The sequence below is a fragment of the Pan paniscus genome, chromosome 16 (genome assembly GCF_029289425.2).
Source record: "Pan paniscus chromosome 16, NHGRI_mPanPan1-v2.0_pri, whole genome shotgun sequence".
NCBI lineage: Eukaryota > Metazoa > Chordata > Mammalia > Primates > Hominidae > Pan > Pan paniscus.
Window position 1 is genome coordinate 69,271,628 of NC_073265.2, and position 128,699 is coordinate 69,400,326.

General features: G+C 40.4%; 1 protein-coding gene across 15 annotated transcripts; it reads left to right on the top strand.

The window, feature by feature from the left end:
* Positions 1–35,167: 35,167 nt before the first annotated feature.
* ZFAND6 (zinc finger AN1-type containing 6) lies at positions 35,168–120,980 on the top strand. 15 transcript variants are annotated; one of them, XM_063596873.1, is made up of 9 exons: positions 50,440–50,461; positions 51,079–51,143; positions 80,923–81,085; positions 89,173–89,252; positions 102,916–103,086; positions 104,307–104,415; positions 105,290–105,390; positions 113,779–113,892; positions 120,068–120,980. In XM_063596873.1, the coding sequence occupies exons 5-9, from the start codon at positions 102,933–102,935 to the stop codon at positions 120,214–120,216; spliced, it is 627 nt and encodes a 208-aa protein (XP_063452943.1). In that variant the 5' UTR covers positions 50,440–50,461; positions 51,079–51,143; positions 80,923–81,085; positions 89,173–89,252; positions 102,916–102,932; the 3' UTR covers positions 120,217–120,980. The 15 variants fall into 15 exon arrangements, with proteins under 15 accessions (XP_034795155.1, XP_034795154.1, XP_034795156.1 ...); XM_034939265.3 differs by lacking the exons at positions 50,440–50,461; positions 51,079–51,143 and adding an exon at positions 37,372–37,551; XM_063596874.1 differs by lacking the exons at positions 50,440–50,461; positions 51,079–51,143 and adding an exon at positions 37,669–37,705.
* Positions 120,981–128,699: the final 7,719 nt, after the last annotated feature.

The following is a 128,699-nucleotide window of genomic DNA, read 5'->3' on the forward strand; positions in this document are numbered from 1 at the left end:
ATTTTTTGTAGAGATGGAGTCTCGCTATGTTTCCCAGGTCAGTCTCAGCCTCCTGGGCTCAAACAATCTGCCCACGTTGGCCTCCCAGAGTGCTGGGATTACAGGTGTGAGCCACTGTGCCCAGCCCTAGATGGTGTATTTTAACAGGGCAATTTGAGAAGAGTTTAAAAAAGCAACTATATATACAAAAGGTATGAGCATGGTTTAAGAAAACATACAAGGCACAAGTAGTGCTGTATGCCAGGGCCAGTAACAGCCTGGAGCTATTACCCCCACAAAGGCTGAAGAGGCAAGGGTGAAGGACTAGTTATCAGAACACAGGAAGGGTATCAAGAGGAACAACTGTTAGAAGCTATGACCCCTAAAAGGATGCAGCCAACTCACAACAATATGGTAGGAAGGAAACCTCCCACCTTCCCATCTCCTGCCAATATTGTCCACTGACCAAGCCCAACCAGGAGATGAAGGGCAAAGGTGCCACTGATGCCACCCATCCAGGTTGGCCTCCTGGGACACAGAGCACAGCAAAGTGGAGAGTGGATCTTCATACTGTGATATCCTTGTCTCCCAGAGAGGTATGCTTAAACCAGGATATTCTTTGCAATAAATAGCATTCAAAGTCCTTATTTTGGTCACCTCTGTTACTTTTAGAGAATGCCTAATTTGTACTCCCTGGAGGAAGGATATCTTATTTAGTCCTGGAAAAGTTGTTCTACCCCCACCCGCCAAAAAGGGCAAATGATTTCTTCTAAGGAACATAAAGATAGGAAGGAAAAAGGAGGAAAATTATGGCCAAACATTTATATGCTATTACCCCACAGCTCTTTTTCCCCTCTGAAGCCCTCCATTCTGCTGAGGTGGCAGCAGAGGTAAGCTCGGGGTACAGGTCCCTGGTCCAAGTCTTTTTGTGTCAGGGGTCTAGCGGCAGGCAGGGAGGCCAATCAACAGGTGCTTTCCCACTTCTGCCAGCATCACTGAGACCCTTAGGAAGACAGTCTGGGCTCAGGAGCTGGGCCTGGAGCTCCTCCAGGACCTGCTTCTCTGGTAAGTGTACAGCTGGTGACACGAGAAACTTGGGCCATATGGACCAAGAATCCTACTCCCCATATGCCTTGCAGAGGCTGCTGCAAGCCCAGGTTTAAACAGTGATGCAATGTAGCCTCCACTCCTCCCTCCCCAGCACTCCCACATTCAACCATCACCAAGTCTCGTCAATTCCAATTTCAAATAAATTTCAAATTCATCCACTTTCCTTGATCCCTCGTGCCCCAATCCCAGTCCACAGCTCTTTTGCACTTTTGCACTTGTCTTCCTGTTGTTCTTCCTGCTCCCATTTTGTCCCGTCTAGGCTTTCTCATTACTTTAAGGAAGAATTTCAAAATCCTTAAGATGACCTTCAAAGCTTTACGTGATCTAGTCCTGCCAGTCTCTCTGGAGCCATCTGATGTTCACTTTTTACTCTTGATCTTTCAGCCATCCTAACCCTCTCTTCTCTCCTCTAACACAACCTCCTTCCTGCCTCAGGGCCTTTGCACATGTTATTCTCACTTAGCTCATGCTTCAGGCTTTAGTTTAGTAGCCACATCCTGTTTTCTTCTTTTTTTTTTGAGACAGAGTCTTGCTCTGTTGCCCAGGCTGGAGTACAGTGGCGCGATCTCGGCTCACTGCAACCTCTACCTCCCTGGTTCAAGCAATTCCCTTGCATCAGCCTCCCGAGTAGCTGGGATTACAGGCACACACCACCACGCCTGGCTAATTTTTTTGTATTTTTAGTAGAGACGGAGTTTCACCATGTTGGCCAGACTGGTCTTGAACTCCTGACTTCAGGCAATCTGCCCGCCTCAGCATCCCAAAGTGCTGGGATTACAGATATGAGCCACTGCGCCCGACCCACATCCTGCTTTCTTATATTGACATAGTAACCTGTAATGTTTTTCTTCATATAATTTGTCATATTTTAAATTATATGTTTATTTTTTTGATTATTTGTCTCATGTCTGTCTGCCCTACTTATACTTGTTTTTTGAGATGGAGTCTCGCTCTGTCACCCAGGCTGGAGTGTGATGGTGCGATCTCAGCTCACTGCAGCCTCCGCCTCCCAGCTTCAAGCCATTCTCCTGCCTCCGCTTCCCAAGTAGCTGGGACTACAGTCACGCGCTGCCACGCCTGGCTAATTTTTGTACTTTTAGTAGAGGCAGAATTTCACCATGTTAGCCAGGCTGGTCTCGAACTCCTGACCTCAAGTGATCCACCTACTTCGACCTCCCAAAGTGCTGGGATTATCAGCGTGAGGCACCGCACCCGGGCTGCCCTACTTATTCTTTGTGTGTGTGTGTGTGTGTGTGTGTGTGTGATGGAGTCTTGCTCTGTTGCCCAGGCTGGAGTGCAGTGGCGCAATCTTGGCTCACCGCAACCTCTGCTTCCCGGGTTCAAGCGATTCTCCTGCCTCAGCCTCCCGAGTAGCTGGGATTACAGGCTCCCACCACCACATCCTGCTAATTTATGTATTTTTAGTAGAGACGAGGTTTCACCATGTTGACCAGGCTGGTCTCGAACTCCTGAGCTCAAGTGATCCACCCACCTCAGCCTCCCAAACTGCTAGGATTACAGGCATGAGCCACGACACTCAGCCTGCCCTACTTACACTTCTTAAAGGCAGCTCCAGTGTCTGATTTGCTCATCACAGCATTCTATATTCCTAGAATTGTGCCTGGCGTTTAAGAGGCCTAAACAGACATTCTTTAAATCAGGGGTTCCCAGCCTCCAGGTCATGGACTGGTACTGGTCCACCATCTGTTAGGAACCAGGCCACACAGCAGGAGGTGACTGGCAGGCAAGCGAACAAGGCATCATCTGTATTTACAGCTGCTCTCCATCACTCGTATTCCCACCTGAGCTCTGCCTCCTGTCAGATCAGCAGCGGCATTAGATTCTCACGGGAGCACAAACCCTATTGTGAACTGCACATGCGACAAATCTAGATTTTGCTTTGAGAATCTAATGCCTGATGATCTGTCACTGTCTCCTGTCACCCCCAGATGGGACCGTCTAGTTGCAGGAAAACAAGCTCAGGGGTCCCACTGAATCTACGTTATGGTGAGTTGTATAATTATTTCATTATATATTACAATGTAATAATAACAGAAACAAAGTGCACAATAAACGTAATGCACTTGAATCATCCTCAAACCATCCCCTGCACACACACACGCCATCCCTAGAAAAACTGTCTTCCACAAAACCAGTCCCTGGTGCCAAAATTGTTGGAGACCGCTGCTTTAAATGGATGGAATGAATGAATAAAGGTGCACTTTACAATGTAGGTTTTATTATTGTTTAGGTATGGCAAACCCAACAGACAACTGCCATTGGAAAGATATTTTGTTATACTCCCAGATCCCATAAGAAGGGGGCATGCCAGCTGGGCGCAGTGGCTCACACCTGTAATCCCAGCACTTTGGGAGGCCGAGGCAGGCAGATCATGAGGTCAGGAGATCGAGACCATCCTGGCTAACATGGTGAAACCCCGTCTCTACTAAAAACACAAAAAATTAGCCAGGCATGATGGCAGACGCCTGTAGTCCCAGCTACTCGGGAGGCTGAGGCAGGAGAATTGCTTGAACCCGGGAGGTGGAGGTTGCAGTGAGCGGAGATTGTGCCACTGCACTCCAGCCTGGGTGACAGAGCGAGATTCCATCTCAAAAAAAGAAAAGGAAAAAAAAGAGGGGCATGCCACACCATGGGGAACACACAGGAAAGCACCAGGGCTAGGCTGAAGGCAGAGGGAGAGAGAGAAAAATGTGGACAAGAGCCTTTGTTGTGGTTTCTATAGGAAGGAATCAGGGAGACAGTGTTGGAATTGGCTGCTTTGAATAATTACAAGGGGTTCTGGGGTATAGGGGCTATCTTTAGCTATTTGGTACCTGGCCCTGGAGTTATTAGGACAGGGAGTGTGAGAGTCCAGTAAAGGAGATGGTTGGGAGGGGGGACTCTGGATTGGTTGGTTTGTATTTGAATAACCCTAGGAGGGCAGTCCCTCTAGAGTCAAAGAGGACCCAAGATGTCAAAGCATCAGAATACAGAAATAAAAGACATGGTTACTATAAGGGGCAAGACCCAGTACTTCATTCATACAAATGCCCCCAGGGATTGGTCTTTCATACACACACATGTGCACACACAGACACATCCCTCCTAATCATGGGACTGCTGACTCAGAGAAAGAAGCCCCTGGGCAAGGGTTATCGAAAGAGGTATTCAAGTATGGTTCTCTACTTTCTTTCTAGGAACAGCATGAACACTTCATCCCTCTTGTTTCCTTTCTAACAGGGATATTAGGAAGAGTAACTACCTCCCCAGCTGGAAGCTGGTATATCTCCCAGCAGGGCTGGGCTTCTATTTCAGAAAGAACACGGCCACTTTGCTGGAACCAGAGCAGTGGCACAATCCGAATCCTGGCGGAGGGCAACAAGTCAGCTTCATGCTCAGAATGTGCTTCTCTGAAGGCCTCTGAATTACCAGGAAGAATCTAAGTACAAGCAGACATATTTCTCCTGGGCGTGGGGTGTGGGTCAGCGTTCTCAGTTGCAGACCACAGAATCTGCCCCAGCTAGTTTAAACAGAAAGGTATTTATTACGTGTTAAAGACAGATCACAGAATCACTGGAGGCCCTAAAGAAATAGACACTAGAATGAACCTTCCGGAAGGACTCCCAAAACCACAACACAGAACTGTGTAGCCAAGGGACCTTCTGCTTCTGCATGATCAAGAAGCTTCAGAAGCAGGAAGCTGCCACCCCAGCCACCTCCAGGAAACTACCTCCCAAACCAGGAAATCACTGGCAGCCTCCAGTTCCATACAGCCTCTACCACCATTGCTGCCACATTGCTCTCCCTACAAAATTCAACACCACATGCAGGTACATTTGGTTGGTTGAAAGTAATTGCCATTTTGTACGGTAGCTACAAGGGGGTATGGAAATGCCATTTGTAGTCCTAGCCTCTCAATTAGAATGGATGTCAGTATACTAATCCATGTGTATACCACACATGGTTTGGTCCTTTCCCTGGGCCTGGTGTGTCCTTAGAGGATCAGAACATGTTTACTTTTTTAAAAAAAATTGTGAATTATTCAACAAAATTCTGTCCCTAAATCTCAGTGGCTATGGCTTGGCTGCCCATGGTCCAACTTTCTAGATATTCAAGGCCAACCTGCCTAGATGTCTAAAGGTTACTGTGCTCCTAGCTCCTGCTGGCATACACCATGGCTTCTTAGAACATACAGCCAAACATTTATCCAAACTTTGGCCTGGCACAGTGGCTCACACCTGTAATCCCAGCACTTTGGGAGGCTGAGGTGGGCGGATCTCTTGATGTCAGGAGTTCAAGACCAGCCTGGCCAACATGGTGGAACCCCATCTCTATTGAAAATACAAAAATTAGCCAGGTGTCGTGGCAGGTGCCTGTAATCCCAACTACTTGGGAGGCTGAGGCAGGGGAATCACTTGAACCTGGGAGGCAGAGGTTGCAGCGAGATGAGATCGTGCCACTGCACTCCAGCCTGGGTGACAGAGCGAGACTCTGTCCCCTCTCCCCACAAAAAAGGCCATGCATGGTGGCTCTTGCCTGTAATCCCAGCACTTTGGGAGGTTGAGGTGGGCAGATCACCTGAGGTAAGGAGTTCAAGACCAGACTGACCAACATGGTGAAACCCTGTCTTTACTAAAAATACAAAAATTAGCCAAGTGTGGTGGGGTAGTCGCTTGAACCTGGGAGGCAGAGGTTGCAGTGAGCCGAGATCACACCACTGCACTCCAGCCTGGGTGGCAGAGTGAGACTCCGTCTCAAAAAAATAAAAAATAATAATACATTTTTTAAAATTGTCCAGCCGGGCGTGGCGGTGGCTCACGCCTGTAATCCCAGCACTTTGGGAGGCCGAGGCGGGCGGATCACGAGGTCAGGAGATCGAGACCGTCCTGGCTAACACGGTGAAACCCCGTCTCTACTAAAAATACAAAAAATTAGCCGGGCGTGGTTGCAGGTGCCTGTAGCCCAATTACTCAGGAGGTTGAGGCAGGAGAATGGCCTGAACCTGGGAAGCAGAGCTTGCAGTGAGCTGAGATCGCGCCACTGCACTCCAGCCTGGGCGACAGAGTGAGACTCCGTCTCAAAAAAAAAAAAAAAAGAAAAAAAATTGTCCAAACTTCAATGAGAGATTGGGATTTCGCAGTATTTTTATCTAGAACATAACATTTCCCAGTTAGAGTAACCAGTACTGTTTGCTACGCCAGTGCAGGAGGCTTAGCAACTGTTCTTGATTTTCTCTGTTCCCTGAGGCTTATTAAATAGTTCTCATAACTGGGAAGAAACACAGGTGGGAAATACCTTGTTGGTTTAGATAAAGGCTTAGAATTTATAAGCAAGAGCCCTAAGTTCAGATTCTGACTCTCCCATAATTTATATGTGTAATTTTGGTCAAGTCATTTATCTTCATGAAATATACATTTTCTCATCCCTAAAACGGGCCTTTATGAAGTAGCAACTACTTCATAAAGCTGTTGAGAAAAGCAAAAGAGATAATGTATCTAAAAATGTTATGTAAACTGAAAAAATATTGTCCTGAGCTAGTAATCAGGCTCTATCTCATGAACTAACTCTCATGAATTTTTTAGAGCTGTCTGGAGAACTGTGTTGAGAAGGATTCTGAGGGGTACATCCAGGTTTATTGGGAAAAAGTACTACTGTTAGGTAAAAATGCCTGCTGTGATTACCAGGGTTTGTTGGCATTGGAAGGGCACTGGTAAAGACGGTGTCACATATTTGACATTACCACTCTAGATAAGCAGGTGTTGTAATTAGCATCATAATGACAGAAGTCATCTGGAGCAGCCCTAAGAAGACAAAGAAGCAGCAGCAGCATTCAAGAAGCGGAATATCAGCTAAAAGAGAATGTAGCCTAAAGAAACAAATGACCTATTTTGCTAGATGAGAAGTTGGTTTCCCAAACAGCAAACTCCAAGCTGAGCCTTGGTGGGTTAGGAATAGAGCTGAACATTTAGCTCCTTCTCTACCTCCTTTGTGAGTTCCCATTCATCTGCCATTTCTCAAGTGTCCAGGCCAGGTCCTCTTCCATTGTCATGATGCCAACTTGCAGAGTAATCTTTTTTTTTTTTTTGAGACAAAGTCTCACTCTGTCGCCCAGCCTGGAGTGCAGTGGTGCAGTCTCCACTCACTGCAACCTCCGCCTCCTGGGTTCAAGCGATTCTTGTGCCTCAGCCTCCTGAGTAGCTGGAATTACAGGCACCTACCACCATGTCCCACTAATTTTTGTATTTTTAGTAGAGATGGGGTTTCACCATGTTGGCCAGACTGGTCTCAAACTCCTGAACTCAGGATATCCACCTGCCTCGGCCTTGGGATTACAGGCGTAAGCTACCGTGCCCAGCAGCAGAGCGGTCGTATCCACTCCCATGGCTTTAACCACCTCCATGAATATCTCTGCCCCAGATTTCCTAAGCTCTACAACTGCATATCCAAATGCTATCTGTACATTTATACTTCGCCTATATGAGACCAAGTGTCTAGTTGCAAGCAACAGAAAGCAACCTTCGTGAATTTACACAGAAAAAAATGTTAAAAATATTAAATAGTTCACAGAATCTCTGAAAGGACACCAGGCAACACAGCAAAAAACGTCAAAGATCATGCCACAGAAGTGTCATCAGTGGACAAAGTCATAGAATCCTGGGCCACTAATATCACTGACATTGAATACTAGATGCTGCAGCTGGAATAGGTGCCATGCCAGCCTCAGAACACTGGCAGGATAAATTCTCCTGCTGCCCCCCTCACCTGAATGGATTCTGTATGCCATTAGCTTCCAAATCAAAGTCTGAGGGAGAAGTGTCTGAATGACAGTGACTAGGCCATGTGCCCGTGCCTTGGAAGCAAGGAAATCTGAGAAAGTACGAGTAGGGCATTTTTCGCTTTATGGTGGGAGGTAGGCTCTGCCTTATAAAGTTTGGAAGAGGGTTTAAATGCTAGATGGCCCTTTTGGGCTAAGATGATATGGTGGAGCCACAAGAGGGAAGGAGTCTGGTCCCCTAAACCACCATGTCACCTTGTTGCCATGCTGATCTGAAATACCTGCATCGGACTGTCATGTGGAGCAAAACAAAAATAAAATAAAATAAATCCAAAACATCTATAGTGTTAAGCCACTGAAATTGTAGAATTTATTTCTTACGGCAGATAGCAGTAGTATCTTAACTACCATAGTGGCCCCAAATCATTTTAAATTTCCACTTGATTGCCTCAGCAGATTCTTAAATTCAGGAGTCATCCTCTTTATCCTACACCTCCAGATTTGCTCTCCTTTGTTTCCAGCCTCCCTAGCCCTCAGTCAGAAGCTTGGCTGTCACCTTGCACTCCTCCCTCTGCTTCACCCCTGACATTCAATCAGAGACCAAATTCTGCAGATTCCTGCTGTCAATTCCCTCCTCAGCTTTTCCACTTTTACTGTCTTGGCCCATTCACCAATTCTCATCTCTTTTCTGCTCTGACTACTGGATCAGTCTCTGAATGTGTCCTTGCCTTTACTCTGCCTCAGCTCCAGTTCATTCATCCATTCATCCATCCATCCATCCATCCATCCATCCATCCATCCATCCAACCATCCATCCAACCAACCATCCATCCACTCAACCATCCAAGCATTCATCCATCTAAACATCCAATCATCCATCCCATCCATCCAACCTTCCAATCATCTATCCATCAACCTATGCAATCATCTATCCATCAACCTATGCAATCATCTATCCATCAACCTATGCAATCATCTATCCATCCATTTATCCATCCATCCCATCCATCCATCATCTATCCATCCACTTAATTTATATGTATTAAATACATTACCAGGGGTTAGACAGTATAAATGTTATAATAAATGAGTCCTTGACAGAGGACCAAGTGTTGGGGAGATCAACGCTAATGAAATAGTCTCACTAATAAATATGTAATTACAGGTGCTATGAAAGAAAATTACAGGTTGCTGTGAGAACATCATAATGGGGCTCTGAACTGGTTAAGAGGTCAGGGACATCCTCCTTGAGGAGGTGACTTTTGAGCTGAGGTCTAAAGGCTAGAGGAGGTAAATTGGTCAAGGAAATGGGGACTATGATCTTTCAAGCAGAGGGAACAGTGAGTGTGAAGACTCTGAGGCAGGGAGGAGCTGGACACATTTGGGAAGCCAAAAGTCCAATGTGGTAGAGGAACCAGTCCTTTTTATCATGGTATTCCCAGGACCTAGCAGGGTGTCTGACACATAATAGGTGTTTCAAGAGCTTGTTGAAGGAGCCCATGAATGAATGGATGGGTGGTGGAGACAGATGGATAAAGAAATGGAACTGTAATCATGGCACAATGTACCACTGAAAAACAGAGCTGCAGCCTCCTTGCTGGTCTCCTTACTTCAGGTTTGGCCACCTCCAATCCCTACTCCACCCTATGGCCCCAGGAGCTTAGGCCATTATAGCACTTATCACACTGGATATAATTGACTGGTTATTGTCTCCCTCCTCCTCCATAATGAGCTCCACAGAAACTTGTTTACCAATAGAGTCCCAGCACCCAACCCACTGCCTGCAAAGAGGAAGCATTGCATATAAAAATTTAATGCGTTGGTAGGCATAGGAGGCAAACACCCAGCATCAAAGTCAATTGGGCAGGAGAGGGTGGAGTTGAGAATGAGTAAAACACAGTCAGCTGCCAGTGTCAGCCAGCACAGGAGGGGCTGAGAGCCAAGTGGAGCACTTACATGCCAGTGGCATTTGACAGTCATATATAGAGACAAGCCTAGAGCCTGCAGAGATGAGCAAGAAAGCAGGTGCAGGAGATGCAAGGAGGAGCTGCAGGGCAGGCCCACGTCAAACAGGGGATGGCATCCTTCTGGCCTTTAAAGAGCTTGGCTTACACCTGTCAGGTCACACAACGCCCTTCAAAAGAAGGCACCCATACCTCCTGACACTTAACTTCTTTTTTTTTTTTTTTCTTTGAGACGGAGTCTCGCTCTGTCACCCAGGCTGGAGTGCAGTGGCACGATCCCGGCTCACTGCAAGCTCTGCCTCCTAGGTTCACGCCATTCTCCTGCCTCAGCCTCCCAAGTAACTAGGACTACAGGCGCCCGCCACCACGCCCGGCTAATTTTTTGTATTTTTTAGTAGAGATGGGGTTTCACCGTGTTAGCCAGGATGGTCTGGCTCTCCTGACCTCGTGATCTGCCCTCCTTGGCCTCCCAAAGTGCTGGGATTACAGGCGTGAGCCACCATGCCCGGCCTTAACTGCTTTTTCTACTGCATCTTGGCTGTGTGTGTGTGTGTGTGTGTATAATGCATCCCCTAGGGGGACATCCTGTTTCTAGCCTCTGCACCTTCCCAGTGCCCAGCCCAGTGCCTGACTCAGTGCCTGAGTAAATGTGCGTTGGAGGAATGAACAGCCAGCAAAAGAGAGAAGACATTGGGCCTGGCAGCAAAGCAGCTGGAAGGGAGGCCCCTAAACAAACAGAGCCTCTGCCAGGAAATCTAACAAACAAGGCCCCATGGACGATTGTGAGTTGTTGTTTGAATGCTTCCTGTTTGCTGGCTTGAAACCAGACTTCCTACAGTGTCTATTCTGGTCCTCTCACTTTGACTTACCGCTTTTCAAAATGATCAGTTTCACCATTCATTCTGCCCTTTTGGCTCCTAGTTTCTGCAACAGACAGATTGAATCTTCATGCATTTATTCATGAAACACTTCTGGAGTCCCTATTATGTGCGATACACTAAGTCACCAGACTCAGGATTCTATGAGAGAACCTGGTGGGAAAGACAGCTACAAATAAAAATTCACAATCTAGAGTGATAAGAGAACGAAACACCAGGGTGACACTGGGGAGCAGACACTCACACCAAAATAATATATGATTGTGTTTTTCCTGAATTCATTTCCTCATATATGAGTGACTAATGAACAAGATTGGAGGTATTTGGGTCAGGAATGCCACTAATTGTTTCCCAAACACCCAGCTGTGTGGTCATTCAGGTCAGCTGGGAACAAACACCAGCCCAACAGTGTTCAAACTTCCAAGGACCAAGCCTGGGGGCTTTGCCACAGCACCAGCAATTACTCATTTGGCATGCGGCCACTCCTCACTCAGCCCCAAGGACCTCAGTCCTGCACTAGAGGGGTTTCCTGGGACAATGCTAAAACCAAACCAGTTCTGGGCAAACTGGGACAGTTGGTCACACTAAAGTCTGTGTGCTTTGCTGAACTTGCAGGTCTGCACACACGCCAGGACAGCTGGTCTGGATCGGGGATAATAGAGGGAGAGGCATTAACTGCTGTGTGGAATCTTAGCCTCAGCACCTGCCTCTCTAATCTGGCACCCTGCCAGCCCCAGCTCCTAAGATGCAGGCCACTCACACTTCCTGCCTGCTGACTCAGCCACACCTCGGCTGCTTAGTTAGTCCTGATGGAGGCAGGACAAGTGGCCTTGAGTCAGTGAGGAGGGTGGAGACCCTGCTGCTCTTCTTCATCACTCTATCCTTAGCAGCTAGCATGGTACTCCATGGAGCAAGGGTTCACTAATGAATGAGTTAAGAGTGGTCTTATGGCCGGGCGCGGTGGCTCACGCCTGTAATCCTAGCACTTTGGGAGGCCGAGGTGGGTAGATCAGGAGGTCAGGAGTTCGAGACCAGTCTGGCCAAGATGGTGAAACCTTGTCTCTACTAAAAATACAAAAATTAGCCAGGCATGGTGGCGCATGCCTGTAGTCCCAGCTACTTGGGAGGCTGAGGCAGGAGAATCGCTTTAACCCAGGAGGTGGAGGTTGCAGTGAGCCGAGATCGTGTCATTGCACTCCAGCTTGGGCGACAAGAGTGAAACTCTGTCTTAAACAAAAAAAACAAACAAAAAAAAGAGTGGTCTTAGTCTCTCTCTGTTCAGTGGGGCTTAAAGCCTCTGACTCCTGCCATGCACTCCCCTCTACCCGCCTCCTAAATTCTCTTCTGTTGCAACTGAAATACGGGACACCAAGACCCCAGGGACCAACCCAGAAAATGCATGCTGCCTGAAACCCAGCCGTTTCTCACTTTCCCACTCCATGGGGACTCTTTTAAGGCTGCCCAGGCCCCTTTGGCCAATATCTGACTGCCACCTGCCCCCTTCCACCCTGAAGTGGCCTTGCCTTTTGCCTGCCAGACTTCCCATGTGCTGGAGTTTCCTGGGCAGATCTCCGGCATGTTGGCTGCTCCACCGCCCACAGCCTCGGGTCTGGCAGCTGCCTAGATGGGGATCCTATGTTTTACATACGCCTCCTGGGAAATCTGCATGCTGACTTTTCTGAACTTCTGAGCTGACAATGCTTTTGGGTTCTATCCCCACCCCACCCATCTGCACCCTCAGGGTCAGTCACCATCAGTCGGGTGATGAGGGGAAAACAAGGTATTAAGGGAAGTTCCAATCTTTTATTTTTCCCCCATCAACACATTTACCATCAGCTAGCACCTGAGTCCCTGGAGAGCTGTGAGGAGGGTGTAGGAGGATCACGGGGCTATTTGTAGACACAGCCTCAGAGCTGGAGGGAACTGTCTGGGTCATTGAGCCCAGCCTCCCACCTGAGCAGGAAAGCAAACTTGCTGTACTCTGTTGATAAATGGGCCTTAAGCTTTTGCTTGAATCTGCCTTCATGGGTCGCTCACTCCCTTTCTGGGGTGTGGTTCATGGTTAGATTGTGCCTACTGTTAGGATGTTTTCCCTATATCTCTTGCAGTAAAATGAGCCCCTTGTTGTACATGTCAAATTCCAATGTTGCACTCCTGGATTCTGGTAAGCTTACCCTGTCGGTACCACTGTGGGTTGAGATGAGATCTCCCCCTAAGGATGGGACGTTTCCCATCATTGATCCATTGTATCAATCAGGATCCCGACAGGTGCACTCAAGTTAGGATAACATGAGGAAGATTTATTTTCAAAAGGACTACTTACCAAGTTATGGGTGGGACAGACAGGAACCCCAGAGACAGTGCAGTGATCTGCCTTCACTAGCAGTGGAGATCTTACTTGTTAGGCCTGATGGATCAGGGGACAGACTGGTAGTTTCTGGAACCCACAAAGTGGAGTCATGTATAGGAGCTGTCTATCAGAACCACCTAGGGGCTTTCCAAATGCACTCTCCACTCCCAGACTCCCCAGGAGAGTTTCCTAGAGCAACTACAGGGAATGCAGGCTGGTTATCAGGGCCTGTGAAGCAAAGAAGCTGCATTTATCACCAGATGTGAAGGCTGAGTTTGGGGCTAAGAAAGAGCAAAGTTGGAGGGGTTAGGACTCAGGCAGGCACTGGCCTGGGGCAGGGAGCCTGGGCAAAGCACAAATGTGGCCTGTGAGAGGCCCTGCAAATGAGATGAGCACCTGGGGCCTATTGTTGCGGTTGACCTCTGGTCTGGCCAGGGCCTGTGTTGCTCCCCAAGATTTCTTTGCCACCCCAGACTCGGGATCCATTTCCTTGAGTAACAGACGGCTCCTATTCTCCTCACTTGAGAGTTCTTTTGTCTGACTGGACTCTTCCCTGTTTTTGTCAGTTCAGATGAGTGACCTTGTTCAGCTGAAGTCTTTTCTTTGGGCCTGGGGCCAACTTTTCTTGGGGCCCACCTGCTGCCCAGTTCCTCTATGATCCAGCTCTAATGCTTCCCAAATTATAAGGTGAATAAAAATCCTTAAGGACCTTGTCAAAATGACCACACTGATTTAGTAGGTCCTGGTGGGCTCAGAGATGCTACATTTGTAGCAAGCACTCAGATAATACTGATGCTGCCCGTCCACACACCACACTTTGAGTAGCAAGCCTTGAACCCAATGGTTCTCAATTCTTGGCTGGAATGAGCTGGAGCTCATCTGGAGCACATGGTGAAAACACAAAGGCCCAGGCCCTTGTGTACTCCAATGAGCTTGGACCTCAGCCAGCTGCATTAGCTCTCAAGGTGATTCTCATATACATTAGGGTTTCAGAACCATTGCTGGGACTCTAGTGTGTTGCAGGTGGCTGGCCTGATTGGGTAGCATTGGTTGCCAACTGCATTTAAGGCCCTGGCACAACTCCCTGCCAAGATTTCCTGGAAGGCTCTTTCCCTAAGGGTGGCTTTATGTTGTCACTCCTTGACATTATGGGTCTCCTGTAGTCCCCCTCATCACTCTCCAACAATAAGTCCCTTTCCTTAAAGCTCCAGGCCAGTGCTGACACTGGTTGTCCCCATTGCCTATAGCAGTGTTAGCAAACTATGGCCCACAGGCCAAACCAGCTGGCCACCTGTTTTGTAAATAATGTTTCATTAGAACAGTCATGCTCATAAATACAAATACAAAAATGCTCCCATCCCCTTTGCAAATAGCATGATCAGGAAAATTGTCTCCCTTTGAAATATAACTTCCTATGAAGCTCCTATTAACCAGAGCTTTGAGAGCATGGCATGTGCCCAGTGTTGAGGATACAAGGCTAGGCCACAGATAATGAACTCTTCCCCAGCAACCCCTGCAATGACCCTCCTCCCTGGGGGTCTGTGGATACTTCCCCTGCCTCCTTCTCCCCTATTTACATGCCAGGGCTAAGAGGGTGATAGACAAGCGTGAAACAAAATTACTTTCCATGTGAAACAGGCTAACCTACTTTGGCTGCCAAATGAAAATGCGAAAAGGTTCAAAAATACAGTTTCTTGATGGATTGAAGATTGTGGAAACGGTGAGAAGGAAATGAGGCGGTCACTAGGGAAGCCCAGAGGAGATGTGGCGAGGCACCTAACATCTCCCTCTTCTACAAACCTTCAACCCCAGCTGGGATGCACAGTAAGAAAATTCAAGCTTCTTGGCCGGGCACGGTGGCTCACGCCTGTAATCCGAACACTTTGGGAGGCTGAGGCAGGCGGAGTACCTGAGCTCAGGAGTTTGAGACCAGCCCGGGCAACACGGTGAAACCCCGTCTCTACTAAAATACAAAAAAAAAAATTAGCTGGATGTGGCAGCTGCACCTGTAGTCCCAGCTACTCGGGTGGCTGAGGCAGTAGAACTGCTTGAACCCAGGAGGCAGAGGTTGCAGTGAGCCGAGATCGCGCCACTGCACTCCAACCTGGGCAACAGAGCGAGACTCCGTCTCCAAAAAAAAAAAAAAAGAAAATTAAAGCTTCTTTTAGGCCTCCCGTCATTGCAGCAACTGCACTGTCAAAGCTACAGCATCATCATCTGACCCAACAACCTCCAGCTAAGATATAGCAAGGATCCTCAGCCTGGGACTTGGCTCCATCCAACGCTTTGGAAGGGGAATCTGGCTTGACATTACAGGTCTCCTGCAGGCTCCCTCATCACTCTCCGATGATGGGTCTCCTTCCTCAAAGCTCCAGGTCATTGCTGACATTGGTTGACCCTGCTGCCTAGAGCAAACTATGACCCATGGGCCAAACCAACCATTTTGTAAATAATGTTTTACAATAATGTATCTACAAAATAGCACCTATTTTGTAAATCATGTTTCAATAGAATACAGTCATGCTCATTTATTTACATCAGACCACCCTCCCCCCAGTTACATTTTGGGTTGTGACAACTGAGGAGTGCTACTGGTATCAACTGGGTAGAGACTAGGATGCTGCTAAATATCCTACAGTTCACAGGACAGCCTTCATAACAAACAATGATCCAGCCTCAAATGTCAGCAGGCCAAGGTGGACAATACCTTGTGTATTGTTTATGGCTGCTTCTGAGCTAAAATGGGAGAGTCGAGTAGATGTGACAGAGATCATATGACCTGCAGAGCCTAAAACATGTTCTATTTGGATTTTGTACTAGTCAGGGTTTTCCATAGAAACAGAACCAATAGGATAGAGAGAAAGGAAGACAAAAAGAGAGAGAGATTTAAGGAACTGGCTCATGTGATTGTGGAGGCTGGCAAGTCCAAAGTCTGCAGGGTGGACTGGCAGGCTGAAGACCTGGGAAGAGCCAAGGTTGCAGTTTGAGTCTGAAGGCTGTCTGCTGCAGGATTGCTTCTTCCTCAGGGGAGGTCAGTCTTTGTACCATTCAGTCCTTTGACTGATTGGATGAGGCCCACCAACATCGTGGAGGGCAACCAACTTTACTCAAAATCCACTGATTTCAATGTTAATCTCATCCAAATGTACTCTCACAGAAACATCCAGAATAATGTCTGACCAAATATCTGGGTACTGTGGTCCAGCCAAATTGACACATAAAATTAACCATCAAAGCCAGGCGCCGTGGCTCACACCTGTAATCCCAGCACTTTGGGAGGCCAAGGTGGATGGACTGCGAGGTCAGGAGTTCAAGACCAGCCTGGCCAATATGGTGAAACCCTGTCTCTACTAAAAATACAAAAATTAGCTGGGCGTGATGGTGCGCGCCTGTAATCCCAGCTACTTGGGAGGCTGAGGCAATGAATCACTTGAATCCGGAAGGTGGAGGTTGCGGTGAGCTGAGATTGCATCACTGCGCTCCAGCCGCGACAGAGCAAGACTCTGTCTCAAAAAAAAAAAAAAAAAAAAAATTAACCATCAAAGGCTTTTACAGAAAAAGTTTGTAGAACCCCCGGAGTCACACCTCACCAGAGCTGAAGACTTGTTGGATTGACCTCATGAGAGGATTTTAGGTGGGCGTGACTTTGGATGTCAAGGAGAATGGAGAGTAAGCTGTGATCAGAACGCTGTGGTCATGCCTCCATGGCTCTAGCTGACTCCCCCAAGGGCAAAGTCCACCCTGACCCTCCCCTATGGACACAGTCCTTAGTTTACAATGTAATTTCACAATTTTTTAAATTTGAAACGGCCCTTTAAGGTAGAGTCTGGGGAGATGATACTGTTTTACTGATAAGCAAACTGAGGCCCAGAGAGGTGAGGTAATACCACACAGGGAGTTCGGGTGAGAATGGTGATCTCCTGGTTCCCAGTTTGGTGTTCTTGGGAATCACAATTCACTCTAGGGTGACCAACTGTTCTGTGTTGCTGTTGTTGTTGTTTGAGATGGAGTCTCGCTTTGTCACCCAGGCTGTAGTGCAGTGGCGCGATCTTGGCTCACTGAAACCTCCGCCTCCTGGGCTCAAGAGATTCTCCTGCCTCAGCTTCCCGAGTAGCTGGGACGACAGGCATTTACTACCACGCCCGGCTAATTTTTGTATTTTTAATAGAGACGGGGTTTCACCATGTTGGCCAGGCCAGTCTTGAACTCCCCACCTTCCGACCTCAGGTGATCCGCCCACCTTGACCTCCCAAAGTACTGGGATTGCAGGGGTGAGCCACCGTGCCCGGTCCTGTTCTGGTTTTTATAGGCCCAAGAGATTTCCTGGAATGCAGGATTTTAGGTGCTAAAACTGGGGAAATCTGAGGCAAACTGGGACAAACTGATCACCCTACTTTGCCACCTCAGGGATGTCTGACCTCAGTTACCCTAGCACTAAGTAGAATTAGCCAGCCAGGAGCTCAAGGCCCTGGGGAGACCCCTCAGTTAGGTGTGATGTGAGCAGACTGCCAGCACGGGCACCGACCGGTGTGTGTCCCTTTTCTCCAAACTTGAGAACAGAAACATAATGGCGGCTTGAAGGGGGCTGGAAGGAGCTCTAGAACCCAGAGGTGAGACCTGCCCCAGCCTGCACCCCCTTTAGCAGCCAATGCCCCTGCTTGCCCCCAAGTTTCTCCATCTCTAAAATGATGATCTTTGGGTGCACCTAGTAAATACTTACATTTTAAAATTATACTTTCTTCTAGAACCAGAACTAATATTCATTCATTATCATAGACTTGGGGGGAAAAAAAAGAGGAAAAAAAAGTTTTAACATCTAAATTTTCACTAATTCTAGTTTTTTGTAGATTTTTTTTCCATGTACAAAATTTATGCTTACTTTCACTCACTAGTGATTATACTATACAATTTTATTAGGTTTTTCCTTTTTTTTATAACCTTTTCATTTTTAAAAAAATTCTTGCTAGATTATAAAATTGGTGAAAATATGAAAAACACATGAATAAAAAAGCCAATAGTAATCACCTATAATGCCACATATGTAAATATATATACACATATATAAATATATACACATGTGTATATATAAATATAAACACGTGTATATATAAATATAAACATCTATTTTCCTAGGCATATATGTGTTTACATTTACACATGTGTATGTGTGTATATATTTAAATATGTATATATATTTACATATATTTACAAATAGGAGATATTTATAGATATTTTTAAATACACATATATATACACAATACATGTGTTTATATAAACATACTTTATGTATCTGTTTATAATTTATTTTTATTATAAAATTAATATATCTTCATTAGAAAAAATTCAAACACTCATAAATAAGCTTTCTCTTAGCCTCAAACCCATCCCTCAGAGATAATAACCCCTATTTTCAATTTGGTATCTATCTTTACAGGCATTTATTTCATTTGTAGGTATACATGTGTCTACATTTTTAACACAGATAGGATCTTAACATAGTACTGTTCTGTGACTTGCCTTTTCACTTAAAATATTATTGGCATATTCACAGAATGTTCTCTCCTGCTTTATTCACTTAACTTTCAAAGATAACTTCTAGACTTTTTATAAACTGAAGTATTTTACTGAATGGCTATAGTTGTTAAACCTCACTTTGGCACTTCTTTGTTATTTCTGATTTTAACTTATTTTTTAAATTACACAAGTAGTATGTAGATACATTCACATTAAAAGAAATTCAAACTATAAGGAAGAGGCCAGGCGCAGTGGCTCACACCTGTAATCCCAGCACTTTGGGAGACTTAGGTGCCTGGATCACCTGAGCCCAGGAGTTTGAGACCAGTCTGGGCAACATGGCGAAACTCCATCTCTACTAAAAATACAAAAAAACTAGCAGGGTATTGTAGTACGCACCTGTACTCCCAGCTATTCTGAAGGCTGAAGTGGGAGAACTGCCTGAGCCCGGGAGGCAGAGATGGCAGTGAGTTGAGATCCCACCACTGTACTACAGCCCAGGGGATAGAGCCAGACCCTCTCTCAAACAAACAAACAAATTCAAACTATAAGGAAGAAAAGAGAGCAGTTTGCCTTCCTCTTTTCCCCACCTATATTCCTGTCCAGCAACAGCCACTGTAACAGTCTCTCTTCTATGCATTTACATATATGAACATATTTATCTACTGGAATCACACTGTACCTATTGTTCTGCAACCTGCCTTTTACATACATGTAGAAATCTACAGAGCCTTCACCGGCCTATTCAATGCCTTTACTGGATTTAGAAAAAGGCACTCCTTTATCAAATAAATATTTTTTAAGTTAGCACAATCTGATTAGCTCTGCCAAGGGTGCTTTCCAGAGTGTGGCCTGGCTCTGGCATGGCCTGGCTGTGCACACACTCTCACCCACTTATACTCTGAACTCCCTGAATGCCAGTGTGCTTGAGCCTCCAAAGAGGGCACAGTCCACCTCCACATGAGGAATCCATGTCAGATTTGGAGTTAGGCAGGAGGCAGGGATTGGAGCAGCAGGTGAATAAGAGGAGACTTCAGTGGGCTCCTAGAATACATGTGGGACTGGTTTTAACTACATATGCATGTGTGTGCTGGTGAGTGTGAGTGCATGCTCTGCTGAGTGTGTGCATGGCTACGTGTGCCGGTACTAAACTACATGAGCACAAGCAAGCTCTCACGTCTTGGTATATGTCTAAGATGTCAATGAAGTTCCCTTGTGCAGTGAACAACCTAGACAGCAGTAGGCAGCATCCCTGGAGATGGACTTGTTTTTAACAGCTACATAGCAATGCATTAAATGGCTGTATCATAATTTAGCTAGGTGTTCCCTTTTTGATGGATATTTAGCTTCCCTCCCTCCCTCCCTCCCTTCCCTCTTTTCCTCCCTCCTTTCTTCTCTCCCTCCCTCCCTCTCTCCCTCCTTTCCTACTTCCCTCCCTCCCTCCTTCCTTCCCTCCTTCCCTCCCTCCCTCTCTCCTTCCTTCCTTCCCTCCCTCCCTCCTTCCTTCCCTCCTTCCCTCCCTCCCTCTCTCCTTCCTTCCTTCCCTCCCTCCCTCCTTCCTTCCTGTCTACCTACCTGTCTATTGTTATTACAAACAATGGTGTTAGGAATTTCTCTGCACTCACTTCTTTGAGTATTTCTGTAGCCTAGACTACTAAAAGCACAATTACTAGGTCAGAGGTAGGTGCACTTAAATTTTAAAAACTATTGCCTTCTAGTATTTTTGTGCCCCAAACTGAACGACTGACAGTCCTTGTTTCATCATGACCTTTCTGGCTTTAAGTATAGTTAAAACAATTTTCTAGCTTTGAAGGCAAGATATGGTATCTCATTGTTTGTTTCCTTTGCATTTCTTTGCTTACTAGCTAGATTGAACATGTTTACCACTTTGTTTGCCAATTACTTTTGGTTGCTTGCTAATTATCTATTTGTGTCCTTACTCATTTATCTATTGCAAAAGACCATCTAATTTTAGCCATGACTGGATTAGATAACTAATTAGATAACTTATTGTTTACTAAGCATTTTTTTGGTGCCAGACACTATGCTAAGCACTTTGCACAGACTATTTTTCATTTAATTAACTTAGCGAAGAAGATATTGTTATCTCCACCTAAAGATAAGAGACTAAGGCTTAGAGAACTAGAACAACATAGATCACTCACCTGGGTAAGTTGAAGGTGCCACAGTTTGAGCCCAGCACTGACTACTCAGTCCTCTAACCACTCAGTTGTATTGTCACAAGGGTGTCTTGAAACTTCTTTAACATGTGATTCATTGACTGATTCATTCATTTAATGAACACTGATTTCCCACACTGGGGCAAGCACATATCTGCCTGGCACCCAGGCCACAGTGGGTTTGCAAGGTGCTACCTATAAGCTCTACACATATAGTGTGGCATGAATGCTAAGCTTTGGACTGATAGGGACAAGCAGAGGGAGCTGTTACTAGAACCTGGAAAGAGTGGCTGGGTGGAAAAGGCCATTGACAGGAGAATGGCTTTGGTAGAAGAGTGTCACCAATCTTTTATGACCAGCAGCACTAGAACCAGAATGAACACCTATCCTGACACTCCTCCCTCCCTCCCATCTCCTGCCAGTGCTTCCCATGCACCAGACACCACTGGAAGCTAAAGGACAAGCATACTCACTGAGGAAGTCCATTTGGGTCAGCCTCTCAGGGTACAGAGTTGGGGAGGGCATGATAAAATATATCTAGGCTGGTTGTGGTGGCTCACGCCTGTAATCCCAGCACTTTGGGAGGCTGAGGAGGGCGGATCACTTGAGGTCAGGAGTTTGAGACCAGTCAGGACAACATGAGGAAAACCTGTCTCCGCTAAAAATACAAAAATTAGCCAGGCATGGTGGGAGGTGCCTGTAATCCCGGCTACTCAGGAGGCTGAGGCACGAGAATTGCTTGAACCTGGGAGGCAGAGGTCACAGTGAGCCAAGAACTCCAGCCTGGGAGACAATGAGGCTCTATCTCAAAAAAAAAAAAAAAAAAAAAAAAAAAAAAGAAAGAAAGAAAAAGTATATCTAGAGGGACAAACAGAAGACATCCATCACCTCGTCTTCTGCACGTGTGGTGGATTCCCAGCAATAGCTGGGGATCCAACCATTTTGCTCACTGGACCAGGTACACCTTAATAGTGGCCACTTGTGGGGTCTACCGGGCCAAGGCCTAGACAGGGCAGGTCACTGATGCAAGTTCATTGGAGAGAAAATGGGTTTGCAGGGGTGTTTATGGGGTTACTGAGAATTTTACTCTTTTAATTTATTTTAACTTTTAGGTTCAGGGGTACATGTGCAGGATTGTTATATAGGTAAACTCACGTCGCGGGGGTTTGTTGTACACATTACTTCATCACCCAGGTACTAAGCCTAGTACCCAATAGTTATATTTATTTATTTTCGAGACAGGGTCTTGCTATGTTGCCCAAGCTGGAGTGCAGTGGCACAAACATGGCTCACTGCAGCCTTGACCTCCCGGGCTCCCAAGTAGCTAGGACCTCAGCTCCCAAGTAGCTAGGACCACAGGTGTGTGCCACCATATTTGACTAATTTTTTAATTTTTTAATTTAGCAATATGCATTTAAATTCATCCATCTTTTCACATTTTGATAGCTCACGTCTTTTTATTGTTGGATACTATTCCATTGTACAGATATATCACACTGTATGCATCCATTCACCTATTGAAGAGCACCTTGGTTGCTTCCAGTTTTTGGCAATTTTGAATAAAGTTGCCATGAACATTTGTTTGCAGTTTTTTGCAATGGATAGACATTTTCAAATCAGTTGGGTAAATACCAACAAGCGTGATTGCTGGATCATACGGTAACTCTATGTTGATCTTTGTAAAAAAATTGCCAAACTCCCATTCTAGGTGGCTGTATAATTTTGCATTTCCCATCAGCCATGAATGAGAATTCCTGTTGCTCCACATTTTTGCCAGAAACTTGTGTTTTAGGTTTTTGGATTTTAGCCATTCTAATAGGTGCATAATGATACCTCTTGTTTTAATTTGCATTTCCCTAATGACAAATGATGTTGGACATTTTTTTCCATATGCTTATTTGCCATGTGTATATATTATTCTTTGGTAAAGTATCTATTCAGATATTTCACTCTTTTTTTTTTTTGGAGACGGAGTCTGGCTCGGTCGCCCAGGCTGGAGTGCAGTAGCGCGATCTCGGCTCACTGCAAGCTCCGCCTCCCGTGTTCACGCCGTTCTCCTGCCTCAGCCTCCGAGTAGCTGGGACTACAGGCGACAGCCACCGTGCCCAGCTAATTTTTTGTATTTTTAGTAGAGACGGGGTTTCATTGTGTTAGCCAGGATGGTCTCGATCTCCTGACCTCGTGATCCGCCCACCTCGGCCTCCCAAAGTGCTGGGATTACAGGCGTGAGCCACTGCGCCCCGCCTAAAGTAGTATTTAAATCAATTAGAAGCCATAAGAAAGAGTAGAATTGATAAGTAAATACAAGATGGTGGCTGGGTGTGGTGGTTCATACCTGTAATCCCAGCATTTTGGTAGGCTGAGATGGGAGGATTACTTGAGCCCAGGAGTTTACGACCGGCCTGGGCAACATAGGGAGACCTCGTCTCTACAAATAAAAATAAAAATAGGCCGGATGCTGTGGCTCACGCCTGTAATCCAAGCACTTTGGGAGGCCGAGGCAGGCATATCAGCAGGTCAGGAGTTCAAGACCAGCCTGGCTAGCATGGTGAAAACCCGTCTCTACTAAAAATCCAAAAAATTAGCTGGGCATGGTGGTGCATGCCTGTAGTCCCAGGTACTCGGGAGGCTGAGGCAGGAGAATGGCTTGAACCCAGCAGGCGGAGGTTGCAGTGAGCCGAAATCACACCACTGCACTCCAGCCTGGGCAACAGAGTGAGACTTCGTCTCAAAAAAAAAAAATATATATATATATATAAATAAATAAAAATAAGTTACCTAGGCAAGGTAGTGTGAGCCCGTGGTCCCAGCTACTCAGGAAGCTGAGGTGGGAAGATCACTTGAGCCTGGGAGGTCGAGGCTGCAATAAGTCGTGATTGCATTACTGCACTCCAGCCTGGGTGACAGAGTGAGATCCTGTTTTAAAAACAAACAAAAAAAAAGATGAAACTTTTTTTTTTTTTTTTTTGAGACGGAGTCTGGCTCTGTCACCCAGGCTGGAGTGCAGGGGCGCCATCTCGGCTCACTGCAAGCTCCGCCTCTCAGGTTCACGCCATTTTCCTGCCTCAGCCGCCCGAGTAGCTGGGACTACAGGCGCCCACCACCACGCCCGGCTAATTTTTTGTGTTTTTAGTAGAGACGGGTTTTCACCATGCTAGCCAGGATGGTCTCGATTTCCTGACCTCGTGATCCACCCGCCTTGGCCTCCCAAAGTGCTGGGATTACAGGCGTGAGCCACCACGCACAGCCTGAAACATTTTAAAAAAGATAACATAAACAGATAATCCTTTGAATCCTAGTCAAGGAGCAGGAATAATTACAATTAGAATGAAGAAAGGGCTATACGATTAGGTATAGGATAGTTCTATGTGTTGAGAATAGCTAGCCTGGCCATCACAATAATGCTGTTAGATGTCCTGCCTGAATGAACCCAGTGGGATGTTCCCTGAGAGGCATTATGGGGCAGCATTCCCTATCCTCATTTGGTTACTGTATCAAGTGCTCGGTTTTGCATCTCAGAATGCTGATTTTGTCATCAGATCCATTTCTCACAGGCAGACTCACAATAGCCAAGTTCATAAGACTGATGTATAAATCCAAGTACCAATTTATAAATTAAAAATGAGAAATATAACTGAGGCTGGAAAACAGCCCAATCATATTAATCACAACAAAGGAAGTCTGTTAGATAAATTGAGCATTTCTAATAATAAGACATCCTTGTGAAGAATGTAAACTAGATAAAAATGTTCATTTTACAATAAGGATCACCTTGTCAGGTGGACCAGCATATGTGAAATTCAGCCACTGAAACTGCCTATCCCCTGGACCGTGCTGAGATGAACACTGCTGATTATTGCATCTCTGACTCTCCTTTGTCTCTGTTTCTATGAGGACCAACCTTACCCTCTTTATGATTGACACTGGCTTGTTTCAGATAGGTCAGTGCATTCTAAAGGCAAATGAACAATGGCAGTCCTAGGAGCCACTCCATCATTTTAGTTACAGAGCTCATGGACATAGATCCATGGTCTGCAGTCAGGTTCTGGGAGATACGGGAACTTTCTAAACTAGATGGAAAGCTTTACATATAGTTTTTGCAATTTTCTAAGGAGAGAATCTACAGGCTTCATGAGACCCTCAAAGAGGCCCACAAACTAAAAACAACAATTACAATCTTCAAACATCTCTACTATGATCTTTTTGAGTTGGGTTTGCAGTTTAATTCTCAGTAATTTTATTCTCATGCTCAGAAGAAACTCACATTTGCCCCGGAGTGCTGACAGCACAAGTATATATTAACAAATAAATTTGAGGCCAGGTGCGGTGGCTCATGCCTGTAATCCCAACACTTTGGGAGGCCGAGGTGGGCAGATCACAACAAGGTCAGGAGTTCAAGACCAGCCTGACCAACATGGTGAAATCCTGTCTCTACTAAAAATACAAAAATTAGCCGGTATAGTGGTGCACGCCTGTAATCCCAGCTATTCAGGAGGCTGAGGTAGGAGAATCGCTTCAACCCGGGAGGCGGAGGTTGCAGTGAGCTGAGATCGCACCACTGCACTCCAGCCTGGGTGACACAGCGAGACTCCATCTCAGAAAAAAAACAAAAACAAAAACAAAACAAATAATTTCAATGAAATAGGCAAATTTCTATAAAAATACATATTATCACAATTGATAAAACATGGAGTGAAAAACCTGACTGGACCAGTAAGTCAGGCAGAGACTGAGAAAGTTTTCAAGCATAATATTGGAAAGCAATCTCACACATGGAAATATGTAGTATGGAGAATGCAAGCATCATGGGGAAGACTGGAAATCATAAACATACTCATTTCTGGAACTGTCCATGGGCCCATGGGGCAAAGCAATGGGTATGCCTGCATCCAATCATCTTAAAGTATAGGGGGAACTTGGGACCTGGAGAACAGGGGAGAAGGACTTAGTCCAAGTGAGCCTTTGAGTCCATCTTGCCTCGCTTGCTGCTGGTGGAGGGAGAGTATTTGAATACTAACCCTTTCAGGAGCAGATCTTTTCAGCCCCTTCCTGTCTTGCCCAGAGGAACTACTGCTAAACAAGAGAACACAGATGAGTAAGACTGCCGGGGACACCAGCGGATGAAGCAACAGAACTAACAACGAAACAAACAGCATAGACTCCCATGCTGACTTAGTTGGCATTCTGGTTTTCTCTCTCTGAGCGTAAGTATCCTTTGGCCTGAGTAAATTTCCTGGAATTATCATAAAAGGGAGGATAAAAGAGGGTAAGGGAAGGTAAAATGGGAGTTTAGAATCACTTAACGTAAGCTCATTTGATACTACTGATGAATTGGGCTATATCAGGTAGATATAGATGAAAAATCTAAACTAAAACATTAGCAGATGTAATTAAACAACATAATGAAAGAAAAACTCACTATAGTTGTGCTAAGCATATCAATAATACAAGAAAAATTCAATAAGTAAGCCTATTAATATACTACTTTAAAACTATAGATCAAATATAAAAATGATCATCTTTGGCCAGGCATGGTGGCTCACACCTGTAATCCCAGCACTTTCGGATACTGAGGCAGGTGGATCACAGGGTCAGGAGTTCGAGACCAGTCTGGCCAACATAGTGAAACCCTGTCTCTACTAAAAACACAAAAATTAGCCGGGGATGGTGGCACATGTCTGTAGTCCCAGCTACTCGGGTGGCTGAAGCAGGAGAGTTGCTTGAACCCGGGAAGCGGAGGTTGCGGTGAGCCGAGATCGTGCCACTGCACTCCAGCCTGGGCGACAAAACAAGACTCCATCTCAAAAAAAAAAAAAAAAAAAAAAAATCATCTTTATGGAAGGGGAAAAATCAGTCAATACAACTCAATAGCCATTTCTAACAAAAATTAATTATAAAAATAGATGGTACCTCTTTAGCATCACTTTTTTTAAAAATTGCAATAAAATATACAGAGCCCAAAATTTACCATCTTAACCATTTTTAAGTGTACAGTCGGTGGCATTAAGGACATTCACTTTCTAGTGCAGCCATCACCGCCATCTATCTCCACAATTCTTTTCATCTTGCAAAACTGAAACTCTGTACATATGAAACAATGACTGTCCATTCCTCCCTCCCCTCAGCCCTTGGCAACCATCATTCTACTTTCTGTCTCTATGAATTTGATAACTCTAGGTACCCCATCTAAATAGTCATACAGTATATGTCTTTTTGAGACTGGTTTATTTCACTTAGCATAATGTCCTCCAGGTTCATCAGTGTTGTTGTATGTGTCAGAATTTCCTTCCTTTTTAAGGTGCAATAATATTCCATCTCATATATATACACCACATTTTGTGTATCCATTCATCTGTCAATGGACACAGGATGCTTCCACCTTTTGGCATTGTGAATAATGCTGCTTGAATATCCGTGTATAAATATCTCTTTGAGACCCTGCTTTCAGTTCTTTTGGTTATATGCCCAGAAGTGTAATTGCTGAATCATACAGTAATTCTAATTTTTTGTGGCTGTACTATTTTACACTCCTACTATCAGTGCATAAGAGTTCCAATTTCTCCACATCTTTGCCAACACTTATTGTTCTGTTTATATAGTAGACATCCTTGGAACACATTATTATTATTATTATTATTATTATTATTATTTTGAGACGGAGTCTTGCTCTGTCATCCAGGCTAAGTGCACTGGCGCAGTCTCGGCTCACTGCAACCTCCGCCTCCCGGGGTCAAGCAATTCTCCTGCTTCAGCCTCCCAAGTAGCTGGGACTATAGGCGCACGCCGCCACACCCAGCTAATTATTTTTGTATTTTAGTAGAGACGGGGTTTCACCATGTTGCCCAGGCTGGTCGCGAACTACTGAGCTCAGGCATTCCGCCTGCCTTGGCCTCCCAAAGTGCTGGGATTACAGGCGTGAGCCACCGCGCCTGGCCAGAACACATTTTTTTTTTCTTTTTGAGATGGAGTCTCGCTCTGTTGCCGAGGCTGGAGTGCAGTGCCTGCGATTTCGCTCACTGCAACCTCCGCCTCCCAGATTCAAGCAATTCTCCTGCCTCAGCCTCCTGAGTAGCTGGGACTATAGGCGCGAGCCACCATGCCCAGCTAATTTTTGTATTTTTAGTGGAGAGGAGGTTTCACCATGTTGGCCGGGATGGTCTAAATCTCTTGACCTCGTGATCCACCCACCTCGGCCTCCCAAGGTGCTGGGATTACAGGTGTAAGCCACCATGCCCAGCCCAGAACACAATTTTTTAAAAAGACATTTATTCCAAATAAATCAGCATTTGCCAGAAACTAGTCTATAATGGAATGTCATATCAATATTATCATATCAACAACATGATATAATATATCGATCAATATTGTCATATCAATAATATCATTTAATTTTGCTTTAAAACTCTGGCTACATCAGTAAGACATGAAACATAAATAAAAAAATAAATATTTTAAAGAAAAAGAGAAAGTACTATTTTAGTTATATTAACAAAAAACAAAGCAGGCTGGGTGCCTGTAATCCTAGCACTTTGAGAGGCCGAGACAGGCGGATGGCCTGAGGTCAGGAGTTTGAGAACAGTCTGGTCACCATGGTGAAACCCCGTCTCTACTAAAAATACAAAAAAAAAAGCCGGGCATGGTGGGGTGAGCCTGTAATCCCAGCTACTCGGGAGGTTGAGGCAGGGGAATTGCTTGAACCAGAGAGGTGGAGGTTGCAGTGAGCTGAGATCGTGCCACTGCACTCCAGCCTGGGCGACAGAGCAAGACTCTGTCTCAAAAAACAAACAAACAAACATACAAACACACAAAAACAAAGCAATCAACTGAAAAATTATTTAAAATATTTTTTAAGGATGGGGTGTGGTGATATACATCTGTAATTCCAGCACTTTGGGAGTTTGAAGCAAGAGGATGTGCTTGAGCCCAGGAGTTTGAGACCAGCCTGGGCAAAACAGTGGTAGCCCGTCTCTACAAAAAATTTTACAATTAGCTAGGCATGGTGTTGTGCACCTGTAGTCCCAGCTTCCTGGGAGGCTGAGGTTGGAGGGTTGCTTGAGCCCAGGAGGTTGAGGCTGCAGTGAGCTATGATTGTGCCACTGCACTCCAGCCTGGGAGACAAAGCAAGGCTGTCTCAAAAAAAAAAAAAAAAAAAAAATATATATATATATATATATATATATACATACACATACACTATATATATATATATATATTTTTTTTTTCTAACCAGTTTAGTGGTTAGGTATACAATAGATATACAGAATTAAATAGCGTTGTAATATATTATCAATGACTAGCTTGAAAATATAAAAAAATTTCATCCACAGTTTCAACAAATCATAAGTGAATTATTAACAAAAAAATAATGCTCATAAGCATTTCTCTTTAATATTTCACTGTTATATTAAGTTAAGGAAACAAAAATATGAGAAATGTTTTTTTTTTAAAGCTGAATAATTGAGGAAAAAAGACAGCAGATTTCTTTTTTTCTTTTTTTTGAGACAGAGTCTGGCTCTGTCACCCAAGCTGGAGTGCAGTGGCGCGATCTCGGCTCACTGCAACCTCCGCCTCCCAGGTTCATGGCATTCTCCTGCCTCAGCCTCCAGAGTAGCTGGAACTACAGGCACCTGCCACCATGCCTGGCTAGTTTTTTTGTATTTTTAGTAGAGACGGGGTTTCACTGTGTTAGCAGGGTTGGTCTCGATCTCCTGACCTCGTGATCCGCCTACCTCGGCCTCCCAAAGTGCTGGGATTACAGGCGTGAGCCACCGTGCCTGGCCCGACAGCAGATTTCTTAATGGGCCATCCAGATACTGTGAAGATGAAAATATTTCTCCCTGCTCCCCCAAATTGTTTTTGGCAAATGCAATTCCAATTAAAATCTTGGCAGGATATTTCTTAAACAACTGATTAAAGTATTCTAGAGTTAACCTAGAGGCATAAACAGATCAGATTTTCAAATAAAATTCAGAAAAAGAGCAATGGATAGTAAAAAGACAAGCTCTAGTAGACACTAAAGCATATTATATAGCAATGAGATTAAAATGTCATGGGTCTTGAATAAAAACACGCTGTTGAAGCAAAAATAGCAAGAATTGTGGAAAAACTCAGATCTAGAATTTATTATGTATAAAAAGTTGACATATGCTAAAGAAGGCCTCACACAAAACCATGGGGAAAAGGAGAGTTGATATATTTGTTAGAACAATTGATTAGAGATGGCCAGGTGCAGCGGCCTGTAATCCCAGCACTTTGGGAGGCCGAGATGGGTGGATCATGAGGTAAAGAGATCAAGACCAGCCTGGCCAACATGGCGAAACCCTGTCTCTACAAAAAATATAAAAATTAGCTGGGTGTGGTAGCACGTGCCTGTAGTCCCAGCTACTTGGGAGACTGAGGCACGAGAATTGCTTGAACACAGGAGGCCGAGGTTGTGGTGAGCCGAAACTGCACCACTGCACTCAAGCCTGGGTCACAGAGAGAGGCTCTGTCTCAAAATAAAACAAAACAAAAGAACAATTGGTTAGAGACTTGGAAATGGAGCAATTTACATGCTTATCATATACCAATTTTTTTTTTAATCAAACTTCAGAAAAACAAGTTTCTAGTCTAACTAGGGAAGAGGCAAACAAATTTCATTCTTTCTTTTCCTTTTCTTTCTTTTTTTTTGAGACAGAGTCTTGCTCTATTACCCAGGCTGGAGTATAGAGGCACAATCACAGCTCGCTGTAACCTAAACTCCTGAGGTCAAGTGATCTTTCTAACTCAGCTTCCTGAGTAAGGCATGTGCTGCCACGCCTGGCTAATTTTTTTTTTAACTTTTAGTAGAGAGGATATGTTGCTATGTTGCCTAGGCTGGACTGACAAATTTCAATTTAACAAGGGAAGTACTATTGCAGAAGGAAGAATAAAGTGTGTGAAACACAGAAGAGGGGCGTCCTAATTATGGCTAGAGGAATCAAGACAGCCTTGACCAATGAGCAGGCATTTATACTGGGTTTTGAGGGATGAATGGGAGTTTGATAGGGATAAGAGAGAATACCCGTACAAGGGTGAGGTCATAAAAAGGCCCAGCATCCTGAATGTAACGAATAGAAGGAGGTGGGCAGAAGCATGTCCATGAGTTGAGGGAGCTGCTTGCCTGAACGCCTACTACAAGTGTAGTACTCTTTCAACAATTTTAAGACACCGTGTCAACATGATGGTAGTTTAGACCAGCAGTCCTCAAAGTGTGATCCATGAACCTCTGGAGGCCCTTGAGATCCTTTTAGAGGGTCTGCAAGGTCAAAATTATTTTCATTGTAATGTTAGGTCATTATTTCTCTTTGTCATGAGCGTACAGTGGAGTTTTCTAGAGGCTACATGATGTGTGATATTGTAACCGATAAAATGTAGAGGCCCGGTGCGGTGGCTTATGCCTGTCATCTCAGCACTTTGGGAGGCTGAGGTGGGCGGATCACGAGGTCTGGAGATTGATACCATCCTGGCTAACACGGTGAAACCCTGTCTCTACTAAAAATACAAAAAATTAGCCGGGCGTGGTGGTGCATGCCTGTAGTCCCAGCTACTTGGGAGGCTGAGGCAGGAGAATCGCTTGAACCCTGGAGGCGGAGGTTGCAGTGAGCCGAGATCTCGCCACTGCACTCCAGCCTGGGCAACAGAGCAAGACTTCGTGTAAAAAAAAAAAAATGTAGAGGAAAATAGGAGACTCAATCAAGCTGTCTTGTGCTGAGCCAAACATTAAGGAGGGCCTGTGAAACCAAAAGTTTGAGAACTTTGATTTAGACTCTGATGAAAAGCTATTAGAGGAAACACTATTAACAGAAGTCAAGTCCGTGAGAAGTTTTTCTAAAAGTAGCTCCTTCCCCATTAACCAGAGCTTCAAATTCTGTTTTGGTCCTATCCTTCCCTAGAGTTATGTTAGAAGTGGGTGTGCCCTTGGAGATAGTTTTGAAAAGGTAAATTGGAAAAGTGGATTAAAACCATCAATTCTTTGCAAGCTCCCTGTTTCAAAAGATAGAATTTATCTCCCTACCCCTTGAATCTAGGTCAGTCTTATATCATTCTTTCATACAATATAGCAGAAGTGTCATCATACGACTTCCAAGGAAGACCAGGCTCATGCTCCTGTATTCCTGAAAGTGCTGTGCTCTGAAAGACTATGAGGGAAGAGAGGCCCCAGCTAAACAGCCATCACAGCTCATCTGTCACCTACAGCTTCTCCATGAGAGAGTCCAGGCAACACTAGCAGCAGGATTGCCCAGTCCACCCACAGAATCAAGAGAGATAATAAACTGTTGTTTTAAGCCACTAGGTTTGGGGTGTTTCTTACGGAGCAACAGATACTTGATAGAGTTGGGGACTAACTGCCTGGCCTCAAATGCAGAAGTATGTATTTTATCTCCTGGACCAGGGTTTCTCAACATGACATGATTGACATTTGAGGCTGATAATTCTTTTTTTGTTTGTTTTGAGACGGAGTCTCACTCTCTCGTCCAGGCTGGAGTGCAGTGGCGCGATCTCGGCTCACTGCAAGCTCCGCCTCCCGGGTTCACGCCATTCTCCTGCCTCAGCCTCCCGAGTGGCTGGGACTACAGGCACCCGCCACCACGCCCGGCTAATTTTTTTTTTTTTTTGGTATTTTTAGTAGAGATGGGTTTCACCGTGTTAGCCAGGATGGTCTCAATCTCCTGACCTCATGATCTGCCCGCCCGCCTCGGCCTCCCAAAGTGCTGGGATTACAGGCATAAGCCACCGCGCCTGGCCGAGGCTGGTAATTCTTTGTTGAGGGGGGCTGCCCTGTGCATTACAGGATGCTTAGCAGCATTCCTGCTGCCACTAGATGACAGTGACAGCTCCACCCAGTTGTGACAACCAAAAATGTCTCCAGACATTGCCAAATGTCCTCTGGGGGACAAAATCCCACCCCCCGCCTTTAGAACCATTGTCCTAGGCCAAACCATTCTGAGAATAAGAATCACCTGGGGGGTTATTAAAACTAGATTTCCAGACTCCTCCCCTAGAGATTCTTATTTATTGTGTCCAGATTATGACCTGCAATGTGAATTTTTTAAATGCTCAAGGTATTCTTATCAGAGGAATGTGAGAACTGCTACAGCAGAGACGAGGAACCAAAAGAGGTCTGACCTGCTCATTTTGTGTTTCAGGAAGATCCTTCTGGAAGCGGTTGGAAGGTAAATCGGGTAGGATGTGGGGGGATGTAGAAAAGAGAATAGAATTGGAGGCTATTACTTAAATTCAGGTGAGAAATAACAAGGGAGTTGTATAGGGCAGTGGTGGGGGGGGTGCATTCCAAAGATATTTCTAAGGCAGAATCAGTGAAATTCATGACGAATTGGATATTGGGGAGAGGAGGGCTTAAGAAAAAAAAATGAGGCCAGGCGCAGTGGCTCATGCCTGTAATCCCAGCACTTTGGGCGGCCGAGACAAGCGGATCATGAGGTCAAGAGATTGAGACCAGCCTGGCCAACATGGTGAAGCCCCGTCTCTACTAAAAATACAAAAATTAGCTGAGTGTGGTGGCAGGCGCCTGTAGTCCCAGCTACTCAGGAGGCTGAGGCAGGAGAATCACTTGAACCCAGGAGGCGGAGGTTGCAGTGAGCCAAGATTGCACCACTGCACTCCAGCTTGGTGACAGAGAGAGACTCCATCACAAAAAAAAAAAAAAAAGAAAAAAAAGAGCAAAAATTAAAGAACTTTTATACTTCAAATGATATCATCAAGCAAGTGAAAAGACAATATGCAAAATGGGAGAAAATATTTGCAAGTTACATATCTGAAAAGGGACTTGTATCTAGAACATGTAAGAACTCTTATGACCAACAATAAAAAGACAAACAACCCAATTAAAAAATGGGCAAAGATCTGAATAGACATTTCTTCAAAGAAGATACCCAAATGGCCAATAAACACATGAAAAGATGCTCAACATCATTAGCCATTAGGGAAATGCAAAGCAAAACCACAGTGATACACCACTTCATACTCACTAGGGTAGGTATAATCAAGAAGATTGATTATGACAAATGTTGGCAAAGATGTGGAGAAACTGAAACTCTCACTCATTGCTGGTGGTTATGTAAAATGGTGTAGTCTCTATGGAAAACAGTCTGGCAGTTCCTCAAATGGCTAAACAGAGTTACCATATGATGCAGTGTCTACCTACTCCTAGGTAGATACCCAAGACAAATAAAAACAGGCTGGGCGTGGTACACCTGTAATCTCAGCACTTTGAGAGGCCAAGCTGGGAGGGCTGCTTAAGCCCAGGAGTTTGAGACCAGCCTGGGCAACATAGTGAAACCCCATCTCTACAAAAAATAAAAAAAATTAGCTGGGCATGGTGGTGCATACCCGTAGTCCCAGCTACTTGGGAGGCTGAGGTGGGAGGATTGTTTGAGTCCAGTAGTTGAGGTGTCAGTGAGCTATGTTCATGCTACCACACCCTCACCAGGGTGACAGGGTGAGACCTCATCTGTTAAAAAAAAAAAGTCCCTATAAGAACTTGGATAAAAATGTGAACAGGAGCACTATTCACATAATGGGCAAAAAGTGGACAACAACCCAAATGTCCATAAATTAATGAATAAATGTGTTATATTAAATATCAATACAGTGAAATAAAAGGAAATACAGCAATAAAAGGAAATACAGCAATAAAAGGAAATAAAGTGCTGATACATACTACAACACGATGAACTTTGAAAACCTTATGCTAAGTGAAAGTAGCCAGTCTCAAAAGACCACATATTATATGACTACATATTTATGAAATGTCCAAAACAGGCAAAACTAGCCAGGCATGGTAGTTTGCACCCATAGACCCAGCTACTCAGGAGGCTGAGGCCAAAGGATCACTTGCAAAACTTAAGGGACACACAGTAGCTTAATGGTTGCCTAGGGGTGGAGGTGGGGCATGGATTGGGGGAAAGGGGAATGTGACTGCTAATAGGTACAAGGTTGTTTTTTTGTTTTTTGTTTTTTTTTTAGATGGAGTCTTGCTCTGTCACCCAGGCTGGAGTGCAGTGGCGTGATCTCGGCTCATTGCCACCTCCGCCTGCCGGGTTCAAGTGATTCTCCTGCCTCAGCCTCCCAAGCAGCCGGGACTACAGGTGTGCACCACCAAGGCTGGCTAACTTTTGTATTTTTAGTAGAGACAGGGTTTCACTGTGTTGACCAGTCTGTTCTCTTAACACCTGACCTCAAGTGATCCACCTGCCTCGGCCTCCCAAAACCCTGGTATTACAGGCATGAGCCACTGCACCCTGCCAAGGTTTCTTTATAGGGTGACAAAATGTTCTGAAACTGATTTGTGGTGATAACTGCACCACTGTGAATATACTAAAAACCACTGAATTGTATAATTTCTTCCATTTTTCTTTTTGTTTTTTCTTTAATAGGAGACAGAGTCTTGCTGTGTTGCCCAGGCTGGAGTGCAATGGCCATGATCCCATTACTAATCAGCACAGGAGTTTTGACCTGCTCTGTTTTGGACCTGGGCAGAGTCCTCTTTCTTAGGCAACTTGATGGTGCCCCCCACCCTCTGTGGACACCAGTGGGTAAAGTGCACTACTGCCCAGAACTTCTGGACTCGAGCAATTCTCCCAGCTCACCCTCCTGAGTAGCTGGGACCACCGGCATGTGTCACCGCGCCCAGCAAATTGTATTCTTTAAAAATGGGTAAGTTGTAATGATATGTGTGTTAAATCTCAATAAAGCTTGAGTTTCTAGCTTTAATAACTGGAAACATGGTGTCACCATTAGCCAAAATTGGGACTACAGGAGGAAGAATATGTTTGGGGGAAAATAAGCCTTGGACATATTGAATGGCTGTGATAAGCACACAGTGAATGTCCTGCTCTGGAACACAGGAAAGAAGATGGGGCTGGAAATAATAATGCAAATACACAATCATTTATTGAGCACCTGTTACATACCAGGTGCTGTGAATATGTTGTTTACATATACTGACCGCTAGGTTGCATATGTATACTGTTTATTGTTTCTGCTCCCTCTCTTCCCCTGTGTAAGTCAATGAGAGGAGGGCCTTCATCTTTCTTAATGCTGTCTCCAGCACCTACAGCACAGGCTGGCAGAGAGTCGGCATATAGCATTTACTGGGTGAATAGAAATGCAGTATCTTTTAACCCTCTTAACAATCCTTTGTGGTAGGTTTTTGTTCCCATTTCACACAATTTTCTTAAGAGCGCAAAGCTAGTAAGTGACAGTGGTCTGTCTGCATTCCACGTCACAATGCAATACTATAATCTCTCAATCTCCCAGAACGAATCTGGAACAAAGGAAAGCAGTAAAGGTCATGTAAACCCAATTTCTGCAAATTCATAATAACTGTATATGAAAATCCAACTGGGTTAGGTGCTGGAGTTAATACAACGATAAACTGGACAAGAATCGGAAGAAAAATACATTTAAGACAAAATCCGTAAGACTTGGCGCATAACCTTGCTAGTTCAAGAAGCTCTTTCACGTATATTATCTTATTTAACCCCCACAAATAGCCTAACAAGTAGGTTTTATTACCATTCCAATCAGGCTTTTGTCCTCCACTTAAACTGTACTCCCCAAGGTGACTTCTGTGTTGCTAAACGCTCAACAGGTACTCACTTCAGGCACAACATTTAAGGGAGCACCAAAAAACTAAGTGATCAAGATGAATAACATTTTTATTTTTTAAAATTAAAATTAATGCAAAAAAATCCATGAATAACAAAATACCAACATTTAAAATAAAGAGGATTCTCAGGACTGGGCTCGCCTACCTGGATGCCCCAACGAAACCCCTCATTCACAGTAGGATTGAATGACCTCGAACTAAAGTGTCACGTACTTCCTGCTCGTGATGCTCGTGAGCCCGAACGAAGGCTGAAAAACTTCAAGGGGAGCCATTCTGCCTATCACCCCTAGTTCCAGCGCAGCAGCCCAGCGTGCACCACGCAGGTGGGAACTGACCCCGTGCTTTTGGAACAGGCTGGAACTGGGGGTGCTTGTGCCTGTGCATGTATGTATTGCACACGTGTGCATGCACGCTTCTCGTCTTGCTTCTATTTCCAAGTCCCAGTTCAGGACAGGGCAGAGAACTGCTTTCCAGTATGCGCCCTGAGCTCGGACTTTGCGCTTGCAGACTGAGGCGCCGGCCTGCATGGGAAGACAGAAGCTCAGAATTCCTTCCTGCACAAGTGGCAGGTGGAGTGCAACTCTTTTTGGTGCCTCAGTCCGAGACAGGGACACGCCATTCCCTGCGAGGTAGCAAAGGTACCTGAACCTACATAACCAAGCCCTTAAAGTCTCCGCGGCACCTCTTAATCGCCTTCCCGTAGCTATTGGAGGTAGAGAAACCGCGGCGGGAAGCGCCCCCAGAGAGGGCAGTGGAGCAAGGGACACTGGAGGTGCAGAGGGCGGAGGAGCATCTCCTTTCTCTCCGCCCCGCCTCTTTTCCTGCCTCCGGCCAATTGCCGTGCGCTCCGAGCCTTGACCCCGCCTCTCCCCGCCTCCTCCGGCCTGCGGCCCCGCCCGCGCCGGTAATAATTAGCGTGCGGGCGGGGTCCGCCGCGTCAGCCCCGGGAGCCGGCCAATCCAGTGGCTCTCCTCCGCGGTCGCGTCATAGGCCGAACAACCAAACAGAAAAGTTTAATAAACAGCGGACGGAGGGGCCGGCGGTGGCGGAGCCGGAGCAAGCAGGGGTTCGGCGGCCTTACCTGTACCCATTCACCGGCGGCTACCGGCGACGGCGGGCAGCGCGTCAGGCGGAGAGAGCCGCCGCCAGGTGAGGACCGCGGCCCGCGGGGCCCGGCTTGCCCGGCGCTGCCCCTCCCCCGCCTGCTCCCTTCCCCCATCCGGCTGCAGCTAGGCGAGGCCCGCCCCCGGCCCCTCCCGGCGCCGGAGAGCCGGAAGCGGAGGGCGGCCGGCCGGCGCAGCAGGTGGTGGGCCCGCGGGGGCCGCGGGCGAGAGGGCGAGGACCGCGGGCGAGAGGGCGAGGACCGCGGGCGAGAGGGCGAGGACTCCCGGCTCCGGGGGTGGGGGCCGGAGATCGGCGGATTCACCTCAGACGGCGCGCGGGCGCCCGCGGCCGGGGGCCGCTTCCTGTCAGGGTGGTCGCGCTGGGGTCGGGAAACTCAGTTCTTCAGGGCCGCGGAGGCCGCGACGCGCGCCGCCCCGAGCGGGTTGCGAGCGGGTGGCTGGCGGGGGTCGGAAGGGCCCCGGGCATACTGGGGCGCGTCAGCTCCCCGCCTCCTCCGAGTCTCAGGTCCTCTTCGGGATGTTTTTCCACCTGCGGTGTTTTTCAGAAACCAGCCGGAGGCAGCCCGGTGTCTCCAACTCCTGACTGGCACCGGGAAGGGAATTGGTCTCTTTTTTTCCTGCTTGGGTTTAGCTTGCTTAGGATTCTAAATTTTTTGTCTGCTCTTTTGAAATAGTTATATTTAAGTTTTAGCTACCTAAAAAAGTATGAAAGAATATTGTGTTTGAAATCTTTTTAACTTGGTTTTTAAGTCATGTGCTAACTAACCCACACAGTTGGGACGCTATGATTTACCTTCACATCTCGGAAGTTGTAACCAGTTGTGAGGAAGTTAGGACCTTGGGGTTACCTAAAGATAATTTATATTAAGTTGTTGGGCCATAAAAACTGGGCAGAATTGGCCACGCGCGGTGACTCAACGCCTGTAATCCCAGCACTTTGGGAGGCCGACGCGGACTAATCACGAGGTCAGGAGATCGAGACCATCCTGGCCAGCATGGTGAAACCCTGTCTTTACTAAAAATACAAAAATTAGCTGGGTGTGGTGGCGGGCGCCTGTAGTCCCAGCTACTGGGAGGCTGAGGCAGGAGCATCGCTTGAACCCGGGAGGCGGAGGTTGCAGTGAACCAAGATCGCGCTACTGCACTCCAGCCTGGCGACAGAGGGAGACTCCGTCTCAAAAAAAAGCCGGGCAGAATTAATGATTTTGAAGCTCCGAGAAACAGGATTAAATTCCTCTTTCAAACCGATATCGGAATTTGATTTTTTAAAAGTGTAAAATACCACAAACTTTTAAGGTTAGTTGTTCAGTAACCATGTCACCAATTTTAAGGCACTTTCTGAGTTTTGTATAGTTTCTCCAGAGCCCTAGGGGAAATGTTTTGCAAAATATGCACGTTTAGCTTTCCAAAACAAGTTGTCTTTTTTATTTTTACTTTTTTACGTTTTAAAATGTGTTTAAAGGGAGACATCACCAATGTGCAGGAGAAAATACAGGGGTCGGTGGATTTATTATCTTGTAGTGATAACTTTTTGGGTGTATGCGTATGTCAGAACTTACACGTTTTACACTTCAAATATGTGCAGTTTATTGTCAACTATATGTCAGTAAAGTTTTTAAGAAGTAACCAAAATATATTTAATACTACAAAAAAAAAACACAGTAAAGTATAAACAGATAAAAACATCATAAATCCTTGACGACTCCCCCCAAACCCAAAACTGGAACATTACTAAAACTTGCATTTGTCTATGAGTTTCTTATCTGTGCAGTGGATTTTGTGTATGTCACTTCCTTGACTTTTTGAAAAATAGTTTTATCATATGTTTGTATGCCGAAACTGTGTGGCATTTAATTTGTTTTTCTTTTGAGCTTTATAAAAATAGTATGTGGCTGTAGTTTATTTCATTGCTTTATGATATGTTAATCTGCCATAACTTACGGGCACTTCGACCGTATTTTTATTGTTTTTTATTTTGTTTTGCTATAAGCAGTCTTGCTCTGTGAACATTTCTTGTTTCCGGCTCTTGGTACACAAGTACAAGAATTTCTCTAGAGTAAATACTTAATGTGGATTGCATTCGACGGTATTAGGTAATCAGGACTAGAATAGATTGAATTACCTAGAAATAAAATGAATGAAAAACATTAGGATTCTCTATTATGTTTAAATAGAAGATTCATAGCCGTAGTGATTGAACTAGTTCAACCTAGTTGAACATTTGCATGAAAACCCAAAATTCCTGTTAACCTATGTATAATGACTCTCTTACTTTGAAGTCACATTGTAAAAAGTCTGGCACTGTTTGGTATCTCCTTTTCAATGCAAAAATAGTATAGTAGAAAAAACGCTGGATTGTATGTAAAGTAAATTATCCTTTCTGCTGTTCCTCTCCTCCCCTCTAATCTCTAGCAAATTACTTAAAAATTTCTCTTGTGCCTTAGCATACTCATGTAAAGGAAACTTGTCCTAAGCTTATCCTTCCACTTTTGCACAGACTTTAATTAAGGAAAACACCTGTCAAATGTCACACCCTTTAAGGGAAAGCATTAGGACCAAGGTGTTATTCTGTGGAATTAAATTTTGTATCCTTTGGAAGATTTTTGGAAAAGTTGTGTGGTGGTTCAGGATTTGTTAACTCCATATTTAAATATGTTTCAGATTAGAGAATGCCCACAAGGTGTGTTTCCCGAGGATCTGTTTCATTATGCTAACAGGAACACAGCGACAAATTAGGGAATAGTATCTCCTTACTATCCTGAAGATAGGTGTGTTTTTATGTGTTTCATGTTTCATTCATGTATGTGAGTGAATTTACATGTAATTTTGAATAACCTTTTTGTTTGAAGGCATGGGAGTAGAGATGGTTTCATTTTTTTCTGTATGTAGCTTGCAGACAAATATCAGGATGCTTTGTTTTGGTAGGGCTGTATTCTGCTTTTAAAAACCTTATTTTTTATTTAATTATAAGGACAATGTATATGGGGTTTTCCCTCTCAAACTTGAGAAAGAATAGAAAGTTACTAAGAAAAGCCACCTATAACACCATGATAGATAACTATTGTTAACATTTTGTCAGGTATACCCCTGGTCTTTATGTGTGTATTCTTAATATCCTAAACTATTAAGAGTCCATTCTAAACACTCTCAGCCTGGCTCTTTCTTAAGAACTTACCGAAATGTAATCTGCCTCACCATCTTATTTCATATAAGATGATAATAGAAGTCATCTGTTACCATTGCTTCAACTTTTCTACTCTTCTGCTTCATTTAAATGTGTAAATTTGTAAATTACAGTATCTTACTCTCTGACTCAAAACCTCCCAGTAGTTTTTCAATATACCAGATAAAATTGAAACCTCTTACTGTGGCTTATATACCTCAGACTAGCAAAGTCCACTAGAAATACAACGTTAGTCACAAATGGGAGCTACATTAAGTAATTTAAAATTTTCTGGTAGCCACATTATGAAAAAAAGAGAAACAGGTGAAAATACGTTTTATTTAACCCAAAAACTATTATTTCAACATGTAATCAGTATAAGAAATTGTTGATGGGATAGTTGTCTTTTTTTAGACTGTCTTTATAATTTGGTGTGTATTTTCCACTTAAAGTACATCTCAATTCAGACTAGCTACATTTCTTTTTTTGTATTTTTTTTGAGACAGAGTCTTGCTCTGTCTCCCAGGCTGGAGTGCAACGGTGCGATCTCAGCTCACCGCAACCTCTGCCTCCCAGGTTGAAGTGATTCTTGTTCCTCAGCCTCCCGAGTAGCTGGGACTACAGGCGTGCACCACCAGGCCCAGCTAATTTTTTTTTTTTTTGAGACGGAATCTTATTCTGTTATACAGGCTAGAGTGCAGTGGCACAGTCTCGGCTCACAGCAACCTGGGTTCAAGCGATTCTCCTGCCTCAGCCTCTCCCCAGTAGCTGGGACTACAGGTGCGTGCCACTACACCCAGCTAATTTTTGTATTTTTAGTAGAGAGAGGGTTTCAGCATGTTGGCCAGCCTGGTCTCAAACTCCTGACCTCAGGTGATCCACCTGCCTAGGCCTCCCAAAATGCTAGGATTACAGGCGTGAGCCACTGCACCCGGCCTAAATTTTTATGTTTTTAGTAGAGACCGCATTTCGCCATGTTGGCCAGGCTGGTCTTGAACTCCTGGCCTCAAATGATCTGCCTGCCTTGGCCTCCCAAAGTGCTGGGATTACAGGCGTGAGCCACCATGTCTGACCCAGACTGGCCACATTTCAAGTGCTCAGTAGCCACATATGACTAGTGGTTACCCACATGGACAGTTCCATCTTATAAAAGTACTATAACCTAGTTATCTGTTGGGTGTAACTTAAGTTAGTTTATTATTTTTTCTTATTATTATAAGTAGTGTGATAAATATCATACGAGCTACTACTGTGTATTTGTCATTGTTTCTTTCGGATCTAGTCTGTCTTACAATCACTGAATCAAAGCATATGAACATTTCTTAAAGTCTTTTCATAAATATTGCCAAATTTTGTCCTTAAAAGTTTGACTAACATCAAACTTTAATATCAAATTTGACTAAAAATGTGACAGAATACACATTTCTTGTATATCTTTACCAGCATTATCTGTCTATCCATCTACCCTCCATCTTTCCTTCCCTTTCTATAGGAATCATCATATATTTCTTTAATTAATTATGATGGTAAATAAACCTGGATATTGGACATCTTCTAGTTTATCTTTTGCCCATTTTGGCTGGTGTTTTATATTTGTGATACCCTTTTAAACCTTTTATATTTTTAGGGTTTAGGATAGCAACTCTGCTATATACTGCAAATATACATATACACACAAATATATATACACATGTATACATACACACACACACACACACACACACACACACACACACGTATGTTTGGTTTTTTTTAAATGTTTTTTGAGACACGGTCTTGCTCTATAACCCAGGCTAGAGGGCAGTGGTGCAGTCATGGTTCACTGAGGCCTCTACTTCCTGGGCTGAAGTGATTATCCCACCTCAGCCTCCTGTGTAACTGGGATTACAGGCGTTCCCCACCATGCCTGGCAATTTTTTGTGGAGATGGGGTTTTACCATGTTGCCCAGAATGGTTTCAAACTCCTGGGCTCAAGCAATTCACCTGCCTTGGCCTCCCTAAGTGCTGGGATTACAGGTATGAGCCACTGGGCCTGGCATGCAAATATTTTTCCTGGCTCTTCATTTACCTAACAGTGTTTTCTTTTCTCTTGCTCTCTCTCTCTCTTCTTTTTTTTTTTAAACAAAACAAAACAAAAACAGGCAAGGGTTTTTACTTTTTAAGAAAATTAGGTTAATACTTTCTTTTATGGCTTCTACTTTGCTTTTATATTTAAAGGCTTCTCCTACCCAGTTAAGTTTTCTTCTAGTTCTTTTACGGTTTCATATTTCACATCTGTCTTTTTCTGTTCATCTGGGATTTATTTTGACATATGTGAAGTGAAATAACCTCCCTTATTTTTCCTTAAAAATTTTGGCCCCACTAAAAAAAAAACAACTTGTTGCCTTTAAATAAAGCTGCCTTTATCATATGTTAAATGCACATCTTCTTGGTTCTTTTTAGGTTTTATTGAAATATCAATGATTTGGTACCAGCGCACACTTGTATACATGGGGCATGGTATTTTCATTTTGTAAACAAGTGTGTTTCTGTTATTAAGTCTCCCCCCCATCCCCCTTTTTTGGTTGTTGCTTTGTTAGTCCTCAGATTTTTTTAGTTTATTCTTTTGGGGCTTCAAATTAGTTTTGGTTTTGATTTTTTTTTTTTTTTTTTTTTTTTTTTTTTTTTTTGGAGACAGAGTCTTACTCTGTTGCCCAGGCTGGAGTGTGATGGCATGATCTTGGCTCACTGCAACTGCAACCTTTGTCTCCAGGTTCAAGTGATTCTCATGCCTCAACCTTCTGAGTAGTTGGGATTACAGGGGTGTGCCACCACACCTGGCTAATTTTTTTGTTTTTAGTAGAGATAGGGTTTCATCGTGTTGGCCAAGCTGGTCTCGAACCCCTGACCTCAAGTGATCTACCCACCTCGGCCTCCCAAAGTGCTGGGATTACAGGCGTGACCCACTGTGCCTGGCCAGTTCTGAGTTTTTTAACTTAAAAAAATTGCAACTTTTACAATATTTTATGTTTTATAATGAAAAAATGTAATCCTATTGAATGTTCCTCTGAGCATAGCTTTAGCTATATTACTTAAATTTTGATGAGTAATATTTTTATGTTTATATATTTAAAAACCCCTGCAGTTGCAGTTTTTATTTTTTCAACAAGTATTTAAGCACCTGCTCCATCTAGACATTCTGCCAAGTGCTGAGGACACAACTATGTACAAGACAAGGTCTCTTGCCTTCATCCAGTTACAGTCTGTCAATATAGACAAACCAACGAATAAAGAATTTTCAGATTTCGACAAGTGTCTAGGAAGTAAATAAATAATAGAAGGTGCTAATTGGATGATCTGAGACTGTCTCTCTGAGGATGTCATGTTTAAGTTGATTGGTGGTACCAAGGTGTGTATGGGAGTTTCTTTAGCTTTCCCAATCTATCAAAACATAAAAAAAAAAAAAAACGGAGTCTCACTCTGTTGCCCAGGCTGGAGTGCAGTGGTGTGGTCTTGGCTCGCTGCAACCTCTGCCTCCTGGGTTCAAGCAATTCTCCTGCCTCAGCCTCCTGAGTAGCTGAGATTACAGGCATGCGCCACCATGCCCAGCTAATTTTTGTATTTTTAGTAGAGATGGGGTTTCACCACAGTGGCCAGGCTGGTCACAAATTCCTGACCTCAGGTGATCCACCCACCTCAGCCTCCCAAAGTGCTGGGATTACAGGCGTGAGCCACCACGCCCAGCCGAAATGACTAAGTTTTTTTGGCAAAATATTTTGTGAAAATTGCTTTGCAGGCCTGGCTGAGATCACTTGATGTCAAGAGTTCAAGACCAGCCTGGCCAACGTGGCGAAACCTCATCTCTGTTGAAAATACCAAAATTAGCTGGGCGTGGTGGCCGGTAGCTGTAATCCCAGCTACTCGGGAGGCTGAGGCAGGAGAATCACTTGAAACTTAGAGGCGGAGGTTGCGGTGAGCCGAGACTGCACCACTACACTCTAGCCTGGGCGTCACAGTGAGACTCCGTCTCCAAAAAAAAAAAAAAAAATTGCAAACAGTTTGAAGCCTCTTCCCCATCTTCCAGCTGGATCGCTGCTCCAAAGCTTGTCCTGTGTAGAAAATTTGGAACTTTGATTCTGAGTTCTAAAATCAAGAAGTTGAAGGTAGTTTCCCATGTGAAGAGAACTGCTGGCACAAATGGTACATATGCAAAGTGCTTGACTTGACTTTGAATTTGACAGAAGATTAGAATGACTGGTGTTTACTGAGGGAGGACAGTGGGACAAGCTTTGTTTCAGGACTTGTTTGGGAGACTTTTATTTTTTATTTCCAAATGGTAGGGCTGCTTCCACCCCTCCTGCCTTCCTATGGAGTTTTGATTTTGTAATCCAAATCAGTCTCCTACAAATAGCATATATTATTTTACCCCTTGTTACTTTTCTTCATTATTTCTACTGTGTTTTCAGTTTTCTCTACTCAAGACCTTTGCATATGCTTTTGTTTTGCTTAGTTGTGATTTCCTTGAGGAATCCTTCCTTGATGCCACAAAATAGGTTAGGTCTTTCTCTTGGCTTCATGTGCTCATTTTATATTGGGCTTTTCTTTCATAAACATTTGTAACAACTCCAGTTCATTAAGTTTGTGTGAATTGTTTTAGCGTCTGTTTCTTCTTCCAGATCCATACAGTCTGGTAGCTACCATCCACTTGTGGCTATTTAAATAAATTTAAATTTAATTTAATATTAAAAATTCAGTTCCTCATTTGTATTAGTCACATTCTAGGTGCTCACTCAGTGGCCTTATGTGGCTAGTGGCGATTGTGTTGGACAGCAGAGATACAGTCTTCTGCAATAATAGATATTTATCTTAATTTATAGTCCTGTGGCTAATGGCTACCATATTTTATTTAAATAGTCACATCTGACTATTGAGATATGGCAAGTCTGAACTGATGTATTAAGTTTGAAATAGGAACTTGATTTCTAGTACAAAACAATATCTCAATTTTTAAAATATTACATATTGAAGTAGTGATATTTTACATGTATTGTGTTAAAATATACTATTACTGTTAATTTTATTTCTTAATTAAAAAAATTTTTTTTTCTTGAGACGGAATCTTACTCTGTTGCCCAGGCTGGAGTGCAGTGGCACAATCTCGGCTCACTGCAACCTCTGCCTCCTGGGTTCAAGTGATTCTCCTGCCTCTGCTTCCCAAGTAGCTGGGACTACAGGCGCGCACCACCGCGCCTGGCCTGTTTTTGTTTGTTTGTTTGTTTGTTTGTTTGTTTGTTTTTGAGACATGGTGTTGCCTTTGTCGCCCAGGATGGAGTGCAGTGATGTGATGTTGGCTCACTGTAGTCTCAACCTCCCTGGCTCAAGGGATCCTCCCACCTCAGCCTCCTAAGTAGCTGGGACTACAGGCGCGCCACATGCCCGTATAATTTTTTAAAATTTTTAAAATTTTTTGTAGAGATGGGATTTCACTGTGTTGCCCAGGCTGGTCTTGAACTTTTTTTTTGAGATGGAGTCTCGCTCTGTTGCCCAGGCTGGAGTGGAGTGGCACGATCTCGGCTAACTGCAGCCTCCACCCCCCAGGTTCAAGTGATTCTCCTGCCTCAGCCTCCAGAGTAGCTGGGATTACAGGCGAGTGCCACCACGCCTGGCTAATTTTTGTGTTTTAAGTAGAGACTGGGTTTCGCCATATTGGCCAGGCTGGTCTCGAACACCTGACCTCAGGTGATCCGCCCACTGTGGCCTCCCAAAGTGCTGGGATTATAGGCGTGAGCTACCGCGCCCAACCGGTCTTGAACTTTAGAGCTCAAGTAATCTGTCTGCCTTGGCCTCTGAAAGTCTTGGGATTACAGGCGTGAGCCACTGTGCCCAGCCAATTTTTAAATTTCAATGTGACTACTAGGAAATAGAAAACCACATGTGGCTCTCATTATGTTTCTGTGAGACAGCACTGGTCTGACTCGACCATAAGTTTCTACAGTGGTAGGGACTATATCCATTTTATTTACTGTGGTATCTTCAGCGCATAATAGACGTTCAAAAGATTTGGTGAATGAATAAACTAACTCTGTTAACTTTTGAATGTTATTGCATAGTTTACAGAGAATGTTACCTATTCAGCTTTTGCTTTTCAGAATTGTTTTCTTTGTGACTGATTAAAATGGTTGAGAAAAGCTCTTTCAGTAGCTATATAAAGAATGAGTCTTCGTCTTTTATGTAATATTTTATTTATTTTTTTCTGGTTTAGGCCTCCAAGGAGAGAGAGAATTTAAAGTTGGCCAGTCTATTTTCTCTTAGTTTTTCTATGTCTAGCACTTTTTCTTAGATGATCTATGATATGTTGTTTGGCACATGAAAATTTATGACTTAAAATCTTAATAGTTGAGTATTATAAATGCCTTCTCTTTTACTTTCGTCTCACTATTGTGATCCCTGTTTCTTTTTATTTTGCGTTAATCAGTGACCTTGTTTATCCCTTGAGACCTAAAACAAAGCAATGTACTGTTTTTTTGTAGAAAGATACCTTATCCTATCAGCTTGGTTTATGCTTGCTTATCTGTATGTTTCCTTAATGTTTCCTTTGTGTTCAGTGTTTGACCGCATAGGCCATTCATTCAGACTCCCCAACTCCTCATACACACCTTGTAATCTTTTCCCTAAGGAGTCAGGAGAGATACACCAGGAATTGCAAGCTCAAATATATCTTACTTTTGTAGGCAATGTGTATTGGCCAGGGAAATTTTTTTTATTTTTTGTTATTTATTTATTTATTTATTTAGAGACAGAGTCTTACTCTATAGCCCAGGCTGGAGTGCAATGTCTGCTGCCCGGGTTCAAGCAATCCTCCTGCCTCAGTCTCCCAAGTAGCTGGGATTACAGGCGCCTGCCACTGCACAAGGCTAATTTTTGTAGTTCTAGTAGAGACGGGGTTTCACCATCTTGGCCAGGCTGGTCTTGAACTCCTGACCTTGTGATCCACCTGCCTCTGCCTCCCAAAGTGCTGGGATTTACAGGCGTGAGCCACCACACCTGGCCATATTTTTTTATTTTTTATTCCCCATTGAGGTGTTTTTCATAGTTTATCCTTAGTGATCCCAGTTATGTTTTGCTAATGTCAGGGTGGTCTTTTTATCAACTACTACAATAAACCACCAGTCGTGCCAGAGAAAATGCCCAGGATTAATTTCTTTTGTAGGAAGAGCAGTTTGAACTATTATGGAATCCTTCAAAATTCTAAGAAAGTGTTTGCCCTGTTCTGTATATATTCTGCCAAAAGTTGTTCCTAATAGTCTAGATATTGATTCTTTATGTAAGCAGGGTCTTTTTAATCAAAAGTGAAGTGGGACCAAATTGTTCAGTGGCTTGTTCTCTTCTAAATTGTTTTTAGCTGATAAGATTTGGGAAACTTTCTGGGCTTCCACAAATAATATACAATACATCCTTTGAATACTTGATGCTTAAAAAGTGTTGTTACTGCATGCAGTCAGGGAGCTCCAGAGCTTTTTGCAGGCTCCTTGTTCCTGAGAAGCAATATTGTTTTCATATTATCTCGGTTATAAATTTTATGATTGTGACATTGCTTTCTTTTTGTTTTTGCTGTTGTTTTCTGCTGCTGCTGATTTAGAAATGAAATAAGCTAACTCTTAATTTTAACCTGTTTGCTACCTAAAATGATAATCATCTTGATGTTCTTTCAAGCAGGTCCCAAAGATCTTAAAACGATCCGGAATCACTGAGTCCACAGTTCTTTTTTCTCTTGGTTATGTATAGATGGAGAGTGGTCTTGGTGTTATATTAGTGTATGATTCGTATTTGTTTCATAATTAACTTTGAAGTGAAAAATTGATGCGAGAGCAAAGGTTTATTTGGTTTCCCTATCTACTAATTTTATGCTTGCCAGATTTTAAGATTAAACTGTTTGCCATCTCTCTTTTTTTTTTCTTCCCATAAAACCTTTGGCCATCTACAGTCACTTTTCTTCAAATCTTATGCTGTAATTCAAGCTGTATATTCTTTTTGCTGATTGCTTCTGTACCTCCTCTGCTTCCAGTGTTCTTTTGCAAGAGTGTCCACACAGTGGGAAGAAAACCTGAACTTGACTCATGAAGTGCGGGCATTCAAAACAGTGAATCCTTGCAAAGGATCTTGGGAGTAGACCCCTGTGAATTGGTTCTTTCAATTTGTCCACTTAAAGGGCATAATAGATTATGCAGCTGTTTGGGCTTCAGCAGGGTATTGCTCCATATTCATGTCTAGTTGCAATTATGTGAATTTTCAGTTTGTTACAAAGACTTCCCTTTGTATTCAAAACAATTTTGTTGGCTTTGTGTTCTAATATTTGAATTTTCTCTGAGGAAAAATAGTTGCAAGATTTTGAACTTTGAAAACTTCAAATTAAAATGTTTAAAGGTTTTGTCACTTTTTATTTTCTGATGCAAACCATACATTGAAAGCATATTTTAAGAAGAAGTCACTCTAATAAGCTTTAATTTCGAGTTTATGAATCACAGGATTTTTGGTAGAGGTAAAAACTATACTTACACCGTAAATTAGACATTGAATGCCATTTAATCAGTCAGATAATGATTAATGTTAGAGTAATGTTTGATGGGCCAAGCTGCTAAAACGTAAGCAGTTCTAATTAAAATATATAAACTTATCACGTAAAAATAGCAAACTTAGTAATGTATAAAGTGACAGTAGGTCTTTTTTGCTTAAAAATCAGAGTTCCTGTGTAGTGTCTCTTCAGGATCTCTGTAGTAAGAATATTATTTAACGTAGCTTAGTGAGAAGTTTAAGAGGAGTATACCTTTTACTTTAGGGTGCCCATGCCACTTTGAAGTTATGGAGTGCAAAGTAGTTTCCACACATTAAAAAAAAAAAAAAAAGATGAAAAAAACTTAAACTTTTCTAAATTTTATACCTGAACATGTCATTAGAACATGTGCCTTTTGCTTTTAGATCTCTGTTTGCCAATGGTTAAGCATTAACCTTGGCAAAATACTCACGTCAGATCTGTTAAATGTAATAATATTTCTGCCCAGTATTTTCTTCAGTTTTAAGTAGAAATATCAACCTTTGATGTCACTGAAATTTCTACTCTGTTGTGATACTGAGAACATAAATGTCAGTGAGTTTGATAGACAGCTTAGAAATGAATCTTTTGCATTCAGTGTTTTAGTGCTGTATATTTTCACTTAAGTTATAGTTTTCTCTTTAAGTCTTAGAAAAAAACATTGGTTTGTTCCTCTTAGCAACATATTGTAATGGATTTTCTGTTGCCGTTTTACAATTTTCAGGTAAAATGTGAACTCTATTAAAAATAATCTGTCTTTAAAGCATAACTTCACCTTCATTGCTCCATAAAAATAAATGATTTAGATTAAAAGCATTGTATTTTAAACAATTGGTCACAGCTGCTTCTGTGAGATTTTCATTTATGTTACTTAGTTTATTTTTCACCTAGACAAGGGTGAGCAAACAGTATATGATGGGAAAACTGAAACCTTATGTACTGTTTCTTTAAGAAACCAGCTTATCCAGGGGGTTTTAGTGTGTCTAACCTAACCTGCTAGCAAGGAAAAGTTCTTTAAAATAATGGATATTAGCCGTATCCAATCACAATTATCAGTTTCACTAACAGGGAGGAGATTTTACTCTTCAGCCACTAGAATTGGAGAAGGTGGAGCTTGGTATTCAGGTTTGGTTGCTTTGGAGTACAGCTTCAAGTGAAGTTAATCTGAGGTGAAGCAAACAGAAAATTGTGGAGGTTTTGTTGGTAGGATTTTTGTTCTAATCTTTTTATGATCCTTTATTTTATAATTTTGCTCCTTTATGATTCTGTGTGTGCTAGGTTTTGTCATTGTTTTTATTTTCTGATGCAAACTGAACACTAAAATTAAGCAGGGAAGCAGAACAAAAGGGCTCTTTGGACAGGAAATAGGTGTTCAGAGAATCAAACTTGACTTTCTCCTATCATTATTTTTAGTTCAGAATATGAGTGTCATTAAAACATCTTAGACTTAAAATCATCTCCAATAACAGGCTTTTTTTTTGAATTGGTTGTTTGAACAGTCAGTTGTCAGTTTTTATAAATGACATCTTGAGGAGATTCATTTGATATGTCATTTTCCTTAAACTTAAAATGTTAAGTTGCTGAAAGATAAATGTGATAGGCTTAAATAAGTCTTTTTTAGTAAATTGAAATGCCAACTGTTTAATTTTTTAACCCCAGCACAGCACCCCTTTTAATTTCAGTATATTTTAATATAACAATATGTTGACATTTTTAATATGCTTATAATTTTTAATATGCTCATAATTAAAAAGGCCATTGATGAACAAAGTGAAACTGCTTTCTTCTTACTTCATTCAAACTCTTCATTTCTTTCAAAGGTGGAGATAAGTAATTAACATTTCGAAACAGGAAATGAAAGGATTTATATTTTTAAAAGCTATAGGTAGGCTACTACAACTTTTTTTTAAAGTATCTGATTCTATTTACATTTCTTATTTATGACGTAATTGTAGTGTATTTCAGTACAAGAATATTTTTTAGAGACTGTTTTCTTTATATTGTTGCTCTTTGTTCTCATAGAAATTAAGGTATAAATTGCAATAATCATTGCAATAATCAGACCAAATGCCAGCTAAGCATTTTCAGCCATTGTATTTGCTATGCTACTTGTTCCGGATCATGCAAAGGTTTTTAAATTAATGCTTTTCTGCTATATCTGTTGTTTAAAGAATAGTGTAATAATAATGAAATCAAGAAAAGTTACCTATCTACCCACCAGCAGATGATTGTTTGGTCATCTCATTTTTTTCCTGTTCCCTTCTCTATCTTATATTCTTGCAGTTTTCCAATAATTATGAATCTGTGCAGTTTTATGTTTTCACTTAACTATCTGTTGAAATTGTTTTCATTTCAGTAACTATGTAATTCTCTTAAATTGATGTGACCTGAATTAACCTAGTTTTTTGAATTGTCTACTTTTAGGTTCTAATTTTTCGTCATTTTTAATAGTATTGCGTTGAACACACCTGTGTGTAGCTGTAAAATATTTTCCTTTTTAAAAAAGATTTCTTTTGGAAAAATCCTGGAGTGGCTTTACCTAGATCAAAGGATAATGAACCCTTCACTGGCCAAATTGTTTTTCTAAAAAGTTATACCAGTTTATATCGACACCAGCAGAATATGCTTCAAAGTTTTTCTGATGTGTAGCCTCTTAAATGTTCTGTTAAAGTGTGCCTATGGAGCTCTCTGACTTGTTGATTAGTTTTTGCTTAAAAGCCTATTTTCAACACCATTTTCCAAGATGTAGATGGATATAAAGCAATTTTTCTGGATATTAAAATCAGCTGAGGGAAATTGGAAACACTTTTACCCACTTAAGTGAGCAATTGTGTCTCTGTTAGATATTTTATATACTTAGTGTATGTGTTGCTATTAGTAAGTATGGGGCTTAATGTTTTACACTGGCTTTGTTATTCAGGCTGGCTTTTCTTTTTCTTCTGGTACGCACATACCAGAAGAAATATTTTCTTTCAAGAAAATATATCAGAAACATTTTTAGGAGGAGACTGGAGTAGTGCCAGTTAACATTAGGAGACTGGAGTAGTGCCAGTTAACTTTACCTGTCTCAAAAACATGTATGAATAACCTTTGTCATTATTTGTGCGTTTCTTAATTTTGAGTTTTTAAAAATACACTTTGGAAACATAACTTTTATGAATAATTACAGGCTTTGAAATGGTATATCAGCATCTTTCCAGTATTTTATAGGTTTCAGTTAAAGGTAAGAACTTAACTTTACACACATATAGTGGTGCTAGACATATGTTGTTTCTATTTGTCTTTAAGAGCATGCTTTGTTGGCATTGACCACAAATTATGTATACTTTTACTAGCTCGTCTGTTAAATGAAATAGGCATAACTGGCTTATAAACTAGTTGAGTAACGTTCCAGAATAAACTTAAGTTGTGTTAAAATCAAAGACAATTCTAAGACAATCCTATTTTTTCTTACAAATGGGGAGTAATGATAAGCCATAGGCTGGGCTATAACTCACTGATGCAACCAGTAGTTGAGCATGTATGGTATGGAGTTAGTCTAGCTCATTTTGCAATTTAAATAATTTAACTTACTTTGTGTCAACTTTTATTTCAATTAAATGATAATTTAGTATCTCTGACTTTCAGAGCTGATGCTGGTATGTTTGTCATTGTGTTTGTTTCAGAGGGAAGTTTTTTTTGTTAATGTCTACTTTTATTGTTTGATTTTTTTTTCAGATAGTTTGGTGTTGAACATTTGGGATAGAAGAGAAATTTAAAATTAAAAATTTTCCATATTTCTATCACAAATATTGGTAATTTGACAACATGTAATTTGATTGTCGTCTTAATAAAATTTAATGTTATTGCTACCAAATAGAGATAAAGGTAATTGTAAATACTGTAGTGAAAGTTTAGCTGTTGATTACATTTTGCTAGGTACCCCAAGGTAAAGAAGTGATTTTTTTTAGTGGTTTCTGTAACTGTAATTCTGCAGTACTACTGATCTTACATTGACAGATTTAGGGAATATCTTTTTGGTTTCCTAGGGAGTGTGGAAACTAGTTTTCTACAAGGAGAAGAAAACTTTTAAATTGACCTAGGTATTTGGGTCAAGATATGAAAAGTGATGGTTGCGTTTTATTTCAAAAATAATGTATTCAAAGTCTCTGTTGTTAGACGCCATTCAAGAGGAACATAGTGATTTTTTTCCCTCCAAATAATATGAGGAAAAAATTTAATGGGCAGTAAGTTGATAAAACTTGAAAGAACCTAGAGCCATTTTTGTTTAAACCTATTAATGCTAATTTTTGAACTGATGTGTCTATGAACTTGTTTGACTAAATTTGGTTTTCTGTGTTTGTATGCCATTGGAGAAAATGAACTCGAAACAGTTTTGTGGTTAGTAGTGCTTTGGTAGAAGAGAGCAGATCCATCTATCCCTGTTTATACCTTTTTTCCCCTCCGCAATATAAATACCCTGTGTCATCTGCTACCAATAGATTTTTGTAAGTACTAGATTTCTCGGCAACATTTAGTGCCATTGACTACTTTTCCTGCTTGAAACTCTTCTCATTATTTTCATGATACTGTCTGTGCTTTCCTCATTAGTGATCTCTGTGTCCTTTGCAAATGTTTCTCCTTTACAACCATTAAGTAATAGAAGTTCATAGGATTTTGTTCTTAACTCTTCTCTAGACTTCCCTTTTGATAATCTCCAGTCCCATATCTTTAATTAGCATACTATACATATTAATGGTTCCAACGTCTGAATCTAAAATCCAAAACTTTTTTTGTACCTGAGACCCATATTTATCCAGCTCACCAAAAGTCATAGCAAATGGGTGATACTGCCACCCAAGCCAGAATCTGATTGTCATTCTGATTCTTCTTCATCACCAGTTAGCCACAATTAGCCTATAAATTTTAAATTCAGTGTCTCTAGAATCAATCTTTTTTTTTTTCCTTCACGTGTTAGCGTAAGGCCACACGGTATGATTTCTTAGATGACTAAACACCCCCCTAATTGATCTTCATTTCCATTTTCGGCTCTGTATAATCCATTCTTTACTGTGCAGTCATATCTGTTTTTCTCTGCTTCATATTTGTTAGTGAATACTAGCTAGAGTGAAGAATAACACCAGCTGATTCTGTGCTAAACATTCTCTCAGATGGTCCCCACGCTAAGTACTGTTAGTCTTTTCGAACCAGTAAGTCAATTTAGAAAGGCTAGCTAATTTGTCTAAGGTCTCCTTAGCTGGTAAGTGACTAGCATACTTTAAAACTGAGGTTTGTCAGACTGGAAGTCCTTTCCTTTACACACTGAGCTGTGTGCTTTCCTGAGCTTACTTCTCTATTCCTTTTTTCCCTCACATCATTCCACTTCACTCTTTAACCACCAGCTATTTGTAATTCCTTCTTCTAAGGCATAGTGAAAACTTGCTGCCTGTCTAAAAATGCTTTAAGGGAAACAAACATTAAAAAAAAAAAGTATTTCTGACAGATTTTTGGAACACTTTGATAAAGGATATTAAACATTTTAGCATCCCCAGGATACAAGAAGATAAAAGAATGAGGCACAGGCAAAGTAAAGGTAGTTTTCCTTATGCACATAGTTTTGAGTTTCATAGCTGTTGAATTCCTCACGTTTAATAAAAGCTTGAGACCAAGCTGTGTAGTGGGAAGATTAGGCAAAGTGCAAAAGCACTTTAAGCTATTTGAAATGCTAACAACTCCTTAAATAACTATTGGCTTGGACCTTGTGCTCATTCTGCATCCGGGTGTATAAAGCACCTGCCTGTGAACAAAAGTCAAATAACTTACTGAGTAACTTATACATAGGGTAGAGAGGCTACATAGATTATTTTGCATCAAATATTCTATCATCAAAAAAGTTAAATACTGCAGCCAACATTACTTACAAATAAAATTGACGTGAACAGAAAAATAGTTGATTTGGAATCATTTTCATTTAAAATATTTTCTCTTTGTCCTCTGTGCCATTCCCCCTCTAACATATTTTAAAGCAAAAGGACCTCTATTGGACCAAAAAAAGAAAAAGTAGCCTTTTTATTCATAGCTTTGAAAGCAACTTGGTGGTAAAGGAAAAAGGTCAAATTGATGAAACTTTTGAAATACAGGTAAATATTACCAATGTTTGTTTCTTTGAAGGGATCAAATTATTAACTATAGTTGGGAATTAAAGGTAATTATAAGCATAGTAAAAATCCATGAATTACCCATTATAAGAATAGGAGTGGTCTCTCTTTCTTTCTTTCTTTCTTTCTTTCTTTCTTTCTTTCTTTCTTTCTTTCTCTTTTTTTTTTTTTTTTTTTGGATACAGAGTCTTGCTCTGTCACCCAGGCTGGAGCACAGTGGCGTGATCTCGGTTCACTGCAACCTCCACCTCCCTGGTTCAAGCGATTCTCCTGTCTCAGCCTCCCAAGGAGCTGGGACTACAGGTGTCTGCCACCACGCCTGGCTAATTTTTGTATTTTTAGTAGAGGTGGGGTTTCACCATATTGGCCAGGCTGGTCTTGAACTCCTGACCCTTGTGATCCACCCGCCTCGGCCTCCCAAAGTGCTGGGATTACAGGTGTGAGCCACTGCGCCTGGCTTTCAAAACTTTTAATGTGGCATTATTTACTATCCATAATAGTCTTTTGCTATATTTTATTTTTTCAACTTTTATTTTAGGTTCAGGGGTACATGTGTAGGTTTGTTACATGGGTAAATTGCATGTCACTGTGGTTTGATGTACAAACAATTCCATCACTCAGTGAACATAGTACCTGATAGGTGTTAATAGTTTTTCAACACTCGCCTCTCCCCAGCCCTTTCCTCTAATTGTCTCCAGTGTTTATTGTTCTCATCTTTATGTCCTTGTGTACTCAGTGCTTAGCTCCCAGTATAAGTGACAATGTGGTATTTGGTTTTCTGTCCTGCATTAATTCACTTAGGATAATGGCCTCCAGCCCCATCCATGTTGCTACAAAGAACATGATTTTGTTCTTTTTTATGGCTGCACAGTATCCCATAATGTATATGTACCACATTTTCTTTATGTAGTCCACTGTTGATGGGCCCCTAGGTTAATTCTATGTCTTTGCTCTTGTGAATAGTGCTGTGATGAACATAAACGAGTGCACGTGTCTTTTTGGTAAAATGATTTATTTTCTTTTGAGTATATACCCAGTAATGGGATTGCTGGGTCTAATGGTAGTTGTGTTTTAAGTTCTTTGGGAAATCTCCAAATTGTTTTCCACAGTGGCTGGACTAATTGACATTAACACCAACAGTGTATAAGCATTCTATTTTCTGGGAAACCTCACCAACATCTGTCATTTTTTTGACTTTTTAATAATAGCCATTCTGACTGGCTTGAGATGATATTTTGATTTTGATTTACATTTCTCTAATGATTAGTGATGGCAATGTTGAGCATTTTTTCATGTATTTGTTGGCTGTATTTATGTCTTCTTTTTTTTTCATTTGCTCAATTTTTTTATTTTATTTTATTATTATTATACTTTAAGTTTTAGGGTACATGTGCACAGTGTGCGGGTTAGTTACATATGTATACATGTGCCATGCTGGTGTGCTGCACCCATTAATTTCGTCATTTAGCATTAGGTATATCTCCTAATGCTATCCCTCCCCCCTCCCGCCACCCCACAACAGTCCCCAGAGTGTGTCTTCTTTTGAGAAGTATGTGTTCATGTCTTTTGCTCGTTTTTTAATGGGATTATTTTTTGTTTGTCAGAGGTGCATAGTTTGTGAGTATTTTCTCCTATTCTGTAGATTATCTGTTTACTCTGTTCTTTCTTTCCTTTTTTTTTTTTGGAGACGGAGTCTCGCTCTGTCGCCCAGGCTGGAGTGCAGTGGCGCGATCTCGGCTCACTGCAAGCTCCGCCTCCTGGGTTCACGCCATTCTCCTGCCTCAGCCTCCCAAGTAGCTGGGACCACAGGCGCCCGCCACCATGCTTGGCTAATTTTTTGTATTTTTAGTAGAGACGGGGTTTCACCGTGTTAGCCAGGATGGTCTCGATCTCCTGACCTCATGATCCGCCCACCTCGGCCTCCCAAAGTGCTGGGATTACAGGCATGAGCCTCCGCACCCGACCTACTCTGTTATTTCTTTTGCTGTTCTTTTGGTATACATTAAATAATAAAAATGTAAAATAATGACAATAGCTTTTGAATGTTATAATAGATTTATGTGATATATAATTTGAAAAGAATGTTTTCCTTAGCTTTTTTTTTTTTTTTTTTTTTTTTGAAATGGAGTCTCGCTGTGTCGCCCAGGCTGGAGTGCAGTGGCGCAAACTTGGCTCACTGGAAGCTCTGCCTCCCAGGTTCATGCCATCCTCCTGCCTCAGCCTCCCCGAGTAGCTGGGACTACAGGCGCCCACCACGCCCAGCTAGCTAATTTTTTGTATTTTTAGTAGAGTCGGGGTTTCGCCGTAGCCAGGATGGTCTCGATCTCCTGACCTCATGATCCACCTGCCTCGGCCTCCCAAAATGCTGGGATTACAGGCATGAGCCACCACGCCTGGCCCTTAGCTTTGAGAAACAGAATACACAACCGTTTTTCTGTTTTTTTTCCCTTTCTTTCTTTTTCTTTTTTTTTTTTTTCTTTGAGATAGAGTCTTGCTCAGCCACCCAGGCTGGAGTGCAGTGGTGCAATCTCCAGTCACTGCAACCACCATCTCCAGGGTTCAAGCAGTTCTCCCATCTCAGCCTCCGAGTAGCTGGGATTACAGGCACCCACCATCATGACCAGCTAATTTTTGTATTTTAGTAGCGACAGGGGTTTCACCATGTTGGCCGGGCTGGTCTTGAATTCCTGACCTCAGGTGATCCACCCACTTCGGCCTCCCGAAGGGCTAGGGTTACAGGCATGAGCCACTGCACCTGGCCTACACAACCAGTTTTCTTAAATTTTGTATATAATTGTTTAAAATATATACAGTAGTTGCCCCTTATCCATGGGGGATATGTTTGAAGACCCACTGTGGATAGTACCAAACCTGTATTTGCTGTGTTTTGTCCTATACATAAATACCTATGACATAGTTTCATAAATTAGACATAGTAAGACATTAACAATAATAGAATAATTATACTGTAATAAAAGTTATGTGATATCATCTCCCTCCCTCTTTCTCTCAAAATATCTTAGTATCTTCAGATTGTGGTTGATCTCAGGTAACTGAAACAGCCGACAATGAAATATTGGATGTATTAGGTCATTCTTGCATTACTATAAAGAAATACGTGAGACTGAGTATAAAGAGAAGAAGTTTAATTGGCTCATGGTTCTTCAGGCTGTGCAGGAGACATGGCACCAGAGATCTGCTCAGCTTGTGATCATGCCTCAGGAAGCTTACAATCACTGCGGAAGCAAAGAGGGAGCTGGTGCATCACATGACAAAAGCCAGGAGCTAAAGAGAGAGTGGGGTGCGGAGAGGTACCACACACTTTTAAGCAGCCAGATCTTGTGAAAACTATCTCAAGGACAGCACCAAGGGGATGGTGTTAAGCTATTCATGAGAACTCCTCCATCCCCATCATCCAGTCACCTCCCATCAGGCCCCACCTCCGATACTGGGGATTACAGTTCACCATGAGATTTGAGTGGGGACAAATACACAAACTTTATCAGTCGATAAGGGTGGACTACTGTAAGGTTATCTTTTCTCTGAATGAATACTAAGTCTCAGTAGCTGTAGGAATTTAAAAAATACATTTACTTTTTGTAGAAAAATTTATTCTTTGCAGACTTTCAAATGAAAACCTACACTGAAAAGGTGACATTGATTGCCTAAAATAATTGTTTCAGTAACAAATTTTTATTGAGTTGTGTGCATACAGCCTAGTCAGATAGTCAAACTAGTTACCAGTCAGATGAGCTTGTAAAGTACTGTAAAATGGTCCTTTTCTGGAGGAAACTCATATACTGTTTGATAAAAGTAGGGGATATGAGTATTTCCTATCTGATAAGTCAGTGTTAAAGACTTTAGACAAATTTAATGGAATTTAATTGAGCAAAAAGCGATTCAAGAACCAAGCAGCTCCCAGAACCAGAACAGTTCAGGAGGACTGCAGAGTACCGTATTGTCAGATAACATATTGTCAGATAACATTTATGGTCAAAAAAAGGGAAGTGACATACATACAGCAAAGGGAAGTGAGGTACAGTAACAGCTAGATTAGTTACAGCTCAGCCTTTGCCTCATCTGAACACAATTTGAACAGTTGGCCACCTATGATTGGCTGAAACTCAGCTACTGTGATTGGCTGAGACTTGGCTACTTATTACAAGAGTAGGTTACAGTCTGCTTACATATCAAGTTAACTTTATAGTTCACTATGTAGAGAGAAACTTTGGGCCAAACCTAAAATATGGATGGAGGCAGCCTCGGGCCAGACTTAATTTAGTTTAATGTCAGGATCATATATTACTGAGTGCAAAATTGTGTTTGTTATAGATGATTGCTGTAGAAGTTCAAGTGGGAAGAAAGATAGGTCAAGATAATAAGAAAATTAGAAAAAGTAAAATCTGAGACATTCCTTGAAGATTTGTCAGATAGGTTTGAGACTGGATGTACACTAAAAGCTTTATTTACCCGGAAAGAGGCAATCCTGGAATGGCAAAATGGAGGGAGTAATAGATTCTGGATATGCCAACCAAAATTTTGCTGGTTTAGCAGGTGCCATTTAATTTCTCATTTTTCCAGTAAGCTCAGGTGGGGAAGAGGCATGGAGTATACATAGGATATGGGAATGGTGTGACTGTGAGCAGTGGTGAATTATGAAGGCTTCTATGCAAATAAGTGGTAAAAACAGGGTTTGGAATATTAATTTAATTGCAACTCATATTGGACACTATCAGACACATTAACTTTTTAAGTTCTCACAATATCATGAGATGGGTATTATTGTTGTGCCTATTTCACAGATGATAATGCTAAGTTATAGAGAGATAGGAAAAATTGACAAAGGTTAAACAGGTTTATAGACAGGACAAATTGACAAAGGTTATGTGGCAGAGCCTAGATTGAAATTGGGAAGGCTGACACCAGAGCATGATCTTGCTATTCAGGTTTACTTAGAGAGGGAAGGTTTACTTAGGGAGAGGAATTCAAGGCAGGGAGACTACCAGTTGTTGTTTTTGAAGCTCCGTGGTAATGTGAGTAATTTTACTAATGTTCCTAAACCTTTGGGTTTGGTATCTCAATATCACTGTCAAGTGACTTTCTGGGAAAGGTAGGAAAGATTGACAGATGGATATAGCAGGGATTATTCATTCTTATTTTAGTGAGTGTCAAAGGATGGAAATTGGTAAGAGTTCCAGATATTTAAGGAGTTTATTATGAGGATTGGACCATGCTTCCCCCCTTGTTTTGCTGAGTTTATATCTTCTGGTTCTTTGATTTCCTATGAACTAAAAATCAGAATTCCATCTTAGAAATTTATTATTCAATTGAACTGCCCTCACCTCCCTTAATTTTCTTTTATAAAGTTTTCTCTGAGGTGGATATGGGATAGAAAAAATGATGGTGGACTGAGCACCTACTATGTATCCTATACATATATACATATGTTATTTTATTTATTTATTTATTTTGAGATGGAGTCTCACTCTGTCGCCCAGGCTGGAGTGCAATGGCGCGATCTCGGCTCACTGCAAGCTCCGCCTCCTGGGTTCACGCCATTCTCCTGCCTCAGCCTCCTGAGTAGCTGGGACTACAGGCACCTGCCACCACGCCTGGCTAATTTTTTGTATTTTTTAGTAGAGACGGGGTTTCACTGTGTTAGCCGGGATGGTCTCAATCTCCTGACCTCGTGATCCGCCCGCTTCGGCCTCCCAAAGTGCTGGGATTACAAGCATGAGCCACCGCACCCGACCTATACATATGTTGTTTTAAACCTCCCAGCCCTGTGAATTGGTGGTGGTATTATCCATAATAATAAATTCTGCACAGGTTTCTTAAGCAACTACTGGGTGCTATGCTAAGAACTTATGATATGTTGGGGAAACATGCAGAGAATTTATGTTAAATGATAATGAGGGAGAAAAGAGACCAGATTATCATTGGAGCAGAGTCAGAGAAGACTGTAAAGTGGCTGTGCTAAGACTTAGAAAATAAATAAAACTTAACCAGAGTGAGTGAAAGGGATGTTAGGTAAGCCTTGTAACTTCAGAGAAAAGCGTGTTCATGGAGATGATTAAGCATGGAAGTTAGGCAGGGCACAGTGGCTCATGCCTGTAATCCCAGCACTTCAGGAAGCCAATGTCAGGAGTTTGAGACTAGCCTGGCCAACGTGGTGAAACCGTGTATCTACTAAAAATACAAAAATCAGCTGGGCTTGGTGGTGAGCATCTGTAATCCCAGCTACTCAGGAGGCTGAGGAGGTTGCGGTGAGCTCAGATCATGCCATTGCACTCCAGCTTGGGCAACAGAGCGAAATTCCTTCTCAAAAGCATGGAAGTTGAGAGCTTTAGGGCCCAGGAGGAAAAATGGCAGGTGAATGAGGCTTCATAGACAAGATGAGCTAAACCTATTCTCTTAGTGATGGAAAACCTTTGAATTACTGATTTGGGGCGTGGTCTGATCATCCTGAGAGGATTTAAATATCCTCTTAGGCAGTAAAGTGGCATGGGTTCAAGATTGTGCAGCTAAGAAGAAACAGCTCAGATCTGAATCCAGGCCTTGTCTCAGTATTATAGCACTCTGCTTCTTATGAAGTCTGTTTAAGCCTAGATCAGGGTTAGGCATGATTACAGCACACACATAGTTGCTGCAAATCAGTTCAGAGAGGCAAGAGATTAAGTGAGATTTACGAAGTGTAGGTCGATCATCCCAGATTCGAAATTTGAAATACTCCAAAAATTGGAAATTTTCTGAGTGCAGACACGATGCTGAAAGAAAATGTTCATTGGAGCATTTCAGATTTTGGATTTTCAGATTAGGGATGCTCAACTGTTAAGTATATAATGCAAATATTCCAAAATACGAAAAAATTTGAAATCTGAAACTCTTCTGGTCCCAAACATTCTGGAAAAAGGATATACTTCCTAATAACTGAGGCCTAACTGGCCAAGAAGTGGGAGGGAGGAGGGCCTAAACCAGATGTAATGGCATAAAAGGGTTAGATGAGGATTATTGATTTAATTACTAATTTACGTGGGGGCAGTGTGTCAGAAATGACCAAGGCGTTAAGCCGGGTTGGCAGAGAGAATGATAGTTTCCTTGAAAACAATACTAAGTTAGGCAAAGCTATTTCTTGGAGCAAGTTCCTGAGCTATGTTGAATTTTGAGATTTAGAATTTTCTCTTCAAGTCATTGAAGGTTTTTGCTTTTACTAACCTGCAGATTTGACTCTGTATTAGACTCTGAGGATACAGTGATAAATAATACATGCTGTCCCAGCATCTGAGGATGAGGTGAGTGTCATCCTGCATCGTCAAGCCTCAGAATGTCTCCTAAGCTGCAGTCTGAACCTAATTAAGAATTTTTAAGTCGGTTAATCCTGCCATGCCCCCTTGGTTCCTATACCAAATACAGTTCACTACTCATCCCTTTTGCTCTAGAGCTCTATTCTGTAGTGAACAAGATACTTAACTCCTCACAGAATCTTTGTTTCCTGCCCTAACTGAAGCTTTCATCTTTCAAAGAACGCCACTTTCCTCCTGGTCCTCAAGTGTTGGCTGCTGATTCTTCCATACTTCATACCAGGAGGTTAAAAGGGGAGTGAGTTCTGTGTTTTCAGACCATTACTCTTCTGTCAAGTATCAAGGCTACTCCTGTTCATTATCTCTTTTTCTTCTCTCCATCGTTCTTTCACATTCATTTAGAATTTTTGTACGTGGTTTAAGTTCTTCACTCTGTTCAGGTGACTTTCCACTACTGTGAATGCTGGGATTTGGGTCTGTTTTATTCGTTACTGTATCCTCAGATCCTAGAACCGTAGCTGGCACATAGGAAATGCTTAATTTTTATTGAATACATAAATTCACTTAAATTTCAAAGTAAATTAATTTTTTTAACTCCTATGACCTTTGTCTCCAGAGCTTTCGTAATCAACTCCCAAAATCACGACCTTAATCATTGCTTAAAACAATTCCACTTCTGAACTTTTCTGGTCATACAATTGAAATACATATTAATTATGGAAAATTTGGCAAATGGATAGGCAAAAACAAAAAACACTCATCATCTAACTAGTTAGCAATAAAAATGGATAAAAATATCTGTATATTTTTCTAGCCTTTTTTCTGTAAACATGCATACCTAGGTTTAATTTTTTTTAATGGGGATCATATTGTACATACTGTTTTTAAAATCCTGGTGTGTTCTGTGTGTGTGTGTTTAACTTAAGGATATTTTGTGAAATCTTTACATGTATAGTCATGTGCCACATAATGACATGTTGGTCAGTGATGGACTGCATATAGACTGTGGTCATGTGTGATTATAATACTGTATTTTTACTGTACCTTTTTTATGTTTAGATACACAGATACTTACCATTGTGTATTACTCTCTTCATCTCCAGACCTATAAAAAAAGGTAGTTTATCTGCACCCATACCAGTAGACATATTAATTTTTTTTAGTTATTGGCAATTCATTGGTGAAAAAAATTTTATTTTATTTATTTATTTGTTTTTGAGATGGAGTTTCCCTCTTGTTGCCCAGGCTGGAGTGCAATGGCGCGATCTCAGCCCACTGCAACCTCCGTCTGCCGGGTTCGAGTGATTCTCCTGCCTCAGCCTCCCAAGTAGCTGGGATTACAGGCATGCACCACCACACCCAGCTAATTTTGTATTTTTAGTAGAGATGGGATTTCTCCATGTTGGTCAGGCTGCTCTCAAACTCCCAACCTCAGGTGATGTGCCCGCCTCAGCCTCCCAAAGTACTGGGATTACAGGCGTGAGCCACTGCACCCGGCCTAAAACTTTTTATATTGAGGTATAATTTACATACCACAAAATTCACCTGTTTCATAAGTGTTCAGTATTTTTTAGTAAATTTATAAAGTTATGTTGTTACTACCACAGTCCACTTTTAGAACATTTCTGTCACCCAAAATATTCCTTGAACCAATTTGTAAACAATCCCCTTTCCTACCACCCATTATGGGTAACCAGTAATCTATAGATTTGCCCTTTCTTGACATTTCATATAAATGGAATAATAACATACATGACCTTAAAATGTTATTGAGGTACATTCATGTTGCACTATCTGTCATTAGCTTAATCTTTTATTGTGATAAAATATACATAAAATTTACCATTTAAACTGTTTTTAAATAGACCATTCAGTACCATTAAATACATTCACATTGTTGTATAACTATTACCACTTTCCATCTCTAGAACTATAAAAATTGTCCCAAACTGAAACTGTACCCATTAAACTGTAACTCCCAATCACGTCTCCCCCAGTCAGTGGTAACCAACATTGTTTCTGTCACTGTGAGTTTGACCATTCCAAGTATTTCACGTTAAGTGGAATCATACAATATCTGTCCTTTTGTAGTGTGGCTTATTTAATTTAGCATAATGTCTTCAGGGTTCATCCAGATTGTAGTATGTATCAGAATTTCATTCCTTTTAAAGGTGGAATAATACTCTCTATATATACATACCACATTTTGTTTATCCATTCATCCATGTATGGACACTTGGCTGCTTTTATGCTTTGGCTGTTGTGAATAATGCCACTGTGAACATTTGCGTACAAGTGTGTGGCATATGTTTTTGTTCTTTGTGGGTAGAAACCTAGGAGTGGAATTTCTAGGTCTTAGGATAATTGCATGTTTAACTTCATAAGAAATGGTCAAACTGTTTTCCCAAGTGGCTGTAGTTTTTTACATGCCCACTAGTCGTGCTTGGGAATTCTGTTTCTCTTCACCCTCACCAAAAATCGGTGTGGTCAGTCTTCTAAATTTTAACCATTTTAGTGGATGTGGAGTGGTATTCTATTGTGGGATTAATTTGCATTTCCTAAATGACTAATAACAACTCTGATTTGGAATGCTTAATATCCTACTTTTCTGACTGTAGCCTCCTGTCATTCCAATGCTCATTCTCCTTTTCCCAGCACATTTATTCTTAAGCTTTAAGCTTTATCAAGATCTCTGGTCCCAGCACCTCTTGTTTCATTCTCTCCTCTAGCTTCAGTTCCCTCTTCAATCACTTTTCTTCCAGTATTCTTAGCTTTGAATCTTTGACCAGTTTTGCCATCTACTCTGCTTCTAAGTGCTATCAGAGAAAATCATATAGTTTTGTTTTGACACTACTATGAATTTTTTTGTAACTTTTAATTTATATTTATTTTCAAACTTTTACATAGTTATCGCATGTACAGTACAAGGAGCTTTCATACATCGTTTTTCTAGATTCCCAATTGTTATACTGTGTCCTGTTTGCTTTATCATATTCTTACTTTCCTTGGGGGTGTATTATGCATGCATATATAAAAATTAAATTAGTATGCACATACTATATATGCATTGTATATATAATACATATGCATGCTGTTTTTCTGAATCATTTGAGCGTAAGCTGGAGACTTTTACCCCTACATACTTCAGTATATATTTCCATAGAGCAAGAGTATTCTCTTACACAGTGTGATTAAGTTATCAAAATCAGGAATTTTAACTTTTATGCAATAATATTATTTAATATACTGTCCTTATTTAGTTTTGTCAGTTGTCTCAACAATACCCTTTATAGCTTTTTGTTTTGGTTTGCTTTGTTTTTTTAAGCTTTACTACAAACTTTATACTTTACAACTCCAGCTTGGACTTGTCCATCCTTTTTGATCCTAACCCTCTACCATTTTTCTGTGTGCTTATCTTAAACCTTCTCTATTCTTTAAGACTTTGGCCGAGCACAGTGTGGTTCATGCCTGTAATCCCAGCACTTTTAGGGCCAAGGTGGGTGGATTACCTGAGGTCACGAGTTCAAGACCAGCCTGACCAACAGGGTGAAACCCTGTCTCTACTAAAAATACAAAATTAGGGGGTGTGGTGGTACACGCCTGTAATCCCAGCTACTCAGGAGGCCGAAGCAGGAGAATTGCTTGAACCCGGGAGACGGAGGTTGCAGTGAGCCGAGATTGTGCCACTGCACTCCAGCCTGGGCGATAAGAGCGAAACTCTGTCTCAAAAAAAAAAAAAAAAGACTTTGTCCTCACTCTTTCCTTATGCTTTATTGTTACCATTGACATAATTTTGTGAGTTTTCTCAATTTCCTGTCCCTTCTTTTCCTTAATTTACAAATACCTGTATCTTCATTTACCCTCTTTTCTTTATGGAAGATAAATTCTTTCTGGATAAGAAAATTCTGTAACGTGTGCTGTAGATCATTGCTGTCTAATATGGTAGTTAGTAGTGGCTATTTAAATTTATTAAAACTTAGCTCCTTAGTTGCACTAGCTCCATTCCAAGTGCTCAGTAGTTCCACAGGGCTGGTGGCTACTTAATATATTGGGTAGCACCTTTCTAGATTCCCTTCTTTCCCAACATTTGAGGGATTTTTCTTTATCACATCTTTATCCGTAATAGACCCACCATGATCTTGCCCTTGCTTATCTCTGTATCCTCATCTCAACGTGTACTGTACTTCAGTCACAGTAAACTACCAGCATTTTCTCCAAATACATTGTTTCGGGCCCTTTTCACTTTTACAGTTGTTATCTTCCCACATCTTCCTGAAAGACCTGCTCATAATTGACAACTCCTTCTGTTCTTCACTGATCACACCAGATTGCAATAATTCAACATATTTGCCTTTGGTACCAAAGCTGTGAGATCCTTTGTGAGTAGGGGCCATATTCTGTCTTTGTGTGTGAGTGTGTGTGGTTTTTTTTTTTTTTTTTTTTTGAGACAGAGTCTCTGTCACCCAGGCTGGAGCAGTGGCACGATCTCCTCACTGTAGCCTCCATCTCCTTGGTTCAAGCAATTCTCCTGTCTCAGCCTCCCGAGTAGCTGGGATTACAGGCTGTGCCACCACCTGGCTAATTTTTGTATTCTTAGTAGAGATGGGGTTTTGCCATGTTTGCCAGGCTGATGTTGAACTCCTGGGCTCAAGTGATCTGCCTGACTCAGCCTCCCAAAGTGGTGGGATTACAGGTGTGAGCCACCGCTCCCAGCCTAGCCTTTGTGTTCTCTTGACCTAGCATTCAACTGTATGTTGAATTGAAATGAATATGTAATCTCTGCCTTCTAGCTGCTTACCATAGGCTGATTGATGATCACTTGTATAGACTTCCATGCCTATGGAAATGGAATAGCTTTCCTTGTAATACTGCCTGAGCTCTGCTTTCCACCCAGTCCGTTTTAGCCTACTTGAGCCCTGGACCTTGACTGCTGTCTGGATGCTTGAACTATGTTTTCCTTTTTATTTTTCTAATCATCTAGAATCCAGCCTAATTCTCCACCCTTGTAGGTATTTATATTTTAAGAGTATCAGTCTACTTGTGACTCTGTTGAGTGCACTATGTAGAATCATGGTATCATGTTTTATTTAGTCTGGAATATCCTTCATCCTCATTCAAAATATTAAGGTGAGTCTCCCACCATAAACCAAAACAGTCCTTTCCCTATAACGAAGCTAATCACTGTATAACTTCTCTTCCTTGTTTCTGTTTGTGTTGTTTCATATTATATTGTGACTTGTTAATTTGTCTGTTTTCCTGAGTAGCAGCCATTCCTTATTCAAATCATACTGCTCAGAAACTTTTTCATTTCAGCTTACGTAGCTATTAAGTAGTAAAGCAAGAATTTGAAGCCAGATGTACATTTTTTTTTTTGTATCCTCAGTAACTGATAGCACCTAAGTACTCAAGAAATGCCTCTTGAATTGACCAGTGACCACAACTCTGTCAGAATCTGCATCTCATTCTTTTTGATGTCTTAGCATGTTCAGGTGCTTGGGCTTTGGAGTCAGACTCTCTGGGTTCAAATCCTTGCTTTACTGCTTACCAGCTGTTTGACCTGAGCAAGTTCCATAATCTCTGTAGGCCTCAGTTTCCTCATTCTAAATAGTTACTACTACCTTTAAGGGATATTGTGAAGATGAAAGGAGACAATGCAGATAAAACATTTATCATGGGACCCCTCAATTCTGTTCTTACTATTTGTCCTGCAATTCTGACTTACCTACTAGCTCTTAGTTAATCCTGCTCCGTGCTCATCCCATGTTTTTGTTTGTTTTTTTAACTGGCAGAGCCAGTGAGACATCTAAGTGAATTTCTAGTAGGCAATAGCAAAAGCAACCCTGGAGAACGGTCTGAGAAAGAGTCATATTTGGGAGAGATTTGCTCAGAACTCCTATTTAGAACTTTGAAACCTGAGCTAATGTATATAAAAAGACAAATAGCAGGTGATGGGATTTTGAGATACCATTCTAGGAGCCATGTATCTTCAGGCAACCCAGTTTTCAAATATTTTTTATTGGCCTTCTAAATTTTTGGAATATTTTAGAAATAATAACTTTTTGACATCCTTAAAATACAGAGTCACACATTTGGAAGTAGCACAAAAATTTGAACTGCCTCTTTGCCGCAACCCACTAGAGGTTTATGTTTTTCTACTAAAATATTCTATCTTGTTGAATCACACATCCTAGGTTTTGATTTAGAAGATATGGTCACCATAGGTGTTACTTGACTTGGCCACTAGGAGGAAGAGAAGTTGCCAAAGGAAATACTTGCAAAGAAAGATTTCATTAGTATTATATTTTCTATTTAGTTGTTAAGGGGTGTGTGTGTGTGTGTGTGTGTGTCGGGCACACGTGCGCATGTGTAGTTTCTCACCCTGTTAGGTGATCAGAATGGGGTGAGAAGGAAGGAGGAGGATGTACGTGAAAATCTAGAGGTGTTATTGAGAAGACTGAGTACCACAAAAAGCTCTGAATCTGGATGCCTAATGGATGATTTGTATGTGATTAAACTCCAAGCCATATTTCATTCTTCTAATCATTTTGGTAGTTTTCTCAGAATAATCAAATGTTCTTTTGAAAGAAAAGGTTACCAGGACCTTTTGTTCATGTGCTTTCGCAGAGTTCCATTTAGATAAAATGGTTAATTTTTATAATGTTATGAAAACTAAAAAGTGAACTATTTTAGAGAAAAGTAACACTGAAGATTGCCAGTTTGCCATCGGTATCCTTGATTTGCTCTTCTTCATCTCTAATAACAGATACAAATTTTTAATATATTTACTATTTTAAAAAAACCTTTTTTTTAAGAGACAGGATCTTGCTCTTGTCACCCCAGCTGGAGTGCAGAGGCACAATCATAGCTCACTGTAACCTCAAACTCCAGGACTGAAGCAGTCCTCTTGCCTCAGCCTCTTGAGTAGCTAGCACTACAGGCACGTGACGCCATGCCTGGCTAATTTTAAAATTTTTTGTAGAGGCAGAATCTTGCCGTATTGCCCAGGCTGGTCTTGAACTCCTGACCTCAAGCGATCCTCTCACCTCAGCCTCCCAAAGTGCTGAGATTATAAACATGAGCCTCCACACCTGGCCAATACATACATTTAATATCTCACTTCGACTGTTAATGTTAATAGCTGATAACATTCTTGAATGTAAACATTTGCTCCCTGATAATGAAGAAATGCTTTGTTTCTGAGTAGAGGTGATGTTTTTGTATTTAGTTTTCTCCACATATGTCTGTCCCACTTGCAATGGATAGTATTTATCTGCAAAATAACTGTTAACTGGAATGAATTATCAAAGAAGATTTATAGAAAAAATTTGGTTTGTTGGTGGTTGGGAAAAAAAAAATCAACTGGCCAGCATGGTGGCTTACACCTGTAATCCCAGCACTTCAGGGATCAAGGTGGGTGGATCACTTGATCCCAGGAGTTCGAGACAAGCCTGGGCAACATGGCAAAAACCCATCTCTACAGAAAAAAAAAAAAAAAAGGATTGCTTGAGGCCGGGAGGCGGAGGTTGCAGTGAGCCAAGATCGTGCCACTGCACTCTAGTCCGGGCGACAGAGTGAGACTCTGTCTCAAAAAACAAAACAACTGCGTATTCTCATTAAACAGTATAATAAACTGAATGTGCTTTAAAACAAATCAGTTATTCATTGTTAACATGTTTTATTAGAGGGGTAGTAACGTTTTAATTCATTCAAAGTTCTAAATGGTAAGAGAGGGGGGAAAAATTATTGTCTCATCATTCAGGCTGAATTAGTGTCTTACATTTTGTATCCCTCAAGGCTGTGCACGTAATCAGTGGTGGGTGAATGGGTTCATTGACGGTGTTACCCTGGAATATTTTACCTTGGCAACATTGACACACTACAATACCAATAGAATTTTTAAAAATTGTTTAAATTTGAAGGCTACTCTTAAAAAATAGCTATTATTTTGAGCATTTTAATTTTGTGGTAAAGAAGCAAAAATGTTTTAAATGAATTATATTAAAATACTTTTATATTAAGCTCTCTGAAGAAGTCTTTTGGTCTCAAAATACCCAATTTACTGTGAGTTAATATTTAGGCTTTATGTTTAAATATTGGCTACTACAATTTTTTTTTTTTTTTTTTTGAGACAGAGTCTCGCTCTCTCACCCAGGCTGGAATGCAGTGGCATGATCTCAGCTCACTGCAACCTCTGCCTCCTTGGTTCAAGCAGTTCTCCTGCCTCAGCCTCCCGAGTAGCTGGGATTACAGGTGTGCGCTACCATGCCCAGCTAATTTTTTTTTTTTTTTTTTTTTTTTTGTATTTTTAGTAGAGTCGGGGTTTCACCATGCTGATCAGGCTGGTTTCGAACTCCTGACCTCGTGATCCGCCTGCCTCGGCCTCCCAAAGTACTGGGATTACTAGCGTGAGCCACCATGCCCAGGCAGGACTTTCTTTTTTTAAAATATACAAGTTTTTGTCTAGAAAAGGAACTCTTTAGGAACTTGAATTATTTTGTAATATAAATGTAATAGATGAGCAAGAAGGTTGTATCTGAGGTGTGGGGAGGGAGGTTGCTTTCTCTATATTCTTTCAGATAATCGGAAAACATGAAGAAGTGATTCCTGGCTGGGCGCGGTGGCTCACGCCTGTAATCCCAGCACTTTGGGAGGCCGAGACGGGCGGATCACCTGAGGTCAGGAGTTCAAGACCAGCCTCAACTTGGAGAAACCCCGTCTCTACTAAAAATACAAAATTAGCCAGGCGTGGTGATGCAGGCCTGAAATCCCAGCTACTTGGGAGGCTGAGGCAGGAGAATTGCTTGAACCTGGGAGACGGAGGTTGCGGTGAGCTGAGATCGCGCCATTGCACTCCATCCTGGGCAACAAGAGCGAAACTCTGTCTCAAAAAAAAAAAAAAAAAAAAGTGATTCCTGCTTGAAGAAATAAGCTGTGCTGCCTTTATTTGAGAAGTATATTTTGTTGAAATGCAATAAATTACTTAATGGCAGTTACACTTTAAAATCTAGGATTAGCAAAAAATGTTTAGTAGAATTATAAGCTTTATTTATTGTAAAATAATAACGTATTAAAAAGGCAGTCCAAGTTGGTCTTATTTAAGGTACCAAATCATTTTCAAGGTATTGAAATGATGTAAAAGTGGATATAGAGGTAAAAGATGGAAAAATGAGATAATTTGCTTACAGCTAAATGAGGAGAATTAGGCCGGGCATGGTGGCTCACACCTGTAATCCCAGCACTTTGGGAGGCCTTGGCGGGCAAATCACTTCAGGTTGGGAGTTTGAGACCAGCCTGGCCAACATGGAGAAAACCCATCTCTACAAAAAAATACAAAAATTAACCAGGCGTGGTGGCGGGTACCTGTAATCCCAGCCACTCAGTAGGCTGAGGTATGAGAATCGCATGAACCTGGGGGGTGGAGGTTGCAGTGAGCCGAGATTGTGTAACTGTACTCCAGCCTGGACGACAGAGCAAGACTCCCTCTCAAAAAAAATTATAAATAAATAAGGAGAATTAGAAAGATTATTATTTTTTTTTTTTTTGAGACCAAGTCTCGCTCTGTTGCCCAGGCTGCAGTGCAGTGGCGCGGTCTTGGCTCATGGCAACCTCCGCCTCCTGGGTTCAAGCGATTCTCCTGCCTCAACCTCTCGAGTAGCTGGGATTACAGGCATGTGCCACAACACTCAGCTAATTTTGTATTTTTAGTAGAGAAGGGTTTCACCACGTTGGTCAGGCTGGTCTCGAACTCCTGACCTCGTGATCCACCTGCCTCAGCCTCCCAAAGTGCTGGGATTATAGGCATGAGCCACCGCACCCGGCCTAGAAAGTTATTTTAAGACATCTTTAAAAAAATACTTAGTGGAAAACTGATTCTTGGTGAAACTGAACTCATTAGTTTTGTGGCTTCTCTTGGTGTAACTGAAATTTCTAATACTTTTACTAATTTAACTGTATAGTACTTTAAGTCAAAATGACTGTTTCCACTCCTTTGTCCTATTTTGTCTTTTAAAATCAGCTTTATTAAGGTACGTTTACACAATGAAATATACTAATTTTTGGTGTTCAGTTTTAGTTATGATTTATGTAGTTGTTTAACCACCAACACCGCCACAGTCATGACGGTAGAATATTTCCATCACCCTGGAAAGTTTCCTTGTGTACTTTTGAAGTCAATCCCATCTCCCTACCCTGTGGTCCCTGGATCTGCTTTCTGCTATAGTTGCGTTTTAATTACTTTTTAAGAGATGGGGGCCTCACTATGTTGCTCAGGCTGTACTCAACTCTTGAGCTCAGGTGATCTTTCCTCTGTGCCATCATACCTACTCGGTTTATAGTTGCATTTTTGTAACTTTTCCTGTGAATAGAATCGTCATTATGTAGTCTTTTTTCTTTCACTTAGCATAATAATTTGGAGATTCACCCACATTGTGTTATCAGTAGTTCATTACTTTTAATTGCAGAATAGTATTTCATTTTATGGATATATCATACTTTGTTTATCCATTTACCATTAGATGGGTAATTTGGATTATTTCCATTTCTTGGCTGTTAAAATAAGGTTACTATGAACATTTCAGTACAAGTCTTTGTGTAGACATGTGTAAAAATACATAGGGGTGGAAACTTTGCTGGTTTTTTTTTTTTTTTTTGAGACGGAGTCTCGCTCTGTTGCCCAAGCTGGAGTGTAATGGCGCTATCTTGGCTCACTGCAAGCTCCGCCTCCCAGGTTCACACTGTTCTCCTGCCTCAGCCTCCCGAGTAGCTGGAACTACAGGCACCTGCCACCACGCCCAGCCAATTTTTTGTATTTTTTTTATTAGACACGGGGTTTCACCGTGTTAGCCAGGATGGTCTCGATCTCCTGACCTCGTGATCCTCCCGCCTCAGCCTCCCAAAGTGCTGGGATTACAGTCGTGAGCCACTGTGCCCGGCGAAAATCTTTTAAATTAGTGGAGTGTGGTGGTATGCACCTGTAGCGTACCCAGCTACTCAATAGGCTGAGGTTGGAGGCTTCAGTGAGCTGTGGTCATTCCCCTTCGCTGCAGTCTGAGCAAGAGTGTGGCCCTGTCTCAAAAAATGACAACAAATACACTGCTTAGTTGGTAGAAAAGATAGAAAAATTTATATTAAACCAGAAGGCTTTTATTTCAGGGAAAGAATTGAATTGCCAGCTATTATTCTCTTTTATTATTATTTCCTACTCACCTCTGCCAAAAAGCTACTACCTTTCCTTTAAACCTCCCCTAAGAAGGTATTCCTTATTTAAAACTCTTATTTACAAGAATATGCTAGATTTTGAATGGGTTAGTTGAATCTTGTCCATGTCGCAACACTTCTGTCCCCCATTCCCTAGTATTTTTCTAACTTATACTTGGATTTATTGTTTGGAGCCTTTTTTCATTTCTTTGCATACCGCCTAATTTCTTTTCAAGGTTTGGGACTTAATGCAATTTAAGTTAAGGGGAATCTGTGGAGGAAGCTACAAATCAAGGTTTATGATTTGTAATGTCATATTAGGGATTTGCTAGAAATTCAGCTGCATGACCATGCTGATTTGACTAATGACTTAATGAAAGCCTTTGAATTGAGCTGTAATTGCAGACTCATATGCATATGTTATAATCTTCTTAGAAGTGTAGGTGTAAGAGTTAATTTGGAAGATGATGGATACTTGAAAACTTGCTTCCTACGCTCCCAAATATATTATGTTTGTATACACACACGTGTCCATCGATACATCTTTTATTTCCTAAGTTAGTGATTTTAGGTTTAAATTGGCTTACATTTTAGGTTTGAATTGGTTAAGTTTCATTCACAGTGTGTGTTATTCTGATCCTTTTATTACAACATTATTTACCTGCAGCATTTGGAGAATTGGAGTTTAAATTGAGATATGTGGGGAAAAAAAATTGGAGGGCTAATAGAGAGATCTGGCAGAGGTAGAGGAGTTGATAGCCTGGTACCTGAGAAAATGGGAGAGAAGGCAGGGATTGGGATTGAGATAAAATGGTTTTGCTTGTTTTGTAGTTTGGCATTCAACAAGAACCTATTAAAATGCTTACTTTAAACAAGGCAGTGTTGGTGCTCTGGAGTTAGAAAGATTAACCTGATAAAGAGACTGTCTGAAAGAAGGCCACAGCTTAGAGACTGTCTGAAAGAAGACCACAGCTTAGCAACAGGGCCCAAGGCCTGGAATTAGCTAAACTACCAGTAAATACTGTGCCGGCTGGGCAGGCTGAGCGCGGTGGCTCACGCCTGTAATCCCAGCACTTTAGGAGGCCGAGGTGGGTGGATCATGAGGTCAGGAGTTCAAGACCAGCCTAACCAACATGGTGAAACCCCCGTTTCTACTGAAAATACAAATATTAGCCAGGCGTGGTGGTGCACGTCTGTAATCCCATCTACTCAGGAGGCTGAGGCAGGAGAATCGTTTGAACCCAGGAGGTGGAGGTTGCAGTGAGCCAAGATCGCGCAATTGCACTCCAGTCTGGGCTACAGAGCGAGACTCTGTCTCAAAGAAAAAAAACAATTGTGCCATAGGTTGCTGATACCTGATGTAGGAATATCTAGATTAGTATAGGAAGCTAAAATAATTCATTTCATTCTTCCCAGAGTTGGAAGGGTTGGAAGACTGTTGGAATTAGGTGATGTGAATTAGGTGATGTGTTCTGACACTCCACTCCTTTCCAATGTGAATTGTTTGTGCGAATTTCCTGGTAGAGAGACTGCTGTTTTGGGCCGCTCAACAAGTTAAAAAAAAAAAAAAAAGTATCGTCACAAGATGCAGTCAAAGCTGTGCTCTTAACAGTTCTTAACATTTCTTGCAGTCTTATATTTTATAGTGGGTGAGGTGGACGACAGTGGAAGATAAAATGTGTGGAAGAAAAATCTTGTCTAATCATTGGAGAAGAACTCAAAATAATGTGATCTGTAGCCATCATTATTTCTTCTTGCATGTTTTCTTTAATCATTCATATTCTACTTCTGTTTTCTTTTTCCCTCCCTCTTTCTGTTCTTCATTTTTTTTTTTTTTTTTTTGCAACTGAAATGTTTGTGTATTAACCATATGTATGTTAGTCTCAGTAATTAACATTGTGGACTCTTATTTTTGCCAGGTGCTCTGTAGTGAATATGTAGTGTACTTTGCCAGCTTTTAATTGGCATTAGAGTTTTGTTTAGAGTGAGAGGTTTTTAAAAATACTTTCCGTATTTGTTATTGATCACTCTTGATTTGGTTCTGTTTTGCTACCTGGCATAATCAGAACATAACTTAATTTGGGCTGGCCACGGTGGCTTACGCCTGTAATCCCACCACTTTGAGAGGCCGAGGCGGGCAGATCACCTGAGGTCAGGAGTTCGAGACCAGCCTGACCAACATGGTGAAACTCCGTCTCTACTAAAATACAAAATTAGTCGGGCATGGTGGCGCATGCCTATAATCCCAGCTACTCAGGAGACTGAGGCAGGAGAATTGCTTAAACCCAGAAGGCGGAGGTTGCGGTGAGCCGAGATCGCGCCATTGCACTCCAGCCTAGGCAACAAGAGAAAAACTTTGTTTCAAAATAAATAAATAAATAGATAGATAACTTAATTTGGAGTTTTTAGCAAGGAGACACACTTGCTACTGCCTTCTCAATGGAAGAATAGCAGAGCTTTACTGGAGAAGTCTTGTCTCTGTTCTTTAATTCCAGTGTAGTTTTGGGAAGGGTGCAGTAGAATAACAAGATTGGGAGGAGGTAGACATTCACCTGACTTAGATCTGTGAGTCATACCTTATCATCAGTGGAAAGGTTTATGTCATTTGGCATTTACATTTGGTATTTTAAACAGGAGCACTATTTCTTATTACTCAGTCATCATAAATCAGTTTAAACTGCTGTTGGATTGGATGGAGTTTGTGTGTGGAAACAAGATAGGGAATCTGGTTCTTTTAGCTATTTAGAATCCTTGGAACATCAGGTTCAAATGTTTACCAGGTTTTATTTTGCAATAATTCAAATTTATGGAAGGTTAAAATAGACATGTATTTCCTATCCCAGTCCCTGGGCTGGCAACTGAACTAGGCCTGGTACTAGTCTGTGGCCTGTTAGAAACCTGGCCGCACAGCAGGTGAGCGCGTGGGAGCTGGCATTACCACTTGAGCTCCGCCTCCTGTCAGATCAGCAACACTGGATTCTCATAGGAGCACGAACCCTCTTGAGAACTGCTCATGAGAGGGATCTAGGTTACATACTGCTTATGAGAACCTAAGGCCTGATGATCTGAGGTGGAACAGTTTCACCCTGAAATCATCCCGCCCACCCCTACCCCCTACCCCAAAAACACACACGGAAAATTTGTCTTCCACGAAACTGGTCCCTGGACCTCTTAGTAAGATTAACCCATTGTTAACATTTTGTGCTATTTAGTTATTCATTCTCTGTCATATTATTTTTTTCTGAATCTTTTGGGATTAAGTTGCTTACATCATGTTCCTTCACAGTGTGATATTTCAATGTATAGTTTTAACAACAAGGACCTTCTCTTGTATAACTGCATTACAGTTATTAAATTAAGGAAATATGCAGTTATCTAATACACAGTCCACATTCACATTTTACTAGTTTTCCCATTAATTTTTTTTTTCTTTTGTGTGTGAGATGGGGTTTTGCTCTTGTATCCCAGGCTGGAGTGCAATGGCTCACTGCAACCTCTGCCTCCCAGGTTCAAATGATTCTCCTGCCTCAGTCTCCCAAGTAGCAAGGATTACAAGAGTGCCATCACGCCCGGCTCGTTTTTGTATTTTTAGTAGAGATGGGGTTTCACCATGTTGGCCAGGCTGGTCTCGAGCTCCTGACCTCAGGTAATCCACCTGCCTCGGCCTCCCAGAGTGCTGGGATTACAGGCGTGAGCCCAATAATCATTCTTTAGGGATTTTTTTTTTTCCTGTCCAGAATCCAACCCATAATCATTCATTGCATTTAGTTGCCACATCTCTTTATTCTCCTTTAATCAGGAACATTTCTTTAGCCTTTCTTTGTCTTTAATGACACTGACATTTTTGAAGAGAGTGACAGACCATTTATTTGTAGAATCTCCCTAAATTTGAGTGTATCCAATGTGTTCTCATGATAAAATTTAAGAATGTGGTTTCGGCAGGAATGTTATACTTGTGTGCTTTTCAGTGCATCACATTAGGAGGCACATGTCCACTTGTTTCCTTATCAGTGATACTTACTTAGATCTTTAGGTTAATGTGATACCTGCCAGGTTCCTCTACTTAAGTTAATATTTTTCCTTCTGTAATACATAATTTGTGGGAAGACACTATTAGACTCAATATATACCAGTCCTCATCAAACTTTCATTCACAAAGAGTTTTAACATTCTTTGGTAACTTTGTCTAAATCAAATTATTACTATGATGGTAATAATTCAGATATTTAATGGGTTTAGATATTTAACCGGGTTTAGGTATTTAATTGTAGGAGCTCAGTACTATAGTAGGAACCGCTTTGAGCTGTTGGATTCTTTAGCATTATAAAGTGCTTTGTGTTGAGCAAGAATGTCTCCTGAGACTTCTATACACTGTTTCAAGTTCTGTACTCTGTACCACGTGAGATGAGCCTGCTTTTTTTGTGTCTCTCTAACTGCCCTTCAAAATGTGTTCTTTTTTGTCTTTTCGATAGGTTACTTGCTTTAATTTCATATAGTCACTTCTTGTAAGAGATGACTTTCCTGAATTTATAACCATCCTGTTGGTTTTCTGATAACATTCATTCATCAGTATCACACTTAACATATGGTATCCAAATCTGGATACTAATTCCAGATACAGTTTGATCTATCAGTACAATGGATCACTGTTTGCCTGTAATCTAGCTTTATGCTCAAGAGCACCAGGTTTTGGAGACAAATAGATTTGGCTTCAGGTCCTAGCTCTGCCACTTAACGAGCTCTGTGATCTTGAACCAGTTCCTAACATCTCCAAACCTGTTTTGTCATCTGTAAAGAGTTGGTAATAGTAGCACCTGACTTTTAAGGATGGAATGAAGATTAAGCGTGCATGTAAAACTCTCAGTGGTGTCTGTTATATCGTAAACACCTATAAAATGTAAATTATTTTTATGCAGAAAGCATGCTTCTGTTTTATTGCCCAAGATTGGTATAGTTTATGTTTTAGCCCTTGTACTGCAGACTCATTTAAGCCTGCGGTGAAATCAGAGTTTTAATCAGTTCTACTGAAGCAAAGTTAGACTCTTGGACAAATATTTTAACTTATTATGATAGAATACCTTTCATATAACTCTTATGAGATTTTGAATTATTTTTAAAATATTCATATGTACAATATAAGTCGATTATAGAGAAACATTTGAGTTACTTTGAATAAACCCTAAAACATCAAGTCATCTCTTACAGCATAGCAAATGTTAAATATTTCAGCATTAATTAATAGTTTTAAAATTAGGCTATGAAATTGGAGTGTTTGGGTATTTCTCATGGTGTTTTTGAATTATGTTGCTAATATAAACAGTACATTTACTATGTTCATGACATCTTTAAGTTTTTCCTAAAATTTACTATAGAAATTTAGACCAATATACATATTAGCCCAGTGTACATATAGGGGAAAAGTAGTTATCTGAGTATTCTAGGATGTTTTAATTGAAGTGTACATATTTTGCTTGAAGTTTACTTACAGTTGTATTAAAAAATGCAGGTGAATAGGAAATGCATTGAAACATCAAAGCCTAGAATCTATCTCTGTATTGTGGCTTTCTGATACTGTTATACATTAAAGTTTAGATATAATGTGTTAGATTTTTTTTTTTTTTGAGACGGTGTTTCCCTCTGTTGCCCAGGCTGGAGTGCAGTGGCATGATCTCAGCACACTGCAACCTCCACCTCCCAGGTTCAAGTGATCCTCCTGCCTCAGCCCCTCTAGTAGCTGGGATTACAGGCATGTGCCACCATGCCCTGCTAATTTTTGTGTTATTCGTAGAAACGGGGTTTCACCATGTTGGCCAGGCTGGTCATGAACTCCTGACCTCTGGTGATCTGCCTGCCTCAGCCTCCCAAAGTGCTGGGATTATAGGTGTGAGCCACTGCGTCCGGCATGTGTCAGATTTTTAAATGGCACTTTTTATGTAGCAATATAAATTTTTTTAAAAATTAAATCTTTTGGCCTGGTGCAGTGGCTCATGCCTGTAATCCCAGCACTTTGGGAAGCCAAGGCAGGTGGATCACCTGAGGTCAGGAATTTGAGACCAGCCCTGCCGATGTGGTGAAACTCTGTCTCTACAAAAAATACAAAAATTAGCCAGGCGTGATGGTTGGGTGCCTGTAGTCCCAGCTACTCAGATGGCTGAGGCAGGAGAATCTCTTGAACCCGGGAGGCAGACGTTGCAGTGAGCCAAGATCGCACCATTGCATGCACTCCAGCCTGGGCAACAAGAACGAAACTCTGTCTCAAATAAATAAATAAATAAATAAATTAATTAATTAATTTATTTCTGCAGTGCAAACTGTCATTATGACTGCCTATGTAATATATATTTGCTAATGGGATGGAGAAACAAAGATTTTTATCTTGTAATTATAGTTAGTTCTTAATTTATAGACTTTCTGTATTTTTGGTATTTTGAAAGTTCAGTTTAGTAGGATAGTTTTTTTTTTTTTATGGGAACAAGATTTTATTTTCTAGGCAAGGCTTCTAACACTTGATTAACCTGTAGTAATAATGGTACTGTAGAAATTTTAATCTGTCAAGAAATGTGCTATAGACCATAGAAAATGTCAGCAACATGGCTCCTCCTGCTGTCACAAAACAATCTCATTCTCCCTAGTCCGGTGCTATGACATGTATACTTGAGACTCTAAAGGCATTCCACTGACTGTTGGTAAAAGTGTTCTTTAGTTGGTAGCTGTTTATTCTAAATAAATTAGCTAGACTTAAGGAAAACAGAAAAATACCTACTTTTGCTTACTTTGGATAAAATGATTATATAAAGTAATCCTTACTCACCTAGTCTGTGGCCAGGTATAGAAAATCTATGGATTAGTTATATGCATATTGTTAATAATGTCAAATACCAATTGGAATGTATTTATTTTTCACTTTTTCTTTAGCCACCCTTTTAACCTAGCTATAATAGCGAAAGCACTCCTTAAAATTTTAGGTGTTTAAAATGTGGTACATAAATTTTATATGTCTCAACTCTGTTTCATGTTAAATGTGTTACAGGAATGAATCTGAAGTCTGCTGCAGTAAAACACAGAAGGCTTTAAAATGTTTTCTTGCATAAAATTCAAAACTTTTAAGTAGCTGCTTATGAGAATAGGGAAGGCAGAAAGCTAATGTCTGTCTCAAGATACAGGACAGCTGTTTGCTCATCAACCTCAACTGTGTGAGTAGAGACTTAAGCCTGTAACCCTATGTAATTGGGCATAGTAACTTAATTTTTTTTTTTTTAATTTAAAATGCTTGAAGATAGACCTAAGTCATCATGATGAGACATTTTTAGGGTGTATTTTTTCTGGTGGGTAGGATACTGAGGGTGGAGTGGGTGGTAGATTTTTATTTATATAATAATTTGTGCAATAACATTTATAGCTAATGTTATTAGTGACTACACATCTTTTTTCAGAATTATTATAAGCATTGGAATCTGCATTACTAATTTATTATTGTGAAGCAAAAGATTGTAATTCTTTAGATTGCTGTTTATTTTGCAGTTGATTTCAGCCATTTAAAGTTAATATTTTGATCAAACAACCATAAAAAAATTACTTGGGATTATGATGTTTGATATTAATATAGAAAATTGCTTCTGGAAATAATAATTTAAGTTATAATAATTTTAAAAGCTAATATTTTAAAAAATAACTTCATTTAGTCAGAGAGTATATCAAAATACAAGCACCCTTGTTCCCTAAATGCAGTTGAAAGTTTTTTAAATTTGCCAATTTTATTTTTTAAAGTACTTTGAATAATAGAAATGCCTGTGGAAGAAAAAAATTCTCCTTTTCCTTCCTTTAAGGTGTTAAAGTTAACACCTTAAGAATCTATGGTAGGGTGGTGTCTGTTTTTTTCCTACCCTCCTCCCCCCCACTTTTTCTTTATGGATTTAGGAGTGAGACTCTTAATTGGATGTTTTTTCTCTCTCTTTAGAAGAATGCATTGTTTGTACAGATGGAGTGATTAAAATATACAGCATTGTATTGAGCAAAATGATGAGCATGTAGACAGAGACTTATAAAATCTTGTTAACTGTTCACTGAGGCATGGAGTAGAAGGAATGTTATGCAGTGTATGCACTAAAATGAAATTACTTTCTCTTTCATAACACAAATGTGTTGACTGAAGGAAAATCAAAATGGACTATCTTTAGAATCAGTGAATAAGAAAACATTTAGAAAACGTGAAGAATACACACTGAATATGGATATCCTTTTTTTTTTTTTTTTTTTTTTTTTTTGAGACGGAGTCTCACTCTGTCGCCCAGGCTGGAGGCAGTGGCACAATTTCTGCTCACTGCATCCTCTGCCTACCAAGTTCAAGTAATTCTCCTGTCTCAGCCTCCTGAGCAGCTGGGACTACAGGCATGCGCCACCATGCCCGACTAATTTTTGTACTTTACAAAGAGGTGGGGTTTCACCATGTTGGCCAGTCTGGTCTCAAACTCCTGACCTCCAGTGATCTGCCTGCCTTGGCCTCCCAAAGTGCTGAGATGACCAGTGTGAGCCACCTTGCGCGGCCGAATATGGATATTCATAATGAAAGTGGTCAAAGGATATGTGGCAGAAATGGAGGGACACATGTTGCTGCATTCAAAACTAGTGAAAAACCCAAAGGTTTCACTTTGCCCCATTATTTTCTTTTCTATATTGGTCAGTAGATACATAACACTGTGTAAATCTCCAGAGGTTATCTAGTTCCTAATCTTTCAGTATTTCTGGAGAAGAAATATTTATAATCTTGTTTAATGATTACAAGGCTCACTTTAATGCAGTTTTAGGGTCTGTAATACAAAATTTAATTCTTAATTTACTGCCATTTGGCATTTCCCTTGAAAAGCCAAGTTTAATTTGGTGCTGCTATTCTGTGAACAGTACTTCAACACCCTTCCCTCCTCTTTTTTAATTAGTGTTAAAAATAAGGAAAATTCAAGGTGAGACAGAAGCCTTTGGAACATACTAATGAAACTTTGATTTTTAAAATGAGATTAGGAGAGAACACACAATAGGGAAGAGAGTTGCTTTTATCACTGTAGAGGGTTTAGGGGGAAATTGTATGATAGTAAATTGGTCCCAAATTTCTTTTTATCTCTCTGAGATGATTCTCTGTGTTCTGTTCTATATTACTCTTCTCTCAAGGGGATAAAGTTAGAAGCTAATTAACTTTACTAGGATAGAAAGTACATGTAGGAATATGTGAGCACCATATATAAAACTCATCTACTTTATTCCCTCTTCCTTGCTCTACCCTTTACCTTACCACAATAGTGTAGGCTTCTCATTGATCCTGTACCCAATTCTGTCATTTGGTTTTGCTTAGATTTGTAAATGTATTTGAGCTTGTTTTACTGTTGTATAATGCAGTATATTAAAATGAAGTTTTTGGGCTATATAAGGCCATGTAACATGGTCATGTACACAGGCTATAGAGTCTGGCTGCCTGAGTTCAGATCCTAGCTGTCCCTTCTAACATCTCTGTGATACTGAGCAAATTTCTTAAACCTTCCTGGGCCTCAGTTGTGTAATCTGTAAAATAGATACAGTAATAATTTGCTACCTGGTGGGATATTGTGAGTTTGAGTGAATCATCAGTGCTTGCAAATTATTATCATTATTAAACCTGTTTGTTCTTTGAGAGGAGGAATACTAGGTAGCATATTATAAATGCTCAAAATAATAGATTCTAAGGCTTTAGGATTAAGAATTTGAACATTACAAAGTAGGATATTTTCAATTAAGGTATCATAAGAAACATCTCCAGAAGAGTAGAATAGAAATCTTTACTCCCGGCTAGGCGTGGTGGCTCACGCCTGTAATCCCAGCACTTTGGGAGGCCAAGGCGGATGGATCACAAGGTCAGGAGTTCAAGACCAGCCCGGCCAACATAATGAAACCTCCGTCTCTACTAAAGATACAAAAAATTAGCCGGGCATGGTGGCTGGCACCTGTCATCAAAGCTACTCGGGAGGCTGAGGCAGGAGAATCGCTTGAACCCGGGAGGCAGAGGTTGCACTGAGTGGAAATTGCACCATTGCACTCCAGCCTGGGCGACAAGGCAAGACTCCATCTCAAAGAAAAAAAAAGAAAAAATCTTTACTCCCCTGCCTTCCTGTCTCAATCTGCTGTATGCATTAGCCCCATTTCACATCCTCAGTAGCTACATGTGACTGATGACTACTGTGTTGGACAACACTGTTCTAGATAGTTGGTTTCACTAGGTAATGTATTTGCATTAAACATGACATTTATTGATGACACAGTTCTCTTTGTCTGGAACATGAAAGATTGGTTCTTGCATCAGATATAACTCCACCAAGAAAGAGAAGAGGAAGCAAAAAATATTTCTTCAAGAATCTTGGTGAAGGTTAGGTGTATTTTCTCTGGGTTTTATGTAAAGTGATTTTTTTTTTTTTTTTTTGAGACGGAGTCTTGCTCTGTGGCCCAGGCCACAGTGGTGCGGTGCACAGGAGTGCAGTGGTGCGATCTCGGCTCACTGCAAGCTCTGCCTCCTGGGTTCATGCCCTTCTCCTGCCTTAGCTTCCCGAGTAGCTGGGACTACAGGCTCCTGCCACCACGCCCGGCTAATTTTTTGTATTTTTTAGTAGAGAACGGGGTTTTTTTAGCATGTTAGCCAGGATGGTCTTGATCTCCTGACCTCGTGATCCGCCTGTTTCGGCCTCCCAAAGTGCTGGGATTATAAGCATGAGCCACCACGCCCGGCCATAAAGTGATTTTTAAACAATTTATAAAATTTATTATAGTGTAGTTATTTTTATTTTTCATTTTTATTTTTGAGATAAGAGTTTCACTCTTGTTGCCGAGGCTGGAGTGCAGTGGCATGATTCTCCTGCCTCACCCTCCCATGTAGCTGGGATTATAGACGTGTGCCACCACACCCAACTAATTTTGCACTTTTAGTAGAGACAAAGTTTTACCATGTTGGTCAGGCTGGTCTCGAACTCCTGACCTCAGGTGATCCACCTGCCTCCCACTCGGCCTCCCAAAGTGCTAGGATTACAGGTGTGAGCCCCCGCGCCCAGCCTTGCAGTTACTTTTGAATAAAGGTATTGACAGTTGAGTCAAGCAGTGTTGCAAGTATTGAAGTCTGTCAGTGACTGCTTCTCAGATTAAAGTGAGCCATCTGTTTATATGTGATATGGAGATGAAAACTGATTTTTACATTTAAATGCTAGTAGATTTCTTATCTAGAAGCACCTTTGAAGACTAACAATGTTATGGGTGGCACATTAATTTAGAGTCTTTCAGGAAGGACTAGGTTTCAGTTAGTGGTTTTATTGTGAGATAAATTTATCTGTTTGAGATGATTCCACTAAAGGTTAAAAGTAGTCTAGATTTCAGCACTGATAATCACTTTTACTTTGTGCTTAGAAATAGTGTAGGTGTTAGGGGAGATACCAAAGGATAGGAACAAGGTATTAATGTTATGTTCTAAAAGAAATCACTGTTTACTGGATTCTAGTCAGGGACCAGAACACATGGAAATAGAAATCCATTCTACCTAAGGAAAGAAAAAAGGATTATTTTAAAAATCTTTGGAAAATCATATGTAATTGAATTGCAAGTATATAGCCTTGGTACTTTTTATGTGTGTGCTATTCTGTCTCCTCCCCACCTCCATCCATGACTTTAGATAGGTTCATTGGGTCAGTGTTCATCCAGGTCTAATCAGCTTGTCTGGAGGGTTTATCCCATGGTACTAAAAGGTCAGCAAGAGCTGATTTATAGGTATACAGATTGTCTTAGAAGGGAATGTTAGTAGGGAGGCAGTGAATGGCATGTGTAACTTCAGTTTCTTCAACTGATTACAAAGGAACGTGTGTGAGAATGTTACCTTCCTTATACAGATTTGGTGAGGCCTAAGTCAGATAATCTATATAAAGTGCTTAGCCCAGGGCCTAGTACATAATAGTGAGTAGACATTTTCAGTGAGCACTTACTCTAATACATACCTAATTGTGTAGTTTCCTGACCTGGTTTTTTTAATTTAGGGAAAAAATTTGGAGAATTTGGTGGGATTAATTGGTAACTTGTGGATATTCACTCAGAACATCTCAATTCAAAGTGCCTGACTGAAATTTAACTCTTGTAACTAGCGGCCTAGATATGCTCTGAAGTGTTCATGGTATAGTATATCAGCCCGACCTCAGATTGGCTTACTGTTGAGCATTGTTGAGTTTGCTCTTAATCAAGAACTTAAAGTGTCCAAATTTTTTAGCCATCTGAGCCCCTTTATTTAATTGAAATCTTTTGCAGAAACCAGGTATGTGAAAACACCAAAAACGAACTGTTCTATTTGAAGCAGAAATTTGTAACCCATTCTGCCTTCTCAGTCTGCTTTCTCCCTACCCTTTTCCTCTGCCTCAGCAATCTTTGATAGAACAAAAGCACACACTTAGGAGAAATAAACTTTATGAAGGATTGCCTAAATGATAAGCCTGAATGATAAGTTCATTATTATTATTGTTTTTTTTTAAGAAACAAGAGTCTTGCTCTGTCACCTATGCAGGATTGTAGTGGTGTGATCTCAGCTCACTGCAGCCTCAATTTCCTAGGCTCAGACGGTAGTCCCACCGTAGGCTCCTGAGTAGCTGGGACCACAGCTGTGCACCACCACACCCAGATAATTTTCTTATTCTTTGTAGAGACGGGGATCTCACTGTGTTGTCCAGGCTGGTCTTGAACTCAAGCAGTCCTCTCGCCTTGTCTCCCAGTATGTTGAGATTACACACGTGAGCCACCACCCCTGGCCGGATTTTATTTTTAACTCTGGCTCCATGAAGACTGGCTGTTAACTGAAGGTGGCCGTGAGACTATTGATTTATATTAGAACTAAATACCCAGAGGCTGGGTGGGTGGTTCACGCCTTATAATCCCAGCACTTTGGGAGGCTGAGGCGAGTGGATCATTTGAGGTCAGGAGTTCAAGACCAGCCTTGGCCAGTATGGTGAAACCCCGTCTCTTCTAAAAATACAAAAATTAGGTATGGTGGTGTGCGCCTGTAATCCCAGCTACTTGGGAAGCTGAGGCAGGAGAATCGCTTGATCCTGGGAGGTAGAGGTTACAGTGAGCCGAGATCGCGCCACTGCACTCCAGCCTGGGCGACAGAGTGAGACCCTGTCTCAAATCAGTCAGTCAGTCAATCCATCCATCCATCCATCCATCCATCCATCCATCCATCCATCCATCCCAGAAACTTACATTTTACTTTTCAGGTATTATTGACCATATCATTTTGTGTTTTACTTGTTGTAAACTATAGATGAAATCCTCTTATGTTATCTGGGGTAATATTTCATTGTACTTTTCTTGAGTCGCTGATTTTGTTTTTCTTAAGTAGTCATATTCTTCTTTGCATTAGCTCCTTGAAATAATAGAGTTGAATGGCTTCCAATTAGCAAATAGGCCTTTATGGGCATACATTTTATTTATTGACAGTATTTCTAACTTATTTTTTTTAACCATTTTTACTTGGATTGACTATTTTTGCCTATTTTTGATATCATACAGCATGCATTTTTAAAGTCACCTAGAATTCTTTTCAGAGCAATTTAAAGTATATAAAAAACAGTAATATTTAGTGAACAGCACTTGTTCTAAAAAGCTCCCCTTTTCATTCTAAGGTGGTGGGATTCCCTGTTGCTTGTGTGTTTAAGTTCAGACTCCTTAGCATGGAAACACAGATTTTGTGATGTGGCCTTATTCTAAGATCATTTCCCACTATCCTATAGTCTAGGCACACAGAAGTCTCCCCTGGTAGACCACATACTTGCTTTTATCCCTCCTTTACATTTATAAATATTGAGCGTAAGCACGTAGTAAATTTTTGTTGCCAGTTATCCAAAGTAATTGATACATCATTTTATAAACTTTTGAGAGGAGGATGTTAGAAACCATTCCATCACACTTTTAATAAAAAACGGTATCATCTCAGGTAGAAGTGAGGCCTATTCACAGATCTCCTAACAGGTGATTACTGTCTCTGTGGCAAGGAGAACTTTTATGAACCTGCCCTTTGTGAGCTATGGGTAAATAAGGAGTCTTGGATTTATGACTGCAGCTACTATTAAATAGCGGACAGTTTGAACCTCTCTCTCTCATGATGAACTGCAGATATGTGACTTAAATAAGCCACCCAATTCTGAACTGAGCTTTATATTGCAACTTACGGGTTAAAGTATTTTCACAATCACCGTCCCAGTTGACCCCCTCAAAATTCTATGAGTTAGAAAGGACAGGCATCATAACTATCTTAAATGAAGTACTTCAGGCTAACCACTTATCTAAGTAGGAAGTTTATATTCACAACCACCTTGAAGATGAGTCAGTTCTTTTTTCTTTTTACTACACATCAAGTTGTCCCTGTATATATAACAGTTGTTTTGTAGTGATTTGTAGTTAAACTTCCTTTCATGATGCATTTGTTAGTCATCCCTACAAGGTGTGTTACATTTTAACGGAAAGAAAATCAGTTTCTGAAATATCTTGCAATCATTTCTGGCATCCATTTTTATATACCTCTATGAAGTGAGAGTGGTGTGTTCTAAAACTTTGTGGTTTTGATACTTAACATTTTGTGGTTTTGTGGCTAATAAAGTTGTAATTTTGGAGTTAGATGTGATGTTTGTGCAGATACGTGAAAATCAGACATTAGTATTTCTGTTCTTGTACCTACATTGATGAGAGCAGAACTGTGTGTCCTAAATATCTTTTATAGTGTTTAATAGCTAGCGGAGTGATAGGTACGATAAGTTTATCAGGATATCCTTGAACAAAGAGCTATGACAAAAGAAAGTACTTGCTTATAGTCATGGAATTTTGCTATGTCTTTCCTGATAATATCTCTAACCAAAATAGTTGTGAAATCATTTATTCATCCAGCATGTATTTGAGTACCTCCTATGTGCCTGGCATTAATCTAGAGCAGGAATTGGCCAACTATGACCCACTCACCAAATCCATTCTAGTAACCCCTTATTGTAAATAAAAGTTTTATTGAAACACAGCCATTCCTATTCATTTACTTATTGTCTGTGGCTTCTTTTTTACTATAAAGGCGAAATTGAGCAGTTGTGACAGACTCTATGGCCCACAAATCCTAGAATAATTGCTCTCTGGTGCTTTAGAGAAAAAATTTGCCAGCCGTAATCTAGAGTGCTGGGAATATAACTCTGAAAAAACCAAATAATTTTTTCTGTATGTTAAATTTGTTTTTTTTTTTTTTGCTTTCATATTATAGGCTCTTCGTGCCTAGAAACTTATTATTTGCTCATTATGCATATTTTAATTCATGTTGAAGGACAGTGCTGATTATTACAAGTAAGTTGTTTTCCTCTGAATTTGTGTAGGTATCTTTTTCCTCAGTAACCCTTTTCCCTGAAATGGGAGACTAATTAAGAACTGTGTGCCCAAAACCTCTGCAAGGATAGAGACTTCAGTTTCCAGTATATGTATAAGAAACTAGAATGAGGAAGGCTTTACTCTGGGGTGACGTATCTCAAAATAGGTGAAAGAGGAAAAATACAATGAAGTGTAATCAGAATCAAGATTTAATAAAAGGGCCGGGCGCAGTGGCTCACGCCTGTAATCTCAGCACTTTGGGAGGCTGAGGTGGGTGGATCACCTGAGGTCAGGAGTTCAAGACCAGCCCGACGAACATGGTGAAACCCCGTCTCTACTAAAAATACAAAAAAATCAGCCAGGCATGGTGGCGGACGCCAGTAATCTCAGCTAGTCGGGAGGCTGAGGTAGGAGAATCAGTGGAACCCAGGAGGCAAAGGTTGCAGGGAGCCGAGATTGCATCACCGCACTCCAGCCTGTGCAACAAGAGCAAAATTCTGTGTCAAAAAAAAAAAAATAGATTTAGTAAAAATAATTTGTTTCATCAGGAATACTCAGCAAGTGAAACTGGTTTTTTGTTTTTTAACTGTGAGAGTATGGTGATGAATATAATGACTACTATTAGGTAGTCATTACCTAATGACATCACCATATTATGTGACATATCCTTGTCATATAACGACAACTATACTATTATAGTATGGTTTGGTGCCACTGCATTAATGGCATGTTAAAGCTCTAGCTGTTTTACCCTTCATTGCTTTTACACTGCCAATGCAAATGTCAACACAGTGAATAAGACGAATAACAAGTTCTTGTTACTGTGAAAATAGGGGCTGGGCGCAGTGTTTCATACCTGTAATCCCAGCTCTTTGGGAGGCTGAAGCGGGTGGGTCACCTGAGGTCAGGAGTTCAAGACCAGTCTGGCCAACATGGTGAAACCCTGTCTCTCCTAAAAACACAAAAAATCATGATGATAGGCACCTGTAAATCCCAGCTACTCAGGAGGCTGAAGCAGGGGAATCACTTGAACCTGGGAGGCGGAGGTTGCAGTGAGCCAAGATCGTGCCACTGCACTCCAGCCTGGGCAACAAGAGCAAAACTCTGTCGAAAAGAGGAGAGGAGAGGAGAGGAGAGAGGGGAAGGGGGGGGAGAAGATGCGGTTGGGAGGGCAGGGGGGAGGGGGAGGGACCTCTGAAAGGATCTCAGGAATCCCCAGGAGTCCACAGATATGCTTTGGGAACTACTGATTTAGAGTGTGGACTCCAGCCAACTGCTTGGGTTGAATCCCAGCTCCTCACTTACTAGCTGTGTGTCCTTGAACAGTTTACTTCTCTGTAAAATGAGAGTGGTGATAGTACCTACTTCATAGGACTATTATGAGGATTAAAGGGATTGGTATTTATAAGTGCTTGGCACATAAAGTTCTATATAAGTATTGCTCAATAAATGGTAAAGCAAGTTTTCTTCTGTAAAAAATGTGCAGTTTCATGAGCAGAAAAGATATAAATTTAGAGAATGACCATATATTAAACTTTAAAATTAGGGAAGGACATTCATTTACAATTGAAGATTTGCCTTAGGGGGAGAAGAGATTTTTTAAAAGGTTTTGGTCGGAGGGGGTGGGGGGAAGTACAAAGTCTACATAGTTGAATTAAAAGCTTTAAGGGCAAAGAGGGAATAAAAAGGCATAGATAGATCGATCGATCTGTGATAATCTTGAGAAGAAAGAGAATGAATGTCCCTGAATGTGGAAGCCCGTGGGAAAATTTGAACGGGTTTCCTCTTTTTGCAAATAAGAATATTGGGTGGCCTTGTGCTGGTAAAAACTATGCCTTGTTCTTTAAGGTATGCGATATGAAACCTAGGTCAGTTTGAGAACATGAAATTCACTGCAACTTAATTTTACTATAAAATTACTGTTTGGTATGCTAAATTAGTCACATTGCTAAATGAACCTCTTTCTGAGCAGGCTGAATGGAAAAGATGTCCAAAAGCTTGGAGCATGAGGCCAGGCATCCTTGTTTTTTTGTTGTTTTCTTTTTTTTTGGAGTCTCACTCTGTTGCCCAGGCTGGAGTGCAGTGGTGCGATCATGGCTCACTGCAGCCTCCGCCTCCTGGGTTCAAGCACTTCTGCCTTAGCCTCCAGAGTAGCTGGGATTACAGACGCCTGCCACCACGCCTGGCTAATTTTTGTATTTTTAGTAGAGACAGGATTTCACCATGTTGACCAGGCTGGTCTTGAACTCCTGACCTCAAGTGATTTGCTTGTCGGCCTCCCAAAGTGCTGGGATTACAGGCATGAGCCACCGCACCTGCAGGCATCTTTGTTCAGTGCACGAACTGTATAGTCATAGGTGGCATACCTTGCTGACAGATCTAGATCTCTTCTTAAACAGCAAATTCAATTTCTTTAAAAGGAGCCTTTCTCGTTTTTTGCCTTGGGATAAATCCTTGGCTACTAGTGGTGGTGTGCAGGTAAGGTGGCAGGGCAGTTTCATTCATACATTCAATCAATATTGAATGCCTACCATTTACCAAGCATTATTCAAAGCATCAGTGAACAAAATGGACAAAATCCCTGCCATTAGGGAGGTAACATTTTAGCAAAGGGGAGACACAATATAATAGTAAATTAAGATTAGGATAAGGACGTTGAAGAAAAATAAAACCGGAATTGATGCTGGGGACAATTTTAAATAGGTGGTGAGGGAAGTCCTCCTTGAAAAAGGTAACATTTGAGCAGAGACCTGAAGGAGGTGAAGAACCTAGTCATAAGGATTTCTGGAAAGTAGAAGGAATAGCAAGTACAAAGGCCTCAGACAGGAAAATACCTGTCATACCCAGCAGCGTGTATGGTAGGAAGGGGAGTAAAAGAGGAAGTCATGTAATGGGGGACCAGATCATGAAGAGCCTTTAAGTCATGGTAAAGAATTTGGCTTTTAACGCTTTGTAAGTTGGGAAGCCACTGGAAGATTTTGAGTAAGCAAGCAGTGTGATTGATTTAGATTTTAATAGGATCACTGGCTGCTGTGTTGAAAATAAAGTATAGGGGGGCAAGAAGCAGGGAGATATATATACCAGAAGCTATGTTACCAATTGCTGCATAAGAAACTAACCCAAAATTCACTGGCTTAAACAACAAATATTTATTATCTCACACAGTTTCTGTTGGGAATATAGAAGGGCCTCAGCTGTATGGTTTTGGCCCAGGGTGTTTCACGAGGTTGCAGTTCACATGTCAACCAAGGCTGCAGTCATTCAAAGATTTGATCAGGGCTAGAGAAGATCGGCTTCCTGGTTCACTCATATAGCTGTTGGCCAGAGACCTCAGCTACTCGTCACATGAGCCTTTCTCTATGAAATGGCTCTCAGCTTCTCCAGAGTGAGTTACCAAGAGAGAAAGAAAGCAAAGCAGAAACCACAGTGTCTCTTATGCCCTAGACTTGGAAGACATGCCATTACTTCCATGGTATTCTGTTGATCTCCCAGACCAACACTGATAAAATGTGGGAAGGAACTGCATGAGGCCTGACTACCAGGAGGCTCAGGGAATTGGGGCAGACCACCTTGGAGGCTGGCAACAAACAGACAGAAAATGACATTTAAAAATAAGATATACCATTTATAGTAGATTTTAAACAAATACCTAGGAATATCTAAAAGATATGCAAGACCTCATCACAGAACACTATAAAACATTATGAATCTAAAGGAGAGCTAAATAAACTGAGAGATATACAGTAGTATTTGCACATCTGTAGATTCAACACAATTCCAATAAAAATCCTATTGGTTTTTACTTTTTAAGTGGAAATTGACAAACTGAATCTAAAATTTATGTGGAAATGCAAAGAGCCAAGAATAGCCAACACAATCATGAGGAAGATTGATACTAGATACCAAAAAAACTGTATAATTTAGAACAGGATAGAGAAATAAACGAGTAGAATAGAATAGAGAGCCTAGGAAAAGACCCATACATGTATGAGGCCTAATGTGTGGGCAAAGATGAGACTGTAGGGAAAAGATGATCATTTTAGTAAATGATTTGGGGTTAATTAAATATCCATATGGAGAAAAGCATTAATCTTAACTCTTAACCTCATTCCATACCAAGAAAATCAACTCTAGATGGATTGCAGATCTGAAAGTGAAAGGCTCAGCTTCTCATATGCCCAGCCTTGGCTCAGGTATTCACCCCTGAGACAGGCCTGGCCCTGGGATGGGAGGGGTCAGGCCTACCCAAGCAAATGAAATGGTCTTCCTGCAAGAAATAGATGTTCTATTACCTAAAAGAGCAAGGAAAGAAAACATAGTAGGCAGATTGAAGCTGTCAGCTTCAGTAATACAGATACCCTTCAGATTCAATTGTTGAGTAATTTCATAATTAAGACACCACAGATATATTTAGCTTGGTGTTCTAAGTGGAGATGGGATTGTACCAAAAGTGTTACTATCATTTATCACATCATGGTTATAACTCCATATAAATCATGTCTGGAGATACACATTTGGATGAGACATATATTGCCTTTCTAATCCTTTCCCTTCATTGGGTGATGAACATATATCAGTCATCCCTCAGTATCTGCAGGTATTGGTTCCAGGACCCCCCTCATCCCACCCCTGCAGACACCAGAATTTGTGGGTTCTTAACTCTTGCAGTCAACCCTGCGATACATTTGGGTATGAAAAGTCAGTCTTCCTTATTGACAGGTTTCACATCCTGGGAATACTGTATTTTCAATCTGAGGTTGGTGGAGTTGCCGGTAGCCACCTAAGATAGGAATGTCAATCAGAAGTTTTCTAGAATCTATCTTCAGATGCAAACAATACAGTGGCCTCTTGGTGAGATTTATTTTACTGGTATAACTATAGCAATATAGGATAAGTATATAGTGATATATCATATTGCTATAAGGAAATTTTTCTCATAAGTTTTTAATAAAGTTTTCTTATAAGTGGGAGGGGCTCATCTTACCACTTTGTGCTGTGGTACTAGTTCAAAGTTTAATGTGCATTCTTATTTAACTAGACGTGTATTTTTTCTTCTCTTGAAACTAATAGTGAATATTCCCAAATTGAAAAGGCCAAAGATTGCTTATAAGATCAGTCATGTAGCTAAAATTGAAGGTGGTCTTGAATCGGAGAGTACAGGCTCTGCCTAATAGGGCCTTAGCTGATGGGTTTTAATTTGGGGAACATGAGTCCAGTATTGTCAGATCTTCCTATTTTTCAACAGAAGAAATCTGGAAAAAACTGCTGTATAGGCCAGGCATGGTGACTCACACCTGTAATCTCAGCACTTAGGGAGGCCGAGGGAGGTGAATCACCTGAGGTCAGCAGTTCGAGACCAGCCTGGCCAACATGGTGAAACCCCATCTCTACTAAAAATAAAGAATTAGCTGGGCATGGTGGCACATGCCTGTATTCCCAGCTACATGGGAGGCTGAGGTAGGAGAATTGCTTGAACCTGGGAGGCAGAGGTTGCAGTGAGCCAAGACTGCACCACTGCGCTCCAGCCTGGGCAACAAGAGCGAAACTCCATCTCAAAAAACTGCTATGCAGAGAAACTACAAAGCACAGTCAGTACAGTAGTCCAAAATCCCTATACTTTTATCAGACTGACTAGCATTCATCCCAAGTGTTTTGTATCAAGTCATACTTTCTGATCTGTTGGCTTTATGAGCATTCCTGGATTTTTTTGAGACAGAGTCTCGCTCTGTTGCCCAGGCTGGATTGCAGTGGCGTGATCTTGGCTCACTGCAACCTCCGCCTCTTGGGTTCAAGCAATTCTCCTGCCTCAGTCTCCTGAGTAGCTGGGATTACAGGCACGTGCCACCACGCCCAGCTGATTTTTGTATTTTTAGTAGAGACAAGGTTTCACCGTGTTGGTCAGGCTGGTCTCAAACTCCTGACCTTGGGAGCTACCTGCCTCAGCCACCCAAAGTGCTGGGATTACAGGCGTGAGCCACTGCACCTGGCCAGATTTTTTTTTATCATCTCTGCAAAAAGGTTACTGCTGCCCCTTACCATCCCTCATGTCTGTTTATTACCCATGTGATAGTTGGAGACCTGAAGGCTCAGAACTCGGAATTACTGTATGCAACAGGAAACACTAATCTCAAGCACCTATGCCAAGTTAGGTAATTCCTCTTTTGATCAGTTAATAAGAAAAAATTAGAGTGTACCATAAATCCTATTTTGCACTCTTCTGGGATCCATTTGATACAATTGCAAAGAGAATTCACCCATTCTGAGTGGTTAGTTTTCCAGTGATTTGAAAAAAGGCGGAGTGTGACAGGAGCTTGTCTTACCTTTGTGTAACACTTTGTGTTGCGGTGTCGTACTAGTTGAAAGCTTAATGTGCATTCTTATTTAACCAGACATATTATGTGTATTTTTTTCTTTTCTTGAAATTATTAGTGAAGGTCCCAAAATGAAAAGGCCAAAGATAACTTATAAGATCAGTCAGATAACTAAAATTGAAGGTGGTCTTGAATTGAAGAGTACAGGCTCTGCCCAGTAGGGCCCTAGCTGATGGGTTTTAATTTGAGGAACATGAGTCCAATATTGTCAGATCTTCCTATTTTTCAACAGAAGAAATCTGGAATTATGTGACATTCCCCAATTTTTGAATGCTAGCAACTAATTTTTTTAAAAAATAATAGGTACTGGCCAATCAAATATGGCTATGGGTCAGATTTAACTCACGTTTGCTAGTTCACAACTTCTTTGGACTAATTCATCATTATAAATTATATTTTCTCCCTATTTTTTTCGGGAGGAGGGAGAAAAAGAATGAAGTGAAAAAAAGTATGCATTTTATAACTGCCTTGGGCTGTTGGTCATTCTTGCTGAATAACTGTTTCATTATATAAATTATGAATATTGCAGTGTGAAACATTCTACATCAGTTTTCTCCCCTTTTCAACAGAATATAGCCGTTTTTTGCCTGACACGAATACTTGTGACAATAATGAAGTGTGTTTACGCAACAAAATATTTTGTGGGGTTCATGTTAGGCATAAAGAGGGTTTGAAGAAGAAACTTAGAGTTTAGCTGGGAACAGAGTTGTATACCAGTGAAGTATTTGAGTAATGGTACAATTAAGTGCCCCAAAAGAGTGGTACAAGCAGCTTCCTTAAGAATATAGAGTAGAGGAGGCTTGAGGTGGTCAGAAAGGGGCCCAGAAGAAATAGAATTTAAGCTGATTTCCTGAAATAGATAGGATTATTACAAGCAGAGTACAAAGGTAGATGGGATATACTAAAAAAGGTGCAATATGAGCTAGAAGCTTGTTTCCAAGAGTGAGCATGATTTGTTTCAATCAGATGGAAGCAAAAGACCCTCTGCTTTTAGGAAGAATAGAGTAAGAACAGTTATTGAAACTTTGCTATGTGCCACACACTATTTGGATGCTTTTCATATGCATTATTTAATCTGGTTAGATAAGTGATGTAAGTGCCCTCTTAGAGAGTTGAAACCAGGGAAATTTAGTAACAAGTCCAAGCTTTTACAGGTAATAAAATGGCAAAGCTGGGATTCCAGCTGCTGCCAACCTGACTCCAAGCCCATTCTGTTTACATACAGCATAGTTTCTAGGGAAATTAGGCTGCTCGGGTTAAATTATGTGAAGCACGAATGCTAGGTTGAGTACTCCTCTCTGGGACAATTATTATACAAACTAAAACCAAAGTAATATGATGAGAACTGGGTGTTTTAGGAGAATTTCAATAAATGTATTAGGAGGAGGGGCAGTAAACTGTTAAAAATAACCCAGGTATGAAAAGCAATGAGAACCACAGTTGGGATGGAAAATAAAAGAGGGTGAAACATTTCAAAATAAAAATTATTGGAACATGGTGACTTACCTTTAGGGAAGGAAGCACAGGAAAGTAGGTTTAATTGACATGTGTGTGCTGTTATAATTGAGTTTATGTTGCCATCATTACTATTCTTTTGTCAGAATTTTAATAATTGGTAATGAATTTTCTTTACAGTCTTAAAGCATTTAATCTTGAATTTTTAATCCTGCTAAGAACTTCCTAGGTAAAAAGACATAAAGGAAAAACAAATTTTTTCAAGAGCATGGTTTTAGCTAATTAAAGCTGCATAATATGTTAACATTGAATAAATAAATGGAATTTAAAAGGTATACTTAAATGAAAGTAATAAGAATTAATGAATGCTCAGAAAATTATAGGTTTTCAGGGATATGATGGACTTTGACAGTTCTCTCTTTTGTTGTTGGTTTGTTTTTTTGTTTTGTTTTGTTTTGTTTTTTAGATCAAAAGACACTGACTTAGCTGCTTACCAGATAGGGGAACTTGGGCAAGTTACTAAGTCTTTTTGATTATCATTTTTTTTTTGTTTGTTTTTAAAATAGGGATATCAACAGCACCAACATCATAGGGTTCTTGAGAGGATTACATGAGATATAAATAAACAATAAAAAGAGTTCCTGGCACATAGTAAACTCTGAATAACTGTTAAGTATTGTCTGGGATGTTAGAGGGAGTAATAGGTTGGGGATTTGACTACGAATGTTATGAACAGTCAAAAGTCACATTTTATGAATTCTCTTCAATTCATAGGCTTTTGTTTATTATACCATGCTAATCATTTTTAAAGTGTCTGGTAGAGTGATCTTACTCTCTGTCTCTGGATTTGTGGTTTTATAATTCAACAATGAAGCAGTTAAGGAATTGTTCTGCCTTTTCTCCCCTTATCCCTTTTCCTCCCTGATCATTTGAATGCCAGACTGATTGCCCCAAAAAGGTATAGTAGCAAAGGGAGGGAGGCAGGACTTCCAGTTTCTTCGTAGCTACTCCATCTATGCCATTACACATTCAGATAAACTAAATTACTCTTTATGGTTTTTCGTCTTTTTCAGTCTTTCTGACTCTTCATGTAAAGGTACATTTTATGGTCTAACGATTAATAAATAAGACTGATTCTTTTTTTTTTTAAGAATCCTGTGAGAAACCCTTTGTGCCTCTTGAGTTATGAAAATCATTGTTAATTTGATGCCGTGCAGGCAGTTTGACTTGGGAAAATTGGTAGTGTTACAAGTTTTCAAACTTTAATCTTAATGTTTTGAAGTAATTGTAATGAAAAGCTTAGTGGTCATATTGTACTTTCATCTATGACTTTTTACTTGAGTTTTTATGGAAATATATTTATCTTTTTACTGTTTGGTTGCTAGCCATATATTTACCAGTATCATTGGGAGAGTTCCTTTAATTCCTCTCTTATACTTTAATGTTGTTAATAAGCAGTATAGCATAGTTGGTGGTTTAGACTCGAGTTCCCCAGTCTTTTTTCTCTATTTTTTCCCTAAGGAGCCTTTTTAGGTTTTTTTTTTTTTTTTCTTAAGTGGCCCCCACCTCCAGAAGATTTTAACTCCAGAGAGATATTGCAGGTCTGTTTATGTATTTTATGTATATCTGTGTTTTATACAAGAGTAAGGGTTTTTGTGACCCTTTCCTCCAAAAATCAGTGTTTTCTCCCTTGAGGGGCAAACTATCTATACTGAGAGTGCACGTTTTATAAGCAGTGGATTCTCAAAATTTTGGTGTAAATATCCCGAAGGGCTTTTGTGTGTGAGAGTTATATCTAGTGAAATCATATTAAAAATTAAAGCTGAGAAAATGTTTTAAGTACTAGTTTGTTTTAAAATATTTTATGAAAAATAACCACTTTCCTCTCCCCCACACTTGTTAATGAGAAGAGTGGCATTGTTAACACATTTTTGCAGATTTTTAAAAAAGTCTGCCTTAATAACAACATTCTAGTAGTTGCTTTGGCATTCAATCTGTTATAGTGTTATAAAGAAAATCTGGGCTCATATGTATTTGGAAAGAATATTTTAATAACATTATCAGATAATTAGAGGTTCTTTGATATTACACTAAAACTTGACGATAGTTTCTTAAAGGATGGTTGCAGTGTGAAATTGAAACCATACAAGACAAGCTTGTTCAATCTGTGGCCCAACACAAATTCATAAACTTTCTTAAAGCATTATTTATATATTTATTTATTTTAGTTCATCCACTGTCGTTAGTATTAGTGTATTTTATGTGTGGCCTAAGACAATTATTCTTCCACTGTGGCCCAGGGAAGCCAAAAGATTGGATACCCCCATATAAAACTTTTTGTCCTGTTAAATTAAAATTCATTGGCTTTTCACTTTGAATGGATCTTCTGTTCATGAGTAATTTCTTACTATTTCTTGCTAAGCAACCAACATTGGTTGCTTAGAAAATACTGATTCAGTGTCTTATGATGATATTTCAAATATTGATATAGTAGCAACTAATCACATTTAATTAATATCACCATGAATCTTATCAGAAACTCTCAGAATATTGGAGATGCTTGTCAAGGTTTTTTTCACTTGACTGTTGTCTTTGATAACAAATACTATTAGATGTTTGAAGTGATGAGTGCACTTTGTTCATTTACAAAAATGTCTACTGAATACTCTTTTTTTTTTTTTTGAGACGGAGTCTCGCTCTGTTGCCCAGGCTGGAGTGCAGTGGCGCCATCTTGGCTCACTGCAAGCTCCGCCCCCTGGCTTCATGCCATTCTCCTGCCTCAGCCTCCCAAGGAGCTGGGATTACAGGCTCCTGCTGCTATGCCTGGCTGATTTTTTGTATTTTTAGTAGAGACGGGGTTTCAATGTCTTAGCCAGGATGGCCTCTATCTCCAGACCTCGTGATCCTCCCGCCTTGGCCTCCCAAAGTGCTGGGATTACAGGCGTGAGCCACCGTGCCCAGCCTGAATACTCAGGTCTTAATAACCAGTTTATTAGTCATTCTTTCAAATAAGAAACGTGTTCCATGAAAAAGGCAATTCAGTCAGCTCACAACTCAAACAGTTGCACGGTGCTTTTTCTTCAGTCTTCATACTTCTTTACACAACAGGAGTGCTTCATGCATGCTTCCCGGTTTGTCATGTAAAATGTTAAGATGTGTATTCAGGGTCAAGATTTAGTAAAATTAACAATTTTTACTGTGAGAGCATGATGATGAAGAGTTGACTACTAGTACAGTTGGGTGCCACTGCTTTGATTTGGCTCCTTGATAAGGCTTCATCTATTTTTTTTCCCCCACAATTGCTATAGCAGCATTTGTCCATATGGTGAAAAAGGCAAATAACTCACTAGTATTATTATGAAAACAATTTTGACCTCTATAGGGGTATGTGAACCATACTTTGAGAATCATTGACGACTTAATAAGTGATGGAGCTGGGATTCAATCCAGGTATTGAATTGAGTGTGTGTGGGTGTGTGTGTGTGTGTATGTATATATATGTGCGTGTGTGTATATATGTATGTATATACGTATATGCATACATACTATATATACGTGTATGTATATATACACACATATATATACATAGAATCCCAGCTCCATCACTTATTTTATTTATTTATTTATTTTTGAGACGGAGTCTCACTGTGTTGCCCAGGCTGGAGTGCAGTGGTGTGATCCCGGCTCACTGCAACCTCCGCCTTCCCAGGTTCGAGCGATTCTCCTGCCTCAGCCTCCCAAGTAGCTGGGACTACAGGCACACGCCGCCACACCCGGCTAATTTTTTTGTATTTTTAGTAGAGATGGGGTTTCACCATGTTAGCCAGGATGGTCTCTATCTCCTGACCTTGTGAGCCACCGTGCCCGGCCTCCATCACTTATTAATTAGCTACAGGACCTTGAGCAATTACCCTGATACCAAAATCAGATAAACATAAAGAAAGCTGCAGACCAGTATTCTTCATAAAATAGGCAAAAAAGGGGAAAAACCCAAAAATATTTGACATTAGCATTTCTATACTGATTATTTTTTAATGTGATATGTGTGTGTGTATGTATGTATATATACATATGTATATATTTTACAGGGCTGTAGAAGAAAGAGGGTTCTAAAGTAGCATTTATAAAAAGAAAGATGGCAAAGGTGGGATTCTGAAATGACTTGTCATCATGGAATAAGAAAGATGCTTGCCAAAATCCCAAATTGTGTTCATAGGCTAAAGGTTTAACTATTCTCAACAGTTTTAGGACTTTTTTTTTAAAAGGCAGATGCTAAGCCTGCATCATAATTCAGTCAAGTGCATTATTGCTCTTGGTTCTGAAATACGTATAAATCCTCACTACCCATCAACAGTCTTCAGATAATGTAGGGGAAGAGAAATCAAGTTGCTAACAGTAAACTGTGAATGCTTTCCTTGGGTGTTTACCAGTTCAAGGAAATTTCAGTGGCAAAACATTTCCCTTCTTTGGTTAGTCTCATTCTTCATGATCTTTGAAATAGACTCATCTGTAATACATATACACCCATTTCGGAGTAACCTTCACTTAGGAGATTGTTGTTTTTTAATAAGAAAGAGAGCCCGTTAGTACCTTCTGTCATGTTATTCATGCCAAAGAACCAGTTGCTTTATGGGAGAAATGGCACATGGGGTTCTTCCATCTGCTGTAATTGATTATTGCTTTCATGTGGTTCCCAAACAATTCCCTCAGTCCCAGCATCACTTGCCTGTCTGACTAATGCCTCTGTCCTGTTAGTTTTTAGTATTTTTTAGTTATAAATACTTAAAAAAATAAAAATTTCCACCAATTATGCAAGTAATATTTTCATTTTAGAAAATTTAAAAAGTAAAGGTACAAATCAGGGAAAAACACTAGCTTCACCATCCTGGGATATGCTCATTACTGTCCTTTTTGATGATTAATGGGTGCTCCTTTTTTCCTAATTGGCAAAATATAGTATACGCATTTCATATTATGCCTTTTCATTTATCATCGGTATTTCCCTCAATCAAAAAGTATTCTAAAATATTTTTAATGACTGCATAACTTTTGTCATTTATATATCATGCTTTTTTTAAAAAAACTACATACATTCTAATGTTATTGTCAGTTTATAAAAATTATAAATAACACTGTGAAGCACATCCCTTATATTTTATTATTCTTTTTCTGATTATACTCTAGTCATTTTGTTGAAGACCCTTAAAGGGGAATGACTGGTTCAGATAGCAATATTTGTCTTTTACAGGGTTCTTGAAGTGAATTGCTAACTTGCTTTCCAAAAAGATTGAACCAATTTATTATCATTTTACAAGCATTCAGCCGAGTTCTCCATATCTTCACCAGAAATGATACTATGTGAAATGCTTTTGAAACAGAATAAATAACGCACATTAGCACATGAACTTCCAGCAAAAGTTTAAATGCTTAGAAATTAGATAGTATAACATACATCAAAACTTATAATGTATATCTCTTAATACTAGGAGGGTCCAAACTGAGCTAGACTTAATAAGTTATCCTTAACCTTCTGGGGGTAGAGTCTTCAAAACAGATTTCTTTCTCTAGGAGTTCTTTATACTTTCTGAGCCTGTACAGACTTGGCTTATGTAGAGTGGGTAGGAGATAAAAAGTTCAGTGTGTGTCCTTTTGGTTTTTATATTTTTCTCTCCTTTTTAGCCCTATGTCTTGGGACAGTTATGTAGAATAGTTTGATATATGTGGGTTTTTTTCTTTATCATATAAAAGCAGTTTTGGATAATGTGTGATTGGAAGTTATGTGTCTGAGTTCTTTGCTAATTTTATGTAATTTTCAGGTGTTCAACTGAGGAACATGGCTCAAGAAACTAATCACAGCCAAGTGCCTATGCTTTGTTCCACTGGCTGTGGATTTTATGGAAACCCTCGTACAAATGGCATGTGTTCAGTATGCTATAAAGAACATCTTCAAAGACAGAATAGTAGTAATGGTAGAATAAGCCCACCTGGTAAGTAATTCTAGTAAAACCCATCTATATGCATAATTGAAATACAAGTGGCTATTTCGGTATATCCAATACCTTTTTCTGCTCTCACATTGTATTTATATTACCATATTCATATCAGTAAAATTTCTCATTACACATTGTGATTATAATCAGTAGTGAAGAGTTAGGAATGAGTATCATCACTCATTGAAAATACTGTAAATTCATACCATAATCTTATTTCTGTGGCTGTGGAATTCTATTACTTTATTAAAATAGAGAGGACACCTCAAGTATCTTGGAAAGTAAGGGAAGAGAGTGATAAAAGAACCTTTGTTCTTTTATCTGGTGTGACTTACAGCTCAAGTAGTTGTTGAAGGAAGGAGTGGATTATTGATAACCACAGCTCAGTGGACTTGAGAGGAAGCTTTACTCCATTAGGAAGGAGGAGTATCGTGGATTAACTCATAGTAAGGGATGTTCAACCCCAGTTCACTAGGGTTTTTTATGCCTTTTTGTGTCAAAGGATATTCTTGGAATTGAGGTGGTCTTTTGTTTCAGTACTTGTGTAAGAAGGATCATGCAGATTCCAAGTATAAGCTTTGCAAAAAGGAAAGTGTTCAGTGTATTCATTTAGGATAGATCTCATGTAGGTTAATGCCTGCATGTATAGATTTTTGTGGTTAATGAAAGTGTAGGCTATTACTTAGTTCATTTAATATTGTGTGTGAGATCTTGTCTGTTTCTGTTCAAGCCAAAACCTACAACCATTTTACCAAAACTCCAAATTTGCTTAAGGCTAAGATCAAATGAGTATAAATTGTTTTAAAATTAAGTCATCATCTACATTTATAACCTAATGTACTGAGCATAGATTTTAATTCTGAACCTATATTCTTCACTGCTATGTCATCTTATTTAAATATCTCATTTGTACTCTAGTACTTGGAAGATGTTTTTGAATTAAAGCATTTGGGCTTGGGTGCTATTCAGTCCTAAGAAATAGGAGTTTATTAATGTATACAATTTATAGATGGTTTCCTTCTTGGTTTAAAATTAACATATTTTTCACTGGCAAACCGTTGAAAAATTTTTAACTAAAAATAATGAACCAACATACTACATATTAAAAGAAAATCTCTATACTGTGTTCTGTGGAAAATGGATTTTGATTTTTTTAGATAAGGTCTTAGACTGCTGAGCATATAGAATCACTAATACGAAATGTGGTACTGTTACAGCAACCTCTGTCAGTAGTCTGTCTGAATCTTTACCAGTTCAGTGCACAGATGGCAGTGTCCCAGAAGCCCAGTCAACATTAGACTCTACATCTTCATCTATGCAGCCCAGGTAAGATGTAGTCTCTGAATTCTAATGAGAATGCTAATAAAAACTAAAGAGTATATTCTGTGTTTGATTAATAAGGAAAACTATGTAAAGCTACTTTTAGATTAACTGGCCTAAAATTTTATCTGTCTGATTATAACTAATTAGAAAAAGCAATTTCTTGCTTTTACCTTGAGGGATCGGGGGTTATCGTTTAAGTCTTAGATTTCTTTTTCAGGCATCTTTTTCTTTCTCATAATATATCCTGACCTACTCCTGAAGTCCTTTGGAAGCATGTTAAGTGAAATGTTAGTCTTATTCTGCAAGTATTACTACCGTGTATTAAAAAAATACACTCTTGTCACAGATTATCTTTGTTTAATATCATGATGTAGTACTCATTTGTTTATATTGTAATGTGTATATATATATTTTTTAACTCTGAAGTCACATCATTTAGAAGCCTGCATACAGCAATACTGGTTTCATTTTTATTCTGCTTTTAGGAATCAATATATTAAGTTCCTACACTGGGGTTCCTTTTTTCCAGTTCATGATAGGAGATGTTCAGTTTTGCTATGCCAGAATATCATTTACAGCTTTGTCTTAGGGTTCTTTAAGCATGTCTTTATCATGCTAGTTTTCATTTAGTGAATTCATGTGGTACTTGAAATACACAAAGGACGTATACACTGTTGCTTTGTTTCCAAGGCAGTAAAATTCTGGTCCAAATTGGTCTCTAGTTTTAAAGCTCTATGATTATGTTTAAGTTATTTTAAAAAAGTATGTCTGTGTTCTCATCTTAATCATCTACTTAGATATGTTGAACTCTTACTGTGTCACATTAATGTTCATGTGTAGAGATCACCTTTTAAAATGAAATATTTTGCTTTTCTAGCCCTGTATCAAATCAGTCACTTTTATCAGAATCTGTAGCATCTTCTCAATTGGACAGTACATCTGTGGACAAAGCAGTACCTGAAACAGAAGATGTGCAGGGTTTGTATATGAACTAGTGTGTATTTTGTTATTTGAGTATTATAGGCCAGACGCTATCCTAGGTGCATGTATAAAAAAATTGCCAGCTTAAAATACATATTTTTCTGTTTTCCCTAAGAACACAATACTTTATATCTTTAAGTATTTAATTAACATGTTGGGGAGCCATTTCACACTTACATGTAATTTTATCATCAGCATAAACGTTGCAAATTCAAAATTTGTTTAGTTTGGAAAATACAATTAAATGAATGTGTGGCAGTGTTATACTGTTCTCTTTTACTATTTTGGCTGGTTCAGTCTATATACTACTCTCTAAGAAAACTGGGGCTGCTGGTTTGAGGGGCATCTCTTTCTTTTGTGTTTTGACTCATTATCTGAGAGACTGTGTCCATCTTGCCTGGCAGTTCTCCTTTCTTCTTCCCCATGTATGCAATAGTCACATTCAGTTGCTCGTATTCACAGCATGGTATCTATCATGTCTTGCCCATGCTCTTCATATCCCCATTATGAAGCTCAAAGTGATCTAGGAAGACTTTAAAATTTGTATGAAGGCTTTCATAGTAGGGAGAGAGAATGCGGAGTAGGCCATTTTGGAGGCTATTAAATAATCTCTGCTTAATTAGTTGTATTCTAGCAGTGTGTGGAAATAACATGGTAACAAGGAAGGATCTCTGGAAAGATAAGCCTAATGAAGAGCAGTGTGTCATTCTGCCTGTGAGATGATTTACCAGTGAAACTTCATTGCACATGGTGTTCACATGATGGTAACAGATACATCTGCCAATCCTAGTTTAAGTTGGCTAAATTTTTAATTTAGGCCGGGCACAGTGGCTTGTGCCTATAATCCCTACCTACTTGAGAGGCTAAGGCAGGAGGATCGCTTGAGTCTGGGAGTTTGAGACTAGCCTGGACAACAAAAAATTAGCCAGGTGAGGCGGCACATACCTGTAGTCACAACTACTCAGGAAGCTGACGTGGGAGGATTGCGTGAGCCCAGGAATTCAGGCTGCAGTGAGCTATGATCGTGCCACTGCACTCCAGCCTGGGTGGGCACCAGAGCAAATCCCCCACCCCCGGTCTCAAGAATTAAATAAACAAATTTAAATAAGCTAGGTAGTTCCTCTTGCTTTTTTTCATACCCAGCAAATACTTGAACCAGTTTGCTTGTTTGTGTAGATTTTGCTGTAACAAAAGAATATTCTGTGTGGTCAACGTAAATATTCTAGTCCCATCTAGCATATTGTGATAAATTCATAAATGTTTTAAATGAATAATTCTTATTTCTTAGTTACATCAGAAAATTTAAGGAAGGGCAGAAATGAGGAATCTTTTTAAAGAAATAAGGGAAAGACTGGGCGCGGTGGCTCACGCCTGTAATCCCAGCACTTTGGGAGGCTGAAGCGGGTGGATCACGAGGTCAGGAGATCGAGACGATCCTGGCTAACACGGTGAAACCCTGTCTCTACTAAAAATACAAAAAATTAGCTGGGCGTGGTGGTGGGCATCTGTAGTCCTAGCTACTGGGGAGGCTGAGGCAGGAGAATGGCATGAACCTGGGAGGCGGAGCTTGCGGTGAGCCGAGATGGCGCCACTGCACTCCAGTCTGGGCGACAGAGCAAGACTCTGTCTCAAAAAAAAAAAAAAAAAAAAAAAAATTTCAGAATGTTGGCAGTGAAAAAAATGTATAAAGCTTAAGAATACAATAGTACTTACAGAAGTTTGACAAAGAATAAAGGTCATAGATTGGTGAACTATCATAATACATAGGAAGTGTTTTTATACCATTTATTTATAAAAGTGTTTTTATTTCCATTTGTGGTGTATGGAAAGCAATACCGTTTTCTCCACTTAGCCCTGAGTATATCACTTCAAAAGGTGGTCCTGATGCCATATTAGGAGAAATTGTATAGGCCCCATTTTTCATACATGATTTGAATGACTTTTAGGTTAAACCAGTATTAACTTGTAAGTACCTTTAAAAAACTTAGCATTCATAATATCAGCAGCAAATCTTTGATAAATTAGGTATAAGTTTCATCTCAGTTTTAAGAGAGGAGGATTAGGTTCCGGTATGTAAAATCTCTTAACAACCTAGTTTTAAAAAAATTTTAACATATTATTGAATTAAGAATACCCTTTTTATTATAAACATACACAAATATAAACATGTATGTTTGTATATATGTACGTGTATATTCTGTATGTGCACACACTCATATACACTTACATGCAATTGCGATTTCCCTATTGATCAAATTCAAATAACTTTTTTTCCATTTATTTAATAGATGGATGAAAAGAGACAGAGAGAAAAAGTCTCTTTGAGTCAGTCATATGGTCATAAGAGCTGGAACTGGAATCCAGGGACCTAACTTATAGAGGCCAGTATTCTTATGATTAGACAGTCGTGGAGCTTGTTGGACTAGGATGTGGATATGTGTATTCCTGTTAACACATACGTCTCCCTCAGTTCTCAGGGTAGGATCAACTGGTTTAGCAAACTACCCAGGTATCAGTTTTCTTCTTCCTCACTCCATATGCTTCCCTCAAGGGAAATTTTATGTAGATAGGAAAACCATCCCAAATGGAAGAAGGTATATGAGTAGCAGCTATATGTCTAAGCCAGAAGTTTGTAACATTTTGTAATTGGAACATTCAGAACAACTTTTTCTCTACAGGTATTCTGCTTATAATTAGGATATGCTGCCACCAAGTGGGTGGTACTGCTTTCATATTGGCCACATGGCTCTGAAGAATTTTTATGTTTCGTTGAGAATTTAGCATATTGAAGCTTGTTTCTTAGTTGTTCTTTTTGATTTAAAAATACAGCAGTACCTTACTTATATAGTGTCACTCAGGAGTATAAGTCAAATTTCCAGTTCACAAATGCTAGCTTTTAAAAGAACTACTTTAAGCATTTTGGTACACTCTAAAACTATTGAAGAATATGCTTAAATTTGGTCAACCTCTTAGTCCCTCAGATCTTGGGTCATAGTAGAAAAATACTGAATTTGGATTCATAAGTTCTATTTTCCTATCTTGATATGCCTGCTTAACTTCACTGAGCCTTACTTTCATTACTCTTAAAAGAGAATAAGAATGTCCCTCTTACAGGGTATTAAAAGATACTGAGATAATGGAGGTTGGATGAGCTTTGTAAGCTGCAGAAGATATTCTTTATATTGCCCAAGTGATTTGGGAGTTGTAGGAGGCCTAGAGTAAGAGAGAATTTTGAAGCTTTCCAACACTCGAATGATGTCATATGTTAAGATGGTAAGGTCTACATCACTGAAGCATTCTAGGAAAGATGAGTTGATGTTAGAGACCATATAGAGAGAGGAATGCTGTGCTTAGTGACAGGATGAACTAGAATTCTCAGGCTCTTTCCTACTTTCGTATAAAGGTTTCTGACTTTATACGAAGTTGAATTGTCAAATCATTGGTTCAGAAAAATCAGAGGGGGACAGTCTCTTTGGACTGATTTAGGAAAGCTGTATGGGTTTAAAAAGTCAGGCATTTCTTCTGATTCTAAACAATGAGTGAGAATAGCCAAAGGTATCTTGAAAAATAACAAAGTTGGAGGACTAACAGTTCCTGGCTTCAAAATTGAGTACAAGCTACAGTAATCAAGACTATGTTGTACCGGCATGAGGATAGTCATAAAGGTAAGTGGAATAAAAAATTGAGAGTCCAGAAATAAACTGTTATTATATTTATGGGCCATTGACTTTCAACAATGGTGCCAAAATCATTTGATGGGAAAAGAATAATCTTTTAAACAAATGATGCAGGAACAACTTCATATCCACATTCGAAAGAATGAATTGGACTCCTATGTCATACCATATGCAAAAATTGACCCGAAATACATCAAAGACCTAAAACGAATATAAGAGAACTATAAAACTCTTAAAGCAGGTATAAATTTTTGTGATCTTGGTTTAGGCAGTGGTTTCTTAGATGTGACACCTTAACCACAAGCAACCAAAGAAAATATAGATAAATTGAGCTACATCAAAATAAAGATTTTTGCTTAAAAGAGTGGAAAAACAGCCAGGCGCAATGACTTATGCCTGTAATCCCAGCACTTTGGGAGGCCAAGGTGGGCAGATCACTTGAGCTCAAGAGTTTGAAACCAGCCTGGGCAACATGGCAAAACCCCATCTGTACAAAAAATAGCCGAGTGTGGTGGTGCACCCTTGTAGTCCCAGCTACTGGGTAGGGAGGCTGAGGTGGGAGGATCACTTGAGCTTGGGATGTTGAGGCTGCAGTGAGCCATTAACGCACCACTGCACTTCAGCCTGGGTCACAGAACAAGACCCTCTCTCAAAAAATAAAAGAGTGGAAAACCAGCCTACAGAATGAGAGAAAAAATACTTTCAAATCATATATGTGATAAGGATATATAAATAATTACAATTCAACAATAGAAAACCCATTTTAAAAATAAGCGAAGGATTTGAGTAGACATTTCTCCAGAAAAGATATACAAGTTTCCAGTAAACACATGAAAAGATGCTCAACAGGGCCGGGTGCGGTGGTTCACATCCGTAATCCCAGCACTTTGGGAGGTGGGATCACCTGAAGTCAGGAGTTGGAGACCAGCCTGGCCAACATGGTGAAACCCCATCTCTACTAAAAATACGAAAATTAGCTGGGTGTGATGGCATGCGCCTGTAGTCTCAGATACTTGTGAGGCTGAGGCAGAGGAGAATTGCTTGAACTTGGGAGGTGGAGGTTGCAGTGAGCTGAGATTGTGCCACTGCACTCCAGCCTGGGCAAAAGAGCAAAACATCTCAAAAAAAAAAAAACAAAAAACCATGCTCAACATCATTAGATATGAGGGAAATGGAAGTCATGGGACACCACTTCATACCCACTAGGATGGCTCTAATCAATAACAAAGTATTGTCAAGGATGTAGAAAAATTGGAGCCCTCCTGCCTTGGTGGGGGTGTAATATGGTGCCAGATACTCTGGAAAACAATCTCCTAGCTCCACAAAAAATTAAAAATAATTGTCATATGACCCAGCATTTTTCTCCTGATTGCCAGGAGAATTGAAAACATATGTCCACACAAAAACGTGTACACGAGTGTTCGTAGCAGCATTATCTATATTAAAAAATAGAAACTACTCAGATGGCTGTAAATAGATCATTGGATAAAAAAAATGTGGTATATCCGTACAGTAGAATATTCAGTCACAAAGAGGAAGGAAATTCTGATACATGCCACAGTATGAGTGATCCTTGAAAAAATGCTGAATAAAAGAAGTTAGGTACAAAAGGCTACATGTTGTATGATTTTATTTATATAGAATGTCTAAAATAGGCTGGTCATACAGAAAGATTAGTGGTTGCCAGAAACCGTGGGAAGTGGGGAGTAATTGCTAATGAGTACAAAGTTTTCCCTTAATGTGACTTAAATGTTCTGAAAGTAGGTAGTGGTAATAGTTTTATAACCTTGTGAATATAATAAAAACCACTGAATTGTATACTTTAAAGAGTGAATTTTATGGTATGTGAAATCTCCCCACCACCCCAAGACAGTGAAGAGGGCTTTTGCTGGAGGATAACTTGTGAGTGCAAACGCATACAGGTAGGAAAAATGAAATTTGAGAAAGAGTGAAAAGACTGTTTGCTGAAGTGATCAGTTCAGGCAGTTATATGTTGAAACTAAAGCTAGAAAGGTTGTTTGGAAGTTGATAAGGTATTCCTTGGTCTTAAAACTCACATAAAAACTGAGGAAACAGGATGATTTCTGGGAATCATAGACTTTTAAAATTAATAGTACTATATCATCTTGTCCGTGAATTCATTTGGTGACTGTTGAAATTCAGGTTGTCAGCTATTAGTTTCAAGTAAGCTGAGGTTACCTTAGCCTCATGGGTATATAAGCGACATTTATTGGTCCCACATTTGAGCTATAGCATATAAGCTTTTAGATAGCCTTCTGATCCTTCACTTAAAAGACTGCATTTGCCTCAGTTAAAAAGAAACCATTGGCCTTCTTTGGGGCTTTAGGGTTAGTACTGTGAAATGTCTTTTGAGATATGCAGTAGCGTTTGTATGCATAGAAGATAGATGTATTTTCACTCTTCTCCCTTTCCAGATCCCATTCAAATTTGTGTCTCAGTAGTTAGACCAGTTTTGTTAAAAACTATAATCTTGTGATAATGTTACTGCCATTAAATGGGTTTTTTTGAATTTTTCTGGAGAACAGGTTAGATATTATGGCTTACAGGTTTGAAAACCAATAAATACTGTAGGTTCATTTCTGATTGCAAGTTAAGCGGTTTTTGAGTCTATATGCATAGCCAGATAGGCTTATCTGATACTGTTCTAGGAGCTGGAGATAAACAGTAAACAAGACATTCAGCCCCTGCCCTCTTGGAGCTTACATTCTAGGGATATTTATTCATTGAAAATAAAAGGTTTGATGTGTCTATATTGTTTCAAAAATAATATGTTCACAGTATTATTAATAGAACTGTCTCCTGTCTGGTTTCAGCATGTCTGAGTGGAGTAACATGCTATAGAGTTTGTCATTAGCACATATTTACTTGTTTGTGGTATTCTGCCTTTTGTCATCTTTTGTTAAAATATGAGATAATGATGGTAGCATAAGCAGGTTAGAATCACAGCAGATGTTTGAGCATGTATTACAATGTGTAGTTCACTGTGATAGGACTGGAGGTTCAGATGGGGAATAAGGTAACCATCCTTCTCAATGGCCTTACGGAGTAGTTGGGGAAATGAGGCACATAAATAAAATAGGTAAGTAATTCAGTTCAACAGATACTTATTGTCGAATGTCTGCTATGTGGTTGGAGACCCTGGGATAGGCACTGATAATGGGATAAATAGGACCAATGTCTCCCCTCAAAGAATTCAAAGTTAAACCAGGTTAAGCCAATGAGGGAATTTTAATATGAAAAGTGCTATACATAGGGTTTCCCACCCCAAGGTTGTTGGAGAGGCAGTGGAGGAAGAGCTGATTATATAAGCTTAAACAAGAAAAACAAGTTAGAGTTAGCCTGATAAAAAGAGGGACAGGAGGGGCATAGAAAGAGTATTTTGTGTGGAAACTACAACTTATACAAGAGCCCAGAGGCAAAAGAGAGTTTGATATGTCCAGGGAAACTGCAAGTCCTTCAGTATGGCTGAATCATGGAGTACTGTTGAGGAATAGTGAGAGATGAGGCTAGAGAAAGAAGGATGAAGAAAATCATGAAGGACCTCTGGGCTTTATCCTGGGGGGTAGTTGGGAGCCATTGAGGAATTCTAAACATCAGAGGGAACACCATTAGATTTTCACTTAAGGCAGATGATTGGATGCAATGTGTGAAGCATGGATTGAAGAGGGAACTCGTGAGGTGCCCAGTATTTGGAAAAGGTGTTAAGGAAAATTAGAGTGAGAAGCTACAGAGAATTGAGACAAGGAAAGGGTATTTGACCTTGGTCTTGAAAAAGAAGAGGACCTAGATCAAATGGGGAAAAAGGAAACCCTTTGGAATAGATTCTAAGAAGTGTGAGCAAAGGTACGTGGCATATTCCCAGTGTAGATTAATGGAGCAGTGGATCCCTGGGGAAAGTCTAGTTGGGGATAAAACTGGAGAGGTTAAGAATTTGATCCATGGCAAATTCCACCATTTTAGAGCAAAATGTCACGTCTGCAAGGTCATATTATATGATTCTGACTCTGGCGACAGCATTCATGAGGGCTAGAGTGGTTAGCAACTGGAGGGAGGCATGTTAAGATTTCAGAGTAGTAATTTAACCCGAATCTTGGTAAATCTGGCTTTGGTTTCCATACATAAATGCATCAACTTATTATCTTACAACATTTTAAAGCTTCTTTGCTTCAATTTGCCTTATTTCTAACATTTAAAGTGCTTTTATGTGAAACATTCTGGGAACTTTAAACATACTTAATATTCCACAGAATCTTGGTTTCACCTTTTCCCTCCTCGTTCTCTGAGAGACCTATGTCATTCTGACCCCGAACAATATTAAGAACTATGCATATGGCTTTTGTCTTGCACACTCGCTTAGAATATTCAAGTAGTATTTGTTTATGTGCCTTTTATTGATTAAATTTGTAGTTACTAGAAAAATTAGAAAGTACAGTTAAAACCTAAAGAAGAAAGTCTATAAAACCACTAACATATCATTACATATTCTAGATTATTTTCTACATGCATATATACATACATTTAACAAAAAGGGGTCATATTTTTGTAAACAACTTTGTAATTTAATGACTAGTTTTCTGTGCTAATAAATTCCTCAGTATCCTCTGAATAATAGACTAGGGAGGGTGGGATGAAGAATAGCAAAATCTTACAGAATAATTAAATTTTGCCACCTTCGTATTTTTGTCAGCTTCAGTATCAGACACGGCACAGCAGCCATCTGAAGAGCAAAGCAAGTCTCTTGAAAAACCGAAACAAAAAAAGAATCGCTGTTTCATGTGCAGGAAGAAAGTGGGACTTACTGGTAAGGACCAAATCAAATGTTTAAAATTAAAATGATGTTTTATAATAATGCATAGCTTACTATTATTGACTTCAATTAAGATTGTTCCTGTTGCCTTGAGAGTTAATATTGGATATACTTCACCTTCTGAATTTTCTTAAGGAAATAAAAATAGCTTTGATTATACACCTAAAAGTGAAATGAATAGCTTTTTTAAAAAAAGTTTTATTTCAGTTGAATTTAGAAGTATTAGGCAAATAAGGTTAGTGTGCCAGATTCTGTGAAAGGTCAAAGATGTGTCTCCTGCTTTTAAGGAGAGAATATTTTGAAGTACTTGGTAAACTGGAAGTACTTTCTATATATAAAATAGGGCTAATCATACGTTGTTGTGTGGGTTCAGCGAGTTAAGACATGTAAGCAGTTAGCCCAGTGCTGCCACACAGTAAGTAATTAATATATGTTGGCTACTGTAACATAGCTATCAGATGCAGATGGTGGTGGGAGGGAGAAAGAAATGTTCAAAAGCATTTAGCAAAGAAAGTACATGAAGTGCAGTCAGATTGCTCTGGGAATTCAGGGATGAGAGTAACTAATTTACATTTTAAAATGGTGGTTCTTAGAGGCCCAGCAAGGAAAGGACCATGAAGGCAGAATGTTTCAGTGTGTCTTGAACAGTGAGTAGGACTTATAACTGATGGAAATAGGGGCATTTCAGGCAGAAAGAATAACTTGAAGAAAATGAATAGGGCATGTGCAGGGACCATGAATAGGGGAATGTCGCTGTATAGCACATAATACGTGAACAAGAGTGTTGTGTACTGCAGTCCAACAGGAATAAAGAAATAAGACTAAAAACATATACAGTTGACTCTTGAACAACATGGGACTGTAGGGGTCCACTTAGAGTTTTTTCTAATACATTGGAAAATTTTTTGGAGATTTGTAGCAATTGGAAAAAACTCACAGATGAACTGTATAGCCTAGAAATATATTTTTTTAATTAAGAAGAGTTAGGCATGTCTTGAATGTGTAAAACGTGTAGATACTTGTGTATTTTATCATTTACGACCACAGAATATGCACAAATCTATTATAAAAATTAAAATTTTACCAAAACTTGCCTATACAATATGCAGATCATACATGAAGCCATTCATAGTCAAGAGAAATGTAAACAAATGTAAAGATGCAGTATTAAGTGATAGTGGCAAAAAGTTACTGTAGTATGTACTGTACTTCTCTAATAATTTCATAGCCACCTCCTATTGCTATTGCAGTGAGTTCAGGTGCTGCAAGTATCCACTTAAAATGCCACGCATTTTAATTGGCACTGATCACCTCTGTTTCAGCAGTTTGTCTCTGTAGTAAATTGCCTACCACAGTAAAAGGTAATCTCTGTGGTTCTCATGTATTTTTCATCGTGTTTAATGCAATACTGTAAACTTTGAATAATACCATAAGACTCGTATAAAGTGATATCACTAGCACTAGTGATACTGGAAGTGCTCCCAAGAAAAAGAGAAAAGTCTGACATTACAAGAAAAAGTTGAATTGCTTGGTATGTACCATAGATTAATGTCTGCAGCTGCTATTCTGCCATTTCAAGAAAAATGAATGATGTCTGCCATTTCAGGATAAATGAATTCAGTGTAAGGACTATTGTTATTTAAAAAAAAAAATGAAATTTGTGAAGCCATCTCTGCAGCTATGCCAGCAGGCACAAAAACTTTGTACTTTTTTATGAAATACCTTTTTATTTTGTATTGACAATGCAGCTTTTATGTGGGTGCAGGATTGCTATAAAAAAAGCATACTATGATTCAAGAAAAAAGTGAAGTCATTATATCACAGCTTTTAGATTCTAAAGCTGGAGACTTTAATGCCAGCAAAGGATGGTTTGATTTTTTTTTTTTTTTTGAAATGGAGTCTTGCTCTGTCATCCAGACTGGAGTACAGTGGCACTATCTCGGCTCACTGTAACCTCCGCCTCCTGGGTTCAAGCAATTCTCCTGCCCCAGCCTCCCAAGTAGTTGTGATTACAGGTGTGTGCCACCACGCCCGGCTAATTTTTGTATTTCTTTAGTAGAGACGGGGTTTCACCACGTTGGCCAGGCTGGTCTCAAACTCCTGACCTCAGGTGATCCACCCACCTCAGCCTCCCAAAGTGCTGGGATTATAGACTGGAACCGCCACACCTGGCCGGTTTGGTAATTTTAGAAAAAGGTTTGGCTTAAAAAAAGTCAAAATAACAGGAGAAACAGCTTCTGCCAGAAAAGAGGCAGTAGGTTCCCAAACTATTAAGAAAGTTCCCAAACTATATTAAGTTGTTGGAGAAAGAGTATCTGCCTGAACAAGTTTTTAATGCAGACAGAAGTGCCCTATTCTGGAAGAAAAAGGTCACAAAGATCTAAGGAAGAAAAGTGAATACTAGGACTTAAGACAGGAAGAGATCGTCTAACTTTACTGTTTTGCGCAAATGCAGTTGGGTTTATGATCAGAACTGCCGTTACCTATAAAGCTGCTAACCCGAGTCTTGAAGGGAAAAAGATAAACACCAGCTGCCAATCTTTTGGTTGTACAACAGGAACGCCTAAACAATATGAACCCTTTTTCGTGATTGGTTACATAAATGCTTTGTCCCTGAAATCAGAAAGTACCTTGCTAGTAAGAGACTGCCTTTTAAAGTTGTTGGGTTTTTTTTTTTTTTTTTGAGATGGAGTTTCACTCTTTTCGCCTAGGCTGGAGTGCAGTGGCGCACTCTCCACTCACTGCAACCTCCTCCTCCTGGGTTCTAGCGATTCTCCTGCCTCAGCCTCCCTAGTAGCTGGGATTACAGGCATACTCCACCATGCCCAACTAATTTCTTTGTATCTTTAGTAGAGACGGGGTTTCGCCCTGTTGGCCACGCTGGTCCCAAACTCCTGATCGCAGGTGATCCATCCACCTCAGCCTCCCAAAGTGCTGGGATTACAGGCATGAGCCACAGCTCCTGGCCTAAAGTTGTTTTGATATTGGACAATGCCCCTGGCCACCCAGAACCTCATGAGTTCAGCACTGAAGGCGTCGAAGTGATAAATGCTTGCCCCCAGAAAAGCATCTCTAATTCAGCCTCTAGGTCAGGGGTCGTAAAGACCTTTCAGGCTCATTACACATGGTACTCTATGGAAAAGATTGTCAGTGCTATGGAAGAGAACCCCAATAGAGGGAACATCATACCATTGAAGATACCATTATTGTTTAGAAAAAAGATGTGAAAGCTCTCAAGCCTGAAACAACAAATTTTTGCAGGAGAAAACTGTCCAGATGTGCGTGACTTCACAGGATGGAAATCATGATAGAGATTGTGGATATGGCAAGAAAGGTTGGGGGTTAAGGATTTCAAGATAGGGATCTTGGAGATACTCAGGAGCTAATAGACACCAAATCAGAAGAATTAACAGAAGATGACTTGATGGAGATGACTGCTTCCAAACCACTGGCAGACAGTGAGGAAGAAGACATAGAAAAAGAGAAAAAGCAGTGCCAGAAAACAGATTGACACTAGACAGTCTGACAGAAGGGGTCTGATTATTCAAGACTGCTTTTCACTTCGTTTGCAACGTGGACCGTTCGGTGATACGAGAACTGAAACTAAAGCAAATGGTGGAAGAAGGATTGGTACCATATGGAAACAATTTAGAGAACAAAAAAGCAGAAAAGTCAGAAATTACATTGTATTTCCATAAAGTTACACCAAATATGCCTGCCTCTCCAGCCTCCCCTTTTACCTTCTCCACCTCTGCCAACCCTGAGACAGCAAGACCAACCCCTCTTCTACCTTTTCAATGTAAAGACAAGGATGAAGACTTTTATGATGATCGACTTTCACTTAATGAATAGTAAATATATTTTCTCTTCCTTGTGATTTTCTGAATAACATTTCCTTTTCTCTAGCTTACTTTATTATAAGAATACATTATATATTAATAATATACAAACATACAACACAAAATATGTGTTAGTCGACTATGTTACCAGTAAAGCTTCTGGTTAATAAGCTATTAATAGCTCAAATTTTGAGGGAACATAAAATTATACATGGATTTTTGACTTGTAGAGGGGTCTGCATGCCTAAATCTGGCATCCTTCAAGGGTCAGCTGTACTGTGGTTAGTTGGAAAGTAGTTGCAGCTATAGATAGTCAAAATGTATTGTTTACCATGTGCCAGGCACTGTGCTGAACACTGCATAAAAATTGGACTTACAGAAAAGAATAGATAAGATTTTGAGCAGAGCTTTGCTTTAAGAAGATTATTTCTGGTTAAGGAATGGTTTGGAGATGAAAAAGAAAGGAAGTTAGAGTTTAATATCAAAGATGCTTCAAGATCAGGTATGGTGGCTCACACCTATAATCCCAGCACTTGGGAGGCCAAGGTGGGAGGATTGCTTCAGGCCTGGAATTCGGGACCAGCCTGGGCAACATAATGAGACCTCATCTTTAAAAGAGAAAATTTAAAAAGATGTTTCAGATTTGCCCATACCTTAGCACATGTACATTTAAAGAATATAAACATGGCCCAGTGCAGTGTCTCACACCTGTATTCCCAGCACTGGGAGGCCAAGGTGGGAGGATCACCTGAGGCCAGGAGTTCAAGACCAACCTGGACTACATAGTGCGACTCAGTCTGTACAAAAAAATTTAAAAAATTAGCTGATCATGATGGCATGTGCCTGTAGTCCCAGCTACTCAGAAGGCTGAGATGGGAGGATTGCTTGAGCCCAGGAGGTCAAGGCTGCAGTGAGCTATGATTGCGCCACTTCATACCAGCCTGAGTGACAGTGAGACCCTGTGTCAAAAAAAAAAAAAAAGACATTTTAAAATATACATATTTAATATTAAAGATAGCCTTTCTAGGGCTGGGCATGGTGGCTCATGCCTGTAGTCCCAGCACTTCGGGAGGCCAAGGCAGGCGGATCACAAGGTCAGGAGATCTAGACCATCCTGGCCAACATGGTGAAACCCAGTCTCTACTAAAAATACAAAAATTAGCTGGGTGTGATGGCGTGCACCTGTAATCCCAGCTACTTGGGAGGCTGAGGCAGGAGAATGGCTTGAACCCGGGAGGCGGAGATTGTGGTGAGCCGAGATCATGCCACTGCACTCCAGCCTGGTGACAAAGTGAGACTCCGTCTCAAAAAAAAAAAAGAAAAAAAGATAGCCTTTCTAAATCTCACAAACCCTCAGACTTCAAGATTAGAAGGGTGAGATTTAGTAATTTTCATCTTGTCCAGTCTGTCTATAAAATGTGTATGTGCTGTTTGCTTCATTTTTCATTCATTATTATGAAGTTACAAATATGTCTTTGAAGTTAAAAATGTGGCAATGGAGGTTAACATCAAATATTAATGTTTAAAATATTGATTCCTATGCTCCATTTCCAACAATTGTATCATACCATAAAATTCTAATTTGGGGGAGCAGGACCAGTTTTATATAAAGACTGGCTGCACCCATTACATCTCGATTTTGGTTTTCACTCCAGGCATTTTCTTAAAATTAAGTAGCATTTATTGTGTGTTTTACCATATGTTCAGAATTAAATTCATTCCTCATTTAATCCTTACTTACTATTATTCCAAAATTACAGATGCAGAAACTCAAGCTCAGAGAGGCTAATTTGCCTTCATTAGTAAGTAGATTCACACTGAGGCAGGCAGGCTCTAGATCCCGTGCTCTTTACCTCTCAACTGCAGTACAGTTCACATCTCCATTGGAGGTTAGCAGAGAAAAGCAAATATCGAAGCTGTGTTCTTCGTTAACAGTTCTTTCAGAGGTATTATTTGATCTTTCTTAAATAAATGCCAAGACTGCCTTCTGACAGTAGGCTTATTCTCACATCATAGTGTTTGGATTTGAAAAATGTTTTACATTTTCAACCTAGCAACTGTGTTTTTGTTAAGAAGTAATTGTTGCCGTATCACAGGTGAAGAAACAAGCTCAGAGGACTTGCTGTAGGGCAAACCTGCGTTTGTAGATAGGAATAAGAAATGAAGCTCTCAGGTAGTGAATAAGAATGTAGTTTGTGAGACAGTGTATTTAGAATGATTCTTTAGTTTACATTGCTGCCCTAAATATATTGTGCTGTTCAGTATTAATTATGCCAAAGACCTTAATATTTCATCCTTCAACTCATGTATGTGTATTACTCCATTTCCAGGGTTTGAATGCCGGTGTGGAAATGTTTACTGTGGTGTACACCGTTACTCAGATGTACACAATTGCTCTTACAATTACAAAGCCGATGCTGCTGAGAAAATCAGAAAAGAAAATCCAGTAGTTGTTGGCGAAAAGATCCAAAAGATTTGAACTCCTGCTGGAATACAAAATTCTTGAGCATCTGCAAACTAAAAATTGACTTGAGGTTTTTTTTTTCCTAGTCATTGGGAATGTAGAGCAGTGTATCTTGCATGTCATCGGAAGAATAGATTTTTGTTTCGGTTTTGTTTTGGTTTTGTTTTGAAAATGACTCTGAACATTTATTTCCATTGCAATTTCTGTGGCTGAGAAGACTTAAACTTTACAAGTATTATCCTTTTAAGATCATTTTAATTTTAGTTGAGTGCAGAGGGCTTTTATAACAAACGTGCAGAAATTTTGGAGGGCTGTGATTTTTCCAGTATTAAACATGCATGCATTAATCTTGCAGTTTATTTTCTCATTGTGTATGTATATATCGCTTTTCTCTGCAGCACGATTTCTCTTTTGATAATGCCCTTTAGGGCACAACTAGTTATCAGTAACTGAATGTATCTTAATCATTATGGCTGCTTCTGTTTTTTCATTAACAAAGGTTATTCATATGTTAGCATATAGTTTCTTTGCACCCACTATTTATGTCTGAATCATTTGTCACAAGAGAGTATGTGCTGATGAGATTGTAAGTTTGTGTGTTTAAACTTTTTTTTGAGCGAGGGAAGAAAAAGCTGTATGCATTTCATTGCTGTCTACAGGTTTCTTTCAGATTATGTTCATGGGTTTGTGTGTATACAATATGAAGAATGATCTGAAGTAATTGTGCTGTATTTATGTTTATTCACCAGTCTTTGATTAAATAAAAAGGAAAACCAGAATGCTCCCTTGTATTACTTTTTCTCTTATTCTTTCTGGTGGTTAATTTTATTTTTTGGTCTTTTAGTTTTCTACTTTACTAATTTTGTAAGAGAACTACCATTATTTGTCTTGCATCTATTTGTGACTAAGCTTATGATCATGAATTGTAATTTTGTATTTCTCTGAGTTGAAGACCTGAGCATTTCTTCAAAGGCAAGCACTCCTCTCTGTTACTTAAATGTATTTTTTAGTCCTTGTCTGATTCCCTTTTCTACACTGTCACACTCAATTAACATCTAATAGAAGCTTTTTCTTGTAGGATTGGAGAAATTTTAAGAGTATAATTCAAACTGCAGGGCAATTGTAGAATTGCGGAGTAGAAAGACCCTTGAAAGATCATTTGTCCTGTGGTTTTCAAATGTGTTTGGTAGCCGAACGTTTTTAAACATGAAATGTCATATAAAACAGATGAAGGCAATAATTTTACAATATAAATTTCTCAGTTTAAAATTATTACTTGCATGTTCTATTTAAATAAAGGATGGTTTAATTATCAAAATCTGTAAATTGATCACATTAACAGATTATAAAGAGAATAAACCGTTACGACTGTCTTAATAGATTCAGGTAGAGTAATAGAATTTAACAGCCATTCGTGATAAGAAAAATTAAACTTGACAAATTAAGACTAGAAAGGAGTTTCCTTAAGCTGATAGTTCTATGTGAAATCAACTAGCCAAACAAAACCAAGCATCAGCTAAAAAGAGGAAACTTACTTCCTTTTAAAGTCAGAAACAAAGATGACTGCCCACTGTTACTGCTTACTATTCAAAATTGTGTTGGAGATTATAATCAGTGGAGCAAGACAAGACAGAAAAATGATAAGAAAAGAGGTAGCACTCATTATTTGCACATTGTTTTTATAGAAAAATCATTACTAGAAATAATAGGGTTTAGTTAGGTAGCTAGATACAACATTCGTTTTTAGAAGACAGTTGCATTTCTTTACACCAGTTACCTAGAAAACCAGGAAACACCATTTGACAATAGTATCAGAATCTTGGTTACCTACGAAATTGACAATATATGTTGATGGCCTCCTCAAGAAAGAATTCTAAAACATTAAGGGATAATAGGAATTCAGTAAATAGATGTTAGTGGATAGGAAGACAGTATCAAAAAATGTCATTTGTCCCTCAATAGGCATAGATTCAAGGTAATCCCAATCAAAATTCCACTTGATTTTTTTTCATGGAGCTTGTTTAGTTGATTCTAAAAGTAAAAGTTAAAAAGAGCAAAAGGCTAGAACATTTCAGAAGAGAGCAGGGAGACAGGGACTTGTCCTGCTAAATGTCAGGACTCACTGTGAAGCCTTGTTAGTTAAAATAGCATGTTATTAGCTGATAGGGACAGACAGATATCTGAATTGAATAGATTGCCCAGAGAACTCTGCACGGACTGAACTTTGGTGTAAGAGAGAGGTGGCACGTTGCGTTCAGGAAAGGAGACTTTGATAATTAGAGCTAGAAGAATTGGTTTTCTGTATGAAAAAGGAAAAAATCCGTATGTTATGCCATAGGAAAAAAGGACTTAAAACAAAATTTGAAAACTCTCAGAAGAAAGATGGCACCTGTTAGGTCTTAGGATAGAGAGACTTCTTGGCCAGTTACAGTGGCTAACGTCGGTAATCCCATCACTTGGAGGCCGAGGCGGGCAGATCACAAGACCTGGCCAACATGGTGAAACCTCGTCTCTACTAAAAAATACAAAAATTAGCCAGGCGCAGTGGCACATGCCTGTAATCCCTACTACTTGGGAGGCTGAGGCAGGAAAATCACTTGAATCCGGAGGCAGAGGTTGCAGTGAGCCAAGATCGCACCACTGCACTCCAGCCTGGGTGACAGAGCAAGACTCCATCTCAAAAAATAAAAATAAAAAAAATAAGACACAAAGCATACTATAAATGTATTATTAATGAATTTATCTATTTAAAGGATATTTTATTCTCTGAAACACATTAAAGTATCTTCGAAGAATGTGAAAAGACAAGTTAAAGGTGGGAGAAGTTCCACTGCAAATGAAGACTACCCATTCAAGCAACAAAAAATTAATCTGTCAATATATAGTGTTGGCAAATTTCTGTGTGTTCTCGCATTGCTGGTGTTAGTGCAAAGTGGTTCAATCCTTGAGAAAGTTTGATACTGTCTTTTAAAGTGGAACTTTTACATACCCAATAGTCCAGAAATTGCACTCCCAAGTGCATACCTAGGAAAAACTTACACATAGATAAATGGGGGACCGCAGCCAGGAGCGGTGGCTCAAGCCTGTAATCCCAGCACTTTGGGAGGCCAAGGTGGATGGATCATGAGGTCAGGAGTTCGAGACCGGCATGGCCAAAACGGTGAAACCCCGTTTCTACTAAAAATACAAAAATTAGCCAGGCACGGTGGCAGGTGCCTGTAATCCCAGCTACTGGGGAGGCTGAGGCAGGAGAATCTCGTGAACCCAAGAGGCAGAGATTGCAGTGAGCCAAGATCGCACCACTGCACTCTAGCCTGGGCAATAGAGTGAGATTCCGTCTCAGAAAAAAAAAAAAAAGACAAATGGGGGACCACTACACGAAGTTTAATAGTGCTGTTTACAGAAGCAAAAGCCCAGAAACAAGTCTTCAAATCCCCAGTGAAGAAGAGTGGATGAATATAATGTGATATATGCATACACTGGAATAATACACTGTAACCAAAACTGCTGATCCATAGTGACACAACAAAATAGAAGCATATTATGCAAAAAAGTCTTCCAGTATAGTAAGCTTTAGAAATACAGGAAGAAGTGCAGTATAGTAAGCAAAACTAGTCTCAAAATATGCAACATGCTCACCTATAAACACTTTAAAATACATTTGCATGTAATAGGTTTTTTTTTTTTTTTCCGAGACGGAGCCTTGTTCTGTTGCCCAGGCTGGAGTGCAGTGGCGCGATCTCGGCTCACTGCAAGCTCTGCCTCCCGGGTTCACGCCATTCTCCTGCCACAGCCTCCGGAGTAGCTGGGACTACAGGCGCCCACCACCGCGCCTGGAGACTTTTTTTTAATATATATATTTTTAGTGGAGACGGGGTTTCAACATGTTAGCCAGGATGGTCTGGATCTCCTGACCTTGAGATCTGCCCGCCTCGGCCTCCCAAAGTGCTGGGATTACAGGCGTGAGCCACTGCGCCCGGCCGATTTTTTTTTTTTTTAGTAAGATGGGAGTTTTGCTCTTGTTGCCCAGGCTGGAGTGCAATGGCACAATCTCAGCTCACGGCAACCTATGCCTCCTGGATTCAAGCAATTTCTCCTGCCTTAGCCTCCCGAGTAGCTGGGATTATAGGCATCTGCCACCACGCCCAGCTAATTTTGTGTTTTTAGTAGAGACGGTGTTTTACCATGTCGGTCAGGCTGGTCTCGAACTCCCGACCTCAGGTGATCTGCCCTCCTCGGTCTCCCAAAGTGCTGGAATTACAGGCGTGAGTCACCGCGCCCAGCCAATAGATTTCATGTGAAAAGAAAACAGGATAATGATGATGAAAAAATTCAGAACAATGCCCTTAGAGGTGGCAAGGGATGTGCTAGTAAGTGGTACTATATGGTCAAAGCTCCAGCTTTCTTGGGGTTAGTAGAGTCAGGATGCTTATATTAGGAAACTAAAAGAGGCCATGTATGAACCAATGCTGAGAGTGTCTTGAACCAGGGATTATGATTAATCCAATATTCTGTACCTGAAGTCCAAAGTATCAAAAGAAGAAAGTTAATTATAAAGCTGTTTTGATGATCACATTTTAGAACTTGAAGGTTATGCAAGGAAAGGTGTTGAATCAGCCTCAGCATTAAATTTGTATTTCTTTTTAAAATTGTCACACATAAAAAACAAACATTCACAGTCTTCCAGTTTCACTACACCTAAATACACTGTTAATCAAGAGTTTTCTCGTACTTCAGTCTTCCATACTAATTTTTCTGGGATGTTTGTGCTCAAGTCTGGTGCAAAGTGTCCTCTCCCCTAGTTATCCTACAATGCTAACTTGTACTGCACAGTGCAGTCTTGAAATCATTCCTTTACTTCAAGCACAACTCAAAAGCCGTGTATTTTCTAATGTGAAAACAGTTTTTACTAAACTAACAATGGCTATACTTCCCCTTTCTCATAGTTTCCAGAACATCTTACCAAGACCAGCTCGGTCATGGAGACCCTAACCCAGCGGCGCTAGAGGAATTAAGACAAAGACACAGAGTGCAGAGTGGGAATCGGGGCTGACAGCCTTCAGAGCTGAGAACCCTAAACAGAGTTTGACCTGCATATTTATTGACAGCAAGCCAGTGATGAGCATTATTTCTATAGATTATAGATTAGCTAAAAGCCTTCCTTATGGGAAACAAAGGGACAGGCTCTGGCTTGTTATCCGCAGCAGGAACATGTCCTTAAGGCATAGATCGCTCATGCTGTTGTTTGTGGTTTAGGTACGCCTTGAGCAGTTTTCTGCCCTGGGTGGGCCAGGTGTTCCTTGCCCTCATTCCAGTAAACCAGCAACCTCCAGCGTGGGCGTCGTAGCCATCACAAGCATGTCACAGTGCTGTAGAGATTTGTTTATGGCCAGTTTCTCATGGCCTGTTCATGGCCAGATTTGGGGAGCCTGTTCCCAGCAACATCTAAACAGATATTATTGGGAATTTAGGAAAGGATACTTTGTTGTGGTGTCTTTTCAGAGACTGGCTTCTTGGCCATTTTCCCTTCTTTTTATTAACACATAAGCATCAAGATTAATTCAGAAGGCCAGTAGAATAGAAAGTCAGAATGTGGAGATGGGAGACGGAATGTAACCAATGAAAGATGTTAACATCTGGAATGAAATCAAAGAATCTACGTAAAGACTCTTGAAACTTATAAGCAATTATAGTAAGATTGCAGGATAAAAGGTTAATACAAAAAAAAGGTGAATATATAATACAAAAGCCAATTGCTTTGCTATATACCAGCAATGAAAAATTTAAATTTAAAATTAAAAACACCATTCACACCAGGTGCAGTGGCTCACGACTGTAATCCCTGCACTTTGGGAGGCCGAGGCAGGCGGATCACGAGATCAAGAGATCAAGACCATCCTGGCCAAGATGGTGAAACCCTGTCTCTTCTAAAAATACAAACAATCAGCTGGGCGTGGTGGCATGTGCCTATAGTCCCAGCTACTTGGGAGGCTGTGGCAAAAGAATCACTTGAATCCAGGAGCTGGAGGTTGCAGTGAGCCGAGATCATGCCACTGCACTCCAGCCTGGCGACAGAATGAGACTCCATCTCAAAAAAACAAAAAACAAACAAACAAAAACACCATTCACATTAGCCCCAACAAGAGGGAATGCTTAGGTATAAATCTAATAAAATATGACAAGATCTATGTGAAGAAGATGACAAAACTAATCAAGGAAATCAAAGATCATTTCAATAAATAGCTATTTCATTTCAGTGCTAGGAAGACTCAATATTGTCAGTTCTTCCCACGTTAGTCTATAAGCTCAATGTGATTTCAGTCAAAATCCTAGCATGTTATTTTGTGGATAGCAACAAAGTAATTCTAAAGTTTATGTGGAGGGGCAAAGGCCCAAAATGGCCAATGCGATACTGAAGAACAAAGACTGATGCTACCCAACTTAAACACCTACTATAAAGCTCCCATAATAAAGACTGGTATTTGCAGAATATATCAGAGAGCCCAGAAATAAACCAATACAAATATAGTCAACTGATCTTTGACAAAGGAGAGAAGACAATTCATGGAGAAAGTCTTTTTCATAGGAATACTTTTTCAAGCAGTAGTGATCAGCTGTACATTTACATGCAAAAAAAGTCAATCTAGACACCTTGAACCTTTCACAAAAGTTAACTCAAAATTTATCATAGACATAAATGTAAAACACAAAAATGTAAAACTTAGAATATAAGAAATTCAAGGCAACCTTGGGTTTGGTTTCGATTTTTCTAAGTAAAACACTAAAAGCATAACTTGCGAAAGAAAAATTATTGATGATTTGGACTCTGTTAAAGTTAAAAACTGCTCTGCAGAAGCTGCTGTTAAGAAAATTAAAAGACAAGCCACAGACTTGGAAAAAATTAGCAAAACACATAAAGGGCTTTCATTTAACATATACAAAAAACTCGTAAAGCTTGATTGTATGAAAACAGTGCAACCTAAAAATGGGCAAAATATCTGAATAGATATCTCATCAAAGAAGATACACTGATAGCAATTAAAAAAAGAAAGCCTGCAGCCTCAGCTACTCAGGAGGCTGAGGCAGGAGAGTCACTTGAGGCCAGGAGTTTGAGTTTGGTCTGGGCAACATAGTGAGACCCCATCTCTAAAAAATTTTTTTAATGATTTAATAAAGTATACTTGGTTAAAAAGCAAAAGTGTCCACACAAAAACTTGCACACTGACATTTTAGCAGCTTTATCCTTAATTGCCAAAAATTGGGAGCAACCAAGATGTCCTTCAACAGGTGAACAAACAAACTGTGGAACATTTATACAGTGAAACAGTATTCAACAAAAATAGAAAGGAACTTTCAGGGCAGGAAAAGACATAGAAGAATCTTAATGCATATCGCTAAGTGAAAGAACCCAATCTTAAAAGCTACATACTATATGATTCCAATTATATGACATTCTGGAAAAGTCAAGACTACAGAGACAGTAAAGAGATAAGTGGCTGCCAGTGGTCCAGGGGATGAATAGAAGTAGCAGAAGGGATTTTTGGAAATTAAGAAAACAATCTCATTTACAATAGCTACCAAAAAACCCCCAACCAAACAAAACACTTGGGAATAAATTTAACCAAGGAGGTGAAGGACCTGTACACTGATAACTAGAAAACATCAATGAAAGAAATGGAAGAAAACAGAAATAAATGAAAAGATATGGCCAGGCGCGGTGGCTCAAGCCTGTAATTCCAGCACTTTGGGAGGCTGAGGCAGACAGATCACCTGAGTTGGGAGTTCGAAACCAGCCTGCTAACATGGAGAAACCCTGTCTCTACTAAAAATACAAAATTAGGCGTGGTGGCGCATGCCTGTAATCCCAGCTACTCTGGAGGCTGAGGCAGGAGAATCGCTTGAACCCGGGAGGTGGAGGTTGCGGTGAGCAAAGATCATGCCACTGCACTCCAGCTTGGACAGACAACAAGAGCAAAACTCCGTCTCAAAAAAAAAAAAAAAAAACAACATAAAAAATATCCCATGTTCATAGATTGGAAGACTTAATATTGTTAAAATGTCCATACTACCCAAAGCAATCTACAAATTCAATGGAATCCCTGTCAAAATTGTAACGATATTTTTCACAGAAACAAACGAACAAATCCTAAAACATGTATGGAACTGCAAAAGACCCTGAATAGCTAAAGCACTCTTGAGCAAAAAGAACAAAGCTGGAGGCATCACACTATCTGACTTCAACATCTACTACAAAGCAGCCAGATGTGGTGGCTCATGCCTGTAATTCCAGCACTTCAGGAGGCTGAGGCAGGAGGATCACTTGAGCCCAGGAGTTTGAGACCAGCCTACACAACATAGCTAGACTCCATCTCTACATTTTTTTTTTAAATATTGGCCAGGCATGGTGGCAGATGTCTATAGTCGCAGCTATGCAGAAGACTAAGGTGGGAGGATCACTTGAGCCACTGGGAGATTGAGGCTGCAGTGAGCCGTGATCA

Bases quoted from the DNA above. Each gene is read 5' to 3' on its own strand.
- ZFAND6 (XM_034939264.3), top strand. From the start codon at position 102,933: ATGGCTCAAGAAACTAATCACAGCCAAGTGCCTATGCTTTGTTCCACT. The intron at 103,087-104,306 runs GTAAGTAATTCT...GTACTGTTACAG, and splicing joins TGGTAGAATAAGCCCACCTG to CAACCTCTGTCAGTAGTCTG. The intron at 113,893-120,067 runs GTAAGGACCAAA...CTCCATTTCCAG, and splicing joins GAAGAAAGTGGGACTTACTG to GGTTTGAATGCCGGTGTGGA.